This window comes from Pongo pygmaeus, chromosome 22 (assembly GCF_028885625.2).
Source record: "Pongo pygmaeus isolate AG05252 chromosome 22, NHGRI_mPonPyg2-v2.0_pri, whole genome shotgun sequence".
NCBI classification, from domain to species: domain Eukaryota; kingdom Metazoa; phylum Chordata; class Mammalia; order Primates; family Hominidae; genus Pongo; species Pongo pygmaeus.
The window spans coordinates 35,981,348-36,125,526 of record NC_072395.2 but is presented as its reverse complement, the minus strand read 5'-3'; positions in this window follow the sequence as shown (position 1 = coordinate 36,125,526).

Sequence of the window (144,179 nt, the reverse complement as noted above, 5' to 3'; positions counted from 1 at the left end):
TCTACAATTGACAAACTTATCAAAATGAAAAATTATAACCTATGCATTTTGTTCCATGAATATTATATCTTACTAAAATCATTGAATTCATTAACTATACATGTCTTTACCTAACTTCAATGTAAAAAATTAGGCATTATGTATACTTTTAAAAATTAATAGGCCCCTGATTCTTATGTAATTTTTTGCTTTAGAAATACATAACAAATGTATTATTTTACTTAATAACAAAATAAGACATTAGATTTGTTTGATGATAGTATGTATTTTATACTAGGGCCTTCTCTTTCATATTGATAATTGTTATTTCTAGTGTTGACATTAAAAGGTAAATATTTTCACTTATGCGACTGTTGGCTTAGCCATGCAGAACCAATACATATGCATGCATTATTCAAATGAGATTTTGAAGCATTTTTGGCTTCTGTTTGTTTGTGTGTAAAATTGGCAATTTACAGTAATTATGCAAATACAGATTTCCAGTGAGAGTTTTTTTCATTTTTATCCTACCCTTTAAAGAATTTTATGACAAATTTTTAACCCATGATAATCTTTTTAATTGAGAAAAAATGATGCATTACTTTCTAGAATGCATTAATTTCTAGAAAGCATTACTTTCTAGAAAATATGTATAAGATTAACTTCTATGTTTCTGTTGTAGTTAGTTTAACCTACATTAGTTTATCTCTTCTAAAATGTACTTAATTAAACATTGTATGTACCTTTTATTCTAGTCCTAAATCACATACCCACAAAGTAAATTCTATTTACTGAAAGGCAAGATACGTTCAGTCATATTGCTTCCAGCAAGACGTAAACAAATACTGTTAGAGGAATAAAAACTAGAGAAAGGAGCTGTTCAGGAATGGTCAATAAACACTATTATTTTTCTAGGCATAATTAAAGAGGAAGAGTTTTAATTTTAAATTTATATTTATATTCTGAAATGAACAAAATATAATCCAAGTTTGGATTATTTTGAAGTGCAACAATAAAGGTCTTCCCTTTTGTCTTTTGCATGAAAACATTCTGAGAATCTGTATTATTAAAAATGAATTATAAATTTCAAATATATTTAGAAAAAAGAGTCATAAATACATAAATATTGTGCAAATAATATGAAAAAACAGAATTTAAACATTCCAGCCATCACAAAAATGCACAAGAATAAAACTTGTTAATTAATTAAAAATACTTTTTGTTTGCATTTTAAAAAGTCATTATTATGTAATTTACAAAAGAAGTGCCTAAAATGTAAAACCCGGGGTTTTTAAATAAGTTAAAAATTAATTTACATCATGCAAACATTAACATAGGTAAGCTGATTCAAATTAATACCAGGAAAATTGATGCTAAGGCCAAATATATCAGTAGATATAAAGAGGTTGTACACAACAAGGCCTAATTTATCAATTAAAAAATTAAAAAATACTAAATGTAAATAATAAATTTGTATAGCTCCAATTACATAAAACATATAACTCAAATGTGAAGTAGAGATTGAATTATCCGAAATTACTCTAGTAGTTTTAAGCAATCTCCTTAGGTAGTTTCTAGATCACGTGGACGAAACTATGATGGTGATGTAAAGTAATAATTTCGATGTCACAATTAAAAATTGCTGTCTAAACTATGTAAATGTATGGTCCTAGTACTATTAATTCCCAGTCTTCTTAAATGAATAAATTCTTTACTAAGGTTGACCAAATTCCAGAAGATAAAAAAATATGTACAAGACCTACTGAAGAAAAAATAAAATTAAGTAAAAAGACACAGACTTAAACAAAATTAAATATCAAAATATATGAAAATGTTCACTGGACTCATCCATAGAGGGCTCAATATAGTACTTCTTCCAAAACTAACCATAAATTAATAAAATATTATTCACAAATGCATTAGGGCAGTGTATGAAATTTGACTGCATTGATTATTTTTTAATTGTAAAATGTTATTTGCCACAAAATATTTAGCAAACTTTTGAAATTGAAAGAGAAAGAAGTAGTAGAAAGAGTTTTGGAAGAAAGAGGAGAAGAATGAGTGAGAAGAAGAGGAAGAAAGCGACAAGGTGAAGAACATCAGGACAGCGACAACGTGTCTTAGAGACATGTCTAATAATATTTTAATATTCACTGTTTGTCATAGCCAAAAATTCAGAACAACTCAAGTGTCCAAAAGGAAGAGACTGAACATGTATATTGTGAAGCGTGCAGGATGCATAAAGGAGCATCAGTGAAAGCAGGAAAGAGAGAAGAGGAGAGGAGGAAGAACAATGACAAGAGGTCAGGGTAATGGTGTACCAGATACCTCTATAAACCTTAGTTAATTAAGGTAAGCCATGTAGTATAGGTACAGAATGAAAAATAGAATATTGGAACAAAGCAGCTGAGAAACAGAATTACAATTCTTAATAAAACATCAATTTATGACAAATATAAGGGTAAAGATTTATCGATTAATATTGCTTAGACAATTCTCTAGGAAAAAATAAACCTATCTCATCATTTCTATAAAAGCAATATCAATTCCCTGGTGTTAAAGAAAACCAAATTTCTGCTATTTGAAGTAATGAAAAACCCCATGATGCACACACACAAATACACACCCTCTTATAGATCAACTAGACAAAGACAAAAATTTTAAAATCCCTCCTGTGGAGTTCCTCTCCAGCAGAGGAAATAGTTTTGAAAAGACAATTAACAAAAATAGGAAACTTAGTTACAAATGAATATATAAAATAATGATCAACTGCCAAATAGGAAAATGCAAAACAAAACTACAAATGGATATCATTTTACAAACTTCAGATGAGCAAAGATTTTAGAATCTGACAATATCAAATAGCATAAAGTTTGAGAATATTAGAATGTCTCATTTATTGTTGTTATTAATATGTATTGATATTATTTCACAACACTCATTCAATTATGAAGACATGCCTAAAATATGACATAGCAATTCTGCTACCAAACGTATACTTTAGTGAAAGGTTCATGCATGCTCATGGATACCAGTTTAGGAGTATTATCAGATGTAAAGCTTGTAATAGCCAAAAATTAGAAGTAATTTAAATATCTAATAGCAAAAGATTGAATGTGTACATTGTGGAAACGGAGGACACAATATGCACAGTATTATTGAAAACAGGTATGTTAGCTCATTTGCATATTGCTATAAGGAAAGAAAGGAAGAAAGAAGGAAAGAAAGAAGGAAAGAAGTAAAGAAAGAAAGAAAGAAAAAGAAAGAGAGAGAGAGAGAAAGAGAGAAAGAAAGAAAGAAAGAAAGAAGACAGAAAGAAAGAAAGAAAGAAAGAAAGAGAAAGAGAGAAAGAAAGAGAAAGAGAGAAAGAAAGAACTGCCAGAGACTGGATAATTTATATTTATAAAGGAAAGAGGTTTAATTGACTCACAGTTCAGTGTGGTTGGGGAGGCCTCAGGAAACTGATAATCATGGCAGAAGGCCAAGGGGAAGCAATGCACCTTCTTCACAAGAAGGCAGGAAGGAGAATTGCCAAGTAAAGGGTGAAGATCTCTTGTAAAACCATCAAATCCCCTGATAACTCATTCACTATCACAAGATCAGCATGGGGGAGACCGCCCCCATGATTCAATTACCTCCACCTGGTCTCTCCCTTGAAGTTGGGGGTTATGGGGATTATGGAGATTACTACTCAAGATGAGATTTGGGTGGGGACACAAAACCTAACCATAATAACAGGATAGTAGCACATATATATATATATATATATATATATATATGGTATTAAAACATCTAGTGAGACCCTACACTTTGTTGATAGATATATAAATATGAAATTAGAATTTAAATTAATACATGAGAATCATTAATAAAAATCTAGGATAGTGATATCTTCTGGAGAAAATCCCATTATAAAAGGAAGCACATTTTTTAATGTTTTTTTTTTTTAAGATTGGTGGTGTTAGATATATCAATCATTGTAACTTCATTACATTGAAAATAATATCATAAATTTTTAAATTGATGAGCCTTGACTTTTTTCTTACTTGTAGCCTCTTCAGTGTTTTTAGTAAAAATTATCTACACCTTTTTTACAGCTCATATTTTGATAAAAGTAATTTCACTGGATCAAACCAGATCAGCATACTTATTGAACACTTATTATGCTTCTAAGAAAGAATATAATAACCAAAGGAAAGTCACAGCGTGGTTTGGTGGATAACATATACATATTTCTAAAGTTAAAAAAAAATACTCACTGTTCTGAAAACAGTAACATTTTAAAAATGGGCCAGGCCACCTGGTGGCTTACGCCTGGTGGCTCATGCCTGATGGTTCACGCTTGTAATCCCAGCACTTTGGTAAGCCAAGGCAGGTGGATCACTTGAGCCCAAGAGTTGGAGACAGGCCTGGGCAACATGGCAAAACCCTGTCTCTGCAAAAAATACAAAAATTATCTGGGCATGGTGGCATGTGCCTGTAGTCCCAGCTACTTGAAAGGCTGAGGTGGGAGGATCACTTGAGCCTGGGAGGTGGAGGCTCCAGTGAGCTGAGATGGCACCCCTGCACTCTAGCCTGGACAACAGAGTGAGAACCTGTCTCAAAAAACTAAACTAAACTCTAAACTAAAATAAACTACATGAAGATAAAATGAAATTTAAAAACTTTTCAAAAAACAATTTTTTTTCTGAATTTCATTTCAGAGTTTAATGACTCAAACTTTATTGTCAATCTTCAAAAAGAGATATAATGTAGGGCACCTCCCAAATTACCTGAAAAGAGAATATTTGGGTGGAGAGACAGGGTGTCAATTTCGAACACAACCTTGGAAGTAGTGCTGTGGAACTGCAAAAGAGGAAGTGTTTTTTTGGGAAGCTTCTTGAAAATATGATGGTTTTTTATGAGCACTTTGGAGAAGAGAGGATAAATATAACAACAATTTCTGACCATTATTGGTAGACTAATAAAACATTACATAAATGTCAGAGAAATTAAACATATCCAGCAACTTTTCTGTAGTAAATTAAGCATAATATATGTGACTTCTTGTAATTATATTCTCCAAAACTTATTTAAAATTTAACATCTTTGGATTATTACATTTTATCATGGCAAAAAGAGTTTTCTGTGCAATTTTGACTAAAACATTAATATTTGACTGGAATATTACATTAAAAGAATAACGTAGAGACAAAAATATTTACTTTGTTTTCTGATAAATATCCTTTGGGATTCATGGGTATGTCTGTTATCTATTTTTTTTTTTCCACTTAATTGAACATCTGTTAGCCTAGGCCTCTTTTCTTTTTTTTTTTTTTTTTTGTTTTCTAATAAGGATTCTGAACTTGGAAAGTAAACTCGAAATGAAGCACCAACTGTTCGTAAGACACTCAAACCTGTTTTGGAGACCCTCTGGGACACCAGGGCGTGTGTTGCTGCTTCCAGGCTACAGACAGCAGAAAAGCTGACAGATGTTAATGTTAGTCCTTAGATTACTCCTAACGATCACACACCTCCAAAGATGCCAGTCCATGTTTTCTGTAATGGATTAAGTGGAGAGACAAGAAAAATAAAATGAGAATATTCAGCATCTTATATAAACGGCCTGGAATGTATATAAAGCTAAGATATGAACCATAGATTGTCTTCTTAAAATGTAAAATACATCAAGAACTGCATTATACATCATCTTGGTATTATTTTGTGATCATTTATTCAAGAGCTTTTGGATTTACTGAGATTTATGGGCATATCAAGGAAAGAAAATATACACATCACTCTACTATTTACTCTCCTAAGGTCGATTTCTTCACCTGTTTAATCAGATAATATATTTTAACAAATTTAAATAATGTAATTTAAGACAGAAGTACTAAGGAATAATCCATTTTTCTAATACACAATTGACATTTAAGTTTAAATTATTTTAAAATAAATTCTGTTTATATTAATATTCATGATCCAGACAATTATTACTATTATCATACCCTGGGAAATATAGCAGACCCATTTCAAAACTGTAAGTCAAAAGTTCACTAATTAATTCAGTGGGCTCTCATATATAGCAACATCTTTTGTAAGAACTTCTTTTAAGAGAAGATTTTTGTAGGTAAGTGAGAAATGAAACTTTATTTTATGAAAATATGCCTGGGTGATATTTTCAATTATTTGTAAATTTAAATGTTTATCTTTGATGAGGGTACAGAATGTAATATTACATCACTGTAACATTTTTTAACTTCAAAGTTCTTTCAGAATTTAAGTTTTATTTAAAATTTATAATACCCCATGGTAGATGTTATTCTTCTCCATTGTAATTATGAAAAATGTGAGGCCTAGCACTACGAGTAATGAGTCAAGTTTGCATAGTTGTTTAAAAAAATGAACAATTCATCTTCTAACTGCATCATTTTTTACAGGATTAAGATTTAATATCTTCCTATATTCTTAATTTGTCAAAAGGCATTTGGCCCTTTCTAGTAGCTAACTTTTAGAGGCAAATTAAAAAAAAAAATTAGTGATCAAGAAGAGAATATTGAGAAAGTTCCAATAAAAACTACTTTTTCTTTCATAAGCTAACACAAGGGAACTCATCATTGCCACCAAAGTAAAAAGCGTTCAGTTGAATTGTAGGCTATAACTGACAGATGATAATTCTTATTTTTGAAACTTTAAAAAGGTGTTTTGAATATTACATTTATATTAAATACCACAGTAGTTTCCAAATGTTAGAAGAATTAGTTAAATTAAATAGAAAACAGAAAATATAATTCTTGCATTGGCAATGCTGCCATATCATTAATGATTAGAGAAAATCATTCATTTTTTTAAAGGGAGGTTTTCTCCTCCATACATTTTATAGATTATAGATTTATGCTTTAAGCTCTTTTTTCAGTATTGAACTTCTACATACATTTACAGTTCAGAATGTTGACAGATTCCAGACAGCTCATTAGAATGAAAAAGAAATTTGGACATTTTTAAATTTACTTATCTTTGGACTTCATTAAAATAACCTTATTTAAATGTTATACAACCACGGTTTCCACTAACAGACTGTTTATACCACTAAAATATAATTTATTAATTTAGCACATTAATATTTATAAACAGAAGTTATATAGGCAAATTCGAACATTTAAATATATTTTATTTTTCAATATCCTCTTTCTTTTCTATTTTTATTTTAGATTCCAGGGATACATATGCAGGTTTGTTACATGAGTAAACTGTGGTGTTTTTTTTTTCTTTTTTGAGACAAAGTCTCACTCTTGCCCCTCAGGCTGGAGTGCAATGGTGCATTGCAATCTCGGCTCCCTGCAAGCTCCGCCTCCCGGGTTCAAGCGATTCTCTTGCCTCAGCCTCCCGAGTAGCTGGAATTACAGGCGCACGCCACCACGCCCTGCTAATTTTTGTATTTTTAGTAGAGACGGGGTTTCACCATGTTGGCCAGGCTCTTCAACTCCTGATCTCAGGTGGTCTGCCCGGCTTGGCCTCCCAATGTGCTGGGATTACAGGCATGAGCTACCACGTCTGGCCATAAATTGTTGTTGAGCCTTGAGGCAAAATGTTTACACAGATAATGAGTATAGTACCCCATATATAGCCTTCCAACCCATGCCCCCTTCCTACCCTCCCCTCTAAAGCAGTCCCCAGTGTCTATTGTTCCTATCAGATTCTAAGAATTTTAAACATCTCAGCAAGCAAATAAAATACAAATCTTCATAACTGGATAAATTGTGACCTCTCATTAAACCTGATTAAAAGCCCTAACACACCTAATTCGGGTTTGTTTTTCATTGCCTCTGTGCTCATCCTTGTTTTGGACATAGAGATAATACTTCCTCCCAGCTACTAAAGCTGGTAGAAATTTTATGTGATATTACCTTTATATCTGTGTATAGTGCAGTGCTTTATCTTACACAAAAGGAAAACAGAAAAATAAATAAATAAACAAAACAACCCAAAACACCATTGCAGACCAGCCAATCCAAGGTTGCAGGATCTGAGGTGTTGACCAACTGATGCTTGGTTAGAGAAGAAAACTGTTCTACTTGGTAAATTTATTCAACTCTATGCACAAAGTCATTATTTCGTTGTTTCTATTGTGAAGTCAAAAGAAAATTGAAATCCCTGTTCTCACAGAATTTTAGTTTTGAAGATTCAGATGTGTAGTGTTTAAACAATGTAAACTGAATTCATCTTTAGCGGGACTGTGCCATGCTAGAATAAGAGGACGATATCCTACATACCCACTAATGTTAACCACATAGTGTTATATATGAATAAGTAATACAGACTTTTAGAAGTAAAAAAAAAATCTGATGTATCAATGCAATATTTAAATTTGCTTGACTGAAAATACCAACTCATATTGGTATTCATATATATAACCTTATTATATTATTTTAGTAAAATGTATGCACATTCATCTACAAATATGATTTAAGTGACATATATTTTATCACATTTACATAATTAAAGAGCCATTACACTTTATATGTGAAGCCTATATTCTATATTATAGGTTGGCAATGTACATTCATTTACATATTGTCCCTGGCTGCTTTTGTGCTACTTTGGCAGGGTTGAGTAGAGATGACAAAGATCATTTGGTATGCAAAGCCTAGATGTTTACTTTCTTTAACTTTGCAGATTAAATTTGCTGACCTCTCTCCTATGTTACACAGATTTATATAATATTCATGTATATTATGTATGCACATATTCTCTCTCTATCTCTTTCTTTCTCTGTCTCTATCTTTCTCTCAAGGTAAATTGAAATGGAGACCAGGCCTGAAAAATCCTTGAGCAGACAAAGCCAATTAGGTCTTGAAATTAACCTTAATCTTACTTGAACTGCAAAGCTCAACTAATCAAAAACACTCACTTTATAAAAGCCTGTCCAATGAGCTTCCTCATCAGAATCCAAAACCCCTTTTGGTTGGTGTTTACCAACTCGTGAAATTCTGTTTGCTCAAATAATCTCTTTAAAATGTTCCTTTGTTTTATTCAATCTACTTATCTATTTATCCTTGTATCTATGTATCAATCTGTCTGTCACTTATCCAACTAGCTATCTTTTTTGGAATACTTTGAGAAATGAAATACCAGGTTTCTTGAGTCATGACATTATATTACCTGTACTATGGTCCTTTTTAATAGAAATAATGAGATTTTTATACCTATGTAGTGAAAACCTCAGTCACGAAGTAATTGGCTCTTACAGGCTTCAGAGCAGAGAAATAGAGCTCAAAGGTTGTTATATTATTTTATTCAAAACACAAAAACAACTTTTAGAAAACTCTTGATTTTGAAACAAATACTAATTAGAGAAAATAATATATCTACCATACTTGACTATTCCTTAGTCACTTATTCATGTGCCCTTCCAGTTATTTTATATAGACTTGTATTAATAGTTAAAAAATTACAATCACCACAAAACCCCACTTCTTACCGTTAAGTGAGAAAAGAATAAATTGGGGAATACAACCACAAGAAGCCTGCATTCAAATGAGAAAACAACACCAACAACTAAAAACAAGACCATGCCTAAAAAATAGTATACAAGGCTACTATTTCAATATTTAAAATTACCAACATGAATTAAGTTTATATTTGCATATATGTGCAACAATTTTTATTGATTCTTAGATCATATGGCTATACACAAATGAAAAATGCTTCTGAGGATGCTATTGTCTGTAATATATAAACAAATGGATCAGACTGGGGTTCTTCATTGTGACTCGATTGGCTTCCATTGCTTTACAATCTTTGTTAACTCTGGGGACACTCTAAGAAAACTAGTTTGCCTGAAATGAATGTTGAGAGTGATTCTACCAATTGTGTTGATACAGTGAGTCTGATACAACAGAGATGAGTCTGATAAAATAAGATGATACAACATCATCTGAGAAACATTTGTTGGGGTGAATATTTTATTCCAAATCTGATATCACTTCTGCAACTATATTCGTGGCACTCCTTTTGGCTCCACTGCCAAATCATCCTGGCCAAGGTCCTTCTGGATCAACTGTTGTGCAACCAGCCATTACCAGCAGGTCGCAGTGGCATTACTCCAGAGTGAATTACAGCAGATCAGATATTTCTGTGTAGCAGACATAGAGAAAGAAAAGAAAGCAACACAATGATTTCCGGATTAAAATCATTTAAGCTTACAATGCATTTAATATCATCAATTGGTAAGAATGCTGGTAAAGTTTAAGTCAAAGATTCACCCAGAGACTAAGATTTATCTCTTATTAAGTTTATTGTGCCTATCTTTTTGAATTTAATGACTTTTACTGTATAGAAATACTATAGAGAGCAGGTGTTGGTTCGTAAATAGGGCTTTGGAATTTTTTATTTTAGTTATTAAGAATATTATTCAAATTGTTGAGATCCCTTCAAATAGCTTTAAGGCTTGGATAACAAATCTTAAACATAATTTTATGACTACTGATGGAAGCACACATATAGTAAACAATATAAGAGAGAGTTGGATTTCTCTGCAGAGGCACTGAAAGGTTATAGAAAAGATGGATAATCTTCAAAAATACAGATTATTGCAAGGGGCTATTATTCCAATAGAACTAGTTGTGGCTGAGCTAAAGGTTAGGAGACTTGTGAATAGCTAGTGAATGGCAAGATTCTCTTTCTTCATTTTATTCTAGTCAGAGCCTATTTTCTTTATAGGCTTTGCCTAATAGTCTGTGTTTCTTGATCCTTCCCACACAAACCTTCCTAGGACCATGTTACTCACCTAAGCCCGTCTAAGAATCATTGGCTGTCTAATATTTTGTCTTCCCCTTTACCTCACCTCCAACATTGGAGATTAAAGGTAGATATCCATATTTTAAACTCCTATTCAGACATTTATGTTATGTAACATGGCTGGTGGCCATTGAGAAAAGAACAAAGATACTCAAATGTTCTCCAGGTAACTTGGAAGTCAGCAATGGTGGAAGCATCTGCACTTTTAACAACTTAATTAAGCTTCATGTGAATTATAAAATATCTCAAACTCCAAAGTAAACAAATAAAACACATAAATTACCCTTCTGTATATCTAGGTAATTTTTTTTTTATTTTGGGATCAATTAAGTTGCCAATATGAGATATAGTTTGGAAAGCTTCAACAAAGGTGAAAATTCATGTTGGGTAGAGAAGACCTAATTATGGATAAAGTTTACTGTGTGGTCTTTGTTACAAATTTCACATGTGAGTCATCATCTAAACCACAAATTATAGAACAGAATCAACATCTGAGTAAAGGTCAGATAATATATCATTGGAGCCATGGAGTAATTAATCCTGCTTGGCATGTAAATGCCTTCACAAACATTGCTATTTTGAGGTTAACTCTACATTGAAAGAATAGCATAACTGAAGATTAAATTGTTAAATTATATTTTCTCCTTAGGGAATACACTCATTACACTATTATTAAGATGAACTAAATGGAACAAAATGCCAATAATAATAATAGCAGTTGTAATAATCTCTTCAGGTAACCTCCTTTATATATACATAATAAAGGACATCCAGAGGCTTCTACTAAGTCTGAGAAATTTTTCTTTGCACTTTCATATATTATATTTTCTAATTCTTATAAATATCTTATAGCATAATTATTATTAATTCTGTTACATATTAAGAGACCAAACCTACTAGGGACTGATCAAGTAGTTAAAATCCAAACACATGTACGAATGAAATGACTGGAATTTAAACCTACGACTTCTGATTCTGAAGCCCTTGGTGGGTTTCTTGAGTAAACTGAGTGACTGGATGAATCAGGGCCATTGTTCTTTGTGGGAAATGCAGACTGTGAAAGATCATGAGCTTGCACATTGGCTCACACCTGTAATCCCAGCACTTTGGGAGGCCAAGGGGGGTGGATCACCTGAGGCCAGGAGTTCAAGACCAGCCTAGGCAACATGGTGAAACCCCATCTCTACAAAAAATACAAAAATTAGCTGGGCATGGTGGTGTGCCCCTGTAATCCCAGCTACTCAGGAGGCTGAGGCACGAGAATCACTTGAACCCAGGAGACAGAGGAGGCAGTGAGCCAAGATAGTGCCACTGCACTCCAGCTTGGGTGGCCACTGCACTCCAGCTTGGGTGGCCACTGCACTCCAGCTTGGGTGACACAGTGAGACTCCATCTCAAAAATAGTAATAATAATAAATAAATTTGACTAGCAAATAAAATAATTGGGGTGGATAGAGTGGTAAAAAGCAAAGAACATGCATCTCAGGCCAATCAAGAACATCTGATAACAGGTAAGATACAGGCTTATAAAATGCTATAAAATATGAATGGTGTTGGCAGACACTGGATTTGAAAGTTGTAGCAAAAGTGATTGATCAGACATAAAAGTGTAACCAGATAGAATTACAAAAGCCAGAGGGAAAAAAAAAACTTGAAGAAGAAGATAATGGTAAATAGTCTTAAATATTGCAAAGGGACTGAGCTGCACGTGAATGTGAAAGAGGCTGTTATATTTTTCAGATAGAAGGTAGGTTATTATGCCTGAAAAAGCAATATTGTAGTCAGAGTGACATTTTGGGAGTGAATGAGTGACTATGTGATAAGAGAGAGCAGTAAAGATAGAATCACCAAAATACAAGCAAATATTAAACAATCATTTTTCAAAATTTCCAAATATATTGCTCTATGACTTTTATAGCATTTCAGACAAAATATTTGCAAAAAGACTAAATTTTCTTAAATGATATTCTTAATGTATTAGTTTTGAATGTCACCCTACATTATTTGACCTTTTGATATATTTGGCCATATAATTTTTACTACCTACTTTTTCTCTAAGAGTGAATGTTTTCTTTTAATCCTAACATAATGTTACATGCATAACATTAACTAAAATGTCAGATTGTGTTAGCAATACTTGCTCTTACCAAAACTACGTCTACCTGCACAGGTGAAAATATTGGGAGCAAAAGAGACCAAAAAATTGAAGTGTAACTAGAAAAAGAAAATATAGGACTCCGCTTCACTGCTTTCAAGGTGAAGCTGAGGACAAATGATGTACTGGGCCACTGGGCTTAAGAGAATCCAGGTTTGAAAGGGAAATTAGAGTCCATTAATCTAATTAGTTAATTTCCTCTCTTACATTACTACCTAGACATTCTCTGACTTCTGTTTGTACCTCACATTAGACACCGGCTCAGGATCTAATGAATAAAATTGAGTTATTACATGTAAACCAGAAGCTGAATAAAAATAAGATATTGAGAGGGAAAAAGTTGCTGTGCTAGGAACAAAGTGAATTTCTAAAAATAGTTTAGATGTTATGTTATAGACACGTAATAGCAGATGTAGTGCAGACCCAAGCTTTAACTGGTGCCTGAGTATAAGAAGCCAACTTTAATGGAAAAAAAAAAAAAAATCACTTTGACATTTACTTGGACACCTTTTTTTTTTTTTCCCAGACTATGAGGACAAGGAAATGAATCCAGCCTCCGACGGATGAAAAAGACAGCAAACATAATCCCTTTACGAGAAAGATTTGGCAAACGACGTGCAGAGGGAAGGAGTGGAGGAATTTCCATGGGCAATGGATTTTAGCCCGTGTATTTCTAAACATTAAACTTTATAAAAGTTCATTTTCTGAGTTTTTCTTTTCCTAAATAGCTACATGCCTTAATTTTCTTTCATCTGCAAAGCAGCTTAGCCATGGAACACAGGGACAGCTGCGGCTCCCCTAGGCTAGCCCAGCCTGGCTACTCTGCCTGCAAGTGGCAAGACAGAGCCAACACTCTTCACTGATCAAGAACTCTATGCTCTAAAGCTCCCCACTCTATCTTTGAGGAGCTCTTTTAATAAAATACATATTTTAGCCAAGTCTCTCCTTCTGCCACTTCTAATAATTGGACCTAAACTATGTATGTAGCAAGTACAATATGGCTAATCCATGTTCCAAATTTTTTTGTTAGATGATAGCACTCAGACACCTTGAATCATTCTTGTCTCCATCAAAAATAAGACTATTTTTCTCTTCCCTTCTCATATTTAGTGCCTTTGAGGGGTTTTTTTTATCATTCTGGATTCCCTTCTCTACATGCATGTGTGTCTGTGCATGAGTATTTAAGGTCTTTTTTAAAGGCTGACACAAAGACAGGTATAGTGGAATACTCTATATCCTACATGTCTTAATGAGAACCCACAGTGCCAGAGGAAAGATTTCCACGCAATCTAGAAGAGGAAGGTTTGAGGTCTCTAAGAAAAGTAAGATATTTCTGCTGCAAAAGCAGCAGAGCTGTATAACCTTGACATGCATTTCAGATATTAATTGCAGTCATACAAGTCAGAGTTTAGACGCTTGACTTACATTAAATGGCTTCTTTGGACTATCATCTCATTAGTGAGTTTTATTCTACTCCGAGTGTCTGAGAAATGTTGCTCAGATCAAGGGCAGATGCGTTGAATACAAATATATGTCTCAATGTTTTATTTACTGGCCATAATAATACAGGGCTCTTCAGAAACATTGTGAGCTCTCACAATATGAAATATCAGACCTGAGCTTTTCCCGTTCCATCACCGGTACCTTCCTTTTCATGGTCTGAACTTATTTTCTATTTATAATAATATACCCACAATCTCTATGTAATTATTTTATTTATCTCCTTAATACAGTCTTGGACCAAATAATATGAAGGCATTTTGTGCGACATAATTGAATATATTACTTGACTATAAAGTAATTGATTTACTTTTGGGATGTCAGAATGTTTATTTTTGTTTTAAAACATTTATCTTAAAATGTAACTGCATCTTAATTGTGTATCTATTATAGTATTGCTCCTCTGGTATTCTTGATACTTCTTAGCATGATAACACATCTTAAATCTTTACTGTCCAGAACTTGTGTTGTTTTTCCCTCAAAAGTATGGGTCTCTGCTTATCACAATCCTAAGTATCACCCTCAATAACTACTTATCCAACTTGATTGAGTAGAGTCAAATTGCATGTAATATATTTCCGTGTAAGCCAGGTGAGAACAGATATCTTCTTTCTTATAATCCTTGTGCTACCAATACTTAATATGTGTCACATAGTAGGCATGCACCAAGTTTTTTAAAATTTATTATTTATTATTATTTTTTTTGAGAGACAGTCGCTCTCTGTCGCCCAAGCTGGAGTGCAGTGACACAATCTCAGCTCACTGCAGCCTCCACCTCCCAGGCTCAAGTAATACTCCTGCCTTAGCCTCTCAAGTAGCTGGAATTACAGGCACGAGCCACCACACCCAGTTAATTTTTGTATTTTTAGTAGAGACGTGGTTTCACCATGTTGGCCAGGCTGGTCTCGAACTCCTGAACTCCTGCCTCAACCTCCCAAAGTGCTGGGATTAGAGACGTGAGCCACCGCGTTCGGCCCCAAATATTTGTTGAGTAGTCAATTATCAGATTCTTAGATACTTCATGTTTATTATTTTGACAAAAAATGTTTATGATTGAGTCAGAATGTATGTCAATCCTATGTTTAAAGTCTAACTTTATGTACAGAATAGACCAAGATATTATTTAAATAACCTTATTCAAAATATATTCATACATATATATGTGCACACACAGATCTATGTATATTTTCTTATCTCAGTCAAGGAAAATGCCAGCAAACCTGTATCAAACAAAATTGGAAATTCTGCTGTTTTCTACTCATTTCTTACAATCTTCATCCCAATTAAGGTTATTCATGGCTATAGCTTTGTATGTTTGCCAAATATCAGGCTATATGTAGGACACTCAAAATACTTAGGCCCCTACATGTGCTGTAGAGTGTTTGGGTTGAAGTACCAGAGCTTGTGGTTCACAAACAGCAGGCATCTGAACCAGTTACTTGTAGACTTGGTCTTTTCGGAAACTTAGACTCAGACTTCAGTGCATGGATTAGCTAGTCCTCAATTACCCAAAGAGGGAGACAGAAAACTCAATATATGGCTTGCTAAGGGGAAATTCCTCTATACCCAGATGGAAGCAGAAAGCAGGGCGGTTTGGCTAAAGAAAACATGGGTGCTTGGATGGGAATGGGATGTGAAAAAAGCCGGGAGGGGTGTGGAAATAAAATTGTCTGAAACATCTGTCAAGACAAACATGCCACAATTAAGAATTAACCCACAGTATGTCTCTCTTGGGTATAGACCTGCCAAAGTTCACTGCCAGTCCTGGAACTATCATTTAGCATGGAGGGGCAGGAAGTCTATGGGTACAATGTTATGATGTCAAAGAATCATAAAGGAGTTGAGAAGTGAGACGGCACAAATGTCAGCTGAACCCAGTCTGTCCTCTCTTCTTATTCAGTCCGTGTAGCTGTTTCTCCCTCTGTTCAATACAATGTGCCTGGGCAACCAACTAGCAATGTGTTTCAGTATCTTACAGTAGTTTTTCAATTTATTTGACAAATATAAAATCACTACTCTCAGATGCCCATCAGAGTAAGCCTAGAGGGTTATAAGGATGAAATGTATCAAATATTTTTGCAATATTTTTTAGACGATCTCATTCTGTTGTTTTCTTCTGTTTGTTTGCCAGTGTGCATAAAATTCTGCATGTTTGGAAAAAATGGCAGCTTTTTCTCTTTTATTTCTCTTCTAAGAACGCCCCAGTGATCCTACCTCCTGATATCCTAGCCCTCCCCTTGAGAGTGGGCCTATCTGCCACATTCTCTGTTAAATCCAATTCTCTTACACATTACAAACACTTAAAAAAATTGTGCATTGCCAGAAGTGAATAAAAATGCCATATGAGTTAGTTTGAAAGCAATCAAGAGATAAAACAAGGAAGCAAGGATTTGTAGGGTACATGGCTCACAGAGAATGTGATGGTGCTACTTTCCTCCAGATAGAACAAGCACCTTCTCCAGGGCTTGTAACAATTCCAGGTCACATCGATCCTTAGTAGATCAAAGGAGAGTCGCAGAGTCATGGAGTACACATATTTTGCTACAGTGGGTTATACCAATTTTTACTCCCACCAGCAATGTAAGAGAATTCCTACTGCTTTATCCCTTCAACAACACTTGATATTATCAGTCTTATTTAAATTCTTGCCAATATGGTTATGTTAGTATCTCATTGTGTGTTTAGTTTGAATTTATCTTATGAACAGTTGTCAATATTTGCATGCAATTTAATTATCCTCTTTGTAAAGTGTCCATTCAAGAGTCTTGCCAATTTTAAATTATAGTCTTTTCTCATTCATGTGTAGCTATACTTTATATATTCTGTATACAAGCCTTTGTCAGTTACACAAATTGCATATGTTTCTTTGGCTCTGTGATTTTCCTTTTCACTCTTTTAATGTAGCTCACAGATGAAAAATGATTTTTAATTTTAATGACATTCATTTTAGACATCTTTTATTTTGGGGCATTTTATCTGTTTTTTGTTTGTTTGTTTGTTTTGAGATGGAGTTTCACTCTTGTTGCCCAGGCTGGAGGGCAATGTCACGATCTGGGCTCACTGCAACCTCCGCCTCCCTAGTTCAAGAGACTCTCCTGCCTCAGCCTCCCAAGTAGCTGGGAATACAGGCATGTGCCACCATGCCTGGCTAATTAGGACATTTTATCTTTTTTAGAAAATATCTTCTTCATGGCTAAACCAATATAATTATTATTATTTCAAGGAGGGTGATTTCTTTTGTTACATTTAGCTTTCATGTTTAGGTCTATGATCCCTTTCAAATTAAACTTTGTCTATGGTGTGGAGTAGGGCTTACAGCTTACTCATTTATTTTTGAGTGTAGATATCTAATTGGTGCAGCACTATTTATTAAAAATAAATCTCTTGCCCACAAAACTGCAGTAAAGTTTCTTCTCTCTTATCAATCAGGTAGTTGTTTATGATCAGTTATGTTTCTTGATCATATATTGAATTCATTTTACCAACACATTCATTGATATCTAATACCACAATAACTTAATCTACTGTCTGTAAGTTAGTTATGCTGTTAGTTACATATAAGTTTACATTGATTTTTTTTCACTTGATACTTAATGTTTTTGAAATGGCTCTCTCCAGCTCTCTTAATGTTACTTTCCTTAAATCTCCATTGTCTGATCTTAATATAAGAGTGAGAGCTTTATTTTGCTTCTATTTTTCATGGCATTCTTTTCCTATTCTATTATTTTGAAATGTTGTGTTTTTAAATGTAAATTATTTTTCAAACTCTGTGTAGTTTTTCTTTCAATCAGTTTTGATAACATTTGTCCTTTATTTGTCCTTGTGATACTTAGGCAGGAGTCATTAAGCCTTGGGGTCAAATCTCTTCAGCTGCCTATTTTTGTAAATAAAGCTATATTGGAATACATCCATGACCATCATTTTATGTATTTTCTATGGCTGTTTTTACATTACAGGGACTGTGTAGGGTAGTTGAGACAGAGACCACATGGCCCACAAGCATAAAATATTTACTATCTGGACTTTTACAGAAAAAAAAATGCTGGCCTCTGGATTAAAACATTTACATTCAATATAATACTGGTATGGTTTGGTTTAAATCTGCCTTCTTGCTGTTCGCTATTTCAGTCTTCCATCTGTTAGGTGCCTCAGGCTCTGTTCCCTAAATTAATCTGCAGGGATATTGACTGGCTCACTATCTCATACAAACCTCGACTACATTGTTGATATTATACAGCTATGAATGTAGACAGCAGATGTAGAAGCTACCTGTGCTATGTTTAGATGAATATGTACCAGAGACTGTTGGATCAATCAATCCCATAGAAATTTAGGATCTGACATTCAATGACTTTTCTGGAGTGAAACAGTCTGGCAAATTTTAGAATTCCCCCTTCGAAGATAAAAAACAAAAGCCTGTAATTTAAATTCCTACCCATAAGAAAGCTAATGGATCATATTTTAGAATTAAAATATTTCACATTTGAGCATATGGCATTCATAGCAGAGCAATGATCTCAAAGCATGTCCAGCCAGCAGTAGAATAGTTCTATCACTTGACCTGGATAACCCAATGAATCCAATGCTTATTTAAAGTATCTGTAGATCTCTAGATATTCAAAGATCATCTCTAGATTATCAAGAAGCTGATTCTGCAATTTCAGTATCAGACTCCAGTAACAAAGTTACAGAGGAGAAAGGGACAATTAGAACATTATAGCTCAGGAGTGATACTGAAGAAAAGCGGAAGAGGGAAATCTCCCCACTAGGCACAATTTAAATAGTACTCTTGATTAGTCAATTTACCAGTAAGACAGATGACCATTGGCATGGCTCTACAGTAAATCGAGATTAAAGCTAAGGTTTTACTTACCTGTTTAGGATACGAAAAGAACAAGCATGAGAGATTCTTGGCAAAGCATTCATTTCAAGGGGTGTGTATGGACACTTGGAATTGGCTCATAAAAATTCATTGTAAAAGGTGACTTTAGTAGTGGCTGTTGATCTCTTTCTTTTCCAGTTACGACTATTCTTTCCAGTAGTTACACATGCACTCAATCAAGACTAATGTTAACATCACAGGCTAACTTAGTATGTCGGCAACGCAGACTACAGCTTACTCTCTACATTTGCTTACCTCTAACAGTGTGACAGACTCAGAAATCTCAAATGACTGCAAGCAGCATACTCATGAGAAGCTTTCAATAAAAGGAAATGATGTTGTTTAGCAGGAGAAGGAGTACAACATGAGGGATCCGAGTGAGTTCCAGGCACAGCTCTTTAGATCACTATCTTATTTCACTGGATTCTCTTTGTCTACAGAGTAGGAAGAACACATATTTTTGCAATGGACTTGGTTTCCAGAGAGCTTTGGCAAAATTTATAGCAAGATATTGTGTGCCATACTGGTCAAGTGGCCAATAAGGGTGTTTATTAGATTATTTAACCGTTAGCCATAAATTAAAAAACAAACAAAAAGTCCCTGGATCCCAACAAAGAAGTTTTAAAGATTATACACCTGTATCAGTTAGCTCAGGCTATCACAACAAAATACTACAGACTGGATGTCTTAAACAACAGAAATTTACTTCTCATAGTTCTGGAGACTGGAAAGTCCAAAATCAAGATGCTGTTTGCCTAGGTTTCCAGTAATGGCTCTCTCCCCGGCTTGCCTATGGCTGCCTTCCTGCTGTGTCTTTACCTGGTGGAGAGTTATCTGATGTCTCCTCCTTTTCCTGTTAGTGTACCAGCTCCATCAGATTAGGGCCCCATTCTTACGACCTCATTTAACCTTTATCACTTCCTCACAGGTCCTATCTTTGAAAATTGTTACATTGGGGGTTAGGGCTTCAACATAAAAATTTTGGGAAAACACAAACATTTAGCCGGCAACACCACCATATTGTAAAGTATTACTTAGTTTAGTAGCATTTACCTTAAATGAGAATCAGTAGCAGTCTCCAGGTGTCCCCAGAGATACGGCTTTCCCTGTCCAGTGATACAATAACAGATATAATAACTAAGAGGACAAGTCAAATATATTAAACCAACTCCAGTAATTTTATTTGCTGAATATATAGTTTATTCTGATTACTTATTCGTGTTTTCTTTCTATATTGCTTCTGCCAATTACCCTATCAGTGAATATCTAAACCTCAATGCATAATTTTCCATCATTCACTGTATTACTGAGGCAATGTGCTGATCCATCAATGTGCTGATGATATTCACACGTCTTATCATTTACCCTATCATAAAAGAGCATCTAGTCTTATAAAAGAGCAGATATCAGATGGAGAACGTTTCTACCAGAAAAACAATGTTAATTCAGAGAGCTAGAATTTGACTCTTCTTCCTGATCATGTTCAAATATTCATTTCACCAATCCAGTAGGAAAAAAACAGGAGGACATCTTGTTAAATGGCAAAATTTACTTTATTTATCAAGGGGGTATAATTTTATCACAATTTGATGGAGGCAGGGAGAAGTATTCCGAATCCCCATGATTCCATGGGACACATCCAAATATTCTGTGTTTTCAAAAATAAAAGTTAATAGACTCATCCTGACGTAAGTGTAAACACCAAAGGACACAGCTAGAAAAGTTCCACTATCTGATGTGATATGCACATGCTAAGTCGATGTGGTATGGTTACCAGAATAAGACATTCTAAATGTAAACTATGAATTCATGACTAGTACATCATAAGTACACTAGGATGTCCCACAATTTCTTCTTCATGCTGATATGTGGTTAAATGTTCATGTTCCCTCTATAGATTCCCCTAAAATATACTATGATTGGATTCCTCTCAGTTTAATTGTTAACATTTCACCACTTCATTATGAAATTCAAGATGAGATTGGGATTTAACTAGAAAATACACTGACAATTTATGAAAATTGGGGCATCACTTTATAGAATTATTGTGCTTGTATGTGTCGGGGGGGGAGGTTAGTGCGCATCTGTGTGTGTTTAGCGGAATGGTTGCATTAGGCAGATGTTACTGTTGCTATTAATTTAAAGTGTGGATATTGAGCACTTAAGATGTATGTTGCTGCAGATGCTCTAGTTAAGTTTGCTAAACATCCATTGCATATCCTTTCTAAACTGGATCTGTACGAAAAGGTGGACATACTAATAATTACCTTTTCTAAAGTCCCTTGTAGGTCAGCAGATGAGGTTCAGATCACACCACATGAATGTGCACGAGATTAATTTGGTATTTTTTTTGGCAAAATTGTCAGGCATCTATTTTGTGGGCATATATTTTCAAGAGATGTCCTGTTTTGGACACTATCAGCTATTGGGATGGCTTCTCGGTTAGCAGCAGGTATTCGGATTGAACAAGTTATTGACCATGAAAGAGGTGGCATGGATGTGAGTCTAACAACTGAGGTTGGTGATGGGAGAGACTGGTTCTCTTGGTGAATGTGGCTGCATATGTAGGGTTTTTTTTTCTAGAATTGCCTGAGCTCTCCAATTGATTTCACATATCTTAGTAATTTAATCTATATTTTAGTAGTGATTAAAATAGTAATTAGTCTATTAAATTACAATTTAATTTAGTAATTAAATAATAAATATTTAAGATTAAATAGTAATTTAATCTATATTTTAATTTAATAGTGAAATCTGATGTTTATAATTGAAAGCATTTTGTAATACATAACCTTATACAATTCACTGATAACTTCTTTCTATTTTTGTCACCCAGTTTGGGCAAAAAAATAAATTTAATTCCTCTCCCACTCACATTGCCTAATTGAACTATCAGATTCTCCACAGTCGTCTTATTCTATAGACTACAATTCTTAACTATATTCAAATGGCAGTTAGTTGCATATTGCATATATTTTATCTGATTTGTAGCTACATGTCTGAAGCTAGGACAATGATATTAGGAAATAGTTCAGTAAATATGATTGGCATATGTTGCAAGAAACTGTCAATGAAATGGATTTATAAAGTAAAATACACAGTCCCTTTCAAATTCTTCAGTTAAACGTAAATTTGATTCCTACTATTTTTTCTTTTAAATTTTATTTTTACAGACATTTCAAAACTAGGAATGAACTTTGTAACATTAGTGAAACCTATTGTGACATTAACTTAAATTCTATTCTAAACATTTCTTCACCTCTTGAATACTAGATTTTTAAAAATTTTGTCTGACATTTAGACTGGCTTTTAGAATATCTTTTGGAAATGTCTTCATAATGTCTCTCGTTATTATAAATATGTAGCTAACGGGACCATGAAATAACTCTCTGTGCTCTCATCTTTGTCTCTGAGGTGTTTTATTACTCACCAGATATGTAAGGAAGCTATAGCTGCACTTAATATGTTATCGGGCTCTTTTCCTGTTGAGTGTGTCAAATGCATGAAAGCAAACTTTTAAAAGATAAATATGGTGAAAGTCTTCAACATTAAGCTTTTCATTAAGCATTTAATAAAGAATGTTGAGCCCCCTCTCTGTTTTGTTAGTTAGGTGGTCCAAACAGAATAATAAAATTTATGTTTCTTGCCCCAAAATATCTTTCACATTTTTCTACTGTCTTAAGTGAGAGCAAAAAACCAGACAATTATACCACAACAAATGATTATGTGAAACATGAGTCTGTCTATAATAAATACATACTCAAATTCAGAAACCAGGTCACAGACACTTATACTGTTGTAACTGTGGTTCCTGGAATCTTAGTGCTAACACCACCTGCAAATTCTCAGGCCTAATCACAGATATACTGAATTAAGTAGTATGGGGATTTTGGTCGAACCGTCTTGTGTTTAAACAAACCTTTCAAGTAATTCTGAGGCAGGTTCAAGTTTGAAAACCACTGGCATAGAATATTATCTTGAAAGGTTATCTAAGTCTATAAATTATGTTAGTTTAAATATATTAATTATACCAAATTATCTTAATTGGAATCTATAAATTATCTTATGTTCTGTGTTAAGATAGTAAAGACAAACTGGAATAAACCTACACATCATAATGATTCTAAGAAGTTGTGAATAATTCAAGACTTTGGGACCATACAAGGATGCAGAGTTGCAAGAGATGATGCTGAATCTTTGTTCCAATGCTTGTTTGTGAAGGGTCTTTACGTTGTGGTAAAAAGGTTTAATGGTATCATTTAGGTCAATGGGATTTATACTTTTGAATTGCAATCCACATTGAACAGTAGTTTTTACACTTCTATACAGTACAGATGTGTATGTGTGTATATTCACAAAATTATTTTTACCTTTATTTTTTCTTTTTTTTCAATTTTGTTAGTTCCTATTTCATTTTAAAAACTGCTGGTCTAGACACAGTATAATTCCATGCAGGTATTTTGTAATGGCTACCAACAATGTACAAGGGTTGCCTTTTTCCCACATCTTCACCAAAACTTCGTACCCTTTTGTCTTTTTTATAAAAGCCATTCTTACAGGTGTGTGATTATATTTCATTGTGGTTTTAATATGTATTTCCCTAATGCTTAGTGATATCAAGACTTTTTCCATGAACTTGGCAGTTTGTATGTCTTTTTTAAAGAAATGTCTGTTTAAATTATTTGCCCGTGTTTTAATTGGTTTATATGTTATTTTTTGATATTGAGTTGCTTGTATTCCTTATATATTTTGGATAATAACCTTTTGTTGAATGTGTGGTTTACAAATATTTTCTCCCACTCTGAGTTGTGTCTTCAGTCCGTTGGTTGCTTCTTTTGCTGTTTGGAAGCTTTTTAATTTGATGTATTCACATTTGTCTACTTTTGCATTTGTTGCATGAGCTTCTTGAGTCAAATCCAAAATATTATTTCCCAGACCAATATTGTGAAACTTTCTCCCTTTGTTTTATTCTGAAAGTTTTAGAGTTTCATGTCTTATATTTGTCTTTAATTAATTTTGAGTTTATTTTTGGATATGATATGGGATAAAGATCCAATCAATTCTCCTACATGTGTTTATATAGTTTTCCCAACACCATTTTTATGCCTGTCCTTTCTCCATTGGATATTTTTTGGCACTTTTATTGAAAATTAGTATGATCATATCAATAGACGCAGAAAAATAAATTGACAAAAGTCAATATCTTTTCATGACAAAAACTCTTAACAGATTATGTATAGAATGAATGTATCAAAGCACAATGAAGTCCATATATGACAAGCCCAGAGTTAACATCATGTTCAAATGAGAACAGCTGAAAGAGTTTTCTCTAAGATCAGGAATAAAACATGGTTGCCCATTCTCACTACTTGTTTTCAACATAGTACTGGAAGCCTTAGAGCAATTGAGCAAGAGAAAGAAATGAAAGGCATCCGAAGAGAAAAAGGAAAAATTGATTTATTTTTCTGGTTTTTGACAGTATGGTCTAGCATAAAAACTCTAAGTACTCAACCAAAAAAACTATTTTTTTGACATTTTATTTTATTTATTTATTTATTTTATTATTATACTTTAAGTTCCAGGGTACATGTGCACAATGTGCAGGTTTGTTACATATGTCTACATGTGCCATGTTGGTGTGCTGCACCCATTAACTTGTCATTTACATTAGGTATTTCTCTTAATGCTATCTCTCCCCACTCCCCCCACCCCACAACAGGCCCCAGTGTATGATGTTCCTCGCCCTGTGTCCAAGTGTAATCATTGTTCAATTCCCACCTATGAGTGAGAATATGCGGTGTTTGGTTTTCTGTCCTTGTGATAGTTTGCTCAGAATATTGTTTCCAGCTTCATCCATGTCCCTACAAAGGACATAAATTAAATTCATCCTTTTTTATGGCTGCATAGTATTCCATGGTGTATATCTGCCATATTTTCTTAATCCAGTCTATCATTGGTGGACATTTGGGTTGGTTCCAAGTCTTTGCTATTGTGAATAGTGCCACAATAAACATATGTGTGCATGTGTCTTTATAGTAGCATGCTTTATAATCCTTTGGGTATATACCCAGTAATGGGATCGCTGGGTCAAATGGTATTTAGAACTTATAAACAAAGGCACTAAAGTGATAGTATATAAAATCAGCATATAAAAATCAGTAGCAGTTCTATACACTAAACACAAATTATTGGAAAAAATAATTAAGAAAGCATTCCCAGATAAAAAATAAATAAAATACTCAGGGTCAAATTTAATCAAGGAAGTGGAGGATCTGTATACTAAAAACTATAAAACAATAATGAAAGAAATTAAGGAAAACACACAGAAAGGTATCTTATGTTCATGGATTGGAAGAATTAATATTGTAAAAATGTACAAACTACCCAAAACAATCTATAGATTCAATGCAATGCCTATCAATATTCCATTGTCATTTTTCACAAAAATAAGAAAAACAGTGTTCAAATTTGCTTGGAACCATTAAAGACCCCAAACAGCCAAACCAATTTTGAGCTATAGAGAAAAGCTGAAGGCATCATACTACCTGATATCAAAATCAAAATTATAGTAGTCAAAACGGCATGATATTGGCATGAAAACATATGCATCAACAAATGGACCAGGATATAGAGTTCCTAAATAAATCCACAAACTTATAGAAAATTGATTTTCAATAAAGCTGTCGAGATTTACCTTATCTTCATCTCATTCTCCTTCCAGTCCCATTTTTTCAAAATTATCTAATAAGAAGCTAAACTGTATATCGAAGTCCTAGTTGCTAAGTTTAATGTCAAGGGTTGCGGGACTGTCTCACATCAGATGTAGTATTGGCAACAAAGGGATGTAAATTCTAGCATTAGATTAATAATTATTTCTATTATTATATTTTCAAAGTTTTGAAACCTTAGTTTAATCACGTGAAAATATCTGTCTAATAGGTTTATTGCATAGCTTACTTTTAGAAAATATGTGTACGAGTCTGCTTTTAAGTTATATTAATAATAATAATCAGGAAGTAATTACCTGATACTGGTATCATTTAGATAAATTATCCATATTATACCATAATTTCTCATTTTTAACATTTTGATGTAAGACAGAATCACACTTTTAAGATTTTATTAGGTTAACATTGATAATCTAAAAATTATATATTTGTTTCCTCAGATATTAATAGTATGTGAATTATATTCAAATTGTTTTGTTTTTAGTTATGTTCAGTTTGTCATTGCATGTAATTATAATTACTTACATAATGGTTGTATAAATAAATGTATATGTATAAATAAACGTATGCATAATTTATACATAAATGTACATTGATACATAAATGTAATTTATACAGAAGTGTACAAATTATGTATAAGCAGGCACATCAACCAATGAAATAAGATAAAGGGTCTGGAAATAAATTCATGCATTTACAAAATTTGATTTTCATGTGTTTCATAAATGTATACATTATATGGCCACCAAGTGGTAAGCAGATTAATGTCTTCCAAATATGTCCATGTCTTAATTACCAAAACCTGCGAATGTTACCTTCTGTGGCAAAAGGAAGTTTACATGTAGGATTGAGTTAAGGATCTCAAGACTGGGAGATTTTTGTGAATTATCAACATTGGTCCCAAGCACCACAATGGCACTTATAAGAGGGGCACGTGAGGAATCAGTGGGGAAGGTGATGTGATGACTGAAGCCGAGATTGAAGTGATGCGCTTTCATGGAGGGTTGACAAACCAAACACTGCAGACACCACTAGAAGCTGAAAAAGCTTGGAGACATACTGTCTCCTCAGCACCTTCAGAAGCAAACAGCCCGGCCGGCATCTTGAAGTTAGCCCAGTAATTTTAGACTTTTGACCTCCAGCACTTTAAGATAATAAATTGTTTATTGATGTATGTTACTGAATTTGTGAGTACGTATTATAGCAACAAAAGGAAACCAATGTTTATCATAAACACATTCTTCTTAGGTTATTTGTAAGCAATAAATCTGGAAAAATATTTTTCAAATAACAGATTAAATGCTGATTTTAAAGTCATTTTATAGTGTCTCCTGAATTTACAGATCTTATATATTAAAGTTCATTTATTCCATTTACCAAGAAGTTTACTTTCACAAATACACCATTTTAAGGCTGAAGAGGTAACTTTTCTTATTTGCTTTTGTGTGGGTGTTTATATACATGTATATATTTCTAAGCTATACCATATGTAGAAATATAACTCAGGGATACCTGCTGCTGAAATCTGTTAGTACGAAGGTAGGCCTGGCGAAATGTCCTTAGGTTTATTCATTCTTATAGAGATTATAGTAGGGCTAACCTCTACCTGGTGGGCTGACACACATAGGGCTATAGATTGAACAGTTTGAAAGGCCAAACGGATATAGAAACCTCCTAAAAATGTGAAGTGGAGTTTCTAGAAGGACTTCCATGTCTTCACAATGAAAGTAGTGTTAGCTACAGCAGTGGTGTCTTGTGGAGGACTTGAGGAGAAGGAAGACTGGTCTCTCCCCCTCACACTCAACCTTTGTACAGAAAGTTATCTCCTGGTATTAATAAAATTGATATTCTTTGTCAGTATCCCATTTGTACAGCAGAATGTCATGATAATCTCCATGAATTTATTTAAATATATTTTTGAAAGAAACAATAAATTAATGCATATAGATTTTCTCTTAATATTAGGGAACTTTTATAGGTCACTTTATTTTGGTTATTCCTCATGAACATCAAATGTTACCTAAAATCAGTATTTTATATCTAATATGATAGAAATAATTTTATTTCCAGAGATTTAATGAGAGGATATATTTGTGTATGTGTATAAAAGTGTATATATGTCTATATAGAGAGGAATATATTACTTTGAGTATGAACACAGAAATGTGTGTGTCTGTATGGATGTGGTCTTTTATGCATGAAGTTTAGTTTTGGAAAGCTAAGCTATGAACCTGTCAAAGAATTGTTCTCTGCTCTTTCAAATAAGTAAAATCATATTTGTATATCTTGCAAATATGAGAACTGTGAAATGCTAAATATATTTAATGAGACCACATGTTTTCATTAAATATTTTATGGCAATAATATGACATTCAATTATTAATTTATTTATCCATTAATCTCTAGATACTTCTAAAAGCAAGTGATTTTGTATCTCTCTAAAACATCACATTATATTACTGGATCCTTTTTTTTAATAAAAAAATTCTTTGTTTTATAAATTAAGCAACTAGATACTGCAGGTTACCTCAGCTAAAATAGGTGCCAAAATGAGGCATGAGAGGCAATGAGGAGAGCTTTATCAACTACAAGAGGCATTTGACCACATCTAGCTGGGAACCAAATAAAGAATACTAGCAGTCTGAAGGTTGCATCATTGTTCTTGTCACTGCCAGAAAGAGGAACCTCTGAGGCCTGAGATGATTTAACAACAGATACCAACATGTAGGCAGGAAACAACATTCAGGGATGCATGCTGAAGCCCATAGTCTGAAGTCTACGCAGAATGGCATTGAGGGTTATGAGTCTTATTTACTAACAACAGGAATCCATCGACAGGCTGCCATTGCAGGACAATATCCAATATTCCAGCAACTTTGGGATAAGCATAGCACAATATACATAAACTAGAAAGACATTGAGTGCTAAGCAGGTAAACAAAAAAGAACAAAATCAACAGAGAAAAGCAGACACTGTAAAAACTGTTTCTTTCTTTTCTTTTCTTTTCTTTCTTTTTTATTTTTTAGATGAAGTCTCACTCTGTCACCCAGGCTGGAGTGCAGGGGCACAATCTCGGCTCACTGCAACCTCCACCTCCCAGGTTTAAGCAATTCTCTGCCTCAGCCTCCTGATTAGCTGGGATAACAGGCACGTGCCACCACACCCAGTTAATTTTTTGTATTTTTATTACAGATGGGGTTTTACCATCTTGGCCATTTTTTTGTGTTTTTCGTACAGACAGGGTTTCACCATCTTGGCCAGGCTGGTCTCGAACTCCTGACCTCGTGATCCACCCACCTCAGCCTCCCAAAATGCTGGGATTACAGGCATGAGCCACTGCTCCCAGCCTGTAAAACCTGTTTCTTAAATTAAGATCCACAGAAGTTCTTTGGCTCAGAAATTTAGTGCAGGAAAGAGTGGAATGGTAGCAGTTCAATGAAAATAACCTCAGTGATCACAATTATACAAAATATTAAGCATCTGATTTTGATTAAAGGTGAATTATTAGCTCAGTGATTAGGGCTCAAACATCACTTCTCCACCAATTTCAAAGGCAAGGTTAATAATGATCTTTCATCAAGCACTTCATTTACAACTCCAACCTGCTTAGTCTTTTAAAAACTGCATCCCTTTGGAAATAGCTCAAAAGACAACAAGACCATTTTTTATAAATGGTTTTGAATCCACTTTGGATAAATATAATAAAACATCACACTTTCAAATCTTCTTAAAATAGTTCCATATCAAGAGAATGTTTAAACCCACTGTAGAAGCTTCAACATGGGCCATAAAAACTGAAATCTCCTCTTCCATAATTTCTGCTCAGACTAGTCTATAGCTCTTTTCTGTGCTTCTTTGTCAAGTAATTCATGAGTATTATATTCTCACTGATCATCATTTATTACTAACACACATGGCTTTTTATAGATGCTTCATTAAGAAGTTGTTCATGATGACTTGAATATTTTACGTATTTCTAAATATGTTGTCATCAAAACAACTACTACTGTACTGACTCTTTAGAAATATTCAGTTTCCATAAGTGATAACTTAACAGTACTAATTTAGAGTTACAGATACACAGATTTACAGCCTTGAAATAATTTAGTGTTTTCATGTTGTGTGAGTTTTCACCACTTAAAGTCTTCCTTTCTTCTGAAGTCCTTGTTTTATAATGTGAACTTGAAATGCTGCCAACTTCAAAAGGACAGAAGAACACTTTCTATAACGATATAAATTTTATCATTGTAAGAACATTTCAGACAAAAAAAATCACTTTTTCTTTGGATAAACTCAGATTCGCTCCCCTCAGTGTTTTCCCTACAGTATGACTGAGTCAAAACCGAAGAGTTTAATGTATAACGAGAGCTTTTCTATCACCTCTTTTATGAAAAAAAAAAGTTTATAATCATTACTTGGATTCCTCAGGCAAAAGACATTTAAACTGAAAAGATGGATATTTGCAAAGAGATTAAATGCAACTAAAGAGACTGAAATCAACCAATATGGAAAATTATAAGGTAAAAGGACAATTTATTAAACTGCATTTGCAGTTTATAAATTGAACTCCCATATTTATGTAGTTATAGAATCAGGTGAAGCATAGATAGTATTAGATTTGTTATACTTTATTTTTCATTATATTTCTCTATTCTCCTTAATGTTACCCCACAGGGCAATGAAATATTGTGGTGCTCTCCGGGGTACTGAATATCATAGATCATACTGTGAGCCCTAAGAGACAAGGGAATATTTAGTTTGTAAAAATAATCCAGAGACAAAAAGAAAGTCATGGTGAAAAAAGATAGAGTCTAACATATCTTTTCATATTAAAACACATTGAGACATTGCACTTACACACATGCCCCGAATAATATTGTCTGAAACTATATTAAAGCACATAAATATGTAAAGCAAATATTCATAGATATGAAGGAAGAGATAGACTGCAACACAGTTATATTGGGAAGCCCCAATATCCTACTTTAAACAATCAATGAGAACATCCAGTCAGAAAATCAATAAGGAAACATCGAACTACACTTTAGACTAAATAAATTTAACAAAAATATACAGAGCATTCCATTCAAATGGAATTCTTCTCAAGCACACTGGACATCTCCAGGATAGATCATATGTTAAGTGACAAAATAAGTCTTAACAAATTTAAGAAGACTTTAATCACATCAAGTATCTTTTCTCATAAAAATGGTATAAAACTTAAAATCAGTGATGGGAGAAAAAATCACAAGTATTGAAAATTAAACAACATGCTCCTGAGCAAGCAATGGAATAAAGAAAACATTAAAAGAAACCTTAAAAATATCTTGACAAATGAAAATAGAAACACAGCATAGAAAAAATGTATGGCGTACAATAAAAGGAGTTGTAAGAAGGAAGTTAATTGCAATAAAAAGCACCACCAAAAAAAGAAGAAAGAGCTCAAACAACCTACTGTTTCACATCATAGAATTACAGAAAAAAGAACAAACTAAGCCCAACGTTGGTATAAGGAGGAAAACAATAAAGAAGCAAAAAAATAAATAAAATAGAAACTAGGAAAACAATAGAAAATATCAATAAATCTAAGAGTTATTTTTTTGAAAGGATAAAATAAATCTCTAGGCTAGCTAAGAAAAAAAGAGAGAAGATTTAAATAAATCATGAAAGATAAGACATTACAACTGATACAGACATACAAAGGATCGTGAGAGACTACTGTAAACAATTACATGCCAACAAATTGGAGAACCTAAAACATCGATACATTTTGAAAACATAAAACTTATCAAGAATGAATCATGAAGAAAAGAACATTTGAACAAATTATTCAGTAAGATTGAATAACGGCTAAGGAAATTGAATCAGTAACAATTATTCCTTCAAAGAAAAGCCTAGAACCTTACAGCTTCACTGCTGTATTCTACCAAATATTTCAGGAACCGATACAAATCCTCAGAAACTTCCAATAAATCTAAATGAAAGTAATACTTCCCAATGCATTTTCAACACCAGAATTATTATTATTATTATTATTATTATCATTATTATTTTGAGACAGAGTCTCGCTCTGTTGCCCAGGCTGGAGTGCAGTGGCACGATCTTGGCTCACTGCGAGCTCTGCCTCCCGGGTTCACGCCATTCTCCTGTCTCAGCCTCCCGAATAGCTGGGACTACAGGCACCCGCCACCACACCCGGCTAATTTTTTGTATTTTTAGTAGAGACGGGATTTCACCGTGTTAGCCAGGATGGTCTGGATCTCCTGACCTCATGATCCTCCCTCCTCAGCCTCCCAAAGTGCTGGGATTACAGGCATGAGCCACCACGCCCAGCCCACCAGCATTATTATCTTCATACCAAAGTTTGTCAAATACACTAAAAGAAAATAAAATTGCAGTCCAATATCCCTGATGAACATAGATGCAAAAATACCCAGCAGCTATACATTAAAAGTGATCTATCATAAAAAATAATCAAAAATAAATCCCATCTGCAATAGCTACAAAAATAAAATAAGAACAAACTTAAAAAAGGAGATAAAACGTCAGCACTGAAAATTATAAAACATTAATAAAGTAATTGAATAAGACACAAATCAATGGAAAGATACCCCATATTCATGTATTGTAAAAATTAATTTAAAATTTTCCATACTATTCAAAGTGATTTACAAATTCAATTTAATTTCTATTTTCATAGAAATAGAAAAAAGATAAAATTAATATGGAAGTACAAAAGACCATGAATAGCTAAATAATTTTGAGCAAAAGAACAAACCTGGAGGCATCACACAAATTCAGGTTAAAGTATGTGATAAAGCTGTAGAAATCAAGACAGTATGGTACTGGCATAAAAGCAGGATACATTGACCAAGGGAACAGAATAAGGGGCTGAAAATCAAACCCATGCATACACAGTCAATTGATTTTCACCAAAGATGCCAAGAACACACAATGGAGAAAGGATAGTCTCTTCAATAAATGGTGTTGGGAAAACTTGATATACACATGTAGACAAACGGACCTTTCACCAATACCTTACATTCAAAAAAAATCAAACTAAATAAAGACTTGAACATTAGATCTTAAATTATAAAATTACTAGAGGAAAACATAAGGGAAATCTCCATGACATTGGTTTGGGCAGTGACATTTTGAATTTCACCCCAAAAGTTCAGGCAACAATTGCAAAATAGACAAATGGGATTGTATCAAACTAAAATGCTTCTTCACAGCGAAGGAAACGATGAGCAGAGTAAAGAGAAAACGTTTGGATTAGGAGAAAAAAATTTCAAACCATACATTCAATAAGGGGTTAATATCCAAAATATGTAATGTATGCAAACAACTCAATTGTGAGAAAACAAATAACCCAATTAAAAATGGGCAAAGCATCTCAATAGACATTTCTCAGTAGAAGACATACAAATGATCAACAGGTATATAAAAAATTATCTACAGCACTAATCGTCAGGGAAATTTAAATCACAGTGTGCTATCACTTCACACCTGTTAGAATAGCTACTATCAAAACTATGAAAAATAAAGTGTTGGAAAATTTGTGGAGAAAAGGTAACCCTTGTACCCTATGGTGGGAAGGTAAATCAGCACAGCCATTACAAAAAAAAGATTATCTGGAGATTCCTAAAAAAACTGGAAATTAAACTCTCATATGATCCAGCAGTCCCACTTCTAGATATATTTCCAAAGGAAATAAAATCAGTATTTCAGAGATATCTGCATTCCCATGTTCATGGCAGCATTATTACAATAGCCAATATATGGAATCAACCTAAGCATCCATCAGTGAATGAATGGATAAATAAAATATGCCGTATATACTCAATGGAACAGTATTCAGTCAAAAAAAGACAAATTCTGCCATTTGTGACATGAATTAGATATAATAATTATGTAGATATTTTAATTATTTATGATATATTTTCTAAGTTGGTTTTATTTTTATTTTTTAAATAAACATTGCATTTGTATAATCTAGAAATGAAAATAATATATTGTATTATTAAATTATAATAAAACTAAGTGATCTAGAAATGAAAATAACATATTACATAATTGATATAATACAACTTATTAATAACTTATAATATAATATAGATTCTGTCAATGACCCTCTTTGATATCATCTCCCACTGCCCTTGTTTTGCTTTCTTGGCTCCGAGCAATCCAGTCTTCACGATGTTCCTTGTATACACCAAGCATATGGCACCTCTAGCCACTGCCTCAATCAATCACTAAGTCTAGTTAATTCATCCTTTGCAATTTTTGTCGGCAGTCATTATTTTGATCATTTTATCACTGCTACAAATATAGATTTGATTAGTTGCTAGGTTCACTTGTGCTTTCTTCGTTTTTAAATTTGTATGTTTCATTTAAAATTTATTAATTGTGGTAAGAACATTTAACATAAGGTGAACTCCCTTAACACATTTTTAAATGTACAATACAGTGCTGTTGTCTAGACTAAGAAAAAAGAGAAGATTCAAAGAAACAAAATCAGAAATGAAAGAGGAGACATTACAATTCATGCCACGGAAATAACAAGTACCATAAGGCACTGCTATAAATAATTACACACCAACAAATTGGATAAAGATAACCTAGAAGAAATGGATAAATTCCTAAAAATAGAAAATATATAATTTCTATCTCATGAAGAAATAGAAAACCTGAACCAACTCCTAGCTAGTAAGGTATTTTAATCAGAAATAAATGATAATCATAAAATAAATAATAAAACTTTCTAACAAAGAAAACCCAGGACCATGTGGCTTGATTATTCATTCTTAATTCCTACCAAACTACTTGGCACCTAGAAAGTACTAAATTATGATTTTAATAAAGGAAAGGATTACCGAACAAATAAGTGGCCTCGCTTTATCTCTCATAAATTCTGCTTTCTTATCAGATTTTACCCTCCCAAAATTTTTTGGTATCCCAGAAAGCTCCAAACTTTTCTGTAGTTTTGTTTCACTGAGTTTTTAGTATGTGATGCTACCCCTCTTCTTTTTACAAATTCTACATAGTTTTCAATTCCTAATAACTGCCTTATCCTTTATGATAATTTTACTGATGATGGAGCAAAATGTCACTGCTTCATATACTTTATTCCAAAAATACTTTGTTGCAATTCTGATAAATATTTTCTCTGATGATAAATGTCTACTTATAAGCATGAATTATAAAACTAATATATCAGACTATATAAGTACTTAGAAAAGATATTTATTTTATTTTATTATTATTATTAAAATTAATTATTAATAATTGTTTTGTTTTATTTATTTTAATAAAATAATGTACTGCTTTTAAAGTAGACGTATTAGACATACTAAGAATAATGTGACATGAAAAGATATATCCATATTTTCAAAGTGGACAAGCTTTGTGTTTTGTTTTTTGGGGTTTTTTGCTTTTTTTAAATAAGATCAGAGCTCTGTGGGTTTTGTTCATTTGTTCTCATTTAAAACAGTGTTAGGCAATATATTTCTTTGGCTTGTGTTATTTTCTAAGTGATGTGATAGAACTACTGAACATATGTTAAATAAGATATGATTCAGACCCAAAATAGAAAGTGCATCCCATGAGATAATATCCACCTTAAATATAATAATTTTAATTTTTAGCAAGCCTGGAGTCCTTAATTTCTTTCTAAAAAATGTTCTTGCATAATAGTATTTTTTTGGGCAAGAGAGCAAGACCTTGTCTAAAAAAAAAGAAAATAGAATGTCATTATGAGTAAATAATGAAGTGGATATATAAATAAAGGCAAGCTGGATTTTTAAAAAAATAACTAAAAGGCAAATGGGAGAACTATTATTTTCAATTTAATTTCAATTTTAACCAAGGTAGAAAACAAAGGAACAATGTAAAGCAGGGAAAATATTTTAAATTTGAGGAGGTGCGTGCCAAAATAATGAAACAGACTAACCTGCTTACATAACGTGATTTATACAGTAAATAATGAGGTTAACTTTGGGTCAATGAATCCCGAATATGGAAGATCCTGAAACAGAGAATTAGAAGGATGGAATATTATTCAAGTTTCTGGGAGGAAAGGATGAAAATAAGGATTTAAGATTGTTAATTTGGTGACAGGTAATAAAACACATTGAATTCAACAGCAACTGGAGATTACTTAGTCTGCTAACTTGTAGGCAGTTGCAGATTTGAAGACATTTGTGCCATTAAATGGATATTATAAATTGCTTATATCTAAACATAGCATTTCTTTTAATTTTCCTTCTAAATATAGTTTAAACTACAAAGTTTCTGATAAAAACTACAGTAGTAAACAATTGGGGAAAGTGCTACTTTAAATGAAATGTCAGCTAATTAAATCCTACAAGTACTCTAATTAACAAAAAGATACTTTAATACAGTACCAAATTCTTGATCACCAGCAAATGTAAATAGACTATCTTCTAAATTCTTAAGATGAGATTAGTTAAAATATGGTCATAAGAGATGCAGTGATTCAACAAAACTCAAAATCACAACTCAGTTAAGTTTATCATTAGAATCATCTAACGAATTTATTAAAAATCCAGATTTCTAGGCCTCAAACCCTCTGAAATCCCAATTCATTCGATCTGAGAGAAGATACAAAAATTGGTAAGATAAATTATATTCCTAAATTCTGATGCCATCAATTTACTGAATACATTTTGGGCAATGTTGTCCCTGAGTTAAGAGTCAAGCCATTTCCCTAATAATGTATTAGTCCATCGAAGTTAGTTTGTGAATTTATTTAATTCTCTAATGGTCTCACAGCTCTTACTACTTTACAGAAATATAACATATAAATTTGGGGAAAAAATACTGTGATATATTAAGCCGGAAATCGGAGGTAATTTACTGAATTTCAGATTCAGATGTTAGGTTTTTTGAAATAGAAATAATGGCATCTTCACTTTGGCTAAACTTGGTATTTGTTGTTTTGTTGAAAACAGTTTACATAATAATTTAATAATTGGCTGTTTCACAATGTTCATGTTGCCCTTTGTACATTCATGTTTACTACTTGTGTGTATATAGTTCGTTAAATATACTTCACATTCCTTTGTTATAGGTTGTTGATTCACTCATCAATGTGTTTGGAGCCTATTTAAAATGATTTTCACCACTTGGAAATAAAGGTAGGGAATCAGGGAAGGTGACTTTCAACAGACTCTCGCCAGTTACATTCTGTAAAAGCCAACTCAGTGGGGACTCGGCTTTCAATCTTAGTCCTGTCAGTACCAATGACTTTTCCATGTATTTGTAACAAAGAGTAATATATAAAAAATCTCCAGCAGTAATAATCCTTTGCAGTTCAGTGTTTTTTTCTAATCATATTATTTTAAATAAATATCATAGCTTACCTTATTTTGCAGAGTGAGATTTAAATGAAATGAAATTAAAGTGTTCTAATATCTATTGAAAGTACTGAATCTTTCAGCAATATTCTCGTAATAAAAGCCAAATTTATGTTTAAGAGATTGCATATTTTTATTTTTTTTTTGATCCGGAGTCTTGCTCTGTCGCCCAGGCTGGAGTGCAGTGGCGCTATCTCGGCTCACTGCAAGCTCCGCCTCCCGGGTTCACACCATTCTCCTGCCTCAGTCTCCTGAGCAGCTGGGACTACAGGCGCCCGCCACCACGCCCGGCTAATTTTTTTTTTTTTTTTTTTTTTTTTTTGTATTTTTAGTAGAGACGGGGTTTCACCTTGTTTGTTAGCCAGGATGGTCTCGATCTCCTGACCTCGTGATCCGCCCGCCTCGGCCTCCTAAAGTGCTGGGATTACAGGTGTGAGCCACCGCGGCCGAGATTGCATATTTTTAATTACAAAAGCATTATACTAGTCCTAAAATATTAGGCAATAACTCTACAATAAAAGAAAGAGCAAACCAACCAACAAAATATTACCTATAAGTATCCAATGTTTACTACTGGGAAACATTCTTCCCAACAATTTTTGTTGGTTTTTTGAAGGAAATATTAGAATTTACAATTTTTAAGATGTTTTTAAAACAATATTAATTATCATTAATATTCAGAGCATGAATTGACACTGTCACACTCACTATTTGTACTTTAGGTTATCACATGTGTTAGATGTTAAGGAGTTATCGAAGGGTAAAATGAAAGAGCTACAGTTAGGAAAACAAGATTCACTCCCTATCAGGTGTCTGAAACGCATTACTTTCAGACTACTATAAGTCATTGCTCTTTTTTGTATGTTAAAAAAAAAGACATAAACATTGTCGTTTTGTTTCAAAAATATTTAAATAGTAGACTATTTTAATGACTAAATAATAACATGGACATTTAGATTAAATTAACCTAAAATACACAGACATTTACTGGCTGTCCACAAAAAGAAAACTGTAAAACTTAGAAAGTCAGTCAACTATAAATTTATTCATGTCTCAACATTTACAAAATTGTAAAATAGCACTTTCTAATTTGATAAATAAGATATATGAAATAAGACTTTGAGTAATATTTGACTAGCTGACACTGGAGAAATGGAAATGTACTAACTTTGATTTTAAAATTGTTTTCATAGCTCGAAGTTGAAAATGGAGAATGATGAGACCAGTTAAGCAAGCACCACCAAAGAGGCTTTTGTTTGATTTATATTCAAGTGTCCTTGGAATATATTTTTTAATTGTAATCAGAACAAATTTTGAAATCCACTGAAATGAAAATCATGTTCACAAATAATTATATTATCGTCTTAAACTAAGTGTTTTAAAGATGAATTTGAATATAGGATCATATTTTATTTGTGAAAATAAAACATTTAAAATTGTACATTTATCTCAGTATTTTTAAACTTTAATAGTTGTATCTTTTTTATATTGTTAAAATAGTATTGAGAAATGACATGTACAAGTAAACATATGTTAGTGGTAAAACTCAATATTTTTATATTTATTTATTTGAGACCAAGTCTCACTGTTGCTTAGACTTGAGTGCAGTGGCACTATCTCGGCTCACTGCAGCCTCCACCTGCTGGGTTCAAGCAATTCTCCTGCCTCACCCTCCCTAGTAGCTGGGATTACAGGCGTGAGCCACCAAGCCCAGTTAATTTTTGTATTTTTAGTAGAGGTGTGTTTTCATCACATTGGCCAGGCTGGTCTCAAACTTCTGATCGCAAGTGATCTGCCCACCATGGCCTCCCAATATGCTGGGATTACAGGTGTGAGCCACCATGCCCAACCAAACTCAATATTTTAAAATTGATAGTAATGTTTTATCAGAACCACTTGGAGATGAAAACCACGTTATATAATCCATTGCTCAAACATTCATTCTTTTTATACATTTTTGAAATTCTGCAAGAAGTTATGATGAAATATCTCATGTAGCTAAAATTAGATATGTATATTCTGCTAAGAAATTTACATTACATTTTTTCACATAGGTTAAAAAACAAATTTTAGTTAGGCAAATTAAAATGTACACAGTTTCTACTGTGTATTTAACATTCATTACATTAACAGTAAAAAGATGAGTACCTTAAAGTCTAGTCAAATTTAAAATTATAAGTGAAAGTTTCATTGTTATTACCATAAAATAATGGAAAATAATTATTTGTTCCTTCCAAGTTAATACTTTAATAAGATCCCGACTTCAGCAGAACAAGGACTGTGGGGATCATAACTGTTACTATTTATGTAAGGTTTTCCAGTATGTTATGAGCACACTAAAGCTGAGAAGGAATCACAAATAAATGATGCATCCAAAACTTTTCTAAATTGCTATGAATTTTGAATCCATCTTGCCTATTATGTAAGTAATTATTTTGCTCTTTGACTTTATTTCATGATTTAATATTTGGATTTTATGTTTTCCAGATTGCACTATTTACGAATTCAAGTTGTCCTAGAACTTTTCTCTCAATATTTAACTTCTGTGTTGGTGTATCAATGACTTATGAGCTAAAAAAAAAAGAAAATATAAGTCTGTGTAGATTAACCCATGAAGTTTAGGTAGACAGCAAGATTTTGTGATTATGAAAGAACGTATGCAAATATTGACTCATTCTTAGTATGTATATATCCTGTTTTCCAGAATTATCAATTTCTGCTTGTTAGTGCCATTTATCAAGAACTGCAGTCTACAAATGTATTCCTATGAAACCTCCAGCATATAAAAAATAATCCTGGCCACATATAGATATCTCTGCTCAGTAGCGAGCAGTGTCTGAAACTAGCTAACTGTGTTGACTAGTTCAGTTTCCAGCACCTGCCTGAAACTGGGGCTATCACACCTATAAATGGGCTTAACCTCACCTAATTAATTGAGTTGTCTTATTTACATGTGTTCTCATAGTAAAGCATCTTTTTATTCCTGGAATATATACCATTTGCCAGATAGATTATTCTATAAATATATATTTACCTAGGTTTGATGATATGTTTTGCATATACCTTGATAAAAGGAATAATGTATTCATTTTATTGTATTATTCTTAAAATTTTACCTATTGATATTAGCTTTCAGAAGTAATTTATATCTTCTTGTACACATAATATCTGTTTAGACAGCATAAATTTTTTCTTTATGTAAATATTTAAATTAACCTGGCTATAAAAGTATCTGTAATTGAAGGCTTGGAGGTAAAGAATTGATGGGTCGGTTGCTTTTTCTTCTATTTTGTTTTACTTGACTAGAGTTTCATTCATATTTTTTTCTTGTTTTAAGGTTAATTATACTTCAATTTTTTTACTACATGTTTGAAATTTTGTTTTTATAAAACATGTCATTAATTCAGTCAAAATTATCTTCATAGATATATTGACTTTTTCTTACGACATTAAATAATGTCATAAGAAAGTGAATGCCGTACCTTATATATTAGAGGCATTTTAATTATTTAAATTATATATATATTATATATATATATGTTGTGTGTTTGTTTGTTTGTTTTGAGACAGGGTCTTGCTGTGTTGCCCAGGTTAGAGTGCAGTGGTGCGATCTTGGCTCACTGCAACCTCTGCCTCCTGCCTCCAAGTTCTTGTGCCTCAGCCTCCCGAGTAGCTGGAATTATAGGCATCCACCACCACACCCAGATAATTTTTTGTATTTAGTAGAGACAGGTTTCATCATGTTGGCCAGACTGGTTTCAATCTCCCGACCTCTGATAATCCACCCGCCTAAGCACTGCACCTGGCCTGGTAATACATATTTTTATTTTTAAAGCTTACATAAGTGAAAATAATGTTCCTTTAAAATTTTTCCCAGTCCAATATGCTTCCCAGAGATAGCTATTATTACAGTACCATTTGGTTTCTTACCAGAATTTTTTCTAACTACACAATTACATATATATGCATATGTGACTTGAGATATGTCATTACTTGGTGACCGGATGTTTTCAACACATTTATTATTTTAACATGTGATAAATAGCTTTTTCATTTATAGTACATCTAGGTAATTCTTAGTATCAGTGCATATGAATGATATACTTCATCCTATTCCATTGAAGTCTACTGGATAATAAAATCATGGTGTTGAGAATTCTCAAATTACGTATTCCCGTTTGCTAATGATTTTTATCATCCTTTTTGGGGGTCATTACAAATAATTTGTAATTTGTAGTTAACCTCCTCCTCGTGTCTATATTTGACTTGTTCTCTAACTAATATAAAATAAGTAGAATTGCTAAGTTATGGGATTTGTGCCGCTGATATTTACTAGATTCTCTCAATCTGTTCCACCAAGGTGCCTTTTCGTTGTGAATTTTATGACTTTGAGCAACAAAAAAACTCTTTTTCTGATGTATATGATTTTAGCAAGGGTAAAGAAGGGCTGTGCAAAGAATATGAAACAGTGCATTTTACAAAATGAACTCACAATAATTGTTAGCTATTATGGCATCCCACAGAACACTTTTTTTTCCCACATATCCTGCTAGATGTAATTTAGTACCATTTAAAATAATTTTCTTAATTGTTTTTATTTCCTTTATAGAATACTACAGGCACATAAGATAGCTCTTAAGTTGTTAAATAAATCGTATATTCATCTTGATAAACTGTCTATGAGTACCTTCAATTTGTCAGCTGATTCTTTAGATTTTTTAGACAATAATATCGTCTGAAAACATCAAGGATTTGTTATTTCCTAACCAATTTGTCCTCCTAATTTATCTTTTATTTTTTTCCTTTTACTTGCATGTTGGCTCAGAGTTTCAGAATGATAACGCATAATGTAGTTTATAATGGATGTTTTGCTTGTTTCTGACTTTAATAAAAATGTTTATCCTATTTACCCTTAATTTGATGTTTAACTTAGACTTTTGCCAATATATTTTCTAGCTTATAAAAAGAAGGAAGGTTTTTCCCATTCCAATTTAATATTTTTATTATTTTAACTGTGCATTAAATTTTAGTGAATGTTCATTTTTTAATCTACTGAGATTACCATGTGGCTCTTTTCATTCCTTTAATATATTAAAGTAGAGAATTATTAAATTTTCTAATGTAGCTGTACACTTGCAGTACTACGAGATCCTAAATGACAGATCTCATTCTCTTCCCCTAAACCCATTAATAGCCATTCCAAGGGGCATTCATTTGCAAAGGGAGGAGAATAAACAGGCAGACATATAGATTGGTGGTTTTGGGAGTTAATATATATTAAGTCTAGGTTTACAAATTCATTAACATTATGTTATTGCATTAAACGAGATTATGTATGTGTATATATACATACACATGTATATGAGATATTCATGCATACAGACATATGTATCTATAAGTATATGTATGTACATGTGCATACATAAATTAATACACACACACACACACAAATACATACACAGAGAATGACAGGGATATGCATATGTAAACTATTTCATCCCAGTGTTTGACATGGTATTGTTGTTCAATAAATATTAGTTATTATTCTTGGAACATTTCAGGATAACAGCAATTAAGACATCAATTATATAATTACATAAGTAATGCATAAGCTTTGATAAATGATTGTAAAGAAAACTACTGAGTGATAAGAGATCTTAAAAAATTACAAGGGAATGATCTTGTCTCTGAAGTTGTAAGAGGGAACTTTGAGAAAGTGGGTCTCGAAAGATGAGTAGAGTTGACTAAACTATAGAATTGGAAAGACGTTACAAACAGGCAGAATAAACAACGCTAGCAAAGTCCTTGGGGCCAGAGGAACGCACACATTGTAATTACATCGCATACTATAATTTTGACACCAGTAGTGAGAGTACTGCTAGTTTCTATTGTATGTAAACTAGGCTACTGCTAATCAAAGTGTGGTTCTCATTGAGATTAGGAGAGTAAGTACACTGCTTATTTCTGATTATGTTGTTTTTTAATAGTAAGTCTTTCAAGTGAAAGAAGCAATGATTAATTTACATTTTTCTGAAAGCTACTTGCTCATCCCAGGCCTATATTATTAATAGCACTTACCTGTAGTAAGAGAAAGAAGCTCATTTGCTTGGTGCACTATTATCAACCTCTACATTAGTGAAATTTCTGGAATAGATTAAGCACACGATTAATACTGTTTTTGGCAGAAATGTATAACATAAGCACCCAGTAAGTTATTTAAATTGTCCCCATAACTATTAGTTTAAGATACTATTTTAAACAATCTCTTGTTGGTCAAATGTATCAGAAATAACGAGGTTAAAATCTTTCAATTAGAAAAATATAAGGTACAAAATTTAAAAAGAAATTTTAAGGAAATGTTATTTAAAAATGAAATGGAGTGTGCATTTCAAAAAATCATTATATTCTAATTCATTTTTATAAATTATGCATGTGTGTGTTGACACACAAATTATTGATATACTGTGATTTGAGAGCATGAACTAATTGAACTAAACATGCTAATATACTACATACTGGCTCTTAGTTTAAATGAAATCCTATAGATGCAAAATACAACTATGGTCCACCTGCTACACACACACACACACACACACACACTACAGAAAACTTTTATCACCTCATCTTTGCAGATAGGGCATTTATATTAAGAAAAGTAAAGTGGATGTCCCCAGAAATACTCCTGCCTACTAAAATATTAAGCCAAAAACAATAGCTTATTCTTGGACGGACTGCAAATGTTGGTGTCCATCAGGACTTGCAGGATGGCTGGGCGCAGTGGCTCACACCTGTAATCCCAGCACTTTGGGAGGCTGAGGTGGGCGGATCACCTGAGGTCAAGAGCTTGAGACCAATCTGGCCAACACGGCAAGACCCCGTCTCTACTAAAAATACAAAAATTAGCTGGGCATAGTGACAGGTGCCTGTTATCTCAGCTACTCAGGAGGCTGAGGCAGGAGAATCACTTGAACCCAGGGGGTGGAGATTACAGCGAGCTGAGATCACACCACTGCACTCCAGCCTAGGAGACAAAGTGAGACTTCATCTTAAAAAAAAAAAAAAAAAAGACTTGCAAGATGCAAGACTAATTATTACTATCTCATGCACATTTGTCCACTTAACTCACCTACTTGGCCTGTACAGACACTAGAATAATTTTGGAGAATAAAGACAGAATGTCATTAATTAAATTAACTGGTGATTTACATCACACTTGCCTGTCCCAATGTACCTTTCCTAGAGCATACATACCATGCAAGTTTGTTTGTTTGTTTGTTTTTTAGACAGGATCTCACTCTGTCACCCCAGGTAGAGTGCAGTGGCGAAATCATAACTCACTAGAGCCTTGACCTTGGGGCTCAGTTGATCCTCTCACCTCAGCCTCCCAGGTAACTGGGACTCCAGGCCCATGCCACAATGCCTGGCTAATTTTTTGTATGTTTTGTAGAGACAGTCTTGCTATGTTGCCCAGGCTGATCTTGAACTCCTGGGGTCAAGAAATCTGCCCACCTCAGCCTCCCAAAGTGCTGGGATTACAGGAGTGAGTCACTGCACCTGGCTTCATACAACTTTTAACACTTAGTATGTGGCTGTTGATCTGGAGAATGCTTTTGCCTCTATGTTCATAAAAACCATAATAAGCAGTTTGTTTCAGCTTTCAATAGGAGCAACACACCTTAATTGTCCAAACTTAGGGATAGATCATCTATCGTCCCCACTTTCCTCATCTGTTCTCCATGGACTTTGAACACCTCTCCATTACCTGGAAAATCATGCTGGTCTATCATATTAATGATACCATGCTCCTCTGATCTTTTGAGACACCTGCATTCTGGAGGATAGAAGTAAATCATACAAAAAATCCAGGAACTGTCAAGTTCAGTATCATTTCTAGAGGTTCAGAAATATGGAGCCTATCAAGATATTCCTTCTAAGATAAAGAATAAATTTTCTGTATCTGGTGTCTCCCAATAACAAGAAAGAAACACAATGACAATTGGACCTCTGAATTTGGGAGGCAACATACACTTCATATGGGCATGCTAGTCCATATCAATTACTGATTATCCTCAAAGCTACCAGTTATGAGTATTGCTGAAAGTAAAATGTCTGGTCTGCAAGCTGCTCTGCCCCTGGGTTTCTAGGAAAAGATAAAATAGTTGGTGAGGTATCTATAGCAAATAACAATGCTCTATGGAGGCTTTGGCAAACTGTCATGGTAAAATACAGTGCAAATGCTTAGGTTTGGGAGAAAAGCTATGACATCGTTTGAAGATAAGTATCTCATTTTTAGAAAAAGCATCTACCTTATTACTGAATCATATAGAGGCTACTTGCTTAACCATTCCCCACCAAGTTACCATGACCTGAGCTCCCCATCATGTACTGGGTGTATCCAGATCCATCACTCTACAAAGTCATGTGCACACTGGCAGTAACACTGGTTCACCACATGGTAGTGGTACATACAAGAGTCATTCTTGAAGGCATAAGTAAGTTCTATGATTGAGAGCCTTAGATTATATTGGTTCTTACTCTTATTACATTGAGTCCTCTTCCTCACCCTACATTTATAGCCTTTTGGAAAGTACTCTATGACCGAATGACTGACAAAGCAAACCTTTAGTCCTGATTTACAGATAGCTCTGCATACCATACATAAAATGCTGGTACTACCAGAAAGTGGACAATTGCCACTCTACAGTCCCACTCAAACACTGCCCTAAAAGAAAGCTGCTAGTGAAAAAAGAAAAATCCTTTCAAAGGGCCGAAGCAGTAAACCTAATCATATGTCTTCCTTAGAAAGAGAGCCAGAGGTACACAATCATGGTTTGTCAACAATGGATTGAGTGAGTTCATTACATTGGGAAATATAAAAATTAATATTTGAGTATTAAGATATTTTAAAATTTAGCCAGGTTTGTGAATATTAGGTGTTATTTTGAAAGACAAATAGCACATCACAATGAAATTAAACATCAGGTGACATTGCAAGGCTTTCCAATAAACATTTTTAAAATAAAAGTATACCAAAATGAAATGTATGTTTTAGCTACAAGGAAGACAAATTAGTGGTTCAATCTAGGGATTTTTAAGAAAGGTCATAAACTTCTGAGAAGGCAAATTGAATCATTCAAGAAATATTAATTGAACATTTTATACTGTTCTTTGTAGTGATGTGTGCATAGTATTTTTGGAGTAAATAAGGCAGATTAGATCTCACTCAGGTACTCTGGAAATCTTTTAATAATGAGGTTTAGTAAAGTCTAGACGTTTCTAAAATTTTTACTCTTTTAGGATTGAAACTATATCTACTTTTAAGTGTCATAAGATTCTTTATTTTTTTCTCTTGCTTGGATAGCTGTAGCAAAATAAAATGAATTTGCATGAGAAGTATTTTCCCCTAAGCCACAAAATCACTCATATATATTGGTTCAATAAGGCATTTCAGAAGAAATGAAGAATATCCATGAAAATAAAGTTCCCTGTAAGTTAAATAAAAGAAAATGCATTCTGTTTTGTAAAGAGGTAGAAAATAACTTTAAAATATTCATCTAACAGGCCCTCAGTGAAAATACCGTTCTTTATCTGGCTTAGGTGATGCCATTGTGTTGATTGAAAGAAAACCATTAGTAAAATATAGCTTGGGTATTCCAATATGAAATTATATATTCCAGAGATATGTGTTGCTTAAGTTCTACTGTAACAGATGATATAGAAATGCAAAATTCAATAATTGTATATGGAATATGTGAAATCAAGAATTTTTTACATATCTGGTTAGTTTTTCTTAAATAAGCAAAGCAAGTATCCCTGATTTTTTATTTATTCTGCAATTACTATAGTATTCTATATACCTCTTCAGTTGTAAATGTCACCATATATTCATGTAGTTTGCCTAAACTTCAGATATACTAATCTTGCTAAGGGTATTTCCAAATAATGTATGGAATGATAAACCAAAGTGACTATTTTATCTTTATTAAATTTTTCTTGCATTTATTATTATAAATTATTTATTATTATAATCGCTGCTCTAAAACTTTCTTTCTTTTGTGTAGGGAATGATTAGGGATGGTGACTGGAAGAAAGAGCAGCATGAGAGAAGCGACAAGAACAAAGTAGCTAATAGTAGAGTAAGACTATGTCCACTGAATGAATTAAACAGGAACTAATACCTGCAACGAAGCGAAAAGCTATGATGGATAGTTATACAAAAAGATATTAATGACAGAATTATTATGACAATATTCTAAACTCAGTAGGCTACAGTCAGAAGTCAGAATGTAGCTCAGAATAAAGGAATAAGTAAGGCTCAAAGTGTTTATAAACTACAAACTGAGACAGAGTTTACAGACAGTAATGTTTTTTCATAGCTCTAGGCTATCACTTTCTTATCTTTGCAATGTTCGTCTCAAAATAGCTGTACTAATTGGTAGTTATCTACAATCTGCTGCCCAGATACCTTGCCAAAATGGCATATTTCTGCTGCTTTTATTCCCTTCTCCCATTTCATCTTGTTGCCGTGTGTACTGAGACTCGAGAGTTCTTTACATCTAACACCTTTGTACTGTAATTTGTCAGATGCCCAATTCCTATGCTGCTCTTGTCTGAGCCTTCGTTGGTTCCAAATCCTTGAAGTATTTTTGGGTTGATTTCGTTTATTGCTCATCCTCCACCCTGCACTCTGCTGGGTCCCGTATCTCCAATAGCCAGCATGCAGTCCATGCTGCCGCTTTCTAAAGACACCAAATATTTGTTTAGGAAAATGTTTCAAAGTAGATAAAGGAAAGCATCTGAGGACTGTATTCAAACATATTGAGAGAGAGTCCAGGAGTTTACAGATTGTAAACTTAGATTGACTAGTATACGAAATCTCTAATCTTTAGTTTGTACATCTTTAAAAACTCACAGTTAATACTCTGGTTTTTCCAAACACTCAACTGTTTTTGTTTTTGTTTTTGTTTTCTGGGCGGGGGGGAGGGATTCATTGTCATCCCCACCTATGGAGGCATGGACTACTGTCTCCACTTAGCAGTGTGCTGTGTCAGACTAAGAGATAGTTAAGATAACTTGGATTCTTGTATATATGATAAAAACTCAGCAGTTTACAAGGCTGAGGAGAAGAATTTACATCATACTCAAATGAGAGCAATGAATTACAAATGGCATTTTCCATCTGAGCTAATGTCTATACTCCCGAAGGGCTGAATGTCTAAAGCCGATTGTGAGGGAACTTCTCTGATCAAGATGGAGCTATGAATGAAATGGACCATGACTGTACCTTCCATTCACGGAGAGAAATGCAGCATATTCACAGAGTGAATTCTATTCATTGGTCAACCCTTCTTATAAGCCACCATAAAATTGTTTAAATTGTGCAAATTGTACTGTGTAAGTGCTCTCAGTTTTTTGAAATGTTATTTGATATGATGTCATGTCTGGGAATTATTTTTAAATCGCCCATTAATGTGGTGTGAAGAAAACACATGAAACAAAACTGGCCATGTGTCAACAAGTAGAAACTTGGTGACTTGTTATATAAATGTTTCTTCCATAATTTGTTGAACATTTTGTATATATGAAAAATCTTTCATAACCTTTCATAACAAAAAATTCCCAGGTGATGCAGTTGATTTAGGTTGAGGGCCATTGCCTTAAACTACAATCAATTTTAAAATGTTCACTGCCTGTTCCTTGGTGGTCACTTTTCTCAGAATAAAATAGATTTTATTATTAAAGGTAAAATTACAAATTAACTTGTACAATGTGCTATTTGTAAATGAAACTGAGAATTTACATTTGCAAAAGGTGAGGATCTATTCTTTTTAACTTAGTGCTTTGTCTGTGTTTTTATTTTCAGGTTTATTTTCACTCAACTATATATTAAAACTAAGTGTCATCATCATCATCATCATTATCATCATCATCATGATTTCATGAATTCAGGATAACAACCATTTGTCCATCCCATTGCTGCCATTTTCCTTTCCCCTCCAGATTCACTGATAAACCCAGCAACAGGGCTTACTTCCCCAGTTGGACTCAGCAACCAAGTAGAAGTTTGAATTTCCCCCAGATCTCAGGGTGGAAAAGCTATTTCGTGTGTTTTTAGCAGCTTGTGAACATTAGCAAGAATGCTTTTTACAGATCTAATTTGTGAAAGATTTTTATTGAGTGGCTTGTGTTAATCATGTGACACCTATCTCCCACCTGCTCCCAACTCCCACTACACAGTGAAGAACCAATTGGTGAAGAGACTGTCCCCCTTTCCCATATAGGTCTAGGTTGAAGAAGAGCTGCCCTGGAGGGTTTGGCAGATGAATGGCAACTCAGATCTACCTTAGCCTCCTTAGAGACTAAGATTTATTCCAGGTAAATTGGCCAGGCAGTGTACATTGCCACATGATTTTGTCATCCTTGGCTCCGGGCTACACAATATTTATATAGGACAGTGGCAGCAGCCGTAACTCAAAACCCGTTCCCACTCCATTCTCTCAGAACACACACAGATATAACCATAGAAAAGAAATTGTTAGGGCTGCTGATGAAAAACTAGCTCGTCTTCTTCCCCTAGCTCCTGCTTCATGGTTGAGGTTTTTTGTCAAGTGGAAAGTCCTAGCAAACCACAAATACTGGTGAACATCTGGTTTCCGCCAAATAAATTTACCTCATTGAATAAGACTGTAGCACAATTTATACACCAGGTTGCTTTTGAAAAGCAATAGGCCAACCAGATCATAATAAGTGAAAGTTAACAGCTGATATAATAGAAAGCCTGCCTAAGCAAATATAGTAAGGAGACATGAGAAGAAGACAGTTCGAAATAACACAGCTAAAATATGGTTGTCCTGGTGGTTAGAAAGGCTGTGCCACTCTAGGGAGCAGAAATCCAGGGCTGAAAACTGTGTGAAGATCGACAATTAAACAAGTACATGAGCAAACAATTCTAGTCATAAGCCCTTGAAAATTAAGGAGGGGAGTGCTTAGGATTCACAACTGTTACACTATACTATTTAAAACATCCAGTTTGCAACAAAAATTAATAAGACATAAAAAGAAACAGTAAACTGTGACCCATACGCAGGAAAAAAAAACAGCAAGAGAAAATATCTATATGGGTTGAAATGTTGGAATTAATGGGAAAAGTATAGGAAAGGTAGCTATTATAGCTATTAATATAGCTAGGACAAATAGATGAATCAAGAACTAAAATCTATGACCTGAAAACTACAAAAATTCTAGAAGATAACATTGGCAAAAACGTTCTAGACATTGGATCAGGCAAAGAATTCATGACCAAGAACCCAAAAGCAAATGTAAGAAAAACAAAGATAAATAGGTGGGACTTAATTAAACTAAAGAGCTTCTGCACAGCAAAAAGAAGTCAGCAAAGTAAACAGACAACTCACAGACGGAGAAAATCACACTCTATACATCCGACAAAGGACTAATATTCAGAATCTACAAGGAGCTCAAACAAATTAACAAGAAAAAAACAAACAATCTCATCAAAAAGTGGGCTAAAGACATGAATATACAATTCTCAAAAGAAGATATACAAATGGCCAACCAACATTAGAAAAAATGTTCGACATTACTCATGATCAGGGAAATGCAAATCAAAACCACAATGTGAAACCACCTTACTCCTGCAAGAATGGCCATAATCAAAAAATTTTTAAAAAATAGATGTTGGCATGGATGCAGTGAAAAGGGAACACTCTATACTGCTGGTGGGAATGTAAATAAGTAGAACCACTATGGAAAACAGTGTGGAGATTCCTTAAAGAACTAAAAGTGGAACTATTATTTGATCTGGCAGTCCCACTACTGAGTATCTACCCAGAGAAGAGGTCATTATATGAAAAGGATACTTACACATACATGTTTATAGCAGCACAATTTACAAATCCAAAACTGTGTAACCAGCCCAAATATCAATCAATCAACGAGCAGATAAAGAAAATGTAATATGTATATGTATATATATATACATATATGTGTGTATACATATATACACATATATGTGTATATATATACACACATATTATATATATACACACACATATATATATATACACACACACACCGCACATATACATATAATGGAATACTACTCAGCCATAAAAAGGAATGAAATAATGGCATTCACAGCAACCTGGATGGAATTTGAGACTATTATTCTAAGTGAAGTAACTCAGGAATGAAAAAACAAACATGATATGTTCTCACTCATAAGTGTGGGCTAAGTTATGAGGATGCAAAGGCTTAAGAATGATACAGCGGAGTTTTGGGACCCAGGGTAAATGATGGGAAGGGGTGAAAAATTAAAGAATACAAATTGGGTTCAGTATATACTTCTCAGGTGATGGGTTCACCAAAATCTCACGAGTCACCACTAAGGAATTTACTCATGTAACCAAACACCAACTGTTCTCCAAAAACCTATGGAAATAAAAAATTTTAAAAAGCACAGAACAGTATTGCTTATGAATATCAAGGAAATAATCCTAAATAAAACACTAACTGTTTGACTTTTTAAAAAACTATATTTAATGATTTAAAAGAAAATAATTAAGGAAATAAAAAAGACCAAAAAAATAGAAAATAGCAATGGAAATAAAGAAATTATTAAGAAGAACCAAGTGAAAATTCTGGAGTTGAAAATCCTAAGAGCCAACTGAAAAATTTACCAGAAGGGCTCAGCAGAAGATTAAAGCTGGCCAAAGAATCAGTAGATTTATAGATTAATTGAGGTTATACACTCTGAAAAACAGTGAAAAAAATGAATAAAAATGAACAGAGTCTCAGAGAAATGTGGGCTTTATTTATTTATTTATTTATTTATTTATTTATTTATTTTTGAGATGGAGTCTCGTTCTGTCATTGAGGCTGGAGTGCAGTGGCATGATCTCGGCTCACTGCAAGCTCTGCCTCCCGGGTTCACGCCATTCTCCTGCCTCGGCCTCCCGAGAAGCTTGGACTACAGGTGCCCGCCACCACGCCCGGCTAATTTTTTTGTATTTTTAGTAGAGACGGAGATTCACCATGTTAGCCAGGATTGTCTCGATCTCCTGACCTCATGATCCACCCGCCTCAGCCTCCCAAAGTGCTGGGATTAGAGGCGTGAGCCACCACACCCAGCCCAATGTGGATATTATTAAGTATGACAGTGTGCAGTATAATTATCAGAGAGAGAGGATATCAAGAAAGATTTACAAAAAATATTTAAAAACAATGGCTGGAAGCTCCAAATGTGGTGAAAAACATTTACATATCAAAGAAGATCTGCAAACTTCAAAGAGGATAAATACAAAAAACATCAGCACCCAGGTATACTTCCAAAGCTTTGAAAGTTAAAAACAGAGAGAAAATTGTTAAAGTAGCAAAATAAAAATTAGTTCTTATGTACAGGGAAATGCCAATTATATGGAGGCAGAAGGCAATGGGATGACATATTCAAAGCACTGACAGAAGAACAAACAAACAAGAACAACAAAAACAAACAAACAAAAACTCCATTAGTCCAGAATCCTATATCCAACAAAACAATCTTTAAAGAATGAGGTGAAATAAATACAATTCTAGATAAATAAAAAGAGAAAATATGTTGTTAACAGGTACGCCTTATAATAAATGATAAAGGACAGTGTTTAGGTTGAACAAAGGTGACACCAGATACTAATTCAAATTTACAAAATTTAAAAAAGAGCAACAGTAAAGGTGATCCCATAAACACACACACACACACACACACACACACACACACACACACACACACACAATGGTACTATTTCATATTTTTTCCATTTCTTATTTAGCTGAAATAAAAATCAACTGCATAAAACAATGTGTAGATAATTGTATTGATAGGGTAATAACCTATACAAATGTAATATCCTTGACAATAAAGGCACAAAAAACATAAGAAGGAAGCCAAATTGCAGTAAGAAAATAATACCAGAAGGTGCTGGGTGCAGTGGTTCACACCTGTAATCCCACCACTTTGGGAGGCCCAGGCGGGTGAATCACGAGGTCAGGAGATGGAGACCATCCTGGCTAACATAGTGAAACCCCATCTCTACTAAAAATACAAAAAATTAGCCAGGCGTGGTGGCTGGCACCTGTAGTCCCAGCTACTCGGGAGGCAGGAGAATGGCATGAACTCGGAAGGCGGAGGTTGCAGTGAGCCGAGTTCACGCCACTGCACTCCAGCCTGGGCAGCAGAGCAAGACTCTATCCCTGCCGCCAAAAAAAAAAAAAAAAAGAAAGAAAGAAAGAAAAGAAAATAATACCAGAAAGTAATCCTCATCAACAGGAAGAAATGAAGAAAATCAGAAATGGTAAATGAAAGTATTAATATAACAGATTCTGAGAATATATACTTGTTCTCACTTTTTCACTCAGCTTTTAAAAAATATAAAAGTATGTAAATTAATAATTATAGTAATGCAGTTTGGAATTGGAACATATATAGAAATGTCATGTATAATGAGGTCCCCAATCTCTGGGCTGCAGACTGGTACTGGTCCGTGACCTGTTAGGAACCAGGCCACACAGCAGAAAGTCAGCAGCAGGTGAGTGAACATTACCATCTGAGCTTCACCTCCTATCAGATCAGCGGCAGCATTAGATTCTCATAGGAGTGTGAAACGTATTGTGAACTGAGAATGAAAGGGATCTAGGTCATGTGCTCCTTAAGAGCCTCTAACTAATGTCTGATTATCTGAGGTAGAAGAGTTTCATCCCGAAACCAGCCCCCACTTGGTCCATGGAAAAATTGTCTTCCACAAAACTGGTCCCTGGTGCCAAAAATCTTGGGGACCACTGATGTATTGTATTAGTAGCACAAGAAAGGGAAATTCAGTCATATAGGAATAAAGTTTTTATACCTACTGCAATAATATTATTACAAATATGAAGAAGATTCTGATGTTTTAAGATGTTTATTGTAAGCACTAGGGCAAACACAAAAAAACACATAAAATACAGTTAAAATCATTAAAAGAATTAAAATACTATACTAGAAAATATTAATTTCCTTACTTCTATGAGGATATACATGTACAATTATTGAACAAAATTGAGAATCCACAAAGAAAACTTAATCTTTATGGTCATTCATTTTGGACAAGTTTGCTAAGGCAATTCAATTGATAAAAAAGAGAGTGCTTTTTAAGCAAATTATTCTGGAAGAACATAATATTCAAACGCAAAAATAATAAAGTTTGGCCCCTGCTCAGTTACATTGTATTAGCATGTTTTGCATTGCTATGAAGAAATACCTGAGGCTGGGTAATTTATAAAGAAAATAAGTTTATTTGTCTGTACAACCATGTCACCATCACATGCTTGACTCCTGTTGAGTCCTCAGGAAGTTTTACTCAAGGCAGGAGGCAAAAGAAGAGCAGTTGTTTCACATGGTGAGAGAGACAGAGAGCAAGAAGCAGAAGCCAGGCTTTTAAAAACCATCAGCTCCTGCATGAGCTAAAAGAGTGAGAACTCACTCATTACCTCATTACCGTGGGGAGGCTACTAAGCCATTCATGAGGAATCCACCCCCATGAACCAAACACCTCCCACTGGACCCCACCTCCAACAATGGGGATCATGTTTTAACATGAGATTGAGAGGGGCAAAATATCTAAATTATATAAATGGTATGTAAATATTAGTTCCAAATGGAAAATATATCTAGATATATGAGATAAAACAATATAACCCTTAGAAAAGATATAGACATAAATTTTAATGACTTTGCTTAAGAGAAAGCCTTCTTAGATATAACATAAAAAGCACAAGTGACAAAACATTAATTACATTTCATATGTTTAAAACTTTTGCGTTACATAAAAATGAATAATAGAAAGTAAAAGAACAGCCTGCAAATGGCTGAAAATATCTGCAAGTTATATATCAGATAAGGAATTATATCCATAAATATAAATAACATTTACAAGTCTATAATAATATAATACACAACCCAATTTAAAAACAAGTAAAGAGTCTTTATAAATATTTCTTTAAATAAAATATATTAATAGCCATTAAGCACATAAAAAGATGCTTAACATCAGTCATTATGGAAATACATTTCAATACTACAGTGAGATATTATTCTAACACACCATCATGTCTATGATGAAAAGACAGTCAATAAGATGTGCTGGTAATATTGTAGAGAAGTTAGAATGCTCATATATTTTTGGTGAGCTGAGATCGTGCCACTGCACTCCAGCCTGGGCAACAGAGTGAGACTCCGTCTCAAAAAAGAAAGAAAAGAAAAGAAATACCTGAGACAGGGTGCTTTCTAAAGAAAGAGATTTAATTGGCTCACAGTTCTGCAGGGTGTACAGGAAGCATGGCTGGAGAGGCCTCAAGAAACTTACAATCATGGTGAAAGGTGAAGGGAAAGCAAATACATCTTCACAAAGCCAGAGCAGAAGGAAAAGTGATGGGGAGAAAGTGCCACACACTTTTCAACAACCAGATCTTGTGAGAACTCTATCATGAGAACAGCACCAAACGGGGAAATCTGCCCCCATGATCTAGTCATCTCCCAACAGGCCCCACTTCCAACACTGGGAATTACAATTTGACAAGAATTTTGGGCAGAAACACGAATCCAAAACATATTATTCTGCCCTGGGGCCCTTCCAAATCTCATGTCCTTCTCATATTACAAAATACAATTATTCCTTTTCAAGAGTCCGCAAAGTATAAACTTACTTCATCACTGACTCAAAAGTCCACAGTCCAAAGTCTCATCTGTGACAGGTAAGTTCATTTCATCTATGAGCCTGTAAAATAAAAAAAATAAGTTACTTGCAAGATACAATGGAGGTAGAGGCATTGGGTAAATGCTCCCTTTCCAAAAGGGTGAAATCAGCCAAAAGAAAGGGGCTACAGACCCCATACAAGTCCAAAACCCAGTAGGGCAGTCATTAAATCTTAAAGCTCCAAAATAATCTCTTTTGACTCCATGTCTCACATCCAGAGCACACTGGTGCAAGTGATGGGCTCCCAAGGCCTTGGGAAGCTCCACCCCTTAGGTTGTCAGGGTACAGTCCCTGAGGCTGCTTTCATGGGCTGATGTTAAGTGGCTGCAGCTTTTCCAGCTGCAGGGTGCAAGCTGTCAGTGGGTCTACCATTCTAGGGTGTGGAGGATGGTGGCCTTCTTCTCACAGCTCCACTAGGCAGTGCCCCAGTAGAAACTCTGTGTGGAAGCTCCAAACTTCACTGCACAAGTAGAGTTTCTCCATGAGAACTCCCCTCCTGAAGCAGGCTTCTTCTTGGACATCCAGACTTCCATGCATTTTCTGAAATCTAGGTGGAGGTTCCCAAGTCTCAAGTTTTGCAGTCTGTGTACCCAAAGGCTTAACACCATGTGGAAGTGATCAAGGCCTATAGTTTGGACCCTGTGAAGTAACAGCCAAGCTGTACCCTTGGCCTCTTTTAGCCATGGCTGGAGGTAGAGTGGCCATGAGGCAGTGTATCATGTTCCAGGCTGCACAGAGCAGAAGGGCCCTGGGTCTGGCCCACAATATTATTTTTCTTTCTTAGGCCTCCAGGCCTGTGATAAGAGGGGCTGCCTTGAAGTTCTCTGAAATGTCTCCAAGGGATATTCCCCATTATCCTGGCTGTCAACCTTTGGCTCTTCTTTGCTTATGCAAATTTCTGCAGCTGACTTGAATTGCTCCACTGCAAATGTTTTTTGTTTTTTCTTTCTTTCTTTCTTTCTTTTTTTTTTTTTTTTTTTTACTGTATGGCCAGGCTACATTTACACTCTGTTCCCCTTTTAAATAAAAGTTCCAGTTTTAGATTATTTATTTGTTTGCTCATATAGATGAACATAGGCTACTAGAAGCAGCCAGGTCAATTCTTTTTTTTTTTTTTTTTTTTTTAGAGATGGAGTCTCGCTCTGTCACTGAGGCTGGAGTGCAGTGGCATGATCTTGGCTCACTGCAACCTCTGCCTCCTGGGTTCAAGTGGTTCTCCTGCCTCAGCCTCCCAAGTAGCTGGGATTACAGTCACTTGCTACCATGCCTGGCTAAGTTTTTGTATTTTTAGTAGAGATGGAGTTTCACCACGTGGGCCAGGTTGGTCTTGAACACCTCACCTCAAGTGATCCACCTGCCTAGGCCTCCCAAAGTGCAGGGATTACTGGTGTGAGCCACCACACCTGGCCAGTCACATCTAGAATGCCTTGCTGCTTAGAAATTTATTCCACCAGATACCCTAAATCATCTCCCTCAATTCAAAGTTCTGCAGATTCCCTCAGGCAGGGTCACAATGCAGCCAAAAACTTTGCTAATGCATGGTTAGAGTGACCTATTCTCCAGTTCCCAATAAGTTCCTCACCTCTATCTAAAAATTCCTCAGCCTGGACTTCATTGCCCATATCACTACCAGCATTTTGGTCACAGCAATTTAACAAGTCTCTAGGAAGTTCCAAACTTTCCCCCATCTTTCTGTCTTTTTCTGACCCCTCTACACTCTTCCAACCTCTGCCTGTTACCTAGTTCCTAAGTCATTTCCACATTTTCAGGTATCTTCATAACAATGCTGAACTCTTATGTGCCAATTTTCTGTATTAGTTCATTCTCACATTGCTATAAAGAAATACCTGAGACTGGGTAATTTATAAAGAAAATAGGTTTAATTGGCTCACAGTTCCACAGGCTGCACAGGAAGGATGGCTGGAGAGATCTCAAGAAACTTACAATCACAGTGAAAAGTGAAAGGGAAGAAGGCACATCTTCACATGACCAGAGCAGGAGGAAGAGAGGTCTGGGGTGGTACCACACACCTTCAGCCAGATCTTTTGAGAACTCTATCATGAGAACAGCACCAAAGGGGGAAATATACTTCCATAATCCAATCACCTCCCATCAGGCCCCACCTCCAATATTTTGAATTACAATTTGACATGACATTTGAGCGAGGACACAAATCCAAACCATTTCAAAGTCCTATTCCTGTTTGCCTTCATTTTGATAATATTTCAACAATCAAGGAATACTGAAACAAAGTGTCTGCCTTTTTAAATCACTCTCTTCATTCAAACCAGAATGGAATGAACTGGAGATATAGTATCATTATACCAATAGCCCAAACATTAAGTTGAAGCCCAGTTTTTGTTTTATTCACTGCTGTCTCCATATGGCAAAATATCTAAGTATAAAAAGTTCGGGCATAAAATAGGAAAGAGAAACATCTTAACTTAAGTTTATCCAAATGATATAGTTTGGCTATGTCCCCACCCAAATCTTATCTTGAATTGTAACTCCCACAATTTCCACGTGTCATGGGAGGAACCCTGTGGGAGATGATTGAATTATGGGGGCAGTTCTTTCCTGCACTGTTCTTGTGATAGTAAATGAGTCTCATGAGACCTAATGGCTTTAAAAATGGGAGTTTCTGGGCACAAGCTTTCTCTTTGCCTGCTGCCATACATATAAGGTGTAACTTGCTCCTCGTTGCCTTCCGCCATGATTTTGGGGCCTCCCCAGCCATGTGGAACAGTAAGTCCATTAAATCTCTTTTTCCTTTCCAGTCTCAGGTATGTCTTTATTAGCAGCATGAAAAAGGACTAATACAATAAAGTAGTACATGTAGAGTGGGTTGCTGCTATAGATACAGAAAATGTGGAAGCAACTTTGGAACTGGGTAACAGGCAAGGGTTGAATAAGAGGACTCAGAATAAGACAGGAAAATGTGGGAAAGTTTGGAACTTTCTAGAGACTTATTGAATGGCTTTGCCCAAAATGCTATATTTTGGCAATGTGGACAATATACATGGCAATATGGCAATATGGATAATAAAGTCCAGGCTGAGGTGGTCTCAGATGGAAATGAGGAACTTGTTGGGAACTGGAGCAAAGGTGGCTCTTGTTATATTTTAGCTAAGAGACTGACAGCATTTTTCCCCTTCCCTAGAGATTTGTGGAACTTTGAACTTGAGAGAGATGATTTAGGGTCTATGGTGTAAGAAATTTCTAAGCAGCCAAGCATTCAAGATGTGACTTGGGTGCTGTTAAAGGTACTCAGCTTTATAAGGGAAGCAGAACATAAAAGTTCAGAAAATTTGCAGCTTGACAATGTGATAGAAAAGAAAATCCCATTTTCTGAGGAGAAATTCAAGCCAGCTGCAGAAATTTGGATGAGTAACAAGGAGCCAAATGTTAATCCCCAAGACAATGGCGAAAAAGTCTCTAAGGCATGTCAGACATCTTCATAGCATCCCCTCTCATCACAGGCCCACAGGTCTAGGAGGAAAAAGTGGTTTCATGGGCTTGACCCAAGGTCCCTGTGTTGTGTGCAACCTAGGGACTTGGTGTCCTTCATCCCAGCCACTCCAGCCATGGCAGAAGGTGGCCAATGTAGAGTTTGGGCTGTGGCTTCAGAGGGTGCAAGCTACAACCCTTGGCAGATTCCACGTGATGTTGAGTCTGCGAGTGCACAGAAGTCAATAATTGAGGTTTGTGAACCCCCACCTAGATTTTGGAGGATGTATGGAAACACCTAAATATCAAGGTAGATTTTTGCTACAGGGACAGGGCTCTCATGGAGAACCTCTGCTAGAGCAGTGTAGAAGGGAAATGGGGAGTCAAAGCCCCCACAAAGACAGCCTACTGGGGCACCACCTAGTGGAGCTGTGAGAAGAGGGCCACGGTATTCCAGATCCCAGAATTGTAGATACACTGGCAGCTTGCAATGTGCACCTGGAATAGCTACAGACAGTCAATACCACCCATGAGAGCAGCCAGGAGGGAGAGTTTACCCTGCAAAGCCACAAGGGCAGAGCTGCCCAGGACCATGGAAACCCACCTCTTGCCTCAGCATGACTTGGATGTGAGACATGGAGTCAAAGGAGATCATTTTGGAGCTTTAAGATTTGACTGCCCTGCTGGATTTCAAACTTGCGTGGGGCCTGTAGCCCCTTTGTTTTGGACAATTTCTCCCATTTGGAATGTCTGTATTTACCCAATGCCTGTACTTCCATTGTATCTAGGAAGTAACTAACTTGCTTTTGATTTTGCAGGCTCATAGGCAAAAGGAACTTGCCTTGTCTCAGATGAGATATTGGACTGTGGACTTTTGAGTTAATGCTGAAATTAATTAAGACGTTGGGGGACTGTCAGGAAGGTATGATTGGTTTTGAAATGTGAGGACATGAGATTTGGGAGGGACCAGGAGTGGACTGATATGATTGGCTGTGTCCCCACCCAAATCTCATCTTGAATTGTAACTCCCACAGTTCCCATATGTTGTGGGAGGAACCCAGTGGGAGGTGATTGAATTATGGGGACAGGTCTTTTCTGAACTGTTCTCATGATAGTGAATGAGTCTTAAGAGATCTGAAGGTTTTAAAAACAGTAGTTACCCTGCACAAGCTCTCTCTTTGCTTGCTTCCATCCATGTAAGGCATGACTTGCTACTCTTTGCCTTCCTCCATGATTTTGAGGCCTCCTCATGCATGTAGAACTGTAAGTTAATTAAACCTCTTTTTCTTCCCAGTCTCAGGTATGTTTTTATCAGCATCATGAAAACAGAACAACACACCAAATTAAGGGCAAAATGAAAATATTGAGCATAATTCAATATAATTATTATATCTACAGAGCCTTGAAACTTATCAGAAGAAGTGTACTTTTTTTATGTAGTAGAATGTTTGTGTCAGCATAAAGGATCAAACACTTTTTTAGTCTTACAGAAAAAAAAAATGTGAAGCATGTATAGATTAACTAACCTGCTGAAAGACAAATCAATTTAACAAGTAAGAAATGCAGAAATTAAAATTGTTTCAGCTTGCTCCAAGAAAAGACTATCTTCAACCCTCACAAACTGCTGCTGCTTTCACACATACGCACATATTAAAAATATTTTATAATGAAATCAAGATATATTTTAAGACATGTAATAAGTCATATCTGATCAAATAAGCCAAATTAGCTTATAGTTTTAAGTCAAATCAGTCTTATCAGTTAATAACTCAAAAAGTGAATTTTAAATAACTTTAGCATATATTGAAAGAACAAAATTTCTAAATGTCACTATTAAATCACCTAAGCATTAATACCTCACGTTTATTTAATAAAGAATAATTATTTATTTTTACTTAAAATAGCTGTGAGATATTAAGCTTATCTGAAGAATTGCTAGAAAGGCAATATGAAATATTAATGAACACCCCAATCTATACTTGGGTACTAACTCATTATTTGAATTAGGTCGAGTAGTTATACCCTAGTTTTCAGATTTTGTTATCTAATCTGGAAAGAAATGTAACTGAATAAATTCACTGCTTTTACTGTTAAGATAATTCCCTGCTAAACATATTCTATTATGTCAACCTCACAGACTTACAAATGGTGACTTATAGTCCCTAGCTCTAGTCTCTATATCAACCAGTTAGTCAAAAGCGTTGATTTACATGCTAAAATTGAAAAAAAAGTTGTGATAAAATTTATTTGTTATATTTGAATTGTTTTTACTAAATATCATTTATTTTATTTGAAAATAGTAATTTGCTTTTGTTTTATTGCTATTTGAATTTTATTTCCAACTTAAGCCTGAAGAGATTTGAAGTCTCTAGTGGCAAAGATTTTAGAACTCTCAATTTTAAAGCTAGGTTTGTTTCATCTTTCAAAAATAAGTAACTACAAAACCACAAAAGCTGTTTAAAGCAGAGAATGAAGCTAATATAACCCTGATGCCAGTTGCTAAGGAGTTAAACGAAACAGAAAATGATAGATCATTATGTTTGAATGAAATTGTTACATATAAATATATTCTTATATATTTATAAAATTCAAATAGATAAATGAAAACACTCATTTTCCAGACTGTAATTAACAAGTAAACTTCATTTGGTTTAATAGAAAAAGTCATCCTGTTGACTTTGATTCTGGCCCAACGACAGGGTTTGGGGATTTATGTACAACTGGAAGTTAATACATTTGTGTTGTTTTAAGCCACTAAGTTTGCAGTAGTTTGTGTTGCAGTAATTTGTGTTGCAGTAAATTGTGTTGTTTTAATTTGTACTGCAGCAAGAGAAAACAAGTACAGATACAGAAATAATTCTTAAAACATTCAGAGAAAAAAAAGACAGCTTTCTACAAGAAAAAAATGAGTCAACTGACATTTTACTTCTGAAAAACATCAATGGAGTTCAAAAGTATGTGGAATAATATGTACAAAGGTCCAAAAAACATGTCTAAATCTAGAATTGGGAATACAGTGAAAGCATCATTAAAGGACGAAAGCAAGCGAGATATTTTCACATAAACCAGGGGCAAGAAAGTTCACCACTCGAAAAACATCTTAACTGAAGTAAATCTTCATTAAAAGTCTTAACTGATGTCTAAGCAGTGGTTCTCAAACTGTCATCTGTGGACTTCGGCATTACCTGTGATCTTCTTTGAGATTAAAAGAAAATGATTAAGTAATAAAATATAAAATAATTATCAAGCTAGATAAAGGAAAAAGTAATAGAAATGAACTATTCATTCATGATAACAACTTTTAGCAAACAAGGAATAGCAATGAACTCCACAGCTAGTCAAAAATAATCCATACGAAAACTGTAGCAAATACTGTATTTAATGGTAAAACTTTCCCGTTCCTGTTTAAGTCTAGGGACCAAGTTTGCCTACTATTATCACTTACATAAAACAAACTAGAGGACTTAGTACAACAATGTAACATACAAGACCAGTAAATAAAAGAATTAAAATTCAAAACAAAAGGTGACATATGTTGATAGATGATGTGATTATATTCATAACAACTGCACAAAGGAAACTGCTTCTTACTTTGGCGCATATTTCCAAAGTAATTTCTAATTGTAACAAGTGCTTAAACTGTATTCCAAGAAGTATTCCCTATTCTCTTTGTATCTGTGAAATGAAGAGACATGTAGAAGAGAATAATTTTCTCCTAACTAACCTAAGTATCCCCTTGAGAGTGTAACTGTTCAACACTGTATGTTCTAGTTGCTTTAATACTTATAATAGTCCCTTTTCCACATGGTAACTAAATGAAAAGGCATGAAAAATGCAAAACAAAATTAAGTTACTCTCAAACTTGGTTAGTCAACAACACCATGAATGCAGAACAGGGAGTCTTAGCCTCCTTTGACTAAGAAAAGCAAGACCTGGATGTTGTGAATGGTAAATGTGAATATTCAGTTGGATTGTTTTTTGGTAAAACAATACTGTGTGGAATTCCAAGGAATGATTTTTATCCTTTAAAACTGTGTGCTTGTGTGTGGGTGTCAAGTAATCAGAGTTATGCAATTATTTAAACAAAGAAAACACAACTATTTCATCATGAAACTTTTTCTTTCAGATTGAGAAATCTATTCTCTTCTTGTTTAAAAATATATTTCTGTTCTTGTGTAGATTCTGCTTACAATTTAATGAAAACTAAATACGTATAATTGTGCTTCATAAAAGTATAATAAATATTTAATATGGGATATATATCACATGAAACTGTAGATGCAATTTAGTGTACAAAATAATATTTGCAGATATACATTGCCTGTACTAAACACATAAATATAAAGGGCCATCCTCTGTTGTAGCAAAAGCTGCAGGATTTGGGGCATTAATAAAATCTTAAAGAAAGCAAAAGCTTAAGGCTCAAATGCAATTGCGGGAATAAACATCATACAGATTCTTTCTCTGAGAAATTCTCTAATCTGGAACCTAGGAACAAAATCTATTAATTTTTTCTCTCTGGCATAAATATTTTAAAACTAGCATTAAAATTTTATAATTTTACAAAGACACCAGATATAGCTCTATTGTATAGATGGCTCATGTAGTTATAATGTGATTGGGTTTGCCTTATTGGCACTGGTCAATTTGAGAGAGGTCAACTTAATCTCCCAGTAATGCAATATATATGTGGTAATAGGAATCCATAGATCTAGTTCGGTAATTTGAATAATAAATGCTGGAAGTCAAATTCCCTAGTGGAGGCAATTATTTAAAGTATTTTGTAGTAAAAAGCTTTAGCTCTATTATGTTACTAAGATAAAATTCAGTCTTGCCAAGTGTATCTAATATCCTTTGTTCAGTTGTTTTCTTTATAGTAAAATATGTATGCTATTTCCAAGTAATATCTATTTAAATTTGGTATCTTCCATATAACAATATCTGTTTTCATAAAATTTTTAATAATGTATTACACACTTTTTTGAAGCATAAATTACTGATAAAAGATTATATATATTTTATCTGGGGTGCTGTTTATTTGGAATTACACCAGTGGAAGGAGAACAGTTTCATTAGAAGTTTTTAGTTTTGAAAATGTTTCCTCTTGGTACACGAAGGTGAAAATATAATCAAGCTGCCTTCTGAGAAACATTTCTGAATTCATCTGCTGAGTGAACTAATTACCCACTTGCAGACATCTCACCAAATTAAATCCAACAGAGGAATTTTCGAACGAATCACTTTTGGAAGATAAAGTGCTTGTTCGGTTTATTGAACTTCATTGCAGAAATGAAGAAAGTTAGAATTAATGAACACTTTAAAAATGGTTCTAAAAGATGAATGAAGTAGTTGAATTTAGATTGCATTTTTTTTTTTTTTTACATTCTGACCTGAGAGAATGTCACATTTGTGTGGACCTCTTCTAAGAGAAAGACGCAACAGTCATAAATCTTCTAAATCTCACAAATACAAGCGATCGTTCCAAAAGAGTTCTTACAATTTATGTGTTATTATAAATGTATTTTTATCTCATGCAAATGCATAAAATTCAATATCAAAGCATATAATGTAAGATGTTGTCACTAGAGGGGTGAGAGTTCTCCTATAAGATCTGTTTTTCATAGCAATTTCCCCTCATAGATCTGCTATTAGTCAGAAACAGCAAGTTATTTTTATCAAGAGAAATTATACAGAACACTGAAACTAGTAAACATCTTAAGAAACACATCAGTGTATTAAAAATAGGTAAAAATAAATTTATGCAGTTTTTTTATTTAGCATATAAAAGAAGGGAATTAACTAAGTGTTCTTGAAGAAAGAATTTTCTGGAAGGAAAAAAAAATCAGCTTTAGAGATTGCTGGCATTCTTTGTTGAAAGTCCCCAGAAAAAGAACTGTCATTTTTGGGCAAGATAAATCTGTATCTATCTCTCTATATATATATATGATATATACACACACACACTCATACATATACACACACATACATCCATATACCTTGGAATATATAAGCATATATTAAATATATATAAGTACTTAATATATACTTAAATATTCCAAGGTATACGGAAAAAATATATATATATTCCTTCTCCTCATAAGTAGATACTTAGCAAACAAAAAGATTCTTGCATAAGTAGGATTGGTAGATTAAACAAAATGAACTGAACATAAAGAATATGATTTATTGGGCCAGGCACAGTGGCTCACCCCTGTAATCCCAGCACTTTGAGAGGCCGAGGTGGGCGGATCACGAGGTAAGGAGATCTAGACCATCCTGGCTAACACGACGAAACTCCGTCTCTACTAAAAAATAAAAAAAAATTAGCCTGGCGTGGTGGCGGGTGCCTGTAGTCCCAACTACTCGGGAGGTTGAGGCAGGAGAATGGTGTGAACCCGGGAGGTGGAGCTTGCAGAGAGCTGAGATCCTGCCACTGCACTCCAGCCTGGGTGACAGAGCAACACTCTGTCTCAAAAAAAAAAAAAAAAAAAAGAATATGATTTCTTATTTTAACAGAGAATTATTTTTAACTCAATCAAAATACTGAAGACATGTTTTATACTTGCTTTTCAGACTGAGATTATTCAGTGCCATGACAGATTCTGAGATGGTAACCGTCACTTGCTAAAATAAAAGCACTAAAATTTGCAGTTCAATGGCTGTCACTTTATAATTAACTACTTGTTTTTTCATTAGCAGTTAACAAAGCATTTTAGTAGTGAAGTATTGAAGAAGATACACAGAACATCTTCATATTGTTTGTATGATAATTAGCATATGAAGAACTGTTCAAATATATTAAATGTCATGATAATATTAGTATTTTTATACTTTTTTTTTCACTTCTGCTATTATGTTCCAGCACCATGGATTACAAAACGAAAACAGACTTGATACTGGAAATCGGTTTAAAGCGAAGACCTGGACATTATAACAATTCATTATTTGCATGCTTTAAAAAGGATTGGCTCCAGTTTGCTTGGTTGACTAACAAAAATCAAGCTCAACTAGGCCCACATTCAAGGAGGATGAGATGCCGTCACTCCCCTGGTAGCATATAAGGGAAGGTATCCAAAAATATAGAAATATGACAGTGGATTAATCAGGAGAGAACTTGTTCCCTCCCCATATTAGAGAGTCCGAAGGGTAGGTCCTTGCAAAACCACCGATACCTACACTATAATAACAGAGAGTTTTGGTGGCTGTCCTAATGGTGGAGGATGCTGCTGAGCTCCCAGGCATTACTGTACATGATAGGACCCTGGAGTTACAGAGGCCAATGAACCGCAAGAGACAAGTTAGGCACAATGACTACAATGCACAGCAGAACCAAATGGAACCCAGAATGTTCCACATATTCGAGTCTGTGGAACAGGATCTTTTTTCTGAAATCTTAGGCATAAAAGAGATGAGAAACCTCTTATTGTACTAGTGAGTTTATTGGTGTTTCTGGACTATTTCTTCTATTCCATTATCTGTTTGTCTTTCCACAAATTTTACATGTTCTTAATTGATTTATCTCTATATTAAGTCAGAATACTCAGTAGAATATGCCCTCTCACTGTGTTCTTATTCTTTAATGCTTTTTGGCTATCACTGAACTCATGCATATCCCTACTTCCAAACAAAAAATTTCCAGGGTTTCAAGGAGAGAATGGCACTGAATCTGTACATATATTTGGAGAGAAACAGAATCTTTATTTTATTAAGTCTTCTAATCTAAAATTAGAATATGTCTCGCCAGAGATCTATGTCTGTGTAATTTCTCATGATTTTTTTTGTATTTTATTTGAAACTGCTTCTATTTTGTTAAATATATCAATAATTTATTTGAATAAAATTTTAAAGTCAGCACAATTAACTTGAGTCCCACTCAAGATTCTGGCCCCTATAGGTAGTGAAAGTTTCACTGAAATAAAATTGTTTGTTCATGATATTTTAGTGAAAATCAAGCATATATACATGTCTACTCACATTTTGCTTGTGATTTTACATAGACAATATGGTATGATGTCCACATCTGTTACGAGTTTCTCACATTTGCAATGACAAATAACAAAAGGCATATCTAAGAATTAAAATATATTTATTCTGACACTGTCTTGTTTGGGACTGTAGAAACTCTTATCAATGATTTCTTGAAGCTTTTTTTAAGTCTACTTACAATATCTTGTACTGTCTGCTTTAAAGAGTTGTGCTTTGTTCCTTTCTTTGCATTTCTTGTAATTTTTTTTGCAGTGCTTGGAGCAGTAGCAAACTCCTCCCCAAAGTTTCTATAAAGTCCTTGGTGTATTACACATTGTATTAGTTCATTCTTGTATTGCTATAAAGAACTACCTGAGACTGGGTAATTTATAAAGAGAAGAGGTTTAATTGACTCACATTTCCAAAGGCTATACAGGAAGCATACCTCCGAGGCCTCAGGAAACCTACAATCATGGTGGAAGGTGAAGGGAAGCAGGCACATCTTACATGGAGGGACAAGGAAGGAGAGAATGAAAGGGGACGTGCTACATAATTTTTTTTTTTTTTGAGACGCAATCTCGCCCTGTCTCCCAGGCTGGAGTGCAGTGGCACAATCTCGGCTCACTGCAAGCTCCACCTCCCTGGTTCACGCCATTCTCCTTCCTCAGCCTCCCAAGTAGCTGGGACTACAGGCGTCTGCCACCAAGCCCGGCTAATTTTTTGTAGTTTTAGTAGAGACAGGTTTTCACCATGTTAGCTAGGATGTCTCTATCTCCTGACCTCCTGATCCGCCCGCCTCAGCCTCCCAAAGTGCTGGGATGGTGCTACACACTTTTAAACAACCAGATCTCATGAGAACTCACTCACTATCATGAGATTAGCAAGGGGGAGTTGGCCCCCATGATCCAATCACCTCCCACCAGGTCCCTCCTCCAACAATGGGGATTACAATTTAACATGAGATTTGAGCGGGAACACAAATCCAAACCATACCACACATCCTCAAATAATATTCATGAATGCAAACCTTAAGATTTCAGGATGATTTATAGAGCTTTAGCCCTCATACACTCTTGAATACTTTAAAAATGTGTTTGAAGGCAAAAACATACACAAAAAGTAAACATAAACTGAATTTAACAGAGGTATTTATTTCCTCAAATACCAAGAAATCAAGAGATAGCAGCCCAGGACTTCAACGGTTTAACAATACCATCTCCTTCTTTCTTTTGTGATCATTTTATTTAGCAGATTGTCTATCATTTGATGGTTGAAAACTTTCCCCCTGAATCTTCATACTTTATTTCCTATTTCAAAGCAGTAAAATGTGATAAGAATCATCACCTACTTTAGGCTCTTACTTTTATAAGAAAACAGAAGATTTCCTAAGAACTCTGCATCCTACCCCAGGAAATTTCTCTTGAAATTTCATTGTTTGTATCCGTTGCATGAAAACTAAAGGGCAAAAACAGGGAAAGAGATGTATTTTAGCTTTTTCAGATTCCATTGTGTGGGCCATTAAGGAAGGATTTTGGGATTGGTATAGGATTAGCCAAACTATGCTATTAGCTTAAAGCCTTATGACAATTCATATAATACCACTTGATTCTTTCCTGTGGTCGATTTTTTTAAGTAGCATTTCCTCTGTGTGGTAGTGCTGGGTGTCACATTTCTACAAATTATCTTAATCCTTTCACTGTGTCTTTAGTTCTGGAAATGGTTAAAGTTCAATTAACAGTCACTGGGTAAGGAACTTTTTGTTCTTTTTTTGGAGACAGGGTCGTTCTCTGTCACTCGGGCTGGAGTGCAGTGGCATGACCTAGGCTCACTGCAGCCTCAACCTCAGGGGCTTCCAAGTAGCTGGGACTAGAGGTATGAGCCATCATGCCTGGCTAACATTTTTTTTTTAAGTTTTTGTAAAGACTGGCTCTCCCTGTGGTGCTCAGGCTGGCTTCTAACTTCTGGGCTCAAACAATCCTCTCACCTTAGTGTCCTAAAGTGCTGAGATTAAAGGCATGAGCCGCCATGCCCAGCCAAGGAATATTTTTATACTTAATATGCATTTTTTCCAGAGTGTATGTGAACCACCACCATCCACATTTTTCTCCCAGCAAAATATATACTTGCAGTTGGAAATAACTATAAATTGTCTTTTTTAAAAAAAAACTTTTCTTAATTTGCTATAGAAAATAGTACAACAGCAGACAGTTACATAATTCCAACAAGAATGTGCCATATACTGTTTAATAACTTTATAACTACTCATTTAATCCTTATATTAACTGTATGACTGCAGCTGCACAGAACTTAAGTGACCTGCCTAAGGTCATTTGGGTAGTACTTGGCAGGACCAGAGTTCAAACCCAGGTGACTTTGCTCCGAAGTCCACACTCTTCAGCACATTTAACTGCACTATATCTGCATTATATATAGCAGGTGTTCTATAATTCTTCAAAAGATGTTGCAGAGAATTCCCCAGAGTCCTATACTTCCTCAGTGAACCTAAAGTGATTAAAAGGAACTTATGTCATGCATACATCTTGAGGAAATATGAAGAGAAATTTGAAGTCATCAAATGAAAACTAAATTTTAAACATCTTTCCCATTCTATTTTCAAGGGCATTAATGCAATACAAACACTCAGCTGTCTTTTCATGGCAGTGTGAATTAATTAAACAAATGTTTCAAAATCCATCAGGGGCAGATTTGGGAGTGAAAGAGTCTGTTATTAATAAGTACACCAAGACAATAGGTATAAAACTGAATTATCTCCCAGTAAACCAGGACTTTTCATCACCTTAATTTTAGGTCCTCAATATTATATTCAGTAGAATTGTCTTATTTTCTTTCAACAAACTGAAAATTCTAAATGAAATGATTCATCCAGGTTTTTCTGAAGCATAAGCTCAATTTTAGAAATACACCTTTCATTTCATGTAGGTAAATAACTGTCACTGTATTCAACTAATATCCATAATTGTCAGCTTGTTTCTGATTGTCTTGTCAGATTCCCTACTGCTATAATTGTATTCATTATTCAATCTCTGGGATGAGAATACAAGCAAACTCCTGGAACAGCACACTATGAGATGAAATAATGAATCTCCAACTTTGAAAATCATGGTTTCAAGATCTCCTTAAGATTTGTTTTCTGAAACTGCCTCCACTTTGTACTGATGTGTATATTACAGTGGGGAACTATTAGCATGGGTTTGTGACTGCGGGTAATATTTTTTGGAGAAGTAAATACCTGAATAGTGATTGGGTAAACTAATATAGATTACTTAAATTGACATGTTTATGTTTTCCTTAGCGATATGCTCCCCAAACCCAGCCAGGCAGGCTTTTGTACTCTTCCATTCCTGGGAGAAGAGGGATGTTGCAATACATAAAGCGCATCTCTGATCACATTGCTCCCCAGCTCAGAAAGAGTAAATTCCAACCATCCACAAATCAAACTTAACTTGTTAGCCAGGCTTTCAAATCTTTCACAATCAGGCCCTATTTAACCTTCTTTCATAAACTATAAGACATACTTGTTTTCTACATTTTAACATTTATGAACAGGGGAAGAATCTCTCAATCACCATTGTTCAGCATGAGTTTTTCTTTGCAGTTTAGAGTCTGTTCTGTTTCCATAATAAGTTCATTGATTTTTCTTCTGCTTTGTGTAACCTGCTGTTAAGAATATCCAATGTTAACTGTATATATTTATGGGGTACATGAGATGTTTTGATACAGACATGCAATGTGTAATAATCACATCATGGAGAATGGGGTTTTCACTCCCCTCAAGCATTTAACCTTTATGTTACAAACGATCCAATTACACCCTTTTAGTTATTTGTAAATGTGCAATTAAGTTATTATTGACTATAGTCACCCTGTAATGCTATCAGATAGTATGTCTTATTCATCCACAAAAATTATAAATTAAAAAATTTAAAAAACATAAAAATATCCAATGTAATTTTTACTTGAGGATTGTTGTTTTCAATTCAAGAAGTTTCACTTGCTTCCTTTTCATAGCTATCTTGTCTCTCCTACTACATTAATATTTTTATTTAAATCCCCTATCATGTATATAATGGCTATTTTAAAGTTCTTGTGTTCTAACTACAACATTTCTGTCATTTCTGGTTTTGTTTCTAATGAATGATTTTCCTGTTTATTAAGGATACCATTTTTCTTATTCTTTTCATTTATAATAATTGCTTTGAGGGCAGATAGTTTGCTTGCTGTATTTTTGAATGTCTACTAGATTTTATCTTTTTTTTAAAAAAAGGTTTATGTTTTGCTTTGTTTCATTTTGTTTTGTTTCTGACATGTGCTTGAGTTGTTTGAGGATCAGATTGACCTTTCAGGACCTCTTTTCAAAGCTTTACTTTGCAGGTCTAGAACAGCTTTTACTCTAGGACTACTTTATCCTTTACTGTTAAAGCAGGATGCTTGCAGAGTATCTGCTGAATGTCTTAGGTGTTTACCAAGTCCTCTCTGTTCACTCCTACTGGAACTTGAATATTCCTCCACCATACATGATTGCTGGGGAAAGCTACACTACAGCACCCAAGAAGTGGTTATCGCCTAGCCTCATGGAGTTCTCACTTGCCCGTGCAGCTTAGCATTCTGCAAAAACTTGAATGTCTTATACAGTCTTGTATCTCCTTATCTGCATATTTCTCTTCTCTTTGGAACTGTGTCCCACAAGTTCTAGCCATCTCAACCTCATTCCCATCTCTTTCTCCTCAGTGAGACCGTGTATTAGACTTTTTAGGTTTCTCCTTACTGTTCGTCATCCTGGAAAGTCCTTTTAGGTTGAAAGCCAGGATAATCTTAGGGCTCAACTCATTTGTTTCAGTCTTCTTAGAGATCACTCTCCAAAACTATCTGGAAATAGTTGATTCATAGATGTTTTTCAGATTTCTTGTGTAAGGTGTAAGGACAACTACAGCATGTTTGTCGGTCATACACAAAGGCAGAAGCCCTCAATATGGTTTTAATGGAAAAGAATTTCTGTCTTCAAGGTAATTCCCTTTAAGCATTTTAACATTACTGTTTACTTGTCTTCTTGTATCCAGTGTTATTGATGACATCCCAAATTTTCTTTGTAAATATTTTTTATTTTAAATATTGTATTTCATAATTTTTTAATTATTATTTTCAATGTTCTAACATTATTCCTGTTAGGTTTTAATTCTTTGTATTATTACTTCTATTATAATAATCATTTGTGTGTGTTTCTGTTTTTGTGTTTTGTGTTTTGTTTTGTTTTGTTTTGCTTTCTAATATTTTCCATTTTCTCTCCTATGCTGCTTTGTGTCTTTTTCCTCTATCCAGGAGACTTCTGATTAGATTCGGCCCTAGGGAGGTCCTACTGGGAGGTCAAATAGGATGGGCGAGATAAGAAATAAGCAAGTATATTCACCTTCTTGTCACTGTTTCAGGTGTTGCGAGACACTGATGACATCTTTTTTGCTCCAGGTCTTACAGAAAAGCCCCCACTTCTGTGTTTCTTGCTCCTGTTTATCACTATAATTTTTTCAATCTGCTATCTTGAAACCAGCTGTGGTACTCAGGTTCTTCACCCACGTCAATCAAAGATGCATTTATATTTATATTTATCTTGTCAGATAATCTGATATGGCATAGAGCATTTAATTAGGTATCAGAATAATTTCATATTAATATGACAAAGTAATTGATGATTTTTAAAAATAGCTATTTTCTTTTAATTCTTGCCGGTATTCTAAGCATGAGAAAGTTACATACTATTTTTAAATCAGATTGGGCCCCTTTCACAGTTCTTGAGAGAACAAATTCCTCCATAACATTTTTAAATCAAAAGGTGTAAGTTATTTTGCAACACCTCAATCCATTATTTTCTGAAGTGATCCATCTCAATAACAAAGTACCAGTAATTCCTTCCACTTTTACTAAAAAATGTCATCAGTTCCACATTCAACGTGGAAACTAAATAAATTGAATATTTGTCTTATTATTTAATATAATTTAACAAAACATGAAAAGTTTTTCCTAACAACCATGAGGTTTGTGGAAAACTGAACAAAATTAATATTTGAACATTATTACAATCTATTCATAAACTATTTTCAGAAAATCTATTAAAGTTTACACTTATATGGGTCGCTTATTTCCTGAGAAATACAACAAATAAATAGTACAAATAAACCAAAAAGCAATTACTTAATTTGCTGTAATCTGCAACAGGTTATTGTTACTCTGTCATATTTACATGTGGCTTTTTCTGAAATAAAATATTTATAGCATTATATATAGAGTTAAATCCCCTTTGAAATCAAATCAAATTGCCATTTATCTTGCTGAGTCTCTCAAATCAACACCTGTCATGAAGTTGGTACACGTGGTTTTGTACAGAGCACCTTCCATCCTTTCATAAACACTTATACTACACATGAGCACTATAAAATATTTTTGCACTTTTGATGTTTTAATAAATCACCTCAGAATATGCGTATAGTTTTGCAGTTTGTTTTTACATTTAAATATTATGATTTAATAATATAAATATATTTATACAATAGATCTAAATCAATATTTTAATTAGGTATATATTTTATAAATCTTTTATTTATGTCCATATTAATGAGTGGATATGCTGGACTTTGCCCCTAAAGGATACTGAGAGTCTATTACGCTTGTCTCGTCTGAAATCCACTTTCAATGATCTTACATTTGTTGACTGAAGTTGACCATTTCATGTGCTTGTTGACTGTTTTTATATACTGTTTGGGCAGCTATCTATTGAGGTCTTAAATCTTGGATATTAACTCATTATTAGATATATGGTTTGCAAATACTGTTCCCTACTTGATAGGTCACAGTTTCATTTGGATGATTTTTTCCTGTGCTGTGCAGAAGCTTTGTAGTTTTCTGTGGCACTATTTATTTATTTTTGTTTTGTAGCTAGAGGTTTTGATATGATACTAAAAAATTATTGCCAAAGCCAGTGGCCAAGAACTTTCTCTTATATTCACATGTAGGAATTTTAGAGTTTCTGGCCTTAAAATTTGGTCTTTTATTCATTTTTAGTTGATTTTTGTGCATGGTATAAAGGTCCGATTTTATTGTTTTCATGTGTAAATTCAGTTTTTCCAGCACCATTTATTGAAGAGACTATCCTTTCCCCAATGTGTTTTGTTTGTACCCTTGTCAAAAATTAGTTGACCATGAGTTTGGGTTTATTTCTGGGCTCTCTGTTCTCTTCCCTGGGTGTATGTGCCTGTTTTATGTCAGTAGTTTACTGTTTAGATTACTATAGATTTGTAATATAATTTTAAATTTAAAAATGCAGTTCCTCCAACTTTGTTTTTCTTTTGCAGAATATTTTTTACTATTCAGGATGTTTTATGGTTCCATCCAGATTTTAGTACTTTTTTTTTTCTATTTCTGTGAATAATACCATTGGGGTGTTGGTAGAGATTTCATTGAATTTGTTTGTTGCTTTGAGTAGTATGGACATTTCAACCATATTAATTATTCCAATTCATGAGCATGAGATGCCGTTCCATTTATTTGTGTCCTTTTCAATTTCCTTCATCAATGTTTTGTAGCTTTTAGTGTATATATATTCAAATTCAACAACCTTGGTTAAAGTTATTACTTATTATCATTTTATTTGGTTTTTAATGCTGTTGTAAATGGGATGGTATATTTAATTTTTTTAAATTAGGTCAAAATATTTGCATTGAAATGCTACTAAATTTCATATGTTGATTTTTTGACCTTCAGTGTTACTGAATTCATTTATTAGCTCTCATAGATTTTTTTTGTGGAATCTTTGGGGGGGGTTTTCTTATGGGATTATGTCATCTGTAAATAAAGATAATTTCATTTTTTCTTTCCAGTGTGGATACTTTTTTTTTTCTTGTCTGAATGCTGCAGTGGCAGAGTTGAAAGATAATTCACATATAAGTGAACCCACATAGTTCAAACCTGTGTTGTAAGGGTCAACTGTAAATGTAAAATTAGCAGGAGTAAGAAAATAATAAAAATAACAGATTCTTATTCTTTTATTAAAAATCAATAAAACTAAGATTTTTTTTGACACAATAAACAAAATTGGCAAACTCTTAGCTAGTCTAAAAAAAGGAGATCAGGCTTATAAAATCAAATACCACCCCTCCTCCTAAGCCTTCTCTACCTGAAGGTGGTACAGATGCAGTTTGTTAAGATGATTTACTACCACATAATATATAATAACTGTATTTTCTCCCTCTAATTCTCTTAATACCATTTTCATTCTCTAGGCTACTGTATTGTATGAATACAGAATATAATTACATAAAGTATGAAATATATTCTAATTGACTGTTTATGTTATCAGTAAGACTTCTGGTCAACAGTAGGCTATTAGAAGGTAAGTTTTTGGGGAGTCAAAAGTTTTATGTGGATTTTTGCCTGTGCAGGGTGTCAGCACTTCAAACCTTAATGTTGTTTAAGGGTCAGCTAGTTATTTTTGTTTGTTTTTTGTTTTTTTCTCCTTGAGATGGAGTCTCTCTCTGTCACCCAGGCTGGAGTGCAGTGACGTAATCTCAGCTCACTGCAGCCTCTGCTTCTCGAGTTCATGAGATTCTTGTGCCTCAGCCTCCCAAGTAGCTGGGATTACAGGCATGAACCACCATGCCCAGCTAATTTTTGGTATTTGTAGTAGAGACGGGTTTTCTCCATGTTGGCCAGACTGGTCTCAAACTCCTGACCTCAAGTGATCCACATGCCTCAGTCTCCCAAAGTACTGGGATTACAGACATGAACCACTGCACTGGGCTGAAGTTTTTTTTGTTTTTTTTTTTCCTAGTTTGTTAAGGCAAAACATTAAGCTATTTCTTAGAGATCGTTCTTTTTTTTAATGTAAGAATATTTTGCTGTAATCTTCCCCTTAGAATTGCTTTTGTTGCATTCCATAAGTTTTGACATCTTGTATTTTTATTCTTGGCTGTCTCTTTTTTTTAAATTTCCTTTTGTTTTCCTTTTCTATCCATTGGTTATTCAGAAGCATGATGTTTAATTTCCACATATTTGTGAATTTTCTAAGATTCTTTTTTAACTGAGTTCTAGTTTCATATTATTATGGTCTAAAATAATACTAGGTATGATTTCAACTTTATTAAACTTATTAAGACTTTTCTTGGGCCTACCATACGTTCTATCCTGGAGAAGGTTCCATGTGTGCTAGAGAACAATATGTATTTGCTGCTGTTGGAAAGAAGCTGGTGTTAGATTCATTTTATCAAAGGTGAAATTCAATTCCAGTATTTTGTTATTAATTTTCTGTCTGGTTGATTTATTTGTTGCTTATTCATTGTTGAAAGTAGGGTATAAGAGTCTCCTACTTGTATTGTTATCTATTAATCACTTTGTGGTCATTAGTATTTGCTTTATATATTTGGGTGCTCTGATATTGGTTGCATATATATTTACAATTCATGTGTCCTCTTGATGAATTAACCACTTTATTATTGAAAAATGACAATTTGTTTCCTGGACAATTTTTGACTTGAAGTACATTTTATTAGATATAAGTATAGCCAACCACCCTTACTCTATTATGGTTACCATTTGTGTGGATTATCTTCTTCCATTTTGTTGCTTTCATTGTATGTGTATCCTTAAATCTTAGTGGATCTCTTGTAGGTAGCATATACTAGAATATTTTAAATTTATTTTTCTCAATCCACTTAACCACTTTATATCCTTTGATGGGAGAATTTATTTTATTTACATCCAAAGATTTTATATGTAGAAAGTGTTTACTACTACCTTTTTGTATTTGTTTTCTAGCTGTTTTGCAGCTCCCTTATTCCTTTTTCCTCTGTTGTCCATCATAGTGATTTAATAATTTTTGTAGTGCTAAGCTTTGATTAATTTTTCTTTGTCCTTTGTATAACTGCTATTTTCGTCTGGTTTTGGAGTTATAAGGCTTACATAAATAATCTTATATTTGAATCAACTGGAGCTCCTCCTGAGTTATTTTGGTCTAAATGTGCTATATCCATTTTTGTTTGTTTATTTGTTTTTTGTTTGTTTTATGGGAAGGAAGAGCACAAGGAGCTTCTAGTCAATCATCTTGTTGGCATCACCCCCCCACAAAAACTAATTTTCTTTATTTTCCATTAATAATTAGTTCTAAGGGTCATTATTTATTAAACAAGCCTATTTTACCCACAGATTTTAAATCAAGCTCTATCAAATGCCAAGTTCCTAATTCAGCTACTGAACTATTTATCTTTCTCTATATACATACACTGTTTTTATCTGTGGTTACTCTGTAACAAGCCTGATATCAAGGAATATAATAACGCTTTCATTTACTACTTTTTCTTACCTTTTAAAATTATGTGAGTCTCATCATTCTTTACTCTGTCAGGCAAATATTGGAATAATATTTTTGGGTTACATGAAAAATTCTAGATATTATTTTATATAAAATGTATTAAAATTGTATTAAAGTTACTAGCTAATTTTGAGAACATTTACCACTGTGGTATTGACTCTTAATATTTGGATATGGTATTTTATATTTGCTCAGATCTTCTCTTATGGCTCTTCATAATTTTTAAAGTTATATTCACATTACTCATGAACAGTTCTAGGTACATTATGAATTTTGTTGATATTAGTGATTTTGTTGTTCCATTATTTATTGCTGATATATGGAAACAATGCTGATTTTTTAATATTGGCATTTTGCCAAGAATCTGGCTGAACTCTGTTATCTTTATTAGTTTGCTATTTTATTGATTTTCTTGGACTTCTAGCTAATTAAAATTACCTAATAAATTGACATAACCGTAGATTTATTTCTTCTGCTCAACTCATTTTATTTGTAGTTTTGTTTTGTTTTCTATCTACTGCTTTTCCTAGAGCATCCAATTAAAATCAAATGTTGAACTTCATAGAACACATTCACTAATTTTTGAAAATGTCAATGCTTTATTATTTTGGTTTTTGTAAAGTTTATTTGGTAAATACCTTTTAAAATTTAAGAAACTTATTGAAACCTTAGTTTTTATGTCTTAAAATTATTATTTTATGATTATATACGTTATTTAATTAGTCATACATTGATTATAACTGTCATGTAGTTTTCCTCCTTTAGTCATATTAGTGGGTTTGGATGTACTTTATCTTATGTGAAGAAACATATTTTGTTGACACTATTTTACTCATGTCTCTTGGGTTGGCTGTCTCTCCTTGTTGGTTAATAAGGGAAATGAGAGTGATCTCTGCAGTAGACTGTCTGGATGCTTCAGTTTTAAGTCAACATTAAGGTGATTACTTGGAGTTATCAATGGGTAGATTGTACCTCTAATTCCCTAGTAAGAAATGTAATGCCAACTGAAAATACATTTTTAAAATAACATAATTTATGACCTAATATACCTTGATTGGAGTTCATAGAAGTAAAAGGTGGTGTATTGTTTCCAAGAAGTCCCCCCCAAAAGCAGTTTGGTTTCTCATATGTATACATAATCCACAAATTATCTTATTTTCATTTTAATTTTGCTGTTCACTCAGATTTCCCCAGGTTGCCTACCTTAGGATGGTCCTATAGTACCATCTACCAAAGAACCATTTTAGATGGAAACGTTGAGGTCCCTTATCATGTCTTTCTTTAAAAAAAATTACTGCTGAATGTTATAGTAATAGAGAACAGCGTGCTTTCACTAGCCTTGTATTATTATATTTTGTTAACAGCCTATTTTATTTTGCTTTCTAAATAAAAAACTTTAAAACCTACATTATATTTTGTTTCCCTTGTCCATCATACTTGATAATGTTTTATTATTTTCATAGTCTACTAGGATATTTAGTATTTAGTTTTGTGTTTCTGTGATATTTGTTGTTGGTTATATTACAGAACTGTGCTATCTTCATAAAATGAGCAGATTATTCTGTCCTGTTTTTATACTCTCTATTATCAAAAAAAGTTTTTATAAGATATATTTCTTCATTATTTGCCAAAACTTTCTATGACATTGAGACTATTTTATTTTGAATAGAAAGATTTTTGTTACCAAATAACATTCCTTAGTGGATATTACATTTCAGGTACTGTATTCCTTTGTCTTATTTATTTAATTTCCTCAGATAATTTACACTTATTTAAAAATATTTGAATGTATTTATTATTTAATAATGATGTTTTTGATATTCCTCTTTAGTTTATTAAAATACTTTAATTGTTTCACTATTCCTACACAAAATGTTTTATGCTTTATTCTTTTTTTAAAAAATGAAAAATTATTTGTTTTGTTTTCTCTTTTATCAATTTTTGTCTCATGTGTCTTGCCCATGACATACTCTAGCTAAGTTACTCTTGTGTTTTTTAACAAAATGATTTAATGTTGTTGTTTTTTATACATTTTGCTCACTTTGTTTTTTTGTTTTCTGGTGTTTCTTTAAAGATTCAAATGATTTCCTAATTATAACTCTACGTGAATCTCTTTAGTTGTGTTATGTAGTTCTCATATTAGTGTTATTTTTTTCCCACTGAGACAGAAGTAGTAGCGGGGGTACAGTTTTTCTGTTAAGAATGCCATTTTGGGGACATAATACAGGTATAAAGTAAATGCCTCAATGACAGGGACATCCATACTATAAGCATTTTACAAACTGTATGATTGGAGAAACACATGGCCTCTGCTGCAGTGATCAAGAGTTGCACTCTAAGTCTTGGAAGCAACATGATGTTGTAGAAACTTAGCTTCCAGCCTACTTCTACCTAATCAGCATTCATGGCTGGAAAAGAATCACCACTTTCATGGCCACAATAGCTGAAGGAATTTCAGCCAGGGTTACCTTCAGCAACGGTTTGTAGCTGATTTCCATAGAGCTCTGTAGGTCAACTCTCTGTGTGAGATGAATTATCCCTTATTATCATAAATACTTCATAATTTCAGAGTAATTGCTCTTTAACTTGTCAGCTAATATTGAGAGAGTTATATGATTACAAACTTGGAGTTAGGAGATATTTTACGTTTACAATTGTATTGTTTATATATGCCACAAAAATAAAGCAAGGTAAATGGAATTGGAAGTGTGAGTGTGATGTGTTTTCTTGTTTCTTTATTTTTACTCTGTCAACTAACAATTTATACCGCTTATTTCACCTTCCTATTGCTTATCTTAAAAATTTTGAAATATACCTTCACAGTTGTATTGCGGTTATTTTATCACAGTTTTAGACTAACTACTCTGTATCACTAGCATTTTAAAGAGAAGCTAATTTTTTGTGCCTAATATGAGACACTATTACTGTATTTGTAATAGGATATATATAAAAATAGGATACATATACTTATATATAACTACAAATACTAGTATAGTTATATATATATTTATTTATATATATATCCTACTACAATACAAATATATATATACTAGCATATGTAGTTATTATATAATTATAGTATATATATAGATAAGTACATATAGTCATATATACTAGTATATACGTGAGTATATATCCTATTAGTGTGTGAATATAGACACACACACACACACACACATGCAGGAGAGCTTGTTAACTGTTAACTTACACGATCACAAGGTCCCACAACAGGCCACCTGCAAGCTGAGGAGCAAGGAGAGCCAGTCTGAATCCCAAAACTGAAGAACTTGCAGTCCGATGTTTGAGGGCAGGAAGCATCCAGCACAGGAGAAAGATGTAGGCTGGGAGGCTAGGCCCATATGTCCTTTTCACATTTTTCTGCCTGCTTTATATTCACTGGAAGCTGATTAGGTTGTGCCCAACAGATGAAGGGTGGATCTGCCTTCCCCAGCCCACGGACTCAAATGTTAATCTCTTTTGGCAACACCCACACAGACACACTGAGGATTAATACTTTGTATTCCTCAATCCAATCAAATTGACACTCAGTATTAACCATCACAAGTCCACTCCTTGGCAACTTGAACCCACACACATCACCTGAGATCAAAGACTTCAAATCAAGACAATAATGAGGCCCTAATTATGCCTAACATAATACAACTATCCTTCATGTAACAGGAAACACCCCAATCTCCAAACCGAATATTATTACATAAAGTTGACAATACTTAAATGCTGATATGAAGTCAATAAATCTTATGTTACATGATAAAGGAAAAGGAAAGACAATGAAGATATTTTCTTAGTACAAGTGTATACATTTTTAACAAAAGAAGGAGGAAATACAGTTACAGTCCTCATTTCTGCAATTGGTCACGTGGTCATCGCTGGTATTGTTAACTACCTTCTTCTACTACCCATTCTGCAGTCCTTTGCCTTCAGCAAGCACCTCAGCAGGTCGCTTTTTTTTTTTTTTTTTCCCCTAGTGGAGTGATCCAAACCTTCATTCCTAAAGGGCCTAGGTCATTTGTAGTCCTGCCTGGCTTGGGATGTTGTCATTTCTCATTGACCTTAATCACAGGGCATGGTAATACTAAGAGATGCCCCTAATGGATCTCCTGTATTCCATGCACTCTCTTCCTTACCTCCATTGTGGAGTAGTAGACTGATTTCATTTTGATAGCCTGGGTCAGTCACCCTAGCAAACACTGTAACTCCCTTCTTAGCCTGTTGACTTAAAGGTAGGAGGAGCCCAAAGTGTCCAGGTGGTAATCTTAATTTCTAGTTTAATGGAATCGTTGTTGTGTCTCCTGGTGGCAGCATTCCTCCCTCCAGAATTAATACCTCTAGGCCAGCAGAACGTAATGTTGCGGGAACAGGAAGCAAGCATTTTGCTAGTGGATCACTAGGGGTGATGGTGAGTGGTGCCACTTCCACTTCCATCCTTGATTCCTGGACCTGTGAATCCTGGCTATGGGAGAAACAGTACCATACATTGGACACTGATTCAGAGCATATATGGCCTTCTGGAGAACTTTGTCCCAGCTCTACAATGCTAGTTGGCATTGTAATTGTGACTTCAAAAGATGATTCCACGGTTCTATCAATCCAGCTGCTTCAGGATGATGAGGAACAGTGTAAGAACAGTGAATTCCATGAGCATGAGCCCACTGCCTCACTTATTCAGACATAAGGTGAGTGTCTTGGTCAGAGGCAATGCTGTGTGGAGAACCATGACAGTGAATAAGCCATTCTGTGAGTGCATGGATGGTAGTCTTGGCAGAAGCATTGCCTGCAGGGTAGGCAAACCCATATACAGAGTACGTTTCTATTCCGGTGATGACCAACCTCTGCCCTTTCCATGATGGAAGGGGTCCAATATAATCCACCTGCCACCAGGTAGCTGGCTGATCATCTTGAGGAATGGTGCCATATCAAGGGCTCAGTGTTGGTCTCTGCTGCTGGCAAATTAGGCACTCAGCAGTGGCTGTAGCCAGGTTAGCCTTGGTGAGTAGAAGTTCATGTTGCTGAGCCTGTGTGTAACCTCCATCCCTGCCACCATGGCCACTTTGTTCCCGGGCCCATTGGGCAATGGCCAAAGTGGCTGGGAAAGGGGCTGAGTGGTGTGCACAGAACGGGTCATCCATTCCACTTGATTATTAAAATCCTCTTCTGCTGAGCTCACCCATTGGTGAGCACTCACATCGGATTCAAGTATCTTCACAGTTTTTGACCACTCAAGTCCATCTGCATACCTCTTCTCCAAATTTTTTTGTCACCAATTTTCCAATTATGCTCCTTCCAAGTCTCTGAACATCCAGCCAAACCATTGACTACAGCCCATAAATCAGTATATAATCACACATCTGGCCATTTCTCCTTCGATGCAAAATGCACAACCAGGTGCACTGCACAAAGTTCTGCCCACTGGGAAGATTTTCCTTCACCGCTGTCCTTCAAGGATGTTCTAGAAAGGGGCTGTAGTACTGCAGCTGTCCACTTTCAGGTAGTGCCTGAATGTCGTGCAGAACCATCTGTGAACCATGCCTTAGTCTTCTCTTCCTCTGTCACCTGATCATAGCAAACACCCCATTACGCCATTGGTGCAGGCTGGAGAAGAGAAGGCAGGGTGGCAGGATTGGAGACCATGGGCATTTGAGCCACTTCCTCATGTAACTTACACATGCCTTCAGGACCTTCTCAAGCCTGATCACGTATATACCACTTCCATTTGATGATGGAATGCTGCTATGCATGACTCACTTTATGGCTAGATGGGTCAGAAAGCACCCAGTTCATGATAGGCAGTTCAGGTCGCATGGTGACTTGATGACCAATAGTCAAACATTCAGCTTCCACCAAAACCTATCAACAGGCCAAGAGCTGTCTCTCAAAAGGAGAGTAGCTATCTGCAGAAGATGGCAGGGCCTTACTCCAAAATCCTGGAGGCCTCCACTGTGATTCACCTATGGGACCCTGCCAAAGGCTCCAAACAGCATCCCTATCTGCCACTGACACCTCAAGCCCCATTTGATCTCCTGGGTCATATGGCCCAAGTGACAGAGCAGCTTGCACAGCAGCCTAAACCTGTTGCAGAGCCTTCTGTTCTGGACCCCATTCAAAACTGGCAGATTTTCGGGTTATTCGATTAATGGGCTGAAGTAACACACCCAAATGAGGAATGTGTTGCCTCCAAATCCAAAAAGGCACAACTGTTCTTATGCTTTTTTCTTGGTTGCAGAAGGGGCCAAATGCGGCAACTTAGCCTTTACCTTAGAAGGAATATCTTGACAGGCCCCACACCACTGGACCCCTAGAAATTTTACTGAGGTAGAAGATCCTTGAATTTTAATTGGATTTATTTCCCATCCTCTGGCAAACAAATGTCTCACCAATAAGTCCAATGTGTTTGCTTTTCTTGCTCACTGGATCCAAGCAGCATAATGTCATCAATGCAATGGACCAGTGTGATATCTTACAGAAGCAAAAGGCGATCAAGTTCTCTCCAAATAGGATTATGACACAAAGCCGGAGAGTTGATATACCTCTGAGGGAGGACAGTAAAGGTATATTGCTGGCCTTGTCAGCTGAGGGCACGTTGCTGCTGGTGGACCTTATGGACAGGGATGGAGAAGAAAGGCATTTTCCAAGTCAATGGCTACATGCCAGATACAAGGAGATGTGTTAATTTGCTCAAGCAATGAAACCACATCTGGTACAGCAGTGCAATTTGAGTCACCACTTGGTTAAGGTTACAATAACCCACTGTCGCTCTCCAAGATCCATCTGTCATCTGCACAGGCCAAAAGGGAGAGTTGAACAGGGATCTGGTGGGAATCACCACCCCTGTGTCTTTCAAGTCCTTGATGGTGGCACTAATCTCCGCAATCCCTCCAGGGATGCAATGTTGTTTTTGATTTACTATTTTTCTAGGTAGAGGCAGCTCTAATGGCTTCCATTTGACCTTTCCCACCATAATAGCCATCACACTACCAGTCAAGAAGCCAATGTGGGGGTTTTGCCAGCTGCTAAGTATCTGTATGCCAATTACGCATTCTGGCCTGGGGAAATGACCACAGGATGAGTCCAGGGACACACTGGACCCACTGTAAGTCGGATCTGAGCTAAAACTCCATGAATTACCTGACCTCTGTAAGATCCTACTTTAACTGGAGGACCACAATGATGTTTTGGGTCCCCTGGAACAAATGTCAGCTCAGAGCCAGTGTCCAGTTGTCCCCAAAATGTCTGATCATTTCCCTTTCCCCAGTGCACAGTTACCCTGGTAAAAGGCTGGAGGTCTCCTCGGGTAAGGTTGGGAGAGCGATCACTGCATAAATTGTCAGTAATGTAGTGGTGTCCTTCCTCAAGGGGACCCGGCCTCCCCTTCATTCAAGGGGTTCTGGGTCTGAAAATGGGCTCAAGTCTGGAAATTGATTGAGGGGCCATGATTCTCTGTTTTTTAAATTCAAGTTAGGCTTTTGTCTATTCAACCTAGAAGTTTTCTGCTTGTATAATTTAAGTAGGAATGCAGTAGGCTTCCTATCAATTTCACTTCTAGGAACACCATGATTAATTAACCAATGCCAGAGCTCTACATGAGTTGGACTATTCTGATTGCCACTTTGCCTCTGCTGCCCATTAAAGTAGCTACTCCTTCCTCGCCTTTGATGGTTGAGTGCTGCCACTTGGCTCCTGCCATCTCAGGGTCCAATTATTCCCATTGTATTTAATTTTGTATTTGAGTGACTTAGGCTCCCACCATTAGATCTGACATAAAGAGAAAAGCAACTACAGGGCTCTTCAAAGACACAGGTCCTTCTCTCACAAATCTATTTCACAAGACATTGGTCAAGGGTATATCTTCTGGACCCTCTCAAGTGGGATGAGTTGGTCTAAAGTGACTAATCTACTCCACCATCCCAAGCTCTCTAAGCCTTTGGATCCCTTCCTCTACATTAAACCAAGGGAGATCGGGCATTTCCAGCTCACTCACAGTGGGCCATCTTTTAATCCATATTTCAGCTAACCAAGCAAATTAACTATTAGAAACTTTTTAAATTCCCTGAGTTGCAACATTACATGCAGAATCACCACTTAGTGAGCCCAAACCAATAAATTCAGCCTGATCCAATTCTATGTTCCTTCCACCATTATCCCATATCCCTAATATCCATTTCCATGCCTGTTCTCCAGATTGCTGTTTATATAAATTAAAGAACTCAAACAGTTCTTTTCAAGTGTAGCACACCTCCTCATGGATCACATTCTCAACCTCACCTCCAGGGCACTATCAGGACTTTAATCTAGTTATAGGTTTAGAAGCAAAAAGGGGCAACAGAGGCCATCACTGTTGCCTCAGGCAGCGCAGGGTTTATCTCTTCAGACAAAGGTCAAAAGGCTGATGGCAGCATGGATAGAGGAGGGGATGTTCACTACTGGGGATGGGGAAGCTGTTTTTTTCTGGCAAAAAAGATTCATCCGAGTTTACAAACTCAGTGTCCCCAGCTTCATCAGGGTCCTCCCACACATCCCCATTCCAAACTTCAGGGTCCCATTCTCTTCTAATTAATGCCCTCACTTTAACAGTAGGCACCTGGTGAGGCCCTGCATGCATCTTTCCTTAAAAGTCAGCCACTCGCATAACAGCTTGTGTCTGTTTTCCCACAATTTCAGCTCTTTCTCTAAAGGAGATAAGACTCTCACTCAGGGCAATCTTAGCAGATTTAGGCTCAGTACCTGCTTCTGAAGCTGGGAGACAGAATCCCTGAGTTCATAATTTTTTAAAATCACATTGTCCACTGAACTTAGGGGCAACCAACCAGCTTCATTATTTTCCTTGGTTCTCCACATATGGTCAAAAGTATTATGTACAGAGTCACTAAGCTCCTTGCCTCTCACAAGTGGTGAATCAAGAGTGTCAAATGCATCTATTTTGCATAACTCTCTAAACAGTCCACTCAAAGGATTATCAGTGTTCTCCTTATTATTAGAAGTAGAGTCCTTAGCATTTTGGGGTCAATCATATCAAGCAGCTAACTCCAGAAACCCCAAAACCAATGAAAGAACTCCATTATTAAAATTCCGGTCCTCTAGAGCCACTTCTGCTACCAAATCTGTATTTGTCAGGGTTCTCTTCGAGGGACAGAACTAACAGGATCTATCTATCTATCTATCTATCTATCTATCTATCTATCTATCTATCTATCTAGGAATTTAAGTATTAACTTAAATGATCATAAGGTCCCACAACAGGCTATCTGCAAGCTGAGGAGCAAAGAGAGCCAGTCTAAGTCCCAAAACTGAAGAACTTGGAGTCTGATGTTCAAGGGCAGGAAGCATCCAGCATGGGAGAAAGATGTAGGCTGGGAGGCTAGGCCCCTCTCTCCTTTTCACTTTTTTCTGTCTGCTTTATATTCAGCTGGAAGCTGATTAGATTGTGCCCACCAGATTCAGGGTGGATCTTTCTTCCCCAGACCCTGATTCAAATGTTAATCTCTTTTGGCAACACCCACACAGACACACCGAGGATTAATACCTTGTACTCCTCAATCCAATCAAGTCAACATTCAATATTAGCCATCACAATTATTAATAAATAATGAAGTCATTTAACCTCCATATGCTTAATTAAACGCATAAGAAATAAGGAAAGATGGGTAATCCCTTTCAAAGATAAGCCATCTTATGAGAAAACATGCAAATGTAACTCATAATGATTTTGTTTGCATAGATGATGACTCTAGGTTTATCTTTCATAGTTGAAGGAAATTTGTCTTGATTTTAAAATTTAAAGGATATATCTATAAAGATATTGAGGATGCTAAACACTGCAAATTGGTTAAATTAACAGCAGCTTTCTATTGATCTACTCAATTTTATTTTAATGAGTTCAAGTGTTTAAATTATGTCAAAATGAGGAGAATTTTAGTTAGTAATTCTGATCAATAATTATGATATGTAATAGTAACATGCCATGTATAAATGAATTCTCTTGATATATAATTTTATTGTAGCAAAACATAAGAAATATTTCAGAATAAATAATATATTTAATATATTATTGTCAATATTTGTGACAATACTACATGATTTTGAATTGCTCTCTATGCATATGTAGATAGATATAATAGATAATTACTATAGTAAATGATTGTATATTGTGTGATTAAGTAGGATAGAATAAAGATGTCACACTTTTCTTCACAGGATTAAAAAAAAATTGTATCTCTTTTAGGAACAATTCCCCATATCCACCATAAACAAGATAAAAGGTTATAGACTACTAGAATTAATTGCATTTAAACCTCAGTGCTACAGATACCTCATTAAAGAAACCTTTAAACCATCATTTTTAATTGACTTACAGGCTTGGTGCTAGCTGGATGTTCAAAACCATTAAAAAACATGAAATTGTATAGGAATCTTCTTATTCACTCACTAATATACAACAAATACTCAAATGCATTCAATGGGGTATTATAATTGTTTCTTGAGGTATATAAGTATATGGAATAGATGAAAAATACTTTCTGATTTTAAGCCTACATTTTATTAGGGCATGTGGGCTGTAAACCGTAGAAAAGTTACATTAGTAGATTATATTATGGTTAGGAGGTTATATGTACTGTAGAAGAATAAAGCCAAGTAAATGAATTTGGAAGTGTCAAGTGCAGAGGGATTGCAGGTTGCAATATCAAATAGTGTGGTCAGGTAAGCCACACTGAGAAATGACTTAAGTATAGATACAAAGGAGAGAAAAGAGTTTGCTATGAACATATCTGAGGGAAAGATATTTTGGCAGAGGGAATAGCCAGTGTAAACACCCTATGGCAGGAGCATATGTGAAATAGCAAAAAAAGAGAACATGCCTGGATTAGATAAGCAAAGGGAAGAATGGTTAGTCAGATCAGGGATGTAACTGGAATTTCTATTATGAAGAGCATGTAAGCTTTTGTTTTCACTAGGATTGCAATAGGAAGTCATTGGATGGTTTCCAGCAAAGGAATGACATAATTTGACTTATGTTCAAATGGATCACTCTGGTCGCTATGTAGAGAATTTACCATAAACGGCAATAATGGAAGTATTGCATTCAGATAGAATGTAAAATAGGTGAAAGATAATGTCATTTTGAATCATGATGTTTACGAGTACTTGAGAAATGATCATATTTTAGATCCCACAAATTATATATAGAGTGTGAGTGACAAATTGCAGTCAAAGATGACCTCAAGTTTGGCTACCAATGAAAAGATAAGCCACAGACTGGGAAAGATCCTTGCAAACCGTGTATTTGATAATGGATTCATAAAAGAAAGACTGCAGAAAAATTAAATTTAGCGGAGTTTATCTGAGCAAACATCAGGCAGTACTCAGCGTCAGGAGAGCTTCAGAGAGCTCCACTCAGCAATGCAGGCAGCCAGTATTTCTAGAGAGAAAAAGAAATTCACTTACAAAAAATCTTGATTGGCTAAACTTGCTCATTTGCTTTATTTGGGTATGATGTGTTGAAGAATTTTTTTTTCCTTAAATGAACCATGTTGCATCAGCTGGCAGCCTGTGATTGGCTGAAGCTCAGCTGCTAAGATTTGTGGAGACTCAGCTATCTGTTAGAAGAATATATATATATATATGGAGAGAGACTGAGAGAGAGAGAGAGATGGAGTCTTGCTCTGTCACCCAGGCTGGAGTGCAGTGGCACAATCTCTGCTCACTGCAAACTCCACCTCCCGGGTTCAAGTGATTCTCCTGACTCAGCCTCCTCAGTAGCTGGGATTACAGGCACACACCACCACGCCCGGCTAATTTTTGTTTTTAGTAGAGTCGGGGTTTCACCATTTTTTGTTTTTAGTAGAGACGGGGTTTCACCATGTTGGTCAGGCTGGTCTGGAACTTCTGACCTCGTGATCCGCCCACCTCGGCCTCCCAAAGTGCTGGGATTACAGGCGTAAGCCACCAAGCCTGGCCAGAAGAATATAATTTTAAGTTAGCTTGCAGTTTGTCTTACATACTAAGTTAGGTTGCAATTTGCTACATTTGGAGGCAGCTTTAGGCCGAATTTAATTTAATTTAACAGGACATATATTCAGATTATAAATAAAACAACAAACACCTCAAAATTTAGCAAAAAGACAATGAATAACGCAATTTAAAAATATGCAATATTTGAATGCCACTTCACCAAAGAAGGTTATGGATATTAAATAAGCCTGTGAAATGATATTCAATATCATTTGTCATTAGGCAAATGGTAATTAAAACAAGTTTACATTGGACATATATTGACTGTAACAGTAGCACAATTCTCGATTGAAAAACTATGAAACCAGCCTAAATGCCCGTCAACCAATGAGTGGATAAAGAAAATGTGCTATATATACATCATGGAATAGTACTCACACATAAAAAGGAATGAAATAATGGCATTCACAGAAACCTAAATGGAGTTGGAGACCATTGTTCTAAGTGAAGTAACTCAGGAATGAAAAACCAAATATCACATATTGTCACTTATAAATGGGAGCTAAACTATGAGAACACAAAAGCATAAGAATCATACAGTGGACTTTGGGGACTTGGGGAAGTGTGGAAGGGGGGTGAGGGATAAAAGACTACATACTGGATACAGCGTACACTGTTCACGTGACGGGTGCACCAAAATCTCAGAAATTACGACTAAATAAATTATTCATGTAATCAAAAACACCTGTTCCCCAAAAACTATTGAAATTTTTTTTAAATGAAAAAAAGACTGGTTTATTAATTATTAGTGGTTGTATGAAAAATAAAAAACTGAAATTCTTACTGCTTATAGAAGTGTAAAAATGTGCAACTACTATGAAAACTAGAAGGACCATTTCCTTAACACACACTTCCCACATGACCTAGATAGACCCGTCCTCTCCAAGGTATTTATCTCAGAAAGTCATGTTCGTGTTGATATTTATATTTGAATGTTCATGGTAACTTATGCATAGGTAAAAATAAGAAACAACCAAAACTTTTTCATCCAGGCAGTTGGACAACTTGTGGAATATTACATCATACAGTAAATACTCAGCAAGATAAATAACAAATTACTTATACATGCATAAATCTCAAAAATATCTTGATCCACGCAAGAAGGAATAAATGGCTTCACATTGTATCATTCAACTTATAGGACATTCTTGAAAAGACAAAACTATAGGGACTTAACAGAGATCAGTTTTTTCCAGGAGCCAACAGCCAGCGTTGGAGATGAGTTCAGGGTGAGCTGACTGAAAAGGGCTCTGTGGGAAGTCTATGGGGTAATAGGTGTATTCTGTATCTTGTTTGTAGAAGCAGCTCTGGAGCTGTATCTATTCATCAAAGTACATTAAAGTGTACAATTGGAAATTGTGAATATTATTATATGTGAACTACACCACAATGTAAAATAAATATGCCCAGGTTTTTGAGCAAACTATTCTTTCTCACTGAACTGCTCTTTGTTATATTGTGTCCTTACACTTTATTCTTCCTTCCTTTACATTATTATTAAAAATATACCTCCTTTTAAAATCTGCCCTCTTCAAACAGAAAATGTAAGAATTATTTTAATAAAAAGCTATCTTAAATGTCAATATTCTTTTCTTATATGCCAATTTATCTGCAAACTCTAGCTTTTGTTGGTACATGTCATACACTGCAGTCAGTACAATGAGCTATTTCTCATTGTCTTAATTCTCTGTGAGACATATTTTAGGATAATTTGTGTAAACCTTCAATATAAAAATAAATTGAATTGAGCTTGTTATAGCTCTATCAAAGAAGCACCCATTTGGCAAGAATTTTGGCTGAGAAGATAATGAGCGGATACTTAGTTTGCATCACCATTTTCAGAATGACGCAGAGAGTGTTTTCTTTGATAAATATGAATATAAAACATAGTACATTGCTGTCCCACGTGAGAAGTATGATAGTTTAGATTCCTCATTATAATTTTTTCTCACACTTTTTCCTTGAGATTAATAAAGATTAGAAACCTAATTTCTAAATTAAAGTTTTATGTAAACGATCTTCTGGTCATTTTTCCATACAAAAAGGTAACTTTGGACTAGAGATTTTAAAAAATGTATAAAGCAGCCAAACATTACTTCTATCACATTATACTCACTTAGTCATTGTCTTCCTTTCTGAGATTATATTTCTATCTCTTGAGATAGGTAGTATGTCCTTCACACTATGATTTCCAAAAGAAAGGGGAAATGTAAGTCTGGTACAGATCGAAAACAAATTGTATATAATTTACTTTCAAGGAGCTTGCTTGTGTATCAGAATTAGAGTGACATCATTATACTTTGTGTCTGTATGTTTAGAGTAAAGTTATTTGTAGAAGTTATTTTTGGTAAATACCTACATGATGCTTAAGGGACTTGAAGTGTTCTTAATACTAAGCTTTATATTTGAGAAAATTGTGGATTCTTATTCAGCTATAAGAAACAATACAGAGGCACACTATATATCCTCCATTTAGTTCAGAGGTACAGCCCTTTAAAATCAAGGTTGTCTTATGTTATTTTTGTTTATGTTTCTAAGTCATTTTGATCACTTATTGTTATGTAAGACTATTTTCTTCTGCTTCATGAGGTCTCTTGATAGTTGAAACATAGTTATACAATTACACACCTCTATGGAGCACCTCTTGCATTTTTCAGGAAAATAGATATTAGAGAATCTCTCAGTTCCAGGTGATTACAAATCCAACTAAATCTGACTTAAATAAATTTGTTTTAATGACACACATAAAACTAAGTGTAAACTGACTTCTGATTCATCTAATGTTGCTAATACTTCTGTCCTTTACATCACTCAGTTTTCCCAGTGCTGAGTTAATTATTAGTCAGACTTAGATTTTCATATTAACCCCCTAAATAACTACTGTAAAATCAATAGATTCACTTCTACAAAAGGCACTGACCTCCAGAGTGGAAACTCATCTGAGTTATTTATTTTTTGAGTATTTTTGTGATATACAGGCTGCACCAGCATATACATGTTAGAAGGAATTTGGCAATTAAGTTTAATAATAACTAACATTGATTTCTATTTAACATGTATCCCATAAAACTGTAGGCATTTTTCCTCATTTAATAGATATAACAACTCAGCCATTTTTTTACAAGAGTTTAGGATTATAGAGTTTCTAAGTAAAAAGCAAAAATCCACTATTGTTCACATAGGTAATTTATGTTATTATTTGTTAAAGTTTTTCATATGCCTTTTCTGGGACTGTTTGTTCATGTTACATTTTCATATATTTAACTGGCTGGGCACGGTGGCTCACGCCTGTAATCCCAGCACTTTGGGAGGCCGAGGCGGGTTGATCACAAGGTCAGGAGATCAAGACCAGCCTGGCCAACATGGTGAAACTCCCACTCTACTAAAAATAAAAAATAATAATTAGCTGGGCATAGTGGCGTGTGCCTGTAGTCTCAGCTACTCAGGAGGCTGAGGCAGGACAATAGCTTGAACCCGGGAGGCAGAGGTTGCAGTGAGCCGAGATCACGCTATTGCACTCCAGCCTGGGCGACAGAGCGAGACTCTGTCTCAAATACATATATATATATATATAAAATTATATAAAGTAACTAATCATTTGTTCTATATAATGTTATCTGTGTTTTATAGGAAAAAATACATAAAGTCTTGTTTTCTTCACTAAATAAATGCTTGAACTGATCCAAAATTTTAAAAGAAGTTAATTTAAAGAAGCATCATATTTTTGGTCTGCTGTGGGAGTCCAATTCCTCTGACCAAGCATGAGACAACTCCTTAAAGACAGGCAGTTCCTAATTGGGTTATTGACCTTTTCCAGAGATCTTAATTTCTCTGCCTTTGCTTTCTGCTGAAAACCATGATTTTTTAAAAAGGAGAGGAATTTCTGCTATAATTTTTTTTTACTTCTTTCTATTCAATCTATGTTTATCATTTTCATTTTTATCTCTGCCATTCTCCTTCATATTTGTGACCTAGTTTATTTCTTTCTTATCAGAACTCCTCACCACTGTACAGTATCTACTGTCTTGCTGTCAGTGCTTGAAAACCCTGATTGTTTTAATCAAGAATGCTGACAAAAACATTTTTAAAAATGTATTTGCCATGTAAACTTCTGATTAAGTCAACACTGTGATTTCGCAGTTTCAAATGCCAATTGTTAATCCGCAAATCGTGCTAAACAAAATGTGAAATTTTAGATTTTAATGAAAGAGGCTAACTACACTTAACAACCAGGTGTGAATTAGCATGAGCGATCAAGAGGTAATTGAAACTGGTTTAGAAGCAGCTGTTCTGCTGGGCTTCTGTGTAAATATAAGAAGACCAAATAAGTAATTGAAATGATTTTATCTGAAGCCATCTCTGCTGGTATCTTCCCTGGACCTGCACTTTAGTATAAATCTTTAATATTAAAGAATTTAGACTCAAAAACCATGCCTACTAATAGGATTGAGGCATCCAGGTGCTTCTGCCTATAAAACTGGAGAGAGTTTAAGGGCTAGGCTACCTGCTACTGAAAAGATGGACATGCAAAATTCTCAGACAACCATCCTCAGGCCTGTATCATGAGCTAGCTCTGAAATAAGGAGACTAGAGGTGTGAGTGTGGGTAGAGGCAGCCTTATAGAGACAGGGGATTATATTAACAATAAAATGTAAACTCCTATACATATCTATTAACCTCTCCACATACATGAAAACGTATAAAACATACCCATAGATAACACTATTCTTTATAGTACTGTGATATTGTAATTTATTTTCTTTTTTCTCAAATTTAGACATTATCTTATCATTATACATGTGAAAGTATTATAATGAAAAACTGAAATTTGCTGGTGTTGTTTGGGAATACCATAGAGATATAAGGTATGAGTTTAGACAAATTAAATAGATTTATGAAAAATATTCTTATTTGAGCAATTTTTTTTTTTTTTTTTTTTTTTGAGACGAGTCTCGTTTTGTTGCCAGGAGTGCAATGACTTGATCTCGGCTCACTGCAACCTCTGCCTCCCGGGTTCAAGTGATTCTGCCTCAGCCTCCTGAGTAGCTGGGACTACAGGCACCCGCCCCCACGCCCAGCTAATTTTAGACCACCATGCTGGCTAGGATGGTCTCGACCTCTTGACCTCGTGATCCGCCTGCCTCGGCCTCGCAAAGTGCTGGGATTACAGGCATGAACCATCAGGTTTAAGGCTCATTTTTCACTGATTTTCTTGACCTGACATTTAATAATGAAATAATAAAAGATTCATGGATATTGTTCTTGCCTTGCTGAAATGGTATTAGCTAAGATTTTAATTTATTATTACTGCTATATAAAATGTATATTGTATCACATATAAATATATATTAGTTCTATACTTGTGAAATATCAATCTCTAGAGAAATCACTCGAATAAAAATGTCCTCATGTCAAACATCCTTGCCTTTATATTATTTTCACGCAGGTACACAGTACAAGCAGTTATGAGTAATATACTGCAGTCTTTTCAAATACTAGATCAAACTCAAAAATACATATTTATTTATGAATTTATGACATCAGCTTGTATTTTTTTTCAGAGTTTTATTGACTGTTCACTTTTAATGTAGCTTTTTTTTTTTTTTTTTGAGATTGAGTCCCATTCTGTCGCCCAGGCTGGAGTGCAATGGCCCAATCTTGGCTCACTGCAACCTCCACCTCCCGAGTTCAAGCAATTCCCCTGCCTCAGCCTCCCGAGTAGCTGAGATTACCATGCCTGGCTAAGTTTTTTGTATTTTTAGTGGAAAGAGGGTTTCACCATGTTGGCCAGGCTGGTCTCGAACTCCTGACCTCAGGTGATCCACCTGCCTTGGCCTCCCAAAGTGCTGGAATTACAGGCATGAGTCACCGCACCCAGGCCTAATGTAGCTTATTTTGATAGCCTTCACTTGCATTTGTTCTTGTCTATAATAATAATAAAACTTACTATAAATGATGTCTCCTTTTGAGCAGGCTCATTTAACACATATATCTAGAAATATATCTTGGTGATTTGCCTATAATTTTGAACTATATAATGCATTACAATTAAGTGTAAATAATTTAACAATAAACGCTTGTTTGTCCAGTCCACCTCAAAACAACAAACAAAAGCTTTTCCTTTAAGAATAATTTGGTACTTCCTATTCTATTTTTAGGTTCATGTTACTCTCTGTGAAATGAATTATCATTGACACATCTTTACATAGTAGTTAAGAGAAAATTGCACTGTTAGCATTATATATACCTACACACACATTAACAGACAGGTAATTATTGACAGCAATAAGCTTCCATTTTAGTTATTGTCCTTATTAAGCTCTTGAGAAAATATAGTGGACAATACAGGGAAATTTGAAGTGAGAAATGAAAGCCATCAGTCTATAATAAAGCCATCAGTCTATAATATAGCTAAAACAGCTCTGAACATCAGGCACAAAAACAGATTCTGCTGGTTTGACTCACATACGCTTTAGTGTCACTTCAGCTCCAATTACAACCATTTGAAATAATTTGAAGACATTCCAGAAGCTGTTTTTATTTTTGTTTACCTTATTTATTTATTTATTTATTGAGATGGAGTCTCGCTCTGTCACCAGGCTTGAGTGCAGAGATATTGGCTTACTGCAATCTCTGCCTCACGGGTTCAAGCGATTCCCCTGCCTCAGCCTCCCGAGTAGCTGGTACTACATTTGTGCACCCCCACGCCCGGCTGATTTCTTTTTTTATTTTTATTTTTTTACTTTTTAAAAATTTTTCCATAAGTTATTGGGGTACAGGTGGTATTTGGTTACACAAGTAATTTCTTTAGTGGTGATTTGTGAGGTTTTGTTGCACCCATCAGCCAAGGAGTATCCACTGCACCCTATTTGTAGTCTTTTATCCTTCGCCTCCCTACCACCTTCCCCACAAGTCCCCAAAGTCCATTGTATCATTCTTATACCTTTGTTTCGTCATAGCTTAGTTATGTGCTCTACATGCATGCCATCAGAGTCATTAGTTTTCTTGGCCTGTATATGGCAACTCTGGATTGTATTGTCTCTTCTAGTTTTTTATTTGTGCTGAAGTAACATCTAAGATGCTGATTCTTGCCAAACTCATTGCCTCTGCTGTGATGCTGCCAGAGCCACGTTCTATGCCAGCATCCCAGATAACTGGACTACTAGGATAATGTCTGTGCTGGGGCACTTTCTTCAGAAGCCCGAAAAATACTGACACAGCGAGTGTCCCCCATTCCACCAAAGTCCCCTTACAAGAGTGCTTGTGAATTGTACTCTCAAACTTGCAATTTTTGTTGAAACATTGTTTTGTTTTTTTTATGCTAAAAAAAGTTTTAAACTTTTTAACTTAAGTTTTTACTGTGACTGAGGCATAAATCCACTTAGGACAAAAACTAAAAGGCAAAAAGAACAGACATTATGTTTTAAAAACAAAAACATAAACCTCTTCTGCAATGCCATTACATTAACCTTTGTCAAAATGTCAGTATCCGTCTGTTTTCTATTGAAATACATTGTTTCCAGGATGAATGTATTCATTTATATAAATAAGGCCCAAATGAACAAAAACAATCTAAATTCTAGACTTGCCTACCCATGGCTAGACCTCAGAGTAGCAAAGTTTAGGTCAAATGTGTATTTTAGGTGTATATATAGTTATAATGAAATGTATTTTGTTAGACTTTAGCAAAATTACTTCTTTTGTATTGATTTTGGAATGCGTAAATATGTTTTTGTTTGTTCATTGGGGAGAGTGGACTCTGATATCCCTTATTATCAGGTTATCAGGCAGCTGCACACTTTTTTCTTCAGCTGCAGGGAGAAAGGATTTCTGAAACAACAAGCATGACAAGTGAGTATTTAGTACAGAAAAGAAATGCAAAACCCACAAATCTTCAGAGTTCCTATTAATTCAGTGGAATTCTAAGTATGAAGAAGAAACAACTCCTTTTAAGTATTGAAAGAAATTATCCTCTTTAAAAATCCAATTTGGCAGAAACCCGCTAAAATAACTGTCTTTTATAGACAAAGAAAACAAATTTGCATTCTATTAAAAATACATTTTAGGGGTGTATTAGCCCAATTTTCTGCTGCTTAGAATAGAATACCTGAAACTGGGTAATTTATAAAGGCAAAAAATTATTTCTTACAGTTTCAAAGGCTGAGAAGGCCAAGGTGAAGGGGTTGTGCCTGGTAAGGGTCTTCTTGCTGGTGGGGACTCTTTTCAGAATCTGGAGACAGTACAGGGTAGCACATAATGATGAGGCTGAGCACATTAATATGCTAGCTTAGGTCTATTTTCCTCTTCTTGTAAAGGCACTAGTTTTCTTCTCATGAAAACCCATTGATTTATTAATCCATGTATAGCTTAATCCATTCATAAGGACAGAGCCTTCATGATTCAACCACTTCTTAGAGGACCCACGTCTCCATACTGCCACATACGAAATTAAGTGTCAACATGTGTTTTGGAGAGGACAGGACATATCCACTCAAATGGAAAGTATCTGTCGTGGGTGTTACATAAAGGACATCTATAAGATTCAGAGTCTCCCTGGACAGCATGACTAGAAATGAAGTTTTGCTGTCTCCAAGGAAAAGCATTTTGGGTGCATGTTCACTCAAATAATGACCACACTCTTTCAGTGATTTTATTTTTATTTTATTTTATTTTTTTAGATGGAGTCTTGCTCTGTCACACAGGCTGGAGTGCAATAGTGCGATCTCGGCTCACTGCAACCTCTGCCTCTCAGGTTCAAGCTATTCTGTCACCTCTGACTCCCGAGTAGCTGGAACTACAGGCACACACCACTACACCAGGCTAATTTTTGTATTTTTGATAGAGACAGGGTCTCACTATGTTGGCCAGGCTGGTCTCGAACTCCTGACCTCAGGTGATCTGCCTTCCTCCCCTCCCAAATTACTGGGATTACAGGCATGAGCCACTGCACCTGGTCTTTTAGTGATTTTAAAAGGACTTCTACAAAAGCCAGCATCCCTCTGGACATTGTGACTGTATATCAATTTTTCTACTTGAGTGGGCTCAATCACAGTTTTGGAAGATCCACTGAGTCCTACATCACTATGAGTATCAGATTAGATAATTATTAACGTTTGAAAACTACAAAGATTGGAGCAAATAGCAAGATCAAAACATATATATGTATTTATGTTTATGATATATATATATATACATGTGCATATACACACAAACCACACAAACACATACATAGGACTAAGAGAAATTCACTGTGAAGACATGTGAGCATCGGTTCTGTAGGATCTATAACACAGAATTTGTTGCTTTACAGATATTTATTGGCTTTTATACCTCAGAAATTGGAGGAAAAAAATACACCAATAGCAAAAACAAGAGAAACAACAATAAGAAAAAGTAAAAAGAAAAGATAAGACTTTTTTTTTGTTTACCAAAGGTGTTTGAAGGTAAACTTATCTAATATATTTGTCATATATTTTGCCTCTCTACTACACATTAAATACTTTACAACATTGAATTTTTACAACATTGATATATTCCATGTGAAATTTAATTACTTAGGATATGTAGCTAATATTATGCAGGCATAGCTGTCATAATAGTACTGGGCACTAGATCAGCTAATATGTTAATATTTTCTGCAACTTGACCTATAATATTGCTCCTATTTCTAAAAGTCTTCTCTTTTGAACAACTATGGTAGAGTGGTTTCAGACTATGGTAAGGTGATTTCAGAGAGCACAGGGCCAAGGTAGCTGCTTCACACCTGCTAAATCTTACTAATAAAACTCATGGGACTCTTAGAAATGTAAATTATAACCAGTCAAGGTCTTTTTCTGAATTCTGCCTCAAGCTGATGAAGTGATTTTGACCCTGGCTCTGTTTTAAAAATTTCATCGTGGCTAAAAATATAAATACTGTACTCAGTAAGCATGCAGTAATGTTTTTTTGTTGTTGTTGTTGCTGTTGCAGCCTTATAATTTCTGCTTTAATGGCAATCAAGTTTAAAAAATGTACAGTTCCGCTCACCCATACTATTCCTTTATAAAAGGTAGATTTCAGGTAAGCTTCTAAATGCATGCATGATGTAGAGGCTAATATTTTCTGGCAGTCCTTGGTTCCTGAAAGTTGAACTTCACATGTGTTTTAAAATTTGTCAAAATAGTCATGAAAGATATGTTATTTTTGCATAATGAGGTAATATATCAGGAGCGGGCACTCATAAGACAGTATAAATCCACTTGTCTAAACTTGCATGAGGCTGTATGAATTGTAAAATGTCACAAAGAGTTTTAGGTCAGTGAATATTTTGCTGAAGGAATAACACTTACAATTAACTCAGCACTTTCCTGTAATAAATACCAAAGTAGGTTTTTGTAGCTGTAAACTGTGTACACAGGTAACTACAGACTGGTCTGTCATGGAGCTAAAAGTTTCACCTGGAAAACAGAACCCACCTCTTTGTTAATGTTTTTTACTTCTCAATCTGTTAGTCATTGGTGATTATTTAACAGGGTTCCCAAAATTTCAAAATATTTTTATAACTCGGAGTAAGGTAAATATTCTCTTATGTTTGCATATAGATTCAACTAGTTAACATTTAAAAATTGTTTTCTAATTATGTATAATTAATTATGTTGCATATATGAAGTTTGAAATTATTATATTTGTCTTGCATAGTCAACAGATGATTCTTTACAACAGTGCAGCATCACTACACACAAGATCTCACACTCCTCTTGCTATTCTGCCTAGATAAAATAGCATATTATCCAAGACCTTAAGTAATTTTTTAAAGTATAATTATATTATTTAACCTTAGGCTCTTGGCAGAGATCAGGCATTCCACTTTTCTGTTTCTGCAGTGCTAAAATAAAAGTCAAGAAAATTTGAGAATGCAATTAATCACCTATAGTAAAAAGTCTTTTATAGGAATTCATTTGAATGGGTTGAATTGTTTAAAATTCAACTATATATTAGATATCAATATAAATCTATTTACAGAAATTTCAGCATATTCTAGGAACATTAGACAGTTGGGAAGAAATTATTATTTAAGCTTTCATTGAAATTATCCCATCTCAGAAAAAAAGATAAAAATAGATACAAGTAAACAGAGTTTCAACAACCAAAGGGAAATATCAAGAGTACTAATATACATGTAACTGGAGTTTGCATTGGAGAGAAAAAAGGATGTGTGGAAAAAAAGAATATATATATATATATATATATATATATATATATATAATAGAGTTTTTCCTATCATCTTACAGATTCAAAAATCGCTGACTAAAAACCTGCTACAATAATGACAAAGACACCACACTCAAACTAAGTCAGTGAGGAAAACCCTGTCCTGCTCTTCCTTACCATGTAATAACAAGGTGGCTGCTTCTCCCAACTTCAAGCCAGGGCTAAAGAGACTACAGCATGGAACTTTGTCATCTGGGTGACTCACAAGGTTTTATAAACTTAACTGAAATGTAAAGAACAACTTCCTTAACAGGTTGACAATACTGAAAGAGAGGATTTAAATAGGAAATTGAGCCTTAAAACCTAATACTCAAAACATCCAAGACCTATGCTAAAATTTTTTTTCCTACAAAAACTAAAATAATAGTAATTTGAATAAGAACAGAGATGAAAGACATAAACTGTTAAAATTACTGAAAAAGGATTCTGAAGCAGCTGGCATAACAATGTTCTAGAAAGCATTTTTAAACACTCTTGAAACAGGTAAAGAAAAGAAAATCTCAGCGGAAATATCTGAGGTACAAAAAAGGTGTAAAGAGAAACCAAAGAATAATTTGAGAACTAGAAATAATAGTAATAAATTTGTAAAACTTACTGGAGATGCTCAGTAACAAACTGGAAATAAAAGAGGAAAGACTCAGTGAATTAAACATAGATCAATAAAAAGTATCTAATCTAACCAACAGAGAGAAAACAGACAAAACTAAAACTGTGCAGCTAAGCTTTATGAGTTAGATACTAGTAGAACATCAAACATATGTTTTATTAGAGTTCTAGAAAAAGAAGAGAGCAAATGGGTGACTGAAGAAAAATGTTTGAAGATAATAAGCTAAATATTTCTCCACTTTGGCAAAGACACAAACATGGATGTAAGAACTTGAGCAATTCTAAACAAGATAAACACAAAGAAAATCATGCAGAGATATTTTGCTGGTAAACTTCTTTCTAAAAACAAGAGAATCATCTTGATGCAGTCTTAGTGAAACAAAACTACTTATAGGAGAATAACAACTTGAAAAACAACAGGTTTCTCATTAGAAACCATGGAAGCAAGAATGAACTGACATAACATTTTTCAGTACTGAAATAAAGTGTTATCAACATGAAATACTGTATCCAAAAAGAATAATATTCAGAAATTATGATTAAAGATAGTCTCCTGTGATCGAAAGCTAAAAAGATTTGCCACAAGCCCATATGCTGAAACTTGGCTAAAGGGAGTTCTGGGGAAAGAAAAAATATATATTAAGGGAAGAAAAGATATACATATTAAAGGAAAAATATTTTAAAATATATATTGGAGGATTATAAATGAAGAGAGAACAGAAAGAGTAACTACGTGGGTAAATATAATACATTATTATTCTCTTATTTAGATTTTAAGATTGTGTTTGACTGCCAAAAGCAAAAATTGAGATGGTTGCCAATATCTGTTAGAGTTTACATTTAATAAGATTTTTAATATTGATAATTTTGATATTATATTGAATTCAATTATGAGATTTCCAGAGAAAAGATCAGAAGGATTATTTTAGAAATGATCACATCAGTTTATCACACACAGTTATTCTCTCCTTGGGGGCAATGTGGTGAGAACTGGAGAGTTAAACCTCGTGTACAAAGGGGATATATTTTGTGACATAAGAACTCTGAAATTATAAGTCTGAGATTCATGTAGAAATGATACAGGTGACACCATCCTGAGCAGAGTGAAAGAACAGAAACCTTCTTTAGCATCTCAATTTATTTTGCCCAAAAATCCAAATTGCAGAAATGTGTAAATTTAATGGAACAGTATTTTCTGACAGTATTTAAGACAGCTATCTAACAATTGTGGTTGGAGGTGAATTTGTATTTCTCTTGAAGAGATAAAATATTGATAATAGTAGATCTAATATATTCTATAAGTGTATTGCTTTTCCTGGAGCCATCAATGAAAAATATACAGAGACATTTTCAATATAATAAACTACAGATTAACAAAATTAGAATATCAAAAATGTTTATATAACCCATAGGAAGATAAAAAGGAGGACGCAAAAACAGAAGGAACAAATACTTATCGATAATGATACACTATGTTAGCGTAAGTTAATATAAATTAATTATTCCATTAAATATAGTCTAAACTCCCTAAATAAAAGATGGAGAAATATTATGTATACCAGAACTCACATAAAATATAATTATGTATGTTGGTTAAGGGTGAAAAGATGAAAAACGTTGTCATAAAAAACTAATCAAAAGATATCTGGAGTGGCTATTTTAATATCTGGCAATGATTAAAGACCCAAACAAAATTACCAGAGGCAAAGAAGAACATCATATAAAAATAAAAATATCAACTCATCAAGAAGGTATAAAAAAATTACATGTGTATGTACCAAACAATGGCTGTAAAACACATGAAGAAAAAACTGATTGAACTGAAAGAAGTAGACAAATTTACTGTTATGTTTTGAAGCTTCAAAACCTCTCTGTCCATTCACCAGAAAAAATTAGCAAGATCGTGGAAAAACTGAATACCAGAAGCAAAATTATATGATGGACATTTATTCCACCTACCAACAGTAGGAACAAATATTTCCAAGTGTGCATGGATATTCATCAACACAGACTAGCTTAATTCATAAAGCAAACCCTAAAAATATAAAATAATGGAAATTATATTTAAAATACGCTCTCTGAAAATAATTTAATTGAATTAGTAGTCAATAAGAAGAACATACCCGAAAAATATACAAGCACTAAGATATTAAATAACACATACCTAAATAATGCATAGGTCAGATGGAAAGTCTTGAGGGAAAGAAAGGATTAAACTAACTCAAAATGAAAATACAATTATCGAAATGTGTAATATGTAACACAAGCAGTGCTTAGAGTATAGAACATTAAATGCAATATTAGAAAAAAGTACTAAAATCAATGAACCAAGCCACGACCACAGAAAGCATATAAAGAAGAGCAATTTAAGCCTAAACAAGTCAAGACAAAGAAATAAAAAAAAAGTAGACGATACATCAATGATATGGTTTTGTTCTATGTCTCCACCCAAATCTCATGTCAAATTATAATTCCCAATGTTGAGAAATGGATCTGCTGGGAGGTGATGGGATCATGGGGGTGCATTTCCCTCTTGCTGTTCTCATGATAGTGAGTGAGTTCTTAGGAGATTTGATTTTTAAAAGTGTGTAGCTTTTCCCCCTTCTCTAACTCTCCTGCCACCATGTGAAGACATGCCACGTGACCTTCTGCCACGATTGTAAGTCTCCTGAGGCCTCAGCAACCATGCATCCTGTACAGTATGTGGAACTGTGAGTCAATTAAACCTCGTTTCTTCATAAATTACCCAGCATCAGTTAGTTTTCTGTAGCAGTATAATAACAGATGAATACAATCAACAAATTTAAAAAGGGAAATGATATAGAAAATAAACTAAACCAAAAACTGTTCATTAAAAACATCTAAAAGATTGATCAAACTCTAACATGGCAAAAGGGAAACAAACAAAGAATAAAAACACAAATTACCAAGATGAGAAATGACAACGGGGTCATTACGGTTGATACCATAAACATAATCACAATTGACTATTAAAAATAACTTTATGTCCACAGTTTGACAAAGCGGATGAAATTTTAAAATTACTGGAAAGGCAAAAAAAACCCAAAGCTTATACAAAAAGAAATAGATAATCTGCATAGTATTCTTCTATAAAGGAATTTAATAACTAATTAGTAACCTTCCAAAAAGAACATCTTTAATTACAGGTTACTCGCTAATAAATTCAACCAAGCATTTAAGAAAGAAGTAATACCAATTCTCTATATTCTCTTCCCCAAAATAGAAGCATTAGAAGTACTTTCTAACTCATTCTATGAGCCCAGCATTATCTCATTACCCAAATTTAGTAAACATTTACAAGAAAAAAATTTCTTAAAATATCAAAAACTACAGACCTTATCTCTCTTATCTACATACATCTCCTGAACACAAACAGAAACATCCTTAACAAGAAACGTCAGCCTGTAAAATTAGCAAGATGCAAAACAGGAAGCTCAAGTTTTGGTTCCCCACAGAAATATTTTTTAAAAGCTTGCAAATGAATAAAATATATAGAAGCAGTGGAAAACAGTCAAAAGTTTACAGCTTCAAGTAAATGAACAAACAAGGAAAACTCACTTTTGTGGCATTTTTGCTTCCTCTTCCCCCACTTTCTCTCCAGTTCTGGGTTATCTTAGTCTTGGTCTGAAGAAGGTGGCATGCAGGCCCAATTGTCACTTCTCTCCCTTGAACCGAACTGGAGGGAGAAGAGCAGATCGTATTTACAATGTTCTAAAGGGTCTGGAGCCGCCTGAAGGACTGTTTCTGTCCCAACTAACCTGGAGCTCAGGTTGGGAGAAGTTGGGTAACTGGATCTCAGGCTGGGTAAAGCTGCTGAAAGCATCAGGCATTCCTCATAAATAGAGCTAAATACAGTGTTTTCGACAAATACTAGTCTTTCAGATATTACATTAAAATTATCATTTTAGTGAGACAAATCTGTTCTATTAAAAGATAAAATTTGATATCAAATCTCTTGCTTTATCTCAAAGCAAGAGTAAAGCAAGAAAAAAGAACTATGTGTGTGTAATACTTTTTACCTAAATAAAATGGCCAATAACTATAACATAAATATAATTAATTGTCTTTTAACAGAAGGTTTTAGTTTTTTTTTCTGGCATCTTGAGATCTAGTCATGGATGTATCTCTTTATTATTTTATTGTACACTTGTAAACAAAAGAAATCCACTTTAATTTCAGAGGTATATGGCCAAGAAACTAGGAAACTACTTTACATTAAAACATCCAAATAGCCCATTGTAGAATAGTTCAGGTGCTTGTGTTATTTATACATGTAAAATATGCTTTAGCAAATCATTAATTACACCTTTAGCCAGTCAGGAATAAAATATTGCAAATTAGCCCTGAGGAAGAATTTTAACAGAAAGCAAACACCACACAAAACTGTTTCATCTAAGTCTGTTTTTTTCTTTACAGATCACAGCATATGCTGTTAGCATCAGAAATATTTGGGTCATAATTCTTCAACTCTTAATTATTAGCATATTTTTGTCAGCTCTTGAACATCAATAAAATGATAGCTATGTTATCTTACACTTCTTATGGTATTAACTGCTCATACAGAACAACTCACAGCATCAACAGCAAACATATTCTTCAGGCACTGGCCCTTAATTATTCAAAATAAACTTTCCTACTTAGAAGCATGAATGTTTTGATGATTATCAATTTGCAAAGTAAATTAAAACAACTTAAATCACCACAAAAATGTCATTTATAAAGAATTAAAAGTTGGTAAATATAATCCTATTATCATTATGGGAAACATTTAAAAAGTTACTATTTTTACCAAAGGAGCCAATATTAAGGATTAAGATTTAGATAATCTTTGATGCAAGTTGCCATGATGTTATCAAATATATAACTTAGAGTGACTATAGATATAAATAATTAACAAAGTTAACTGTTTTATTTTCATTTTGCTTTTGTCTCCTGCAATTCAAATAACAGAGTGCATTTCAAGTTTTTAACAATTATAGTAGGTAATAAAAGTGGTATTCTTTATAAACTTTCATAAATCCCAAACCAATTTATGACCACTGCTGTCATACGCTTAGTAGAATTTAGGCGACTTCCACAACATATCTTGTAGTTTAACCAGTCACTTTGAGAATAAAAAAGCATAGTCAAGTTAAAATCATTCCCCTACTTCCACAAAAAAGTTTTCTTTTAGTAATTTATAAGAATTGATTAGGAAAAGTAAAATGACACTTTGAAATCTATGAAATATTTTCAATTCAGGCATTTATTCTGTTACTTTGATTCATATTTGAAAGAAAGAATATAAATTAATAGATATGTAAATAGAATATAGTGTTTTTTCCTTGCGTGCCCTGAAATTAACTAGTAATCTAATGAAAATGGGCAAGATACAGGAAGTCCTCATTTACTGTCTTTGATAGGTTCTTGGAAACTTTGACTTTTAAGTGAAATGACTTGTGAGAAAACAAATGTTACCATAGGCTAATTGATAAAAACAAGAGGTAAATTCCTACAGCATATGCCTTGTCAAAAAAAAAAAAAATAGTAAAATGACCAACCTTTGAAATAAAGACCCTAAACACTTCTAAAATTAAACATTAAAATAAATGTGAGCTATACACATTTAAGAAAGATTAATAAAAACCAAGCAGGATAATTATTGTGAGGCAAAGTAGCAAACGTAAGAAGCCACGTTTGCTGATTTGTGCTTGTTAACATACTTTCACAATCCTTCACTTTCTGACAATGTGCAGCTTTCCAAAAAGATGCTTTGAAGACAAAACTGGATAGAAGACATACTCTCCCACATCCCTTACTTGAGTCACTATATTTCTTTTTTTTTTTTTTTTTTTTTTTGACGGAGTCTCGTTCTGTCACCCAGGCTGGAGTGCAGTGGCACGATCTCAGCTCACTGCAAGCTCTGCCTTCCGGGGGGTTCTCACCATTCTCCTGCCTCAGCCTCCCAAGTAGCTGGGACTACAGGCGCCCGCCACCATGCCTGGCTAATTTTTTGTATTTTTAGTAGAGATGGGGTTTCTCTGTGTTAGCCAGGCTGGTCTCGATCTCCTGACCTCGTGATCTGCCCGCCTCGACCTCCCAAAATGCTGGGATTACAGGTGTGAGCCACTGCACCCGGCCGAGTCACTATATTTCTTAAACAGTAGATGATGTAGTCTTTGCTTTTTCCTGTACAGGAGATAACATCTGATGATGTTAGTGATTATGCTTCTGTAATCGATAACCAGATCTACTACTCCTACACCAAAACTTTGATGTTATTTACTTTAATGGAATGTCTGAGAAAATTGAATGTGGTTTTGCACCAAGTATCTGTTTACTTTTCCTAACCAATTCTAATAAAATTTCTAAAATTTCTGCCACCTATCTATAAACAGGGCTAAAATATTGTGCTAGAACTGTCTAATAGAACCTTTCTAAATGGCTGCTCTTTTAGAGACTGGTTCAGTCTATAGTCTTCAGAGTAAGACTTCAGAATAAAATTAACTTTAATTATTTAAAAGCTTAATTTTTTTCTTTTAATCAACAGTCATAACAACCACAAAGGGACTCAGAGCTGACTATTCAGGGTCGTCTGAAACATTGCAGGGACCTAGCATCTTGGTATCAGCACTTGGTCCCTGCCCTTTAATTCCTTCTGGCTCCTCCACAGTTACAGACAACTGGATGTGTCTCTCCTGAGTCTCAGAATTCCCATTTAGTTAACAAACTTGACTTTTATTCAGCTAGTTGCTCTCACTCCTTGACAAGAGATAAGGTCTTTCTCGAGATTTTTTTCTTTCTCAAGAAGGAAAAGTCTCCTAGTTGATAGATAGTAGGAAGGAATAAATGTGAGAGGCTGTAAGATTGGCTAGGATGTATTGGTGTTTTCCCTTTCAATTTGACTCTGTAAATAAGGCTCAGGGAGACAGAAATTATTAATAATTTATGAGGATTTGACCTGCGTTAACTCTGCAGACAAGAGACACTCAGAATCCTTTCAGCCAGATTCTGATTTGGCATTTCTGGTGATCAGAGGTCTTGTGGAAGTGTCAGAAGTACAATCTTTATGATGTGTAGTGGTCCTGTAGAAAATTCCTTGTCATATGTAATTAAGAATTGGTTCTTCCAGGGACAGACACATCAGGCTCAGTCACTCAGTGCTTTGTGTCCCCATGATCGCTTTAGGCGACCAGGTGGAGAAGCTGAAACATGTAATGGGAGTGATAGCCATTGGCAACACTCAAAAGAGGACACTTGATCTGCTACATTTCTCACTAGTATTCTTGCTTTGCTGACATTTCACAATGGGAAATAAATCATCCCAAACTGAAATAATAGGGGCACCGAAAAACTAATTTCTAGTCAACATTCCTGCAGGCTTCATGTATAGCTCACACGCAGCCTATACTTGCAAGTACCTCCCTAGATGGAACGGTTTACTAAAAGAGATTTAATACTAAATTTATAAAAAATTGAATTCTAAAACATTAAAACATGCTGGGTTGGCTAGGCTTCCAGAGGCCTACATATTATGGTCTGTTCTTATGCATATTTTAAATTGATGGTCAAATTACATCAAGAAAAACTTAGAGCTCCAATGATCAACCTGCAACTATAGAGCTAACATGTAGAGTCAGCCAGGTTCTCTGTCTAGCTATGTTTTTCTGCTTCCTTTGATCTATTCACGTTTCTAATGGTGTTGAGTTAAAATTCATTGTTTACAGTATCACTAATTCAAGGCTCCTTGGAGGTTTTTTGTTTTTCATACAATTCAGCCAGTTCTAGCTACAATGTAAACATTAAAAATTTAAACATAAGCTCACTTGAAATTGAATTAAAAAAAGGTAAAAGAGGTTTGAAAAATCACATTTTTGTAGGAACAGTTTTAGCCAAAATTTTCGCTGATGGCATTCAATACATTTTCCACGTGAGCAAGAAGAGTTTAGCCACATGAACAGTTCTCAATTTTATCAGACATAATTTGGATCCAACTGTTATTTATAAACAAATGAATTTATATTACTATTTTATGTCTGAAGCTCTAAAGTGAAAACTATGAGATCTTTGAGTGTGAGTGCATATGTGTTTATATGTTTACATACATGTACATATTTTGTGTTATATATTGTTTTTACATGGTATCAAATTGACTTATATATTGTATTAGTCCATTTTCACACTGCTGATAAAAACATACCTGAGACTGGGCAATTTACCAACAAAGAGGTTTAATGGACTTACAGTTCCACATAGCTGGGAATGCCTCATAATGATGGTGGATGGTTAAAGGCACATCTTACATGGCAGCAGACAGAGAAGAGAGCTTGTTCGGGGAAGCTCCCCTTTTTAAAACTATCAGATCTCAAGAGACCTTTTTACTATCATGAGAACAGCACAGGAAAGACCTGCCCCTGTGATTCAGTTACCTCCCACTGAACCCATCCTATAACATATGCGAATTCAAGATGAGATTTGGGTGGAAACACAGCCAAACCGTATCTTACATAATGAATATCTTAAATAAATGAGTGCTCATAAATAAGCCCAAATATTTCCTAGTTCTCATGACTTAAGTAAATTACTAATAAATAATTTTGTTATAAAATTATTGGTAAAATAAAATGGAAGTGTCTTCAAGCTTGTCAGCATACATTTTTGCCTGTGTTTACTGTGTTTACTTGCCAGACAGTTTTATATGTCTGACACGAGGTGTCAGGATTTGGCGCAAAATACCTAAAACTATAAGCCCAGCACAAAACAAAATAAATTTTGTTAGTGTAATGATTAATTTATTATTGTTGATTTAATAAAAACAACAGTTGTATTTCTGAGTTACTGGCAAAATACCCATATATTTTACTTTAATTTTCTTATGTAGGTAAACACCTGATATTCACCAGTTATAAAAACTGTTAAGGAAAATTTGAAATGATGACTAGGTTTGTCTAATATCACAGCTTTCATAACTAATGTAAGGAAATTGTTGAAAATAAATAAAGTAGTGAAGTGTAAATGGAATAAATGCTTATAAATATAATTTTTATAGGATTTTAAATCTTAAGTTATAATAAATTAAAAAATAAATAATAAATGTCCAAGTCATCCTCAATTTAGAAAAAGTTCTGTTATAAGGAAAAGTGTCTTTAAAAATGATGAAATGGTTCTCATCTGTAAAATATTGATATATGACAAACAATTCAATATCTTGCTTTTTAGGCTTTCACTAAAATTTAAGGTTACTAAGAGTTAAAATGTTTTAATTAATATATGTAATTCTATGTATAACGTGTACCCAAATTAGATGTGTTTTTAGTGTAAAAAATTATAATCGTGATATAAAAATTTGTTCTTTATTGAGAAAATAATATTTTTGTCTAATTCAGAGGTGATTTGAAGGGTGTTTATTAAATAACAGAAAAAATTCAGTAAGTAGGAGAAAGAGATGTAAAGAAAGTTATGAATATGAAGATGCATTATTTATAAGATGTGGGTGGTAAGCCACCCAGGTGCCGAGGCAAGAGATTGAAGGCACAAGCTGTTCCAGTATAATAAAGAAAATAATAAGAATAAGAATAGTTATACTAGAAATAGAATATAGATATGATTATATATGAATATCTCCAATCATTAGTTTGTAGCATAATTGTTTATTATATTAATCTTTGTTCTACATTTATTACCTGTTCCATAATTATTACCTAGGAAAAACCAGGCCATACAGAGTTAGGAGCTGAAAGGACACAGTGAGAAGTGACCAGAAGGCAAGAGTGTGAACCCTCTGTTACGCCCGGACAAGGACCACTAGCGGGCTCCTTGGTCTAGCGGTAATGCCAGTGCCTGGGAAGGCACTCGTTACTTAGCAGACAGGAAAGGTAATCTCCCTTTCCCCGGGGGAGTTAGAGAACTCCTCTGCTCCACCACCTCTTGTGGGAGGCCTGCCATCAGTCAGGCCTGCCCGCAGCCATCCGGAGGCTTAATCGTCTCCCTGTGATGCTGTGTTTCAGCAGTCACGCTCCTGGTCCACTTTCATGTTCCGCTCTGCACACCTGGCTCCGCCTTCTAGATAGCAGTGGCAGAGTTAGTGAAAGTATTGAAGGCTTTGATCTATCTGATAAGTGCATAGAAGAAACAGTGACATAAGCTGTCCTGCCTCTCTCCACCTCTGCCACCTCAAAGGGGAAGTCCCCCTGTCCAGTGGCCCGGTGACTTGTGTGACTCTGTCGCTCATTGGAGATGACTCATATTCCTTACCCTGCCTCCCTGCCTTGTATACAATGAATAGCAGCGCTATTATATATATAATGTATATAATATATAATATCTATATATCTAATCTATCTATAAAATATATAATATATAATCTATATATTATATAATATATATAATCTATCTATATATTATATATGTTATATAGATTATATATAGTATATATAGATTATATAGATATATACAGATTATCTAAAAGGGCTTCCAGAAAGCAGATAAAATTACACTTCGAGTTTTTCTTTTCCTCTTGGTAACTGGCCTAAAAAGAAAGATTTCATGTTTTATCAAAATAATTTCCTCTGTTGTCTTTATTAGGTTTTTGATTAATTAGAAAACTGGGCTTTAAAGGGCTTAAGGTTTTCACATCTTTTACATCTATGTAACTTTCTCAATTGCTTTTGAAGTATTTTGAGTACCACTCTGGACTCTTTAAATAATTGACTTTTTTTTTTTATACTGTGACCTGTGATTGTGTTTGATCAAACATTTTAAACCTTTTGGCATCTTTTGAAGGTTTCCCTAGCATCAAAATTCTAAAGTATGTCTTTTTGGATTAAATGATTAGACTTACTTGGTAAATTGTATGAGAAATATTATCAAATAATAAATTATACTAGATCTTCCAGTTAGATTTATGGTTATGTTATTGATATAAAGTGCCAAAATTGTATAAATTCACAAAAATCAAATGTTAATTATAATTTTAATGGCTATGCTAAACTGTTTCTAAAATTATAGTTATATAGATATGCTATTAATGTAAATATTCTAAAAATTTTATAAAACATAAATATGTGTTGGTCTTGATGTGATGCTACCAGTCATGATTCTGATTATCTTAAAATGCTGCATGTGCTAAAAATAACCAATTTCCTTGTCAATTGAAAACTTTCATCAAATTTTAACTGTGGCTATTCTAAGGTTTTGTCATCCAGAGTTTTGGTTTGAATTTTTCTCTAAAAATATTTACAATTTGTTTTAGTCCAAATTTATTTTTATGGGGAAGTCTCTCATAAGTATGGATATAAAAAGGGGTAAACAGTACAACTAATAAAAAATACAAATATATGTTCCAGTTATCATGTTTTTTTTCCAACATGTAATTTTGATGATATTAAATATGTACTTCCATGTTTAATCTGTAGTATCCTTGCAATAGTCCTGTTGAGATGTCATTTTGGGTGCAGAAATGACAACATCAGGGGAAAAAACGGTCATTCTAATCAAAATAGATGTGTAATTCGAAGCATGTTTTCCAATGAATTGGCAAATATGCACGTGGCCCTCCTTCCTTACAACTGCAACTGAAGACTGTGAACCTTCCTAGAAAACAGCCATCCTAGCTATTTGGCACCATCAATGTGGGTTTTGTAAATATAACTGGGGGATTAATTCATGAGCAAAAGGAGCAACTTGTGAGACAAAGTAACAAATGTAAAAAGCCATATTTGCTTATTGTTGCTTGCAAACAAAATTTTGTAAATCTACTGAATTTGAGACAATGTGCAGCTCTCTGAAAATCTGCTTTGAGGACAAAACAAAATACAACACACGATTCCATGCATCTCTTGCTTTAATCAACATATTCCTTATAAAATAAGTAACCCTAGTCCTTGGCTTTTCCTACACATAACATAATGTCTGATTTGGTGAGTAGTTGTAATCTATAACAGATCCAAACCTTGCTGTGATTCTGCTGTATTGTAACTTCAGAGCAAGTTCTGTATAATATTACATTTACTGAACCTCCACCACCTGTATATATGCAGGAGGCTGGAACACTGTGGCAGAACAGTCTGGAAAAACCTCTTGAAAGGGCTGTTTCCAGGCTAGAAGCTTCAGTCTGCAGTCCTCAGTAACACTTCCAATAAAACTTATTTTAGTCACTTACAAACTTGATTTTTTCTTTAGTTGGTATTATTTACCAAATTTGTGGTGAATAAGTGAGTGATGGTGGTTGTAGTGGCTATCACTTAGATCAAGGAATAAATATTTGCTAAGGAATATCATAAGGAACACCTATCACTGGGCAGTTCAAAAACAAGGACAAATATGGTGGGCTTGTGGAGAGCTTTTATACCACATTGTTTATTGTGCATTTGTGTAAGTATTGTGTATTAGTCAGGGTTCTCTAGAGGAACAGAACTAATAGGATATACATATTATATATGTGTGTATATATATACATGAGTTTATTAAGTGTTTATTAATGAGTATTAACTCGCAGGATCACAAAGTCCCATAATGGGCCAACTGCAAGAAGCCAGTCCAAGTCCCAAAGCTGAAGAACTTGGAGTCTCATGTTTGAAGGCAGGAGACATCTAGCACAGGAGAAAGATGTAGGTTGGGAAGCTAAGCCAGTCTAGTCTTTTCACATTCTTCATTTTATTCTTCTTTTTATTCTGCCTGAATGGGCAGCTGATTAGATTTTGCCCACCCAGATTAAGGGTGGATCTGCCTTCCCCAGCCTGCGGACTCAAATGTTAATCTCCTTTGGCAACACCCTGAAGATACACCCAGGATGAATACTTTGCATCCTTCAATCCAATCAAGTTGATACTCATATTAACCATCACATATTGTATGCCTTAAAAATACTTACTTGGAAATGAATCGTATTCGTCCACTCTATTCTTTTTTTCATATGATTATTCCAGTTTAGGGTGGCAAATTGCTAGAGCCTATCATGACTGCTCTGGGAACAAGGCAGGAACCAACGCTGGCCATTCCATTTCCGGGCACACTCACACATCCACTCACACACTCAGAGGGGGAAAATTTAAACAAACTAATTTGCCTAAAGAGCACATCTTTTTGATGTAGGAGGAAACTGGAGAATCCAGAGAAAACTTACACAGACATAAAGAAAACACGCAAACTCCACAAAGATAGTGACCTTAGCCATCAGGAATCAAGTTTTTTCTTATCAATGTTATAATTAAACAATGTTGAATGAAACCACATTATTGGAAGATCTTCTGTATATGTAAGTAATGGGGTTAAAAATTCAAATAAAATTCTCAGTGGGTATCTAATCAAAATATTTCCTGTGCCCCATAAATTTGTACAACTATTATGTATCCATAATAATTAAAAATAAAAACTATTTAAAAAGAAAATAAATAAATACATTATATTTTATGAAATAAATGTATAAATAATTGATTCAAGAAAACTGGACAGGCTACTATAATATGGTGTTTCTCTACTATGTTTTCAACTTTATAATATGTGTGTTAAGATTCTATGGGTATTAAAGTTAGCCTCTCTTATGTCATTGTGATACTAAAGTGTGAGACTGAGAAAAAGTTCCCACAGAGAAGATTTGAATTTCCAGGATATGTAAGCTCATGTGCCTTCTTATCTGCCTGTCTATATGTGAACCCACAGGAGAAGGGAGGTGAGGCACAAAAAGAAGTCAGTGATATACATCACAATAGAGGTCAGACTTTATTTTCTGGAATAATTAAGCAAATGGGTATTGATACGGTTTGGCAGTGTCCCCACCCAAATCTCACCTTAAATTGTAATAATCTCCAAGTGTCAAGGGTGGATCCAGGTGGAGATAATTGAATCATGGGGCCAGTTTCCCCCATATTGTTCTTGTGGCAGTAAATAAGTCTCACAAGATCTGACGGTTTTATAAATGGGAGCTCCTATACACAAGCTCTCTCTTGCCTGCCACCATGTAAGGCATTTCTTGCTTTTCCATGATTGTGAGGCCTCCCAAGCCACGTGGAACTGTGAGACAATTAAGCCTCTTTTCTTTATAAATCACCCAGTCTCGGGTATGTCTTTATTAGCAGCGTGAGAATAGAAAAAATATAGGTATAAACAAGGTTTTTTTGTCTTTGTTTGTTTTACAGAATAATTTCAGCTAATCAATGTCGAAGAGATGAGGAAAAAATAGAATCACCAGTAGGTGAACATCAACAGTAGTAATAGTTATAAGGCAAAATGTAGCAATAGATCTAAAATCAGTGGGTAAAACTCTAAGAAGGAATAGAATATTGCATTCTTTCAAAGTACAAAAGTCAGAATAATATATTTAGGATGAAGAAATCTAGCAGTCACTATCTTAACCAAGCAATATGGGTTACCTCAGATAAGGCATATCAAAATCAGGCACCATCTGATATGATACGCTAAGAGGAGAAGAATAAACATTATTTGCCAAAACTGAATAACCTCAAACTAATGATAATAAAATATCACTCAAATAAAAAATCAGAGATATTCCAAACTTACCTGATCAGTATTTTTTAAATGTGTCAAAGTAATAAAAAAAGAAGCAAAAAACTATCACAAGTGGAAGAAAATGAGAGACATTACTGTTAAATGTATTGTGTGATCCTGGATTAAATTCTGGGTCAGAAAATCATATTAGTGAAAATCATAATGGAATCAAAATATAAGTTTGTGGTTTAGAGGATGGTGTTGTACCATTGCTCATTTCTTAGGTTTACAATTCTTACCTGTGATATTAACATGAGAGGAAGAGGGACTAATGCCATTCAAGCACTTTCTGTAATATTATTACAACTTTGCTGTAAGTCTAAAATCCCTTCAAAATAAAATGGTAAAATGTTTTTTAAAAAGCTGTACTAAGAATGTGTCCTTAAGTTAGTGCATAAACTTTATGCAGTAATAATGGTTAGGTTAGTAATAACTGATGATCAGGTTAGTAATAACTAACCTAATCTCCAATTCACTTAGTAAACAAAAATTATGTGAAAACTCACATGCCCAAAGTACCAGCGATGCAAAGATTTGATTTTAGAAATGTTAACACTAAGGATTTTCATTTTCATCTTTGATTAACTATAACTTTCAGCTTTATTCTTCCTCAGGGAACTTGTCCCAATCCTTCAAACTGTGTTATCCATATAAGCCTCCAATCCCACTACTTATCTGGACAATCTGGGGCATGAATGCATATTTTATGATGCTATTTGAAAATAATGCCTGAGTGTGCTGAATGGTGCAGCTGATGTTACGGGGTCCTCTGTTACCAGTGTGGTGGGATCGACAAGACACTTACTTAAATATCTCTTTTCATAAATGGAAAAAATGAGAGGAGGGGCTGTGACAGTCAGATAGAAAATTGCCAGTCCTAAAAATTACTCAATTGAGTCATATTTACCAAGCACCTAGGATAAAAAAAAACTCATTATGCTAACTGCTGTTCGAACGACCTAAGAACATAAGAAAAGTTAAAAGTTGAATCTGGTAGTAATAACAAAATATATGTAGAAAGTGAATTATTATACACACACATACACACCCATACAAACACACACACACACACACACACCCATACACACACACACACACACACATAGAGCCAGCTTGAAATTTTATGTACTATGAAGCTTAATAAGCAGTGAAGGTGACAAAGATTTTAGAAGAATAAGTATTTGCAGATAAAGATGCTTAGGGAAGATTTCTCTCTCTCCCACTCTCTCTGTTCATCTTACCCACCTCCAACCCCATACACACAGCACACACACATGTAAACAGAGGAGATTCACCGGGTCCTTGAAGAATGTCAAGCAGGGCCTGTGACTCAGGAGAAAATGTTCAAAATGAGGAGTATCTTCTTATCATTCTGTAAGGGTTTGGGAAAGGTAGGCATTTCCTTTGATAATGAAAGTCAGAGAACAATGGCATCTTAAAACACTAAGAAAGAAAATTAAGTGGCATGGAGTGCTCTGCCAAAGCACTGGACTGTTTGATTAGAAGAAATTAGAGTTTAAAGTAATTTCCACTCCAAAATAAGTTAGCCACATAATGTGAGTCTCATTTCATCTCTTAACATGCAGGTATAAATGATGCTTGAGTTTGTTCTCTAAATGAAGAATTTGGGGAACATGTTTGAAGTAAATTTTGAAATACCGGATAGTTAGAAATCTGGCTCTTTATGTCTATTAGCAGTCTATTTATCAGATAAAATGTTTGCTTTTTAAAGGTAGTAAAATTAAAAATTAAGGACTTAACAGTATCCAGAATAAAAGAAAAGTTGCTACTTACTTCGAGCTCCACTCTGATTGTGGCTGTTTCTTTCTCTCCAGACATGTTTTTCGCATAGGGACATACAGGAAAGATAAATAAATGGGTGACAAGAACACACATAATTTTATTGTTTATAAATTCAGAAATGTTGTGGGATACTAAAAAGATAACAGAAACTTAAGTTACTCTTTCTATTAAAAAAGAAAAATTTGTGAAATGGATCAATTTTGTGTGAAATAACTATTCTTTCTTGTGCTAATGAACAATATATATCCAATAATACTAGTCTCTAACGTTGTTATTTATTTTCTTAAAGCAGCATTACAAATTAAACAGACCTATTTTAATTTCTGCAATAGGGTTTAGTCAACAGGAAAAATAAATGCTGCAGATAATTGCCTTTTCTTATATAGTTTTGAAGGCTTTGAACTATATTATTGGGATCTGCATTGTTTTTAAACTAACCCTCAATTTTGTGTATCTGTTTTCATGTGCTTAGACCACAGTGAGTCATTGACTTACTGACTTGTTACCTTAGACTTCCGTGAATAATTATGTTCATATTAACCTTTCTGTGGACTCTCATTTCTTAATTTATAAATCTGGCTTATTTCTGACCTGGTAATTGTTTGCAATTTCTGCCAGATTCATTCTGGGATGAGTAGACAAAAAGAATATTATCTTGACTATTATTCTCTAGCAAAGATTTATAGCCTTTGCTTAACCATAATCACTATCACATACATGAAATAACAATTTATGAATGTAGACATATGGGGTTGTTAATAAATTTGACCCTTCCTCTTGGCAAGGGCAATGATATTCTCTTGTACAAACAGTTAGATTTGCCAATGTGATTAGAAAACAGGCATAGTAAAAATATCCCTGGATAATTCTTCTGAGGTACAGAATGTCCATGGGGATTTGCTAATTGAATTGTTACAGGCATGATTGAGCAAGTTAACTGCTGTGGTTCCACGTGTTCATGGATTAACTGTATTTCATTATGTCAGCCAAAACTGATTGCCAGAAGAGGAGTACGTGTCAGAGTGTAAAATATTTGGTCTCTCTGGGGGTTGGTCCAATGTTGGTGTACTGATAATTGAAGTTTACAGGCAAGGCCACTATGTTCTTGTCTTATTGGATAAATTTTGCAATGATTGGGAAGCAAGAATGCTGCCATTTGTTTCTCTGATTGTTTAACTTTCCAAACAAACAAAACCAATTTATCATGAATAATATGTAATATTTTTGGTCCGTATTCATAAAGCAAACCCAGTAACTGAGGACCTAATACTAGAGAATAATCTTCTGTAGGAAACATAGGCCATTTTTGGTGAAAGTGGATCATATACAAGGAGTTTGAAAGTCACTAATTGAGTACCACGGATACCTGGATTTAAACAAGCTGCTATACAATCAGAGCAAATATTTCTGGAAGAGACAATAGCAATTGGCAAACTACCATTCTCTATATCATACAACTGTTTTTATAATACTACATTTTTCAAGTAATCTAGGATTGAGTTCTTGCCTATGATGCTCAGTCTTCCTATAATATTAATCTATTTTTATTCGGTTTTATGTTACATTGAAATTATATTTCTAAAATGAGTCAATAGTATTTGGGCATTGATATGTATTTACATACCTGTGTGCATATAATAGTTGAGGTTTTATATGCTATTTAGTTAAGATTCTTTGTTGTTTGTTATCTATATTTAAAGTCATTTTCCTTTCTGTTATTCATCAAATAGCAGTGTACTTGATCCCCTTAATGTGTGCAACAAGATTGATTAAGTCACATTTAAAATAAATTTCAATTATTATATTTTTATAAGATAGAATAATGGGGTAGAAACTTTATTTATGAACAACTTTTATACATAAAAGTGAGTGGGTTTGAATGACTAATCTTCCAGTATAACAACTGAATATGCCACTGGGCCTGGATAAAATATCTCAACATAAGACCTGATACTATAAAACTATGAGAAGAGAACATAGAAGAAAGGGTCCTGGATATTAGTCTTGACAATTGTTTTTTTTTTTAATATCACGCCAAAAATTAAGACTAAAAAAGCAAACATAACGCATGAGACTACTAAATCAAACTAAAAATATTCTGCACATCAAAGGAAACTATCATCAAAATGAAACTTCATCCATGGATTGGGAAAAAATACTTGCAAACCATATATATGATAAGGGGTTAACATCCAAAATATATAAATAACTCATACATTTCAGTAGTGGAAAAACAAATTATCAATTAAAAATAAGCAAAATACTATAATAAATATTTCTCCAAAGAAACATAAAAAGAATCCACTAGTATATGAAAAGGTACTCAACATCATTAATCACCAGAGAAATGTAAATCAAACTACTATGGAATACTACCTCGCACTTGTTAGGATGGATATTATCAAAAAGTCAAAAGATAACAAATGTTTCTTATGGTGTGGAGAAAAGGGACTCGTATACTTTTAATGGGAATATAGATTGGTGTCATCATTATAGAAAACAGTATGGAGGTTCTTGAAGATATTAAAAATAGAACTAACATGTGACCCAGTAATCCCTCTTCTGGGTCTATATCCAAAGAAAATAAAATTTAATTTAATTTTCATAAAAATTTCTGCAGTCTTGTGCCCATTGTATCATTACTCATAATAGCCAACATACAAAAACAACGGAAGAGTCTCTACATGCATGAATCAATAAAAACATTTTGGTATACGGATACTATGAAATACAATGAAAAAAAAAATCCTGCTATTCGCCCTGACAAAGATGAATCAAACAGGCCAAACACAGAAAGAAAAATATTGTATGCTCTCATTTATCTATGGAATATTTAAAAAAAGGTCAAATGTACAGAGATAGAGAATAAAATTGGTTACCAGGAGTAGGTGAAAGGGGGCGGGAAATAGGGAAATGTAGATTAGAGGATGCAAGGTAGCAGATACGTATAATGAACAAATATACAGATTTAATGTACAATATGAGGACTATAGTTTTTTTGTTTGTTTGTTTTTTGTTTTTTTGAGACAGGGTCACACTCTGTCACCCAGGCTGGAGTGCAGTGGTGTGATCTCGGCTCACTGCAACCTCCACCTCCTGGGTTCAAGTGATTCTCCCACCTCAGCCTCCCGGGCAGTGGGGATTACAGGCATGTGCCACCATGCCCTGCTGATTTTTGTAATTTTAGTAGACAATGGAGTTTCACCATGTTAGCCAGGTTGGTCTCCAACTCCTGGCTTCAAGCAATCCACACACCTTGGCCTCCCAAAGTGCTGGGACTACAAGAGTGAGTCACGGCGGCAAGCCAGGACTATAGATTTTTTAAAAACTGTACTATATTTGGGATTCCTGTTAAATAAGTAGATTTCAGTTGCTCTTGACATAAAAAACAAGCCAAAAAATGGGTAATGGTAACTATGTAAATGATGGATATGTTAATTTACTTCACTGTAGTAACCATTTTAGTATCTATCTATTATCTATCTGTCACATAGCAACATGTATGTCTTAAATATACACAATAAAATTTATTTAAAAAAAAGTAAAAGAAGAAAAATCTCTTTGTAGAAAGTTTCCTTGTTTGTTACAATTAAATTATCCTTCTCCATTACATCACAAGGTATATTCCCAGCTGGAGATAGGTAGATGTGGGAGAATCAGGCGATGGGAGGGAAAAGGTGACAGTCTCTGAGGCAGATGCTGTTGGGGTCCTGCTTGTGTTGATCATAGGAAAATTGATGAATCAAATTGTGGCTGTCAGAGTTATGGAGAGTGAGAATGTATAAGTCCCCCAAATCCCTTGCCTTTCTGGTAAGATAACTGAGGCATATTCTACACAGACTCTCAGTGGCGTCCAGAGGGATGAAGCCACAGCTGCTCTCACGAGGACCCTGCTTATTAACACATCTCTCATATTTCATCCCTTCCCTCTGCTATTTCCCACTCTTCTACCAGTGCTTCCCGGGATCCCTTCCTGAGCAAGCTACTTCCATATCATCATGAAGTAGCTTGAGTGTTGCATTTCCTAATGGGAATCAGGTCTTGAACAACACTTTTATATTTAGTATTTTTTTTTACAATAAATATCAGGAAAGAGCCTAGAATATTTGACACTTAGTGAAGAGCAAAATCACACTTTGGCATTACTTATTTTTATAACCAGTCCTCCTCCTGCTCTTTCTCTGCCCTCCACCCCCAAGCATATTATGTTTAGCTACATGGACTTAATATTTTCTGGTTTTTCTTTTCTGACTATCTTGCGTAGTCAGCAAAGAGAAGAGACTATAACATTAGGTTTCAGAGTCTATGTTAGTTTTAGGGCAAGTTAGTGTTTCCTACTTTCCCTTTGACAGAGAAGAGTTTACGACTTAAAGGAAAAATCTAATTGCTTAATGTCTTTTTTATCAAATGGGGTTTTATGTTATTTTGATTCTCAATGCCTTGAAGAGGAGCCCTATATATTTTAATACTCATTTTATATACATACCCATACACTTTATATATATATATATATATATATATATATATATATATATATAATGTATATAGCTTACTCAGGAAGGGATCCCGGGAAGCACTGGTAGAAGAGTGGGAAGTAGCAGAGGGAAGGGATGAAATATGAGAGATGTGTTAATAAGCAGGGTCCTCGTGAGAGCAGCTGTGGCTTCATCCCTCTGGGCGCCACTGAGAGTCTGTGTAGAATATGCCTCAGTTATCTTACCAGAAAGGCAAGGGATTTGGGGGACTTATACATTCTCACTCTCATAACTTTGAGAGCCACAATTTGATTCACTGGTTTTCCTATGAGATACATACACACACACACACACACACACACACACACACACATATTATGGATAGGTCAGTTTTTGACCTATCAACTATAAGATAATATTTTAATATATGCAATATGGCAGATATGCCCTAAAATAAAATAAACCTTGTGTCTACTCAGTTTTTATTTTGCTAGCAACAATATGATGTAGAATTTGTGTGTGTAAGCATGTAAGCCTGCTTGTCTATTTTCAGAAACCCGGCAAGCTACTTAGTTACTAGATGATCTTAGGTAACTCTTAATTATTCTTAACCTGTATTTTTATTGCTGTTTATCTCACCTTTACCTACTACATTTTTTTTCTTGTACCAGAGGAAATTATTAATGAAAGAGGCAAAGCACCAATGAACCAAAATTTTGAATATGTTGAAATATAATGAAAAACAGAAAAAAGAAGTTAAAACTCCTAGATTTCAATTTCCATATTAATTAACATAATGCTATGTGAAAATGTCAATGACAATCTACATTTTTATGTGAAAATAAAATTATGAGAAAATATAGATAAAAATGCTAGCTAATTCATATGTTAGAAAGATTAAAGGAAATCCTGTGTGTAAAGTGATCACTTTTCTCTAAAAACTCTTGCTTGTTCACCTATTAAAATTATTTCATTGTTCTCAATAAAATTGTAGGCAGCACAATTACTGCTATTTGTTAAACTGAAAATACAAATGAGACCTACCTTTCCCTCACACATACACACCCTGGAAAGAACTTGCAGAAAGAATAAATGGTTTGTCATCTAATCACTTAAAATACTGAATTTTCATTTATTAAGATGTTTTAGGGAGGTTTCATGTTGAAGACTGCTTATATGCCTCAAATTTGGCTTGATCATTGCTGAGAAAATCAGGGTAGAGTTTATTTCCATAAAGTCACCTGTGGGAATGACCACACTGCATTCTAGAATACATTTCTCCATTCTACATTCACAGTATTTTGCATGTATAGAAGAAGCAGGATGCGTGAGACACATCCACATCTTCCATCAATAATCAACAGAAAAATCACACGTGCATGATAATAGGTGCGTCATGCACCTGGAAATATTACAGGTACATCAGAGGTTTCATGATTTGGGAACATGCTTAATTGGAAACTTCCTAGACATCTCTTAAATCTTTGAGGATTAAATATTTTTTAAATTTAGTTTACTTGGAGACCTAACTTTCCGTTTAAACTCTTCTTCAGAGTTAACGGGTTTACTACAGATTCTGAAAGGAAATAAAAATGGAATTTGAGAGCTCTTCAGTGTACCAAGGTAGTCTATGGTTGCCATAGAGAATGCCTGTCACTGTCAACCTTGCACAAAGCTCCTAGGTAAGAAAACACAGGCACTACAATATTTGAAGATTGATCAGTACAGAGGTATCTTTGTCATTTTACTGCTAGTCTAATGGCCTCTAGAAGAGTAATAGATGAATTATGAAGTTGAGTCAGTCAACACTTGGAATTCCATTGCTGAAATCATTCTTGTCATTTGGATAAGCAAGCCCAGTCAGAAATATCTCTAATTACCTGTGTGGCTTTCTTTCTCCCTGTTTCCTGATTATTCAGTCTCTGTCTCTTTCTGTCCTTCTTTTCTTTCTTATTTTTTCAATATTTAATTGAATTACTTCCAATTTAAATCAGAAATATAAAAATATCCATTTCAGTGGAACAAAACACTGATGACAAAAACTTTTATTTATATGAAAATATTTTACATGAAGGATAATTTGTTGGTTTTAAAATCTCATTTATGTACATTAGTAAAAATGATGCAGTTACTCCTTTCTTATGAAATACAATAATGTTTTTTTGGAATTTATTTTTTGTAATAATTTTTAAACAGAAAGATACTATAAAACAAAACTTGTAATACTTTCTTTCAAATGGAGAGCTATATCTAGATCCTTTTAATTTTAGCAATTTATATTTTTCTGAATCAGATTTATAAAAACAAAATGCAAATACTTTTGATATCTGCTCATAAATATGCATACTGAGTGCTTGTATTTATTTATTTACTGGCAGAGCGTTAGCTGCATAATCAGACTGAAAAACAGAAAAACAACACGATGTTTGATTGGACCAGATACAAGAAAACACACAAAGGAATAATTGAGGAGGTTTACTGTTTTTTTTTTTTGGAAATTGTCTTATTTTAATTTCTACCCTTTCTCAAATACATCTGTGATTAGGTCCATATTAGTTATGATATGACCAGGAAAAATGTACTGTTTGAAAAACAATTTGTTGATACAAAAATGATATTATCGTATTTGTGTATGCTCTTTGAAAACATGTTTATTTTACTTTGTAATAAATAATGTTGACGTTTCTTCATTAGAATAACAACTTAATTATATTCATCATTCATTTTATGCATCTTTCTTGTGACTCGCATGTCAGTGAATACCACCGTGTGCTCTACAATAATTAAAAACATGCCAAACATATATATACACAGCAAACACATATATACGCACGCAAAAAAAAAAAAAGCAAACAAATGTAAAGAACACATAAAAAACTCTCAGAATTGGATAATTTTTTGCTCTAATTTTATTTTGGTTAACTAAAACATTTTTGCTGGTCCTAATTGAGCTTGATTCATTTTCTGAACCCAGAGATCTTAATGCACATTTTTTTATTCAATAGTTCATTTATTCACTTATTCAGCCTATTCCTACCATGATAGAAAAGTGTAGAGAATAAAAATGATCCTTTAGCCTGTCTAAAGAAAGTGAGGTTTATCCAAGAAACAGATAATTATCACATAATAAAGCCAGGAAGAGCCACTGGGAAGATATGAGTGTCTCAGCACTGCTATTCATTCTTAAAATATGTTTTTATAGTTGAAGTTCAAAAACTTGAACTTCATTATGTGAAGGGTCAGTGTCAATGTTAATCAGTTTTCTTCATGACAGAAAAGTAAAATGAAACATGACTGAATAATTAAAAAAAAAAAAACAGGTTCTGCTAGTCTTTGGAAAGCATCTCACGTAAGGGTATACGCCCCTGTGTGTGTATATGTGGATGTGTGTGTTCATGTACGTGTGTGTTATGTATTTAATTTAATGTAATTGTATTCATATTTTACACATCCAAATCCACATGTATGTGATTGAAAGGGTGAATACGGAAACATCAACAATGAAATTCTAAGAAAGGGAAATTGCAACCTATATCCCATAGCCCTGTGATGAAATGTCTGTTTTTGCTTTCTAGAGGGGAAAAAAAGCTGTTCTTGAATCAAAGAAAATGCTAAGGAAGCCCTAGGCAACACCCCAGTAGACACCTTCTTTGTGAAATATAGTTATATCATTATGCCTCATTCCAGTACCAGATCGCCTCTTTCTAGCTAATCTAATCTTGTGGTGCGGTAATTTTTATAGATTCTAAGAGTTTTTAGCTGCAAAGCACTTATAAACGTGGCTTCCTCCTCAAAAAAATATATAAACAGATTAATGATGATGTTGTAAATAAAATCTGTAAAAAATTGTTAATGCCTAGTAATAGTGGAAATAAAATGCTATTTATTAATATGAGTTATATTTAAAGTCAGAATCACAGTAAAATCTACCAAATTAATACCATAATAATGTGGTAGGAAAACTAAGTTATCTACAAGTTGAGGCAATGTTATCTCATTGAATATTGTCACCAATAAGTATGCACTGAATACTCAATCTCTAATTATCATGATGTTGGATTCTGACAGCAAGACCAGTGGGAAAGGAGGTTCACTTTAGAAATTATAGAAAGAACTATAAGAAATAAAGATTGTAGGACAAAAATGAGCAAATCATAACATATGTTCAACCAGACCTTTTGGATAGTTTGATTAAAAATAAAGTTAGAAGGATTAAACACAGTTTTAATTTTTTTAAATTTAATATAAAAACTAATAATGTCAGAGTTAATCTAGTTACACTTTCTCCAGTCCCAGGCTTGAAATCACACGCTTTGGAAAAAGAATGTACTTCCACTGTAAAAAAAAAAAAATTACATAATGTAAATATACTTATTTTTTCCTCAAAGTACAGATGTATTCTACTAGAGAAATTTACAGTCCTAAAGGACTTTTATTTTAATCAGTAATAAGCAAGAGAATTTTCCTTATGGTTCATGACAATGCAACATATAAATGACAATCCTGATACTAGTATTTTTGTCTTCCAAAGTATATAGCTATTAGATGAAATTCTGCCTTTTGAGAAAATACTCACATGAATTTTAGCTTTACCAAGTATTTACAAACACTTCATAAAGGCAACCTTCCGTCTTCACGGGTTGTAAGGGATTCTGAGTTCAACTTCAATTGAAGCCACAATTACATTCAACAAAATCTGGATTTACTGTTTGGATGTGTGTTTGCGTTTGTGTTTGACAGGGTTGTTTTCTCCCTCTCTCTCTCTCTGTCTCCGCTGGTTATATTTTTGTGATACCTTTTGCTCCTATCAGGCATTTCATCACTCAAAGTAACAGTTGTATTCATATAGTTGCTCAGATGATTCCATGTTGAAATATCCTGTGGGAAAATTGTCTTCAAGAAATTTCATTCTCAAATAGGGTGCCTTCACATCATTTCAGATGTGAGTTGATAATATAGGAAAAAATAAGTACAAGAAAAAATTTCTGTAAACCTCAGGGTGAGTCAGATACCATAGAAATTATTTTGCTTCATAGTTGGTTCCAGGCACAAACGCCCAAATGTACTGGTGGTATTTCTGGAGACTTCTTCATCTCATATAAAGCTAACTTAAGTTTCAGGGTAAATAATATAAACAAATTATTCAAAAGTAACTGTAAACTTAGATTTCAATCACAACTAAAGGAAAATTTAGTGTTTGTCTCATATTCCAGGACCAGAGACAAGATTGACCTTAAAATATTTATGAAAGTGTGAATGAAGATGTGTGTGTGCGTGTGTGTGTGAGAGAGAGAGAGACAGAGAGAGAGGGGAGACAGAGAGAGAGAGAGAGATGAAGAGTTATTGATATTGTTTCTACCTCATCTTCCTGTATTCCATCATAAAGGCAGATAACTACCTCCCAAATGACACCAAAGAAGAGAGGAAAACACATGGTAAGTTCTTAGCTTTTAAATCCATTGAAATATAAAATGAATTTAAAAGCTAATTCAAATATATATATACACACATGTACATATGTACATATATACACATATACGTGTGTATATGTATATATATATATATTGTGTGTGTGTGTGTGTGTGTGTGTGTGTGTGTGTGCAGGAAGTTACAGCTTAGGTACTTGTTTTCATCTTCTTCTATCCCCATCTCCAGATTTAAATGATGCTATTTAAACTGGTAAAATGAAGAGGGCTGAAGAGTGTGTGTTGCCCTGGGCCCTCCCTTTTCCTTTGTGTGCAGACTCTTGGGTAAGAGAGTTAAATTAATCCCCTTTGAGAAATATGATGTTCAAGTAAATATTTTGTGCCATCCTTTCAGCATATGGCAGTGGATACAGCCAGTTCCTGAGAATATATGTCTCAATGGTAAAACATGCCATACCAAAGTAAACATGGCAACATGATAGATTCAATCATGAGAGAATAAAACAAAATATTACTACTAAAAGAAAATAGTTTATTTATTAATCTATCCTCATATAAGGGTGCTCCTACATCCAACTGCCACAACCTACACTTACTTCCAGCCTGCAAATGGTGGCAGAAAGCAGATAAAATTTTTCTGTCCCTGAAAGAGGTGTGCAGACGTGTTGAAGAGTGGCTGTGGATGAATGGGATATTGTGGAGTAGAACAGGAAGAAATATAAACTGATATGAATCACATGTATGAAGGTTTCATGTGATATCAACAGGACAATCAAGGACATTGTATTAGTCTGTTCTCACACTGCTTAATAAAGACATGCCCAAGTGTGGGTAATTTATGAAGGAAAGAGGTTTAATTGACTCACAGTTCCACATGGCTAGGAAGGCCTCCCAATCATGGTGGAAGAAGAAGGAAGAGCAAAGGGACATCTTATATGGCAGCAGGCAAGAGAGAGTGTGTTCAGGGGAACTCCCCTTTATAAACCCATCGGATCTCGTGAGACTTATTCACTATCATGAGAACAGCACGGGGTAAACCTGCTGCAATGATTCAATTAACTCCCATTGGATCCTTCCCATGACACATGGGGATTATTACAATTCAAGGTGAGATTTGAATGGAGACACAGAGCCAAACCATATCAGCCAGGGAACCCCAACAATGAAGTGGGACAAGTTCCACCTGAAGTAGAGCACAAAACATAACTGAGAGAGAGATCAATTACCAAAACCCACAGATAACATCACTCTTAAGGGTGAAAGACTGAAATGTTTTCCCCTAAGTTTAGGAACAAGAAAGTGGTGTCCATTGTTGCCACCTGTCTTCAACATTTTAGTGAATGTTTTACTCAGGGCAATTAGGTAAGAAAATGAAATGAAGGACATCAAGATAACAAAGAAAAAAGGAAAGCTCTTTCCACAAATGACATCGTCTTGTTTATAGAAAATCTAAGGGGATTTACATGTATAGGCAAAAAATAAATTAAAACTATTAAAGAAGTTTAGCAAACATGCCAGAAGCAAGATCAATATACAAAAATAACTTGTATAAACTATCAATGAAGAATCCAAAAGTAAGATTTTTAAAAATGTGTTTACAATATAATTGAAAAGAATAAATTATTCGGATAAACATGTACACTGGAAATTCCAAAGCATCTTTGAAAGAAATTAAAGACCTGAATAAGTGAAGTGACATTCACTGTTCATGGATTGGAAATCTAATATTGCTAAAATGGCAATACTTTCCATATTGATTCACAGATTCAATACAATTCCTATTAAAATCCTGGTTTGCTTATTTGAAGAAACTGATAAATTCATTAAAAAATTTATATGGATATCTAAAGACCCAGAAGAGCCAAGCCAATCTTCAAATGTGCTAAAATATAAAACTTTTAGATGAAAACATAAGCATATCTATCATAGAAGAAATATGAACAGCAATTAAAAGAAAAATTTAAAGAAAGCACTCTAAACTGTCAAGCACACATGTTTTTTCTTATTTTATTTCAGATATGGAGGAAAACATTAAACTACATAAAATCCTATAAAACACAGCAAAAAAAATGAAAATTACACATTTGAACTCATAGGATTAATATACTAGCACTAGTGTTAAAGTAGCATATTATAACATTGATACATAAGCAAAAACTGTAGGTCTAACTTGCAAGTTTATGTGGAAAAAATAGAACACATCCAAATTAACTTTATTCTTTATTCCAACATTTTACATAGGAATTTCAATTACCAGCAAGATACCCCAACTCCAGGCTTTTGAGGAACCCTAAAAGGTTGTCTTCCACTGTAGTATCTGCTTTTCCAGCCATGGTTCCTCCTCTGCCATTTCTTTGGGACTGATGAGTGATATTCTTGTCTCAAGGCTGCTCCAGTCCCAAGCACCAGTTATTCATCTCTAAGTAACTGGTACTATCACTGCTTTGACACAAAGTATGACATGTGTTTACATGGCTTAATTGTGTGGCTAGAAACAGGTGGCTTTTTGTCTCCTGAGAAACTTGGCTTAGTTGTGATAGCTGCAATGCTGTAATTAGATGGCCTGGGCCCTCACAGGGCAGAGTTTATGTGATAGTCTGTTGTATGGGGAAGAAAAATTGGGCTTTGCTTTTTGGTTGACATACATGTAAGTGTCTCAAAAAGTGATGGTAGTGTCTCATTTTGTTATACAAAATAATTAAATAGTAATTTGGTTTTTTAATCTATAATTCTTCATCTCCAGGATGTACACATACAGAGTGAAGACATGGTGTTCTGAATTTCTTCTCTCACCTAATGACTATGCAGGGTTTTTTCATGGGACAGGTTCTCATCCTATCTGCCCACTTTTTCACTTAAATTTTATTTTTATCAGATGTCTCTTAAAGCTCCATGTCATAGTACATTTTTTCCTGCTATAAAAGAATATCTGAAACTGGATAATTTATTTAAAAAGCAGTGATTTATTTCTTACAGCTCTAGAGCCTGGGAAGTTCAATGTCAAGGGGCCTACATCTGGTTAGAGTCTTCTCACTGAGCCATCCCATGGTGAGAGACAGAGGAGCAAGAAACCACATATGCTTGTGTATGAGAGAGATCAAACTTGCAGCCTCAAGCCTTTTAACAATCAGTAATAATGCATTCATGTGAGTGGAGCCCTTATGACATAAACATCTTTTCTTACGCCCAACTTTCCAACACTGTTGCATTGGGGATTGTTTCCAACACATGCTTCTTAGGGGACACATTCAAGCCATAGCTCTCCACCACAGCTCCCAAAATTAATGTCTTTCTCACATGCAAAATACATTTATTCCACCTTAATAGTCCCCAAAATCTTAACACTTTCCAGCATCAACTAAGAGGTCCATAGTCCAAACAGTAATCTAAATCTGACATGAGAGAGGTTCAAAACACGATTCATCTTGAGACAAATTTTCTCCAGCTGTGAGTCTGTAAAATCAATACAAGTTGTCTACTTTCAAAAATAAAATAGCAAAACATGTTCCCATTTCAAAAGGGGAAAATTAGCAAGAAGAAAGAGGTAATAAGTCCTAAGCAAGTCCCAAATCCAATAGGCCAAACAGGATTGAATCGTAAGTTTTCAGAATAATTTTCCTTGACTACATATCCCACATTCTGGGTAGACTCAAGAGAGTTTGGCCCCCAAAGCCTCAAGCAGGCTCACCTTTATGGCTCAGCCCATGCCACAGCTCTCTCTGAGTTGGAATCTCCTGACAGCGGCTCTCTCTGGCTATCACTGCATGCTCATAGCTCTACAGTTCCGGGGTCTTAGTGCTGGTCCCACTCCCACAGCCCCATTAAGAGCTGGAGGAGACTATTGGAGACTATGTTGGCCTGGTTCCCATGGATCCACTAGGCACTACTCTCTGTGGCATCTCTGCTCCTATGGCAAGTTTCTGCCTACGCCACCAGGCTGTCTGCAACATACGTTAAAATTTAGATGGAGACAGCTGGTCTGAGTGCAGGGTTATTTACAACTAATTGACTACACTGAGTTACAGATTTTTTTGTTCTTTGTCCACTTCTACTGCTTCACTTGAGTAGCCTTAACAAAAAGAAAGCAAGAAATGTAAGTGAAGACTTTCACAGCCCCACAGCTCCCAAACTCTATATGCCTGTAGAATTAGCAACACTATGATGCTGTCAAGCCTCACTGCTTGCACCCTCTGGAGTGCCTGCCCAAGCTGCACCTGGGCCCACGTGAGCTGTGGCAATGGCAACTGAGGAGCATTGTGCCAATATGCAGGGAGCAGACACTGGAGGTGGTGCAGGGCAGCAAATGCTGAGGTCCCATGGGCACCTCTCTGGAAACTCTGCCCTCAAGGTCATGCTTTGGGCCTGTAATGAGAGGCCTTGAAGATTTCCGAAATGCCTTTGAGATTTTTCCCTCATTGTTTTGATGAATATTATCTGGATCTCTTCTATCTGTGGCACTTTGGAAAGGATTACTTGGCCATACACAAAGTTTGTTATCCAAAATATGCCTTTTCATTCTTGACATGGCGATGCTAAAAATTTCCAAAATTATTTCTTTCTAATTTTCTTTGTTATCAATTCCATCTTTAAATCATGTCTTTCTTCTCTCATTTTACTTCACCTGGACAAAAGAGGCCAGGCAGCACCTTGGATGCTTGGCTATGTAGATGTTTCTTCTACCAGATATCCTTGTTCATCACTCTTAAGTTCTGCCTTCCATAACACCCTAGGGCAGGGACACAATCTCACCAAGTTCCTTGCAACTATATAATGATGGCTTTTATTCCAGTTTCCAATACCTTGTTCCTTGGTTCTATCTGAAACATCTTTAGAATGTCCTTTCCTGTCTGTATTTCTACCAGCATTCTGATCATTACTACTTAATATCTAAGAAATTCCAGAATTTTCTTACAATTTTTCTCTTCTCCTGAGCTCTCACCAGAATCACCCTTAATGTTTCATTTATGGCAGTCTAGGCTTTTTCTAGTCTGCTCCTCTAAATTCTTCTAGCCTCTATTCATTAGAGGCTAGAAGTTCCAATACCACTTCTGCATATCTAGGTATTTGTTATACCAACAGCCTCATTGTTCAGTACCAATTTTCTGTTATACCAACCGTCTCATTGTTCAGTACCAATTTTCTGTCTCGGCTCATTTTGTGCTGTGATAGTATACCTGAGACTGGTTAATTTATTAAACAAACAAACAAACAAACATAAGGGTGCAGTAGCTCACACCTGTAATCCCAACACTTTGGGACGCAGAGGCTGGAGGCTGGCTTGAGCTCATGAGTTCAAGGCTAGTCTGTGCAACATGATGAAACAGTTTTTACAAAAAATACAAAAATTAGCAAGGTGTGGTGTACATGCCTGTAGTCCTAACTAGTTGGGGGGCTAAGGTGGGAGGATTGCTTGAGCCCAGAAGGTGGAGGCTGCAGTGGGCCTTGTTTGTGCCACTGCACTCCAGTCTGGGCAACAAAGTGAGACCCTGTCTTAAACAAACAAAACATACACACACACACACACACACAAACACACACACACACACACACACACACACAAAAGAAGTAAAACCAGAGATTTACTTCTTACAGTTCTGGAGGGCGGGAGTAATAGGTCAAGAGGCCCACATTTGGTGAGGGCCTTCTTTGCTGCATCATCTCATGGTAGAAAGAAGAAGGACAAGAGAGAAGGAACACATGAGAGAAAATGATTAAACTCAAAGACTTAAACTCTTTTAAAAGTAGTACTAATCCTCTTATGAAGGTGGAGCTCTTATGACCTAGACATATTTCATTAGGCCAAATTCCCAATAGCATTGCATTGGGGATTAAGTTTCCAACACTTGCTTCTTGGGGGACACATTTCGGTCATAGTACTCCATATGCAAATAGGTTTCAGCAAATACACCTTTGCATCCACCTGACAATTGATGTTTAACTTGACAACTGAGGTTTAACCCACATTTCTTTCTACAGCATCAAATTAAGTTTATTTAAACAGTAAAAGTATAGAATTGCTTGAAAATATATGTAATTCTACCATATGCAATTATATATGTACATTTATATATACTTATATATAAATGCACGTATATAATCTATCATAAGTTCATACAAATAAAAGGTATATTCTATGTTTCATTATGTGACATGTTTATTATTTATTTTCTATCTTTTTCAACTAAAATCTAAGGTCCATGGTTATAGAAATTTGCATGGAATTTTTGCTTGGCACATAGTATGCTGGTAGGCAAATTAAGAAGATTAATTGTAGGTAAAGAATTGTGCCAAAAATACAAAAAAACAATAAATACTGGTTCTGATTATGCTTAGAGTGACAACAAAAAACAAATAATTTTGGTTAAATGGGATTTTTAGATGATTTACTTTAAAAATGAGAAACTAGGTGGCATGTTGCTGAAAAGTACAGAGAATACAGCTTCTTCTTGGTGCATTGTTTCTGTTAAACACCAGTTCATTCAAAGCAGCTCCTCTAGGTTCAGCTATCATGATATTCCAGCCAGCACAAAGGAAGAAATAGAAAAAGAGCTTATTCACTCCTCTGAAAGAGATAGAGAAATCAGAAGGAATAAGTAATTTAGGAAAGACAATCATCAGTTTTGCTTAAGGCATTTTGAGTTCGGGGCGCTGGTAGAATATTTAAGTTACATACTCATGAATTAATCAGTAAATAAAATTTTAAAAGCCAGTTTTGTTGTGAAAAAATAGATTTCAGAGTTATTCATATTTAACACTTAGAGTAGATAAAATTACCAAAGAATTTTATAATCCCTGCTAGTTCTAAAACTATTATTGAAGAAGAAGGTATTTTATTTCACTTTATGCTATTCACAGTACACAGTGTCTTGTACTTGATGCATTCTAAAGATATGCAGAAATACATACATGCACATATGATGAATGAATAAAAGTATTTTTAAGCAAGGAGATATTGATTAATACTAAGTAACACAGTGCATCTCAAACTCATTGCACTTTAAATAAGCCATAGAGCATATAAAATATTCTAATGCCCAGATCACTCACCTAGACTATAAATCAGAATCTTTAGGAGTGGAAGACATATAATTAGAAAACCTCCATTAGCACCACCAATAAAAAATAAAATAAAATCTTTGGTGATATTTTAAATACTACAACCTTTTTATATTAAAGAACATGGAGAGACTCATGTTTATTTGGCATGAGGCTAAAATTTATCTGATTTGCAAAATGAATGAATTTGCACATTTCTTAAATATAATTTTATTATGGATGGGCTATATAATTTCTATAAATTTAAAAAAGATTCATAAGAAAAGATTAAAATATTGAATTACTGCCAGAAATTAAGTTTCTCATAGAAAAAGAAAAATTTGCTATTTTAACATGATTTTCTAAAATTTAACTTTGCTAAATGACTATCCAATGACACGTATCATGGCATAGCTTATTAACTAAGTTGCTTCTTAGTTTTTAAAATAAAAACTAATAAATTACTTGTTTTTTTTTTTTGTTTGTTTGTTTGTTTGAGACAGATTCTCGCTCTGTCGCCCAGGCTGGAGTGCAGTGGTGCGATGTTGGCTCACTGCAAGCTTCACCTCCCAGGTTCACACCATTCTCCTGCCTCAGCCTCCCGAGTAGCTGGATAAATTAATATTTTAAAAACATCCTCACTGAACAGTTGAACTTCTCTTAATGGATTATTTTTTAGTCTACTTATTTTAAATGGTGTATATATATAATCCATTCTATTCCTTGTTAACTCAAATGAGATATTTTTATATATTATCCATATTTTTGTTGTCTTTTTTTCTAATTTTACTTTGGGGCAGAAGAAAAATACAATTTTTCAAATGTTAAAACATATAATTTGATTATAGTCTACAAATAAATAACTTAGGTTTCTAAAATTACATTATGTTTGGAAATTGGAATCATCTCTGTGGTTTAACATAAATTATCACAAACTGTTATGACACATTTTATGAGGCTTTTTTGCATTTTATTTTTCCTGCTCACTTGAGAATCAGATGCATCTGGCAACTCATTTAAGTCAATGACATTTATTAATCACTTCTCATTATTTTAGTTATGATGTATGAAGGCTTTCACATTTGTGAGATTTCAAAAGTATCTAAAACTGATGATTTCCATTTCCTCATTTAAAACCTATTAAGAAATTCTCTCCTGAGAAAACAGCCACCTGTGTCCAGTAAGCAGCTTATGGTCATGTAGAATTCCTGATTGTAAATCCGAAGTCTATTTACCTTCCACTCCTATGTATTCATTACAATGGTCTTCAAAAAAATTGGCCTCATTTTTTGTTAATATTGCTTTTAATGTATCAATTAAGTAGATTAATAAAAAATCTACCTTTTCTGCATGTTAGCTCAATTTTTGAATTGGTTGACATCAAGGAGCCAAGTAAAATGCATTATATCACAAACAAAATGCAGATATCCAAACATCCATAAGGAAATAAGCAAATAATATTTGTCATCAATTACATCTTCAGGTGTGTATATTTAATAAAAAATTACTTTGAATAAGACAAATGTATAACTATAGGGAATATGTTACCTCAACTGATACTGTATCATAAAAGAATATTATTTGAGGTAGTTTATATCATTCTTGATTTTTTTAAGAAAAGTAAAATAAAAATGAACAAAAAAATCATTTAATCAATATTATCATCTTGCCCCCCAAAAACTGATGAATATGTTTTCACATACTTCTCTCTCTCACTCTCTCTCTATAAATAGCTGAATGTATATATACACATATATGTGTATATGTATTATATATGCAATGTATACACACACACATGTGATATTGAATATTGATGAATGAATTAGCACATTTCTTAAATATAATTTTATTACGGTTGAGCTATAGAGTGATCAAAACATTATAAATGTATTATATGTGTATGTGTGTATATATATACACACGTATATATACGCGCTTGTATATATACGTGTGTATATATACAATCAGCTATATATGTGTATATATACATTCAGCTATATATATAATTAAAAGGGATTGATGATATATAATTGACTGATTGAAGAAAATCTTTAAACAATAAGAAATTTCTGTGTAATCTATTTTTAAAATTTTCATAACAATCAAGTCCCCAGTTGATATATAACTAGTTGCAGCACTTTACAAGTTTCACATATACAAAGTAAACATTTAGTGATTTTAGTAGACACTTAAGGATTGTAAATATTGTAACAACAAATATGAGTAATGATTGTTTGAAAACTGAAATAGAAACACAAATATTCTTAAAATATGAGAAAATTATGAACACAAGAAAACTACAAATACATATAAAATGACATACAGTGTTTTGCATCAAAATTAAGAATGATCAAAGCATTAATATTTCAGGATATTTACAGTTGACTAATAGACTTCATGCACCCCAGGTTTTTTTGACCAAATTGATTTGGGTAAAATAATATAACTTAAATATTCCTCTTACGCTGAGCAAATATATAATTATAATAAACTTATTATCTTAAGCCTATATATAACTATATATTCAGAGTATTTTCAGTAGGGAGAACCAAGATGAGTATGCTTAATTTTTATAAAGGTCAGAAAACTCTGACTTCTAAAATTATTATTCAAGATAATTAGATGTGCTTAGCCATCTGGGCAAGGGATGGTTTGTAAATGAGACAGGAGTGCTTCATGAATACATTGACAGATAACATGATATACTTCAGGAAGGCATCAATTGTTATAATTAAATGATACAAAATACGCTGGGATCTATTTACTTGTAACCTTCTTGGCATGAAGTAAGGACATTTTGCTCCTGATTTATTTTCACATATTCAAGGGATCAAATGGAGGGTCAGTTAATATAGGGATTGATCTGATCCACTCTGTATACTTAAGGCAGCATTAATATTGTTTCTTTTGTTGATGAAGTTTGAAATAAGTGGAAATGATGACTGAGTCGTACCTTCAGTTATGCATTACATGTTCATCAGGATTTTGAATGGTAGTTACCTGAGACCTGAGAATATAAGAAATAAGTCCCCACCACCAACAAGCCATAACCTGAGGAAGTCTTTGTAAACCTTCCATTAAATATGGTAGCCACTAGTCACTTGTAGCTATAGAGCCCTTGAAATGTGACTAGTCTAACTAAAGACTAGTAAGTTACACACTGTAAGTGTAAATTAAACACAAGAGAATGTAAAGTATCTCATTAATAATGTTTCATATTGATTGAACGTGGGAATACAATACTTTAAGTATTATGAATTAAATAAAACATTTCCAAAATTAATTTCACTTACTTCTCTTTCAGTTTTTTCATGTGACTAACAATTTTAAAATTACATATGTAACTTTCACTAAGTTCTATTGTACAGAAGACTTCTAGACCCTCTAGACAGAATTTGCTAACAGTAAGTTAATTGATATTCAAAATAACCTCAAGAGCCTATGTCAGAGGAAGATGAGAAATTGGCAGAAATTCCCTGAAGAATAGAAATGGTTGAATTTAAAGAAGGTAATTGATAAGCTTAGGGGAAGAATGTTTTGAGATTTCTTTTTCTCCCATCCCCAAGCTAATGGAGAAAATTTTTTAAAAAAGTTTAGGAATGATTTCATGGAGGAGAGTTACAAAGACATTCAAGTCCAGCAAAGGGTGTTATTGGTGAAGGTAGAGATTTTCCTCCTAGAGTTTACAATATATATGAAACAATGAACAAAGAACCAAAGCATAAATCCCCTTGCACAAAACAAAAACTGAGATTCTGGCTGGAGTAGATCACACCTGGCACAGTCATATTTTGTGAGCGTTCTATGAGCCGAGGATGGCAAAAGCAGGTGGGTTCAAGGTTTTAATGAAAAACTTTCCAAGAATCTTTGTTGACTCTTTTTGAAACTGAATTATACGTAAATTAAGAACAGGTCTTAGGCTTAAGATCAAATCCTTAGGAGGTTTAAAAGAATATTTATGAATACATCGCAGCAAGCCACCTCATAAAAACCTGCAGACCGGAAAAAAACAAACCAAAGATCCTGTAAATATCTTATGTGTGTATCTTGTAGGTTCACTTTGCTGAAGAGTAAGTCTCAGAATCCTGTCATTGTTGCAGGGAATCCATACTATCTTGAAGGCATGTGTGGGTTTTGCTTTTATTAAATAGAGTGAATGATAAATGGATATACATAAAGGTCAGAAATATTGTAAGGTGATCTCAGCTCAATGCAACCCCCGCCTCCCAAGCTCAAGTGAGTCTCCTGCCTCAGCCTCCTGAGTAGCTGGGATTACAGGTGCCTGCCACCATGACTTGCTAATTCTTGTATTTTTAGTAGAGACGGGGTTTCACCATGTTGCCCAGGCTGGTCTTTAACTCCTTAACTCAGATGATCCACCTGCCTCACCCTGCCAAAGTGCTGACTGAGATTACAGGCGTGAGCCATCGCGCCCAGCCAAGGCATAGTTACCCTCCCACCCCCCACCCCCCGCCCGCCACAGACTCTTGCTCTGTCACCAAGACTGGGGTGTAGTGGCACAATCTCGGCTCACTGCAACCTCTGCCCCCTGGGTTCAAGCAATTCTCCTGTCTCAGCCTCCTGAGCAGCTGGGATTACAGGCACCCGCCACCATACCCGGCTAATTTCTGTATTATTATTATTATTATTATTATTATTATTATTATTATTATTATTGAGATGGAGTCTCGCTCTGTCGCCCAGGCTGGAGTGCAGTGGCGTGATCTCGGCTCACTGCAAGCTCCGCCTCCCGGGTTCACGCCATTCTCCTGCCTCAGCCTCCCGAGTAGCTGGGACTACAGGCGCCCGCCAGCATGCCCGCTAATTTTTTGTATTTTTAGTAGAGACGGGGTTTCACCGTGTTAGCCAGGATGGTCTCGATCTCCTGACCTCGTGATCCGCCCATCTCGGCCTCTTGAAGTGCTGGGGTTACAGGCGTGAGCCACCGCGCCCGGCCTAATTTCTGTATTTGTAGTAGAGACAGGGTTTTACCATGTTGGCCAGGCTGATCTCCAGCTCCTGAACTCATGATCCTTCTGCCTCAGCCTCCCAAAGTGCTGGGATTACATTCGAGAGCCACCGCGCTCAGCAGGAGAATTTATTAAAACGTATTTGGACATAAACAAAAGGAATTACACTCGGAAGAGGGACAAAAGGGCAACTTGAGAGCTCCAAATCCGCTGTTCAGCCGTTGACTTCAGGTTTTATATGTTGGCACGTTTTGGGGCAGGGGATTACCTCTCTCCTCCCTCGAATTTTCCTAGGGTTCACATGTGCAGTGGCCTGCTGGCACTTGCAAAGGGGCACACACACAGTGTGTTTACTCAAGTTATGCACGTGCTCATTTGAGGCATTTTCACTTACCAGTCAAGTGTTCCCAGAGGAAGGTCGTATACCAGTTAAACTCCAGCATTTTGCCCCTTAGTGCGCATGCTTGAGCCCAGGTATCCAGCTCCTGAGTTCTTATTGGGAAGGTGCTGATCACCAGCTTCCGGTATTTTCTAACTATTGGGAGACTGCCATCCTGGTGCTGGCTGTCACCCATTATTATTTAGAGAGACAGTTTAACAACCGCCTGACCAACACCTGATGGTTGCCTGACATTTATGGTGGGGGAGAGGGGTTGGGGGAGCTCTGCTGCCCTGCTCACATCTGCCCATTTTCCTACTCTAACAATAACACCTCTTAACATCTCTCATCTGAATTCGTTATATTAATAATTTCATGTCAATATCCTCTTTACAAGTAATAATGTCTCTGTTCCTTTTGTCCAAGCTGAAACAATGCCTTACAATATTTCTGACCTTTATGTATATCCATTTATCATTCACTCTATTTAATAAAAGCAAAACCCACACATGCCTTCAAGATTGTACGAACTCCCTGCAACCAATGACTGTTAGGATTCTGAGACTTACTGTTTTAAGAAAGTGAACCTACAAGATACATCTATAAGATACTTAGAGGATCTTTGGTTTGTTTTTTTCTGGTCTGCAGGTTTTTATGAGGTGGCTTGCTATGATGCATTCATAAATACTCTTTTAAACCTGCTATGGATTTGATCTTAAGCTTGAGAGCTGTTCTTAATTTAAGTATAATTTTCCCTCTGGAGAGACTTGAAATGAGAAAGTGTTTATTTTTTTAATACAACAAATCCTGGCTCCATTAGTTTTAACTTTTCTTAGTTGATCTTTCTCCTCTCACATTTTTTTACAGTCAGTCAAACATTAGGTATTATTTTCAGTAATCTTCCTGAAAATCCTCTTAGCTAGATCACCACATTTGTTTTGTACATTTCTATTTTCTATTTATAGCTACTACCTACAAAGTGTTTCCTTTCCTCCAGATTCCATTTTCTTTTTTTACTTTCTGTTAAGCCATTACTGATAATTTTCTCAAGCCTTTTAGGCTTCTTCTAATACTAACCCCAAGGGTCTTCCAGCTTCTGCCTTTTTCTTTTCTCCAAAACCAATGCCTCTTGTATCATGTTTCCCCAGCTGCTTGGCACTCTGTTACAAAAGCGGTACTGCAGTAGTAAGCCTCCTTAAAACTTAGCCTATTTAAACAACAGAAAATATACACATATTTTAGTCCATGAATTTGAATTTAGGAAGAGCGCAAAGAAGATAATTTGTCTGTTCCATGAAATGTGAGCTGGGCAGCAGAGGACCATTTACAAAACCATTCACCCACACATTGGCAAATTGGTGCTGCTTGATAGCTGGGAGTTAACCTAGTGAGTTTCATATAAATTCTCTTTATCAGGTTGGTGAAATTTCATTCTTTACCTAAATTGCTTACGATTTTTGTTTGCTTGCTTGGTTTTCTGAATGCTGATTTTAGCCCCATAAACAAGTGCAATAATGGTCCCAACATTCGAAGTGGCACTGCAGTCTATAAACATGTATAAAATATTTTCCCTAATTTATCACATACTTTAAAATTATACTCACAGCTCACTGTAGACTCTACCTCCTGGGCTCAAGCAATCCTCCTGCCTCAGCCTCCCAACTAGCTGGGACTATAGGCACCTGCCACCATATACCAAAACATAATTATTTTATGTTTTGCAGAGATGGGGTCTCCCTATGTTGCTCAGGCTAGTCTCAAATGTGTGGGCTCTAAGCAATCCTTCCCACCTTGGCCTCCCAAAATGCTGGGATTATAGGCATAAGCCACTGAACCTAGCCAAAAAGTATTTTTTATTTATTACTTCATTATTTGTTTTCTTATATCCTTTAGCCCCTCTTATAATTTCCACAAAATTGTTCACTGCTCATACATCTTTGTATAATCCTTTAAAATATATTCTTTTCAATTCTTCTATTTAAGGTAATTGTTTTCTTAACCTGATTAGTAATTAAACCATCTTGAATACAAAAATCTTAATTTTATAAAACATATTTTGTATTTTAGACAAGCCTGTGTTTTTTAATTCAAATATCACTATTTTGCTACCTATTTGTTATCTATATTGTTATTATAAATTGATTCATTTCTTAGAAAGTATTTATTTCTTAAGTAGGAATAACTCACAATTGCATTTTCTCCTCTATTAAGTGTATTCAGATGGAGATTAGACTATTTCATGTCCAACTACACTCCATCAATATTGTCAAAAGGGGCTAAATTTATCTGAACTTATAGCAGAGACTCTGGTAGAAAGAATATTTATAGTTTTCAAATATTTTACTGTGAATGCAAATTGTCTCAATATATTAGCTTTCTAAACATACTTTGTAAAATATAACAAATGTAAGGCTGTCTGGCCGGGCACGGTGGCTCACACCTGTAATCCCAGCATTTTGGGAAGCCAAGGCAGGAGGATCATGAGGTCAAGGGATCGAGACCATCCTGGCTAACATGGTGAAACCCTGTCTCTACTAAAAATACAAAAAAATTAGCCAGGCGTAGTGGTGGGTGCCTGTAATCCCAGCTACTTGGGAGGCTGAGGCAGGGGAATAGCTTGAACCCGGGAGGCAGTGGTTGCAGTGAGCCAAGATGGCGCCACTGCACTCCAGCTTGAGTGACAGAGGAGCAAGACTCTGTCTAAAAAAAAAGGAAGGCTGTGATGTAAGAGTAATATAAATTGTTTTTTATCCACAGATATGCATAGTCACCATTCAGGTTACACTATTATAAGTTGTGATATACATAATTACATAGTATTACTGTTCCCTGAACAGCGTGGTAGGAAGTATATATTATAGTTAAGCATCTTATCTCATATCAATTAATAATCCTATATATTCTATTTTATGTACTTTTTTTGCATTTTCCCTCTGGGAATAGATTTTGGATAAATATTTTCTGCATACTTTTCTACACTTTTCTACCTTATATGGGAACAATATTAGTGATTGTAAACTCATGAGGTGACTGATGATCATACTGCATTTGTAGGAAAGATATAAATTTCAAAAATATATAAGTGCTTTAAAAATATTATCGTTATTATTTCCTTATTTAATTTAGACTTTTCCTTTTGTTGTAGATTTTTCATATGTGTTTAAACTTCTTTTTGGCTGGGCGCGGTGGCTTACACCTGTAATCCCAGCACTTTGGGAGGCTGAGGTGGGCAGATCACAAGGTCAAGAGATCGAGATCCAGTCTGGCCAACATGGTGAAACCCCATCTCTACTAAAAATACAAAAATTAGTCAGGTGTGGTGGTGCGTGCCTGTAATCCCAGCTACTCAGGAGACTGAGGCAGGAGAATCACTTGAACCCAGGAGGCAGAGGTTGCAGTGAGCCGAGATTTTGCCACTGCAGTCCAGCCTGGCAACAGAGCAAAAGAGACTCCATCTCAAAAAAAAAAAACAGCAACAAAAAACAAACTTCTTTTCTACATCCTCCAATTTTTTTGCTCTAATTGTATTAAGTATCAGTAATATTTTTTTAAAGTGTGCACACAATTCAAACTAATTCCAAAGCTATCACTCTTCCCCTATTTTAACCCATATTATTAAAGTGTTTATTTATTTATTTATTGAGGCAAATACTTCCCATCTGTTTCTCTAGTACCTGTAATTGGCACTTTCTGTCAAATCAGCCTGCTGGGTAAAGTGCTCAAACTTGAAGAGTCT